This window comes from Cottoperca gobio, chromosome 12 (genome assembly GCF_900634415.1).
Source record: "Cottoperca gobio chromosome 12, fCotGob3.1, whole genome shotgun sequence".
Classification (NCBI taxonomy): domain Eukaryota; kingdom Metazoa; phylum Chordata; class Actinopteri; order Perciformes; family Bovichtidae; genus Cottoperca; species Cottoperca gobio.
In genome coordinates, this window is record NC_041366.1 from 12,221,599 (window position 1) to 12,361,844 (window position 140,246).

General features: G+C 39.4%; 13 protein-coding genes across 30 annotated transcripts in view; 8 read left to right on the forward strand and 5 right to left on the reverse strand.

The window, feature by feature from the left end:
• The first annotated feature begins 2,704 nt into the window (after positions 1–2,704).
• Positions 2,705–24,486, forward strand: kcnn2 (potassium calcium-activated channel subfamily N member 2). Of its 3 annotated transcripts, XM_029444586.1 has the most exons (9): positions 2,705–3,498; positions 3,879–3,974; positions 13,321–13,739; positions 14,019–14,160; positions 14,345–14,455; positions 14,548–14,675; positions 16,651–16,659; positions 19,640–19,709; positions 22,439–24,486. In XM_029444586.1, exons 1-9 carry the CDS (start codon positions 2,728–2,730, stop codon positions 22,712–22,714), a joined length of 2,022 nt encoding a protein of 673 aa, XP_029300446.1. In that variant the 5' UTR covers positions 2,705–2,727; the 3' UTR covers positions 22,715–24,486. The 3 variants fall into 3 exon arrangements, with proteins under 3 accessions (XP_029300446.1, XP_029300445.1, XP_029300447.1); XM_029444585.1 differs by lacking the exon at positions 16,651–16,659; XM_029444587.1 differs by lacking the exons at positions 16,651–16,659; positions 19,640–19,709 and having other exon boundaries at positions 22,439–22,590.
• Positions 24,487–25,577: 1,091 nt separating this feature from the next.
• On the forward strand, positions 25,578–32,311 carry drg1 (developmentally regulated GTP binding protein 1). Its single transcript, XM_029445394.1, has 9 exons — positions 25,578–25,796; positions 26,956–27,079; positions 27,221–27,396; positions 27,483–27,552; positions 28,461–28,630; positions 29,349–29,479; positions 30,650–30,817; positions 30,976–31,098; positions 31,978–32,311. Exons 1-9 carry the CDS (start codon positions 25,758–25,760, stop codon positions 32,075–32,077), a joined length of 1,101 nt encoding a protein of 366 aa, XP_029301254.1. The 5' UTR covers positions 25,578–25,757; the 3' UTR covers positions 32,078–32,311.
• A 5,892-nt stretch (positions 32,312–38,203) lies between these two features.
• Positions 38,204–43,715, reverse strand: stard7 (StAR related lipid transfer domain containing 7). Of its 2 annotated transcripts, XM_029444980.1 has the most exons (8): positions 42,776–43,709; positions 42,353–42,513; positions 42,133–42,182; positions 41,579–41,689; positions 41,286–41,368; positions 41,081–41,180; positions 40,899–40,983; positions 38,204–40,484 (listed from the first exon to the last, which is right to left on the reverse strand). In XM_029444980.1, exons 1-8 carry the CDS (start codon positions 43,228–43,230, stop codon positions 40,306–40,308), a joined length of 1,224 nt encoding a protein of 407 aa, XP_029300840.1. In that variant the 5' UTR covers positions 43,231–43,709; the 3' UTR covers positions 38,204–40,305. The 2 variants fall into 2 exon arrangements, with proteins under 2 accessions (XP_029300840.1, XP_029300841.1); XM_029444981.1 differs by lacking the exon at positions 41,579–41,689 and having other exon boundaries at positions 42,776–43,715.
• Positions 43,716–47,153: 3,438 nt separating this feature from the next.
• On the forward strand, positions 47,154–60,463 carry slc20a1b (solute carrier family 20 member 1b). The gene is given in 12 exon segments (XM_029444268.1): positions 47,154–47,429; positions 48,449–49,165; positions 49,490–49,630; positions 50,814–50,899; positions 51,191–51,287; positions 54,422–54,541; positions 55,726–56,001; positions 57,102–57,324; positions 57,326–57,733; positions 57,865–58,050; positions 58,180–58,264; positions 58,801–60,463. Coding segments are annotated over 11 exon segments (2,127 nt in total). The 5' UTR covers positions 47,154–47,429; positions 48,449–48,816; the 3' UTR covers positions 58,957–60,463.
• A 4,857-nt stretch (positions 60,464–65,320) lies between these two features.
• On the reverse strand, positions 65,321–72,012 carry pcyox1 (prenylcysteine oxidase 1). Of its 3 annotated transcripts, none has more exons than XM_029445324.1 (7): positions 71,768–72,012; positions 71,410–71,550; positions 69,851–70,057; positions 69,560–69,734; positions 69,245–69,456; positions 68,736–68,888; positions 65,321–68,650 (listed from the first exon to the last, which is right to left on the reverse strand). In XM_029445324.1, exons 2-7 carry the CDS (start codon positions 71,519–71,521, stop codon positions 67,980–67,982), a joined length of 1,530 nt encoding a protein of 509 aa, XP_029301184.1. In that variant the 5' UTR covers positions 71,522–71,550; positions 71,768–72,012; the 3' UTR covers positions 65,321–67,979. The 3 variants fall into 3 exon arrangements, with proteins under 3 accessions (XP_029301184.1, XP_029301183.1, XP_029301185.1); XM_029445323.1 differs by having other exon boundaries at positions 67,980–68,650; positions 71,787–72,012; XM_029445325.1 differs by having other exon boundaries at positions 67,980–68,650; positions 71,906–72,002.
• Positions 72,013–72,410: 398 nt separating this feature from the next.
• On the forward strand, positions 72,411–74,168 carry fam136a (family with sequence similarity 136 member A). Its single transcript, XM_029444668.1, has 3 exons — positions 72,411–72,708; positions 72,812–72,952; positions 73,365–74,168. The coding sequence occupies exons 1-3, from the start codon at positions 72,622–72,624 to the stop codon at positions 73,551–73,553; spliced, it is 417 nt and encodes a 138-aa protein (XP_029300528.1). The 5' UTR covers positions 72,411–72,621; the 3' UTR covers positions 73,554–74,168.
• Positions 74,169–74,233: 65 nt separating this feature from the next.
• On the reverse strand, positions 74,234–82,062 carry gmcl1 (germ cell-less, spermatogenesis associated). 5 transcript variants are annotated; one of them, XM_029444663.1, is made up of 15 exons: positions 81,654–82,062; positions 80,390–80,567; positions 80,146–80,272; positions 79,920–80,016; positions 79,709–79,806; positions 79,480–79,592; positions 79,320–79,385; positions 79,011–79,095; positions 78,823–78,913; positions 78,574–78,714; positions 78,113–78,182; positions 77,928–78,003; positions 77,691–77,836; positions 76,915–77,002; positions 74,234–76,802 (listed from the first exon to the last, which is right to left on the reverse strand). In XM_029444663.1, exons 2-15 carry the CDS (start codon positions 80,563–80,565, stop codon positions 76,662–76,664), a joined length of 1,515 nt encoding a protein of 504 aa, XP_029300523.1. In that variant the 5' UTR covers positions 80,566–80,567; positions 81,654–82,062; the 3' UTR covers positions 74,234–76,661. The 5 variants fall into 5 exon arrangements, with proteins under 5 accessions (XP_029300523.1, XP_029300526.1, XP_029300525.1 ...); XM_029444666.1 differs by having other exon boundaries at positions 80,390–80,572; XM_029444665.1 differs by having other exon boundaries at positions 80,390–80,572; positions 81,645–82,062.
• Positions 82,063–82,608: 546 nt separating this feature from the next.
• agxt2 (alanine--glyoxylate aminotransferase 2) lies at positions 82,609–91,241 on the forward strand. Of its 2 annotated transcripts, none has more exons than XR_003833191.1 (14): positions 82,609–82,785; positions 84,057–84,145; positions 84,295–84,485; positions 84,595–84,718; positions 84,814–84,908; positions 85,205–85,298; positions 85,888–85,981; positions 86,608–86,708; positions 86,910–87,002; positions 87,956–88,088; positions 88,357–88,445; positions 88,570–88,719; positions 89,536–90,412; positions 90,766–90,810. XR_003833191.1 is itself a non-coding variant. In XM_029444836.1 (14 exons), the coding sequence occupies exons 1-14, from the start codon at positions 82,689–82,691 to the stop codon at positions 90,865–90,867; spliced, it is 1,551 nt and encodes a 516-aa protein (XP_029300696.1). In that variant the 5' UTR covers positions 82,609–82,688; the 3' UTR covers positions 90,868–91,241. The 2 variants fall into 2 exon arrangements, 1 of the variants encoding a protein (XP_029300696.1); XM_029444836.1 differs by having other exon boundaries at positions 90,314–90,412; positions 90,766–91,241.
• A 6,976-nt stretch (positions 91,242–98,217) lies between these two features.
• Positions 98,218–105,721, reverse strand: dnajc21 (DnaJ heat shock protein family (Hsp40) member C21). 6 transcript variants are annotated; one of them, XM_029445498.1, is made up of 12 exons: positions 105,304–105,721; positions 104,626–104,719; positions 104,367–104,490; positions 103,566–103,697; positions 103,048–103,352; positions 102,793–102,959; positions 102,315–102,399; positions 100,604–100,804; positions 100,456–100,504; positions 100,249–100,376; positions 99,478–99,568; positions 98,218–99,238 (listed from the first exon to the last, which is right to left on the reverse strand). In XM_029445498.1, the coding sequence occupies exons 1-12, from the start codon at positions 105,398–105,400 to the stop codon at positions 99,077–99,079; spliced, it is 1,635 nt and encodes a 544-aa protein (XP_029301358.1). In that variant the 5' UTR covers positions 105,401–105,721; the 3' UTR covers positions 98,218–99,076. The 6 variants fall into 6 exon arrangements, with proteins under 6 accessions (XP_029301358.1, XP_029301361.1, XP_029301360.1 ...); XM_029445501.1 differs by having other exon boundaries at positions 98,219–99,238; positions 99,478–99,565; positions 100,249–100,373; XM_029445500.1 differs by having other exon boundaries at positions 98,219–99,238; positions 100,249–100,373.
• Positions 105,722–106,647: 926 nt separating this feature from the next.
• bxdc2 (brix domain containing 2) lies at positions 106,648–110,123 on the forward strand. The gene is made up of 10 exons (XM_029444142.1): positions 106,648–106,840; positions 107,212–107,323; positions 107,467–107,510; positions 107,591–107,661; positions 107,767–107,816; positions 108,349–108,422; positions 108,555–108,605; positions 108,956–109,057; positions 109,218–109,346; positions 109,459–110,123. Exons 1-10 carry the CDS (start codon positions 106,658–106,660, stop codon positions 109,696–109,698), a joined length of 1,056 nt encoding a protein of 351 aa, XP_029300002.1. The 5' UTR covers positions 106,648–106,657; the 3' UTR covers positions 109,699–110,123.
• Positions 110,050–114,454, reverse strand: rad1 (RAD1 homolog (S. pombe)). Of its 3 annotated transcripts, none has more exons than XM_029444144.1 (7): positions 114,312–114,454; positions 113,168–113,369; positions 112,586–112,694; positions 112,290–112,447; positions 112,022–112,122; positions 111,352–111,450; positions 110,050–110,884 (listed from the first exon to the last, which is right to left on the reverse strand). In XM_029444144.1, exons 2-7 carry the CDS (start codon positions 113,360–113,362, stop codon positions 110,707–110,709), a joined length of 840 nt encoding a protein of 279 aa, XP_029300004.1. In that variant the 5' UTR covers positions 113,363–113,369; positions 114,312–114,454; the 3' UTR covers positions 110,050–110,706. The 3 variants fall into 3 exon arrangements, with proteins under 3 accessions (XP_029300004.1, XP_029300003.1, XP_029300005.1); XM_029444143.1 differs by lacking the exon at positions 114,312–114,454 and adding an exon at positions 113,798–114,279; XM_029444145.1 differs by lacking the exons at positions 113,168–113,369; positions 114,312–114,454 and adding an exon at positions 112,932–113,042.
• Positions 113,178–116,070, forward strand: c21h18orf32 (chromosome 21 C18orf32 homolog). Its single transcript, XM_029444146.1, has 4 exons — positions 113,178–113,274; positions 113,889–114,010; positions 115,036–115,228; positions 115,683–116,070. Exons 3-4 carry the CDS (start codon positions 115,052–115,054, stop codon positions 115,746–115,748), a joined length of 243 nt encoding a protein of 80 aa, XP_029300006.1. The 5' UTR covers positions 113,178–113,274; positions 113,889–114,010; positions 115,036–115,051; the 3' UTR covers positions 115,749–116,070.
• Positions 116,071–116,572: 502 nt separating this feature from the next.
• Positions 116,573–140,246, forward strand: part of dym (dymeclin) — a 54,812-nt gene continuing 31,138 nt past the window's right edge. The window contains exons 1-12 of the mRNA XM_029444141.1: positions 116,573–116,790; positions 118,041–118,251; positions 120,250–120,302; positions 120,517–120,610; positions 125,344–125,480; positions 126,933–127,005; positions 128,696–128,821; positions 130,154–130,293; positions 137,187–137,372; positions 137,501–137,679; positions 139,921–140,046; positions 140,193–140,246. The exon at positions 140,193–140,246 is cut by the window's right edge and continues 60 nt beyond it. Of these exons, the coding sequence (XP_029300001.1) occupies positions 118,112–118,251; positions 120,250–120,302; positions 120,517–120,610; positions 125,344–125,480; positions 126,933–127,005; positions 128,696–128,821; positions 130,154–130,293; positions 137,187–137,372; positions 137,501–137,679; positions 139,921–140,046; positions 140,193–140,246 (1,308 nt within the window). The 5' untranslated portion in view covers positions 116,573–116,790; positions 118,041–118,111. The remainder of the gene's footprint in view (positions 116,791–118,040; positions 118,252–120,249; positions 120,303–120,516; positions 120,611–125,343; positions 125,481–126,932; positions 127,006–128,695; positions 128,822–130,153; positions 130,294–137,186; positions 137,373–137,500; positions 137,680–139,920; positions 140,047–140,192) is intronic.

Below are 140,246 nucleotides of genomic sequence, written 5' to 3' on the forward strand. Positions count from 1 at the left end.
CTGGGTCTAATGATAATGTAAATTATACTTCACATAAAGTAGTTATTCTTTATGAGACGATAAATGATCAAATGTGAATCTGTAAATCAAAAGGTTTTTTTCTATCTTCATCTCAGTGGTTTTCTAATATTATTATGTTTCTATTTATACTGTATATTTACATTTAAATATTGTGAATTCTCCTAAAGCCCTAATACAGTATTTAAAAGCATGCGTTTAAAATATCACTTTGTAGATTGATGAATGAAAAAGTTCTCAGCTCTGCCTTTTTGGTGAGGCAGCACCTCACTCAATTGTTTCCACACCTCTCGAGACATATCGTTCTCCAGTCCCTTCCACCACTAGGGGGAGCTGTAACCAATTTCACAGACACACAGAACATGAATGAATAATATGTGTATGACTAATATGAATGCACTTACACTAATTATAGTGCATTGATCATAAATCTCTGACTGAATGATTAAACTGGCCTTCAGGAGTCTCATGGGACTCTTTGAGCGACTATAAAGGTTCTTCTCCTATCTCTCTGAGCAGGGCCTTGATGTGTGTGTGTGCGTGTGTGTGTGTGTGTGTGTGTGTGTGTGTGTGTGTGTGTGTGTGTGTGTGTGTGTGTGGGTGTGTGTGCGTGTGGGTGTGTGTGTGTGTGTGTGTATTATTTGATGTTCTTCTTTTTAGTGCAATGTATACCTTTATGCATTTCCTATATACCAAATAGCTCGTATTTCATCTTTTTACATGTCATCAGATATCCCTTGATGTCTCAATCTCAATGGGATTTACTTGATTATATAGCCTAAAGGTTATATGAGAAACTTGACTTTTATTTTATTTTAGAGTAATACACACCTGAGGTAGAAATTAGAAAACACAATAACACATTTTTTTAAATGAGTTTAGCAGAATATAATCTATTTTACTATGCAATTTCATGATAACGTATGAAGGAAAGGCAGAAATAGTGTGCTGTAATGTAAGGTTATATGGCTGAAAAACAATTATTGTAAGTATGAGTTAATTCTATAGATAGACAGACAGACAGACAGACAGACAGACAGAAAGTTACATAAACTTTCAGATTCATAACTGCTGGTGAGCCTCGACGAGGATGAAACTGTCAAGGTAGTTATTCGGGAGCTTCTGCTTAAATTACTGGGGGGAAACTCATTAGATAAATGAGGGAACATACAGACTACTTTTGGTGACTGGAAAATAACGAGATAAGCGTGTGCATGCTTCCACGTACTGTAATACCGTGTAGAAAGATCACCATTCAGCTGTAAGGAACAACTCTCCAGCGATCTTTGCTCTGTCTGTGTCCCACACAATAATAACATGTTGCACGGATATGATACCATGTCTGTCCTGGTGACGATATGTGGCTTGAATGTATGCAGACTCTCTCCATTCACTGGACTCCACACACACACAGAAGAGGAAAAGGTGGGGGCGAGTGTCACGTGGTATGCAGACCCAGCCAATCAGGGGTAAGTGCGCATTGCGATCCTGTGCAGAGGGCTTGTTTTATTAAAGGGTTGGTAGTGATCAATGAGCGAGTGGAGCTGTCCACTGTGCTGAAAGTTAGTTCATGATGGATCGACTTTCAGCACCGTGGACAGCTACACTTTAATAGTTTATATTCCAAAACACTACATATGACCAAATATAATGTATACATCTTAAACTAGTCCTTTTCAACTTTGCAGATGTTTATGTTTATGTTTTATTGTGGCTGGTTTATGATGAATATATATAGAGAGAGAACTTTACGACTCCAATGCAACTGAAGCAAGGAAAGCCTTGTGAGCAAATTGCGCAGTTCTGACTATAATCCCACTACAAATACAAAAACATAACTCCAATATAGCCTAACAGCCCTAAGACTAAATGTGTTGCTGCTGCATGCGCGAGGACATGTGGATGATTGGGTTTCAGCCTTTGCTTTATGCCTCCACAGCTGCTCAATCTCGGGCAGTTGGCTGTATTTCCTCAGGGTGATATAACTCTTCTACTCCATTAATAACGCAGCCACCAGCGGTCACATCAATCTGTGGCTGCAGACACGAGCCCTGGCCATATAGGCGCTACAGGCCTGCACGATCACATGGTCAGCGGCCAATGAGCTGAATGGAATGAACATCGTGTAAATCAGCAGTGACAGCGAGCTACGTGTGTTTCCTATGAAGTCAATAAATGGGAAATAAGTCAGGGATTTATGAATAGGCCTGGCTGATGGGTGTTGTGTGCAAAAGCTAAATTACAACTGTGTGAATGGCAGTATCGCACGATGCGGAGGTATGTTCATGGAGTGCAGTAAAAATGAGAAAACACACATTTTAAATGTTTAAATTTACACTTTTAAAACATCTCTTTTACTACTCTCTTTTTCTGCCCTTTCAGAAAGAAGTTATGTACTTTTTATAAGTTCGGATCTTTGTAAAGGTGTAAAAGTGCATGTAGATCTCCAAAAATAACAAAGCAATAATATAGTTTATGTTGATCTTGATGAAATAAGGCTGGGCTTCACTTCTCATGGTTGCAACCTTTTTTTCATGACGTCGAGACAGTTGTTTTGGTCCCCCCTGCCCAATCGGAGGCTCCGCTCTCATTCTACCGGAGCCGAAATGGGTCTATTCATGCAGCGGCTCTGTCCTCCCGTAAGTACCATAACGCCCTTCGTCGGGTGCTCTGTGGTACCCGACTGCTGCTTTAAACGGCAGCACTGACATGGAAACCCCATTGCAGCTGCAGAACGATTTCTTTCCAGAGCAGCAATTCCAGCACTGTAAGTACCAGCACTACTGCGGACGGGAGGATCGGATCGGCAAGCAGCACGACAAATTCTGCACCTGCAATAGCTGCACCTGTGATGCGAGAAAAAGCCTCGTCTTTCGCGGGACGTCGCCGACCACTGTGGGAACTTTAAGGACACCTTCGGAAACGTCTTCGAGACAAGGTTGCCAGTACAGCGTCTGCGAGTTCACACCCTCTAGTCATGGTAGTTCATCCAGGCATCATCATCCTCACCATCAGCAGCAGCATTGCCGCGATCGGCAGCGGGGCAGCCTGGGCAGCAGCCACAAAGACAGTAACTCCTACAATGAAATAGCCATGAGCAGCTGCAGATACAACGGCGGCGTAATGCGGCCGCTGAGCAACTTGAGCTCGTCCCGCAGAAACATACACGAGTTTGATTCCGAGTCACAGCCTTTGCAGCCCATCTCAGGCGCAGATGCGTCGGACACTTTAGTATCCAAGCCGGAGAATAATTCCACCACACTGATGCCTTACGCATCGGGAGACGGAGGGGGAGGCTGCGGCCACAGCGGCGGTAAATCGGGGAAAAAGAAGAACCAGAACATTGGGGAAAAGCTCGGGCACAGGAGGGCCTTGTTTGAGAAAAGGAAGCGGCTCAGCGACTATGCTTTAATCTTTGGGATGTTTGGGATCGTTGTTATGGTTATAGAGACTGAACTCTCATGGGGAGCTTATGGAAAGGTACGTATTTACACATATGCCGTTCAGTTAATTTAGTAGCATGTGACTGTCTGAGCAATTAAACTTGTGAAAAGAGTGTTATATAAAAGTTATATAAAAAACACTTTACATAAAAAGTCTGGGCTCACTGCAAAGTGTCCCATGTAGTCACATGCAGGCCACAAGGCCCACTTCTGTCCAACCATGAACCCCAATAGTACAGAAAGATATCACATGTCAGAATGTGTTGCAGTAGGCTGAAGCAGAATTAGTACTTACATTTGTTGTTTTCAGGTGTCAGTCATACATGTATAACTAAGGCTGGTTCACCAACATAAGAATGTGTTTTCATGTCATGATGTTGTTTGTTGTTTGGCTTTAGTGTTATTGCTCTTTTCCAGGAGTCCCTGTATTCATTAGCTCTAAAATGCCTGATAAGCCTTTCTACAATCATTCTCCTGGGGCTGATTATCATATACCATGCAAGAGAGATACAGGTAATGTTGTAACACTTTTCTTATTGTTTAACTATTGGTGTTGAACGGTCAGCAGTCAGTAAATGTCTCATCACATTTAGTAAAAGCTCAATTTAATGTCAAATTAACACGACTTTAAAACTTTACAAGAAGTCACAAATAGGTTTGGTTGTCAAAGGTTGTGCAGGGAATTAGTCATTGCAGGTTAGAAAATATGTTCTTTATTGACTTTCCAAAATCTACAGAAGCAAATAAGTTCTTGTGAAAGAAAGTGAAGTGTTTCATAATTCATAATTACTCAATGAAATCATATCTATTTTCGTATCATATTATTCTTTATTCCAATTGAACATGTATAATGTTTGTTTCATTGCTCTGGGTGTTTTAAACACCCAAACACCCAGAGACTGATCATCATCTTTTGAAGCCTCATTAACAGTTAATTACACATTTTGATAAGATTTAGGAACTCTTCACGAGGCTTAGTGGATGAATATAGATTGTCAGCCTCCCCTGAGATGCTCCAACACATGGACAGTTTTATGACCTTGCCTCGGAGCATTGTTGCATTACTTACAGTTCTTCCTGCCCTTCAGCACTTGTGTCTTTGTTTAACAGTCACAAGATGAATGGTACGACTTTCTGCAGGGTGGATGTATGTTGCCAGAAAGCTCTCATGTAGCGGATACTTTATTTTTATTTATTTTATATAAATCAACTTAAAAAGAAAACTTTACTTGAAAAGAAACACAACTGAAACATTTTCACACATCTTAAACACCATGTTTATTCATGTTAATGGACGGAAGATGGCGATTGAGTTGATCCAACTGTTTTAACATGATTATATTCAAGATATAGAATATGTAGAACAGAACATTTTTAAATTTGGACATATCTTTTGTATTAAAAGTTGCATTATTCATCAACCTTGTTGATACATTTAGTGCTTACAAGTCCCAGGGGAGTATCAGTCATTGAAATAGACCAACAATAAAAAGTGTCGCCCCCTTCAGATGTCTCATTGTAAACCTTTCTTTATGAGGGATGATAGAAATGCACAGCATTACCATATTTCAATGCATAACAGAAGTGTTTTCATTTCTCCAGCAGACAGTTCCCAGTAGCTCTTTATAAATTAGAGAGCATACTGTAAGTTTGCAAGAGAGTATCATATATCAGTCTTCCCTCCATCGGCCTCCGCACCTTTTATTTAATCCTATGTAAATTATTCAATTCATAAACTGATCTTTTTAACCTCCTGCTTGTGCAAACTTTTCTTGATGTTAAATAATGTAATGACTTAGTTGTGACTAACATCTTGCAAAAGTACATTTTTTGTCACGGCAGGTGAGTTTTATAACAGATTGTGTTATAGGTAGTCGTGCCTCAGCTGTGCGTTTATGGTTACGTGCTTTAGGTCACTGTTTCTCATATATTCTCATGATGCAGCAACACATCTGTATATGTAAATATGGTGATGATAGCAATTTTAAAAAGCTTGAAGCCTCTGTTTTACATAGTAAAAAATGGCTGTGAAGAAATATTCTTTCCTTCAATACAAGCAAGCTGAACTTTTCATTTGAGCTCTAAAACAAGCTTTTCTTTCCATTTCTTTAATTGTCAGTAGCTGCACATTTACCCCACCGGAAGGCTGTTTCAAACCTCTTTGATCCAGACTCCTCTGACAGTCACGTCGATATCCAAAACATTTTTCACCACAGATAGCTCCCTCTCTCTTCACAATAACGCTTTTTCTTTTGCTGACCTAGAAAAGTTTATTAATGCAATTCTTTGCCCCAGAGTTGATTACGGCAATGCACTTTTCACCTCGTATCCCCTCTCCACGATGATTTGTATACAGTTTATTGAAACGTAGAAGCCTGAACACTTAAATGAATCAGAAAGTGTCATCACGTCACTGCAGTGTTACTCACTCCCTGCTGCTTCTCTCTAGATGTACAAGTTGATTATAATGTCTGTTCTCTAGTTCATCAAGTCCCCTTTGGAATAACCTACCAGTTACTGGAAACTGACTATATATACTACTGACTGTCTACTATTTAAATCCTGTTCATAGTGTTTATGTTTCAACTTCCACCACACACACCAGCTGCTCCTCAGCTTCCCTGCCTGAGGGACATTTGTGCCTGTTGTTGCTAGTCTGTCATTACTTTGTTCCTGCCGACTGACATATGTACTTACACACACACACACACACACACACACACACACACACACACACACACACACACACACACACACACACACACACACACACACACACACACACACACACACACATAAATGTATTCTAAATCTATCTTGCTAATGACACACATCGTTGTTTTGGATGTGAGTGTTTCCTTTTCATTTTCTCTATGCTTCTTTCATTTGCATCTGATAAAACAAATGTGATTGGACTTCATATGTGTTCAGTTGAATTATTTTAGCTTTATTTCTTAATTAATAAAGGCTGGTTAAAAGCCATGTCTTTCAAATGTACCCCTGCCCTCTAGTTTATAACAGACACTTTCTGTTACAGTAAAACAGTACTCCATCGATTTTCCTTGTCAAACCCTGGCTCCTACATTACCCACAATCCAACTTGATCGCCAACGGTTTAGTCAGATATTTAGGTGTATTATAATAATTATAATAATAATAATAATACATTTTATTCATCAAGCGCCTTTAAAAGGTACTCAAAGACACTATGCTTATAGCGGCTAATGTAAAATTATTTATGTTTAACTCCACACACCCAGATTTATTTTATTTTCAAACTTGTAGTCTTCTGGTCCAACTGACGCTGACTCAAGTGACATCACTCGAGGTAATTTATCGGACTTTGCGATTTTGTGTGACTTTTCAAAGGTTATCCAGAGCCACAGACATTATACAACTATTTTCATATGCTGGATTGTAGTCCCGAGTTCATTTTTGTTATGACTGAGCCCAAAGTGAAATTAGTAGAGTGCTATTTCTAAAGTGCACTTTTCCATGAGAGAAATTTTGCTCCTGCAGTGAAATAGATTATGCATGCGCACCCATGTGTACTCACAGATGCATGTCAGATGTAGAAGCATAAGTCAGGATGATGAAATATTTCCCCACCACTTCTAGCCCCTTAAAACTGATTTCCTTGTCAGACTCGGTAAAGACTGTGCCCTCTCACTTTTATAGGGTTTACCAACAGGAAGTTTTTTCTCCTCAGAGTGACTAAAACTCAAAAGGTCAGGTCAGAACCGGGTAGATGTTGGACACCAGCTGTCTTTTCAATTGTTTAGGGATACATGTGCTGAGCTGCGATGGCAGTGATGGGTGACCTACTGAGCCAAGTGCATTAGCACAGGGAAACAGTGCGTCCATTATCTGCTCTTAGATTTGTCCCACTGTCTACAATTAGGAGACATAATATTAATGTTTAATCCTCCTTTGTACATATAGATGTTGTTCGGTATCTTTTTGTACTTCTTCAAAAGTTATCAGCCTAATTCAGCCCCCCTGATGTCTTTTGTTAACAGCTGGCGATCCGCCTGAGGAATCTTTAGACTTTAGTTGAGTTTGCTGCGTTGGCAGGCAGAGACTTACTGTACAGGTCAAGTGGAAGTCTGTAGCTGCTTCATGACTTTGATTTGTCATTGTCGAAGTCTGATATAAGCTACAAGCTGGGAACATGTTCCTGCTCTCGCTGCTAAAACAGTTGATGAGTTCACCTTATTTCCAAACAGACAGAAACTGACAATTGATTTAAGTTTTCTCTTCTTCTCACATCAAAGGCTCGTTGCCGAGGGGCATTTGTGTTAAGGCCATTGCTTTGTCGCCGTACCTTGTGATGACAGTTCTGCTGAGTTTTCTTAAAACTAATGCAAAATGCTTTGGGGGCTGTGTCTTTGATGTGTACTTTTTGTGATAAAATTCCACACTGATATTTCACAGTTGCACAGTATTACATTTTACAATCTGCAGAAACAATAAAATAACAGCAAATCGCCCAAACTGTGCCAGCGAATCTTGCCAAAGTCAAACTTGGCTGTGCTTTTTAGAGTGTCCCTGGGTGGTGCGTATATGTGTCAGAGATATGGTGTAACTGCAGGAGACGCTGTGCATTTCTCACAGTGAAATCTGTCCTCTACCTGAGACTCCAGACGGGAGTCAGATAACCACCACTGGCTGGTGACCTCAGTGTTTTCACTGAACATATAGGCTTTCAAGGGCACAGACACTCAGCCTCCTAAAGAGTTGAGAATCCTTAAAGTGATTGATTTACTACATTGTGCTCTGCATGTGACTTCAAACATACAGATTATTTTAAGGTTATTAATGTGTTGTCCGCAGCAGCGACACTTTAAAGAAAGAAAGATTTGTGGAAGCTTTTACTCTGGCTCAGAAAGGCTTTACTTTGCTTGAATAGAAGAATGTATATGCAAATGTGAGACTTAATTTGAGAAACAAAAGCAAACTGAATCAGCAACCGCTTCAGATTTACTCAGCAAAGTGGCCTCTTAGTGGCTCACTTTGATATCATAAATAAAGCATTGCATTAATTGGGCAGAACCTCTCAACCTAATTCACTAATGAGATTGAGCGATTTCATTCTCAGTGACAAGATATATGTTCCCATCTCCACATTACACAGATTAAATATTGAGCCGCACTCCATTAGTTATATTGAGCGTCGTGAAACCAGTAACCAACCCAGCTTAGCATCGCAGGTGAGCTCCTCTGAGACTGCACAGTGTTGACGCAGGCAGAGAATGATCTCAGGACATATTAAGCTGTATTGTCTCTCAACCTGACATGAATGAAACTTCCTAATGCTGAGCAAGGGGCATGCACTCTTAGTGATTAGACTGTATTTTGAGTCCATCAGAAAACTACCTGTGAGAAACGTGACTGCTGGATTTGTCCTCAAATCGTCCTCCTCGTCACTCTATCAGTGTTTGTTGTCTGAGGTGTGTTGCACAAAGCAGGGGCTTAATGTGTGTGCTCTTGTGCTTTATTGTCACTGTGAGGAATACCAATTTTTGGAGAGGAGACATTTTGGCCAGGGTTGATGTCAGAATTAGATTTAGACTAAGGCTTGGATGCACACATGCAGAGATGTGTCTATATGATAATATAGGGGCAGATTTAAGAACTCAAGCAATTCATAAAACATAATGTGTTTTCATTGTATTCCTGATTGTTCTATAAAGGCTTCTGGCTAAGCAGATATTTTTGAAATAAATGTTGCCTTTGAATTTTTAGCCATGGCTCTATGGACGGCAATATCGGTCGGTCGCTCCTCCACTTTGGTCCAGACGGAAATTTCTCAATAATATTTGATGGATAGTCATTTTGTTCAGACATTCATTGTCTCTAGAGGAGACCTATTGACTTTGGTGATCCCAGACTTTTCCTCTAGCACCAACATGAGGGTAACATTTATGGTTTTGAGTGAAATGTCTCAACAACTGTTGGATGGATTGCATTGAAATTTGGTACCGACATTCATGTTCCCCTCAGGATGAATTATAATAACTTTGGTGATCACTTAACTTTGAACACCACCATCAGGTCAAAATGTGTCCAACACTTCACTTCATGATCAAATACCTGCAAAACATGTCAGCCTCAGCCGTACTTTGTGTTTTGTGGTAACTAGCAAATGTTGGTACGCTTACACACTGAACTAGGTTGTTGAACATAGTAAACATTATACCTGCTACACATCAGCATGTTAACTTTGACATTGTGAGCTTATTAGCATGCAAAGTACCTTTTAATTAACTAAATAAGCCAAAGGTTCAGCTTGAAATTGATGTTTCTCTTTGTTAATGCAGTTTGTAAGTTTGACATTGTCGTAATGTTCTCCTTCTTTGTTGTTTCCCCTCCTTGCTGTAGTCAAAGGCAGTATTATAGTTGTGTGGAGTTGTTGTGAGGTGTGTTTGATTGACCTCCTTACTCCCTCCTCAGTACACATGATTACTATTTGATTTATATTGTAATATATACAGATATACATTATATATACACAGTGTATTTAAAGACATGTTTTTGACTGTAATTAAGTTTGTTAAAATTTAAAATCCTTTTACTTGCTGTGTTTAAATTATTTGCAAGCCTCCTGTAACTTATTTAAACGCTTCCTCTTTCATCCACCGTCTGTCTTTATGCCTTACTCTCGGTGTTCAGCTCTATATCGTGTTTTCACCTGATTTAAAAGATGCAGTTTAAGGTTTTTCCACTGCAGATGTAGTTTCCTCCACCTCTCTGTCATAACTGTTGGTTCTGCTGCTCGCATGGAATATTTGATGCTGTGAGGTGAAGGGCCCTTGAGTATTGTATTTCAGGTCATCCATTACCATAATTGCTTTTACCCACCAAGTAGGCTTTCCTTATGCAACCTGCGTTTAAATGTTTAATTACATTGTTTTGAGGTAACAAACTTTGTAACTGCTTTTGGAAGGACGGGTTTGTTGTTTAAAATGTAAAATAAAACGCTGCTTGTGCTGTGGGCAAACAATAGATTTAGCTGCTTTCAGAGCCCTAATTCTGTAAGTAAGAAACCGTAGCAGAGTGCAGTCACAGCTTGTGTTTCCGTGTCTACATTACACTCACTTGGTAAGCCGAACAGGACGAGCTGTGGTTAGAGTTACACACTTCTCTGACAGATGTCAGTTTGTTAAAGGAGCTCGGTGTCGCTCATTTGATATGAACAACTGCCTCTGAAAATTTAATTAATGTGTTTTCCTTGTTTGGAGGAAACTTTGATTGTAGCCTTTAAATAAATATAAATGAGCTGTAGAGGCTTTGTTGGTCAGTTGAACTGTTTATTCAGGGCATGTGTTAACTGTAGCTTGTTCTCTTTTTGTTGTGATGTGCCAGCTTGTTGACAGTTGATTTTTCTTGTACAGCGGCTGTTGGACATATAATTGGCTCAGAAGCTCTAATAAGAGTGCAGTGTTGGTTGTTGTGGGGTCAGTGAAGTTTGAGTGTTGAAGCGAAGCGGGCCGCTGTAGTGCCGGAGTGCCTTTGAAGCTGTCAAGTTGTAGCATGTGGAGCATTCATGTATGTCTGTGAGAAAAGTGGCAGTGCACCACGGTATTGATTTGTGCTTTCTTTGTCCTTGAACATGTTGAATAGGGGTTTCATTTCAACATGAGAAATATGACTACTTCAGCAATTCAATTATGTGTATCACTGTTAAATTTACAATCTAGGTCACTGATCCCATTAGCCCTCCAGGATTGGGAGAGGGGTTTTTCTTTTTCTTTTCATAATGAAAAGATTCCTAGTTAAACTAAATGGAGAATAGTTGGCAAGAGGCTGAGTTGTGATGTGTGCCTCCAGTATGTGTTACATGTTATGGACATTGTATTTCATATAGAATCAAAAGTGCTACAGTTATGGGACTGTATGAAATGATTTTGGTTGGGAGGGTGGGGGCTGAACCTTATGATTGACTTCCTCAGGGTTGTTGATATTTGACCCAGATAAAATAGAGAATCAACTGATTTCTTAACTCTCAAGCTTCGTGTAACGTGTTACATTTAACTTTAGTTCTGTTATAATGCAGAAAAGGTGAAGGGCAGTGAAGCTGGCAGGTATTTGTAGTAACTGAAAATCCAAACTGCACACTTTAAATATTAAAGACGAGCTGAGCTGAACTTATGTGCATAATCCTTTAAACCAAAACATTTTACTGTATGTGTGCATATTTTCACTTTAAATCCAGAGAAGTCCCCGTACATCACATAATTCATTACTATAGCATATTAAAAGAGGTGTCCGACAAAATGTAATTATGGGCAGTTTTTCTTTTCTCTCCTTTAGAGAGGCTTCTGCTCTCATGGCAAAGACAGCCGCCAGGAAACCTCCCTTGTATTTGCTGACAGCAACATTTTGTGAAATATCTACTGCCAGTTGTGACAGCCTGTACGCAGGCAGAGGACCTTGAGGTGATTGAGGGGATAAAGCAGGAGCAGCTGTGGAGGGATATCAGTGGTGTGTCAAAAAGGGGAATTATTAGACAAATGTAGGAGAATCTAATATAGTTTGATAGTAATAAAAAATCTGCAACTAACACCAGCAAATACAACACTCAGAGAGAGGAGTAAGATTGAGAGAGTGTATCAACGACTGTAAGCATGACCAGGGATCACTGTGAGTGAGCTGGCGAAGGCGGTGATTGGCTCAGCCGTTAGTTCAGGGTGAATTCACTGAGCAAGCGAATCTTCTGGCCGAAGATAACTGTAGATTGGATTGAAAGTGATGAAGAGGAGGGAGGGGACAGGAGTAGGTAGCAGCAGAGGTGAGCATGTGCTGCTGTATGTGATGGAGGACAGGGTGGAGAAGAGTGATGAGGGGTGTTGAAATCCACCCACACTGAAGTCCCCAGTGGAACGCCCTACCTTCTGGTCGGGGTGGCCAGGCGATCAGAAGCTAATGCTAATGTAGAGGCGGCAGATGTTCTCATCAGTATAACGCTTCAAAGTTGGAAATGAATACTGGATGCTGCTAATGTAACACTTATGTTTTAATCTTTTTTATTCAAGGAGTCTGATAGCAGAGAGAGAAACAGATTATTTGGCCTTTCTTATTACAGATCACATACTTTACATTCATTCTCCCCAGCGCCAATGTCTTGTTTTGTACAAGCGAAATTAAAATACCCAAAGATATTCAGTTTACAATGATACATGTTAGAAAGAAAAGCAGGAAATCCTCTCATTAATGAAGCTGGAACCAGAGTTTGGCATGTTTTCACTATTTTTGCATGACATCATAATGACTATTTATTCTGCCGATCGACTAAGCGATTAATTGAACAATCGTTTTAACTTTCTACGTTACAGACAGCAGTTGTATTCCATCCATTTCACTTTAATACGGAAATCAAAATTGACAACGCTTGAAGTTTGAGACAGTCACAGGGATGAATAGAAACAGTATAGTATAGCCGTATAAAACACAATGGTATTTTTTGGAAAATGTATTCAGAAAAACAAAGGCATGATATGTCAATGTTGGAACCTTCATCAGATACCCCTGTGCATATCTGAAGGCCTCAAGAACAGCTTCCTCCTCTAATCAGTGTTTTATTCCATTTAATTATTTTTTGAGCAGAGTGACTTGGATCAATTTCACGCTCTTGAAAATGGTAAAAATAAATAATGTGATGTATATATCATTTGTCTTAAATGGGGCAACAACATACGGGAAAAAACTGCTAAGGTCTGTGACAAAAAAATATGATTTAATGACCCACGGCTATTTGTGACTTATTGTTTAATGGGGTTTAATGATTTCCTGTAGCTTGCTGTATCACCATGATGGAAATGTTACCCTCCATCAGCCTGACCGTGCCCTTTCCTTGCAGTTATTTATGGTGGACAACGCAGCTGATGACTGGAGGATAGCCATGACATATGAGCGCATCTTCTTCATCTGCCTGGAGATCCTGGTGTGTGCCATCCACCCCATCCCAGGGAACTACACCTTCACCTGGACAGCACGCCTGGCCTACTCCTACGTGCCATCCAAGACGGATGCAGATGTTGACATTATCTTGTCCATACCCATGTTCCTGCGGCTGTACCTCATCGCTCGTGTCATGCTGCTGCACAGCAAGCTCTTCACGGATGCCTCGTCCCGCAGCATCGGTGCACTTAACAAGATTAACTTTAACACACGCTTCGTGATGAAGACCCTCATGACCATCTGTCCCGGCACCGTGCTGCTGGTCTTCACCATCTCACTGTGGATCATTGCTGCATGGACTGTGAGAGCCTGCGAGAGGTGCCTGGATCAGTTTCTCACGCTATGCAGCACCGCTCAGCATGAAACATAGATAAGGCATAAAAATAGATAATGTACACACTTCTTAGCTCTCTGTGCCTGAGCATCAAGGTAGAAAGATTTACAAGAAAAGATTAAAGTCCTGCAGTATTCTGACAACACATTTATGTCTTATGTACATTATTACTTTATTTCTTTAGTTTTTAGTCATAAGGTGAAGCTTGAGTGCATCCGCTGAATGAAAGTTGGTCAACCTATTGCATTTATTATTTATTACAGGTACCATGACAACCAGGACATAACCAGCAACTTTCTAGGAGCCATGTGGTTGATCTCAATCACGTTTCTCACCATTGGATATGGGGACATGGTCCCAAACACATACTGTGGGAAAGGAGTCTGCCTCCTGACTGGCATTATGGTGAGGAAAGCACTGCTCCAGTTGTTTCTTTTGCCAGTCAATATTTCTTAATATGACAGAAAGCCTTATTATGTTTGTGAAAGTAGCTAACATGCTACTAATATTTCATGGCTGAAAGAAATAGCAAATCAAACTAAAAATCCATCTTGTATATTTGTGCCTGTCCTTTCATGTTATTTGACAGGGTGCTGGCTGCACTGCCTTGGTGGTGGCTGTGGTGGCAAAGAAACTGGAGTTAACCAAAGCTGAAAAACATGTCCACAATTTTATGATGGACACCCAGCTAACAAAAAGAGTAAGCGAAAGTTCCACATTTTTGACATCACAGATATTTAACCTTTCTGAGTTCCTGACTCAAATGTTTCCTCTTTTGATTTTGCACTTTAGGTGAAAAACACAGCTGCGAATGTTCTCAGGGAGACGTGGCTCATCTATAAGAACACCAAACTGGTGAGGAAGATGGACCACGCCAGAGTCAGGAAGCACCAGAGGAAATTTCTCCAAGCCATTCACCAGTAGGTACCCCGCTCTTAACCCCGGACCTCGCCACTCATGTTGCTCTAATGCCTTTTATCCCGCAGTGTAATGATGAAACACCAACCTGAAATCTGACTTGTTTGACACCTGTAGCAAAAAATATGTGATGGAGGATCTTGTACTTGTTTCACCTGACTTAACTAACTGTACATTTGCAGATGTGATAATGAGTTGGCCTGTTGATCCTGCCTCATAACGAGTGGTAAAATATGCAATAGAACAACATTTATGTAAATAGTGTTCACTGATACACTAGAGGCTCTTGTAATCCATTTGTATATATATCAAGAACAAAGTAAGAATTCTCAGTATGAAAATTACATATTGTATGCGTAAAATGGCTTTTTCTCTGAATGAGATTTGGAAAACTTCCCCGAAGCTTGTGGGATATTGTGGAAATCAGTCCTCAGTTTTACAGAAGTATTCCTGACAGAAAAACTAATTTTACCTTGAAATATTCTCAAGTTACAGAATTCACAGCAATATGATATTGATCTCTCTCTCTCTCTCTCATTCCCTCACCTTTTGCTGCCTGATTGACTCTTATGTGTTTCTTTCGATGTAAATGTCAGGCGGACCTCGGGGCTGACACTTGTGGGTTTCTACTTTTCTAGTGGCTGTTCAGACACTTACCTGTCAGCTAGTCTTTTAGTGGGTCCCAGAGGACCCCCGAGGTGCTGTCCAACTCCAAAACAGTATCGATTTTGGCCTCACCTCGCTTTTGTTTTTCTTCAACCTACAGTGCGCATAAGCACATCCAGTCGGTCCGCTCCTTTCAATAACTAGCAATTAACTCCGTGCTCTAATAAAATAAGTAACTAGATGTGCATTGTTATTATGTAGCTTTATGCTCAAGCCAAATGTCCCTTTTAGTATGTTTGTTTGCTTTCTGTGGTTTTATATGGGCCTTTGTGGTGTGCAACTTTGATTTGCTCGTGAATCTTTTGAACATACATTTATGTTTCAAAGACATTAGGATGTTTAATTACAAGGTAGAGAGGTAGAGAAACACACAAACTGTCTGCTGCTGCTGCAACCCGCATCCACATTTGTGCCGTTTAATAGCATTTTGTCATGGTTGCTGTGTCGAGTCATTATGTCCTTGCTGTCGTGTTCTACCAATTTGCAGCGGTGATGACAGCGTCTCATGTCCACCTCCTGTTCTCTAGGACAGCCTAATAATGTAAAACCCTTGGAGCTAAATCTGAATCTATAGAGAACCTGATTTGGTGGGGGGGAAAAGTCATGTCCAGCTCTGTGTGCAAGGACAACTACTCAGCATGGTGTCAACATCCTCCTGTCACACCTTTATCTGTTTTGTTCACAAGGTAGTGTGTTCACAGGCTTTATCTTGGAGAGTTTGAAGTATTGGCCGTAGGTGAGATGAATATAGGACAGGAGGTGGCCTAACAGCGAGTAGATCGCTCAAGTGGAGGGTTGGAAAAGACCTACAGCCATCCTTGGCCTGTCATGAGGCGATAGCAAACATCAAATCAGATATCATTGTGCCTGTTTCCTCTGGTCAAAGCTGCAGGACAGTGAGAAGAACTTTCAGAAGTCTTCATCAATCGCCGTAAAGGATGTGAGATGTAAACAGTTTTTGAATGCAGCCACGGACGCCTTGAGGCACTGCCTGTGTTGGGGAATGTTTACAGGAAGTTTGTTTTGATTTACTGTATTTCTGATAACCAGGACTAGTGTGGGATTAGACTTAGAGAGCAAATGGAGCTGCAGCTATCGGAAAACAGTCCAAACAGACTGAGATAGCACTCTGGTTGCAGGAATAAATAAATAAATTCAGAGGTGAGGTGACAGCGTAGCGACAAGGGTTCAAGCTGCCAGACTTGAGCAAACAGATTTTGCCATCTGAATATGTGTATCTGATGTTGTATTAATTCATTTGTCTACTTCATGTTTCCTTTTTTTCCTGGTTATGTCGACACAATGCAATAGAGCTCGAAAGTAAGTCTTCGCCTCACATGTAGATACAGACCTGTTGTGTGCATGCTAACGAGAGCTTGTCCTTGAAACCAATAATGTGACTAAAAAATTACACTCCCTCATTTGATAAGTGAAATTCATGACACGAAAAATATCGTAGCTCACACTGATTGAATCGTTTCACATGACACAATCATAATGTTGCCAGATTTTTTCACTTTAGCTGCTACGAAGGTTTCCATTAGGTGTCTGTTCAACTGAGTAGCATGTCAATTTCATGAAATACACATTAAACTCACATTTTTCATTCAACATTTTTGCAAACAAACAGCTTTAAATAACCAGCTCAAACACCTTTATACGTCTTATTATTGGGTAGACCCATGCTGCACTTTGTAAGACCACCCATGATGCAGATTAAGTGAATTTCAATTATCGGTGATGGAGGGTGTTTTTCTTTCCATTTCTGCATGGATGTGATGAGAATTTGATCTTTAATCAGAAAGCCACTGATTAAACTCCAATCAACTGTGCTTTCACGTACCGAAGGATGACGACTAGAGCTCTACAGGAGACAGACCTGCAGTAGCACAAGTATATAATTTACAATATCCCTCAAGTCATGTTATACAACTTAGCAGTCATGCTCATACAGATCAAGGCTCAGGGTCATCTTTCGGCGTGTGGAACCATTGTTACGCCTGTTGCTACATTTGCAGCCACATTTCCTCCATTTCTCTGTTGGATGACACAGTAGAAGACGCTGATCTGCTGTTATCACGGCTGGTAAACAGCATAAAAACACGGACACACAGCCGCCGTGCATCTCCGCTCTAAGAAGAATTAGCAGAGTCAGCAGTAGACACAGTTTAAACCCTCCTGAGGTCATTTGGATGGTGCAGTTTATCACACCGCAGACATGCTGTTGTGCGCAAGCAACCACATGTCTCACAGTATGTTTGAGGCCATTACAGCTTTAATGTCAGTGCAGTCAGACCATCCCCTTTGGGAATGCTGTCCCTTTCCCTCTACAAGGTTAAAGTGGGAATCATAGCGAGAGGCAGGGCAGTGAGTGCTTATTAGCTCAGAGATCAGTGGATTGGAGAAACAGGAAAGTGACCTGAGAGGAAGGTCAGGGTAAAACCTCCGAGCAATCCCGTTTGTGCCCGAGAGGCTGCCACTGTGACGGACAGCATGAAGCTGTCAGCAGGGACAGTAAAAGAAAAAAAGGGGGAAAAAGACAGGCTGCAGAATGGTCGCCCTGCCCATTACACTGAAGATAAATTAACATTTCTTTCCACAATGAGGTAAAATGAGGTCATGACAAAGAAAGCAAGTCGCGAGTAAGAACTATGGCGCAGCACTAACCGAGATTGCCTTAACTGATTTAGTGGGGTAGTGAAAAGCTTAGCGTAGCCGTTTTCCCCTGATGAATAGCAAGCAGATTTAGAGTGCCCATTGAAAAGGAGAAATGCCCACGAGGAGTGATTGACTGAGGGAAATAGACACATAGAATTAAATGACAGGGCAAGTGGGTTTCCTCGTCCTGACCTCGAGCTGCCCCGTGCTTTGACCCCATCTGAAGGCTATTGGTCATCCAATTATGAAATGCATAATTTCAACAGGTCTTACATCAACTTTAAAGTCATTTAACATTGAATAGTGATTATCTTCCATCACTTAAGACACCTTCGTTTTTGTTTCATTTAAACACATGAATAATAAAAGTGCAGTAGTAGTCTGTACTTGTCTTAAGAGTCTGCTCTGTATGAAGCATTTTGGTCCTCCGTTATCAGGACGCCCTCCCTTGCCTGTAGTTTCCTTTAGTGACTTCCCTCTGTTGGTCTAACTCTGTCATCTTTGCTCCACATCCGCCTGTCTTCAGAAAACAGAGAAATTATTCCGCATTGCATGAGAATGGGTGCATTTCACCTAATTAGCAGATCCACCCCCCCCCCCCCCCCCCCCCCCCAAGGGCCCCTTAAATCGCTTCTTAAATGTCTTCTTCTCACAAACAACCTTATAATCACCTCAAACTGCATTCATGTCAGTTATAGGTTGTTCTTATTATTTGAAAAAATCTGAAACGTTGGCAAACTTGCCATCATGATGCTATTCTGTGTATTGCGGCCAGTGTAATTTAGCATGCGTGGGTTGATTCAGGAGGAAAAAAACCTCTTCAATATCTTGAAACCACGTGTGGTCGACACTGTATAATACTGCACAGTTGCTGTTTTTGAGCCCCCTGAGAGGATGAGTAAAAACGGGCTTTAGAAGCCAAATTAAACAGGAAATGTGAATAATTCAAGCATGTTGTATGAAGTAGGCAAGTTATTTTTGCAGATATTTGGTTGATTAAAAAAAGTGGGCCATAAGTTAACTGTCACTGGGAAAATGATGCCTTTTATGGCTTTTTTAAAGAAGTAATGTATCCGTTTCTGTGAAGACCATTTGAATTTTTACTCAATTCTGATGCCACAATTCTTTTTAATGTTTGTATTGGAAAGTCTCAAAAGGAAAACGGTCCACATATGTGCAGATTGCTGCTTTCAAAAGATGAAACTTTAATCTCTATGTTTACAGTGTTTGATATCTGTGGCTTTTGAGTGACTAAATATTTCATAAACTGAAACAGAGAAAAGTTGGTTTGACCAGAAGGAGAAGTTTAAAGATAAAAACAGTTTTGGTGTTTTATAATCTGACATGTCAAGCAGCTATAGGACTGAATGAGTCAGCCTCATTCCTTTATTATGGTTGTAGGTATTGGTTGAGTAGAACGTAGAGCTGGTCTCATTCTCCTCAGTGGCAGCTCGCCCACCCTCTGTGGTCTCCTTTCCACTTGCATGCAGCTCAACCAAACAGACTGACCCCTGCATTCTCGACACACATCCTGTGCATGTCCTAGGAGTGTTCTCCGTTTGTAAGCCTTGTGTGTGCACAAATTTAATGACAAAATTCTGATAGAGTTAATTTATTGGGTTCTGAATGGTCTTGTGTTCAGATTGAGAAGTGTTAAAATGGAGCAACGCAAGCTGAATGACCAAGCAAACTCACTAGTGGACCTTGCTAAGGTAAGCTAGACTAACAGTCTACTGCTGCATTGTACATTAGGACACACAACTATCCTGATAAGTTTCTTTCCTCTGTGTGATTGAATTCAATGCATGCTAGTTCACTCGCTGAATTAGTTGTGTCTTCTGATATAATCAAAGTCTACAGGTGTCAAATAAACAGAAAGGGGGATTACAAATACATCTGTGTGATGCTTCTGGTTGTCTGCACTCACCTAAGATTCTGATCTTTTGGGTTTCCAATAATAACTTCATTTTATTTCACAGTGTACTAGTGAATGAAAGTCACAAGTAACCCTTTTTTGTCTCTGCCGTTTTACACTTATTCTCGGATGTTTGTCTCCAGATGCACTAAACAGAAGTTGACAAACCTTAGGGAAAGACCAGGCAGCGCGCCAGCCTGACACAGCAGAAACAGTAACCTGGGAAGGGAGACACACTGTGATCTGATGATTCAGCCAGAAGTAAAGGTAGAGAAAGGGAGGAGAGAAAGGCAGGGAGCTTTGACATTCAAACGTACAGCACAGTCAAACTGGATTCAGGCCAGCGTGTCGTGAAAGGTATTAGTTAATATTGCCCAATCACCTCGTGCTGTAAAACGGCAGCAAGAGTTGGGATGTGACTTTGGATACAAAGTGGCTTAAAGCCCGTGCTGGATCTATAATCGCTGTTATACGAGTCTGTTGCCATAAGAGGGCAGAGTGGCCTCAGTCTCTTCGTGCTCTTAGTGGAAAGATGGAGCTAAATAGAGCTGAACATATCATTGGCATCTGCATCGCCACTGCAGTGCAATGTGAAATTCCTGAGAACACAATGTATCCCCTTAACTCATTATCTCCTCTACAGTATGATATAGAACATGTTTTTATTTCTTATTTTATGTGACGCACTGTTTGGGTGAATGTTGTTTCTTTCCACAGCCTTTACTTCACTTTGAATTACATGTGCAAAAAGTGCAATCTCTGCCACTCTCCTCTCTCGCCTTCTCTTATTCTGTTGGCGATTGTGTCAATTTGTGATTTGATTATACAGTTGAAGTTGATCCAAAATAATGGCATATTCATGCTCCTTCAGTTTCATCCTCTATTTATATTTGTTCCCTCATGGTTTACCTGGCCTCTTTTCTTGGTCTCCAGCCTTTTATGCTATCACTTTTTAATGTGTTGTTGTTACATGTCATGATTTACAGACGAGGCCCAGACTTGGGTCAGTTCAGCTCCACATGCAATCAATTTCTTAGTCAAAAGAAGAATTACATGTGTATAGAATAATATATCCATACATTTCAATATTTGGTAATTATTATACAAACTGTTTAAAGGTTTAATTGCATATGTGAGCCACTGACAGATCTACGCATGACAAGTAATCAAGGATTATTTTAGTGCTTATGTATGTGATACAACACAGTGAAACCTTTGTCTCCACTAGCTGTCAGGTTGAGTGCTGTCAGTGCTACTTTATTTTTTACTGATTCACATAAACAACCCATCCCATTATTCCCGCCTCAAATCAGAAGAGGACAAGGTAAGTGATGGATGACATCGCCTCCAGGCTGCCAGCAGGGATTATTAGTCCTCCACTGAATAATACCTCAGCAACCGCTCTCGAGCAACATCATCCCCACACCTCATCCGAAATGTGATGTGTGTTGTTGACTACTTTTAAAGACTGAGCCTCAAAAGTAAAAAACCATCAGCTACAGTATATCTTCTTAAAGCTCCCTGAACGGATGGTTGATGCATTAATAGAGCACCGTGCAAACTCAGCAGGCACCTTTCCTGTCTCCTCAAGGTCATAGGCTAATATACTCTGGTCTGCATGGAAACATGAACTCTTGTTAACTGGTCATATAAAACCTACCCTCCTCACCCAGCCTTTAACAGAAAATTGTTCTCAAGGTTGTAACTTAACCTGATGTTCCCCTGACCTGTTTTAATATAGAACATACATCAACCTCTGCTCCCAGAAGAATGGAGGACAATAGGACACTCGCTGGGAAATTGCAAATTGGATACCATAGACTCCATGATAGTAGCATAATTAAAGCATTTATTTTAAATAGTCTAATTGTTTGTCAATTCCGCTGGATTTCTATGCTGTTAACTGATATTTATATTCCTCCCATTTCACATTTTGTGTTAGATGCTGAGATTATAGGAAAGATTCACTTTTATTTTCAACTTTGTCTTGAAACAATACCCACATGCCCATATGTGCATTGAAAAAGTTTGTGTTCCCCTTTTAAAGCAATTTCAATGTAAGTGATGGGGGGCAAGTCCTCGTTCAGTGGAAAAATGCATTGAAAAAGTTCAGTCTTGAAATATGTGTAGAATAATATGTAGAATAAATAATACGAGGCTTCAGCAGCCTCACATCGAGTGGGTATCTTCCAAAGTTACTTTGTATTTAATAAAAACAAATCCCTCTTTATGTTATTTTCCCTCCACTGCAGCTCAGCAATAAAATACTGTTCATTGAAGCACAAAAAGGGAACTAAAAATACTGTAACTTTGGAAGATGCCCACTATTTCCTCTCCTCTCTTTTACAGAATGAACTCTTTCAACTGTATGGTTATTGAAGCGTTAAATAAACCTGTATTTTTATTCATATATTGTCCTTTGTGTTAATAATCGATATACATACATTATTTTCAGGTTGTCCATCAAAAATAACACCTATTTGGAAAATGATCATGTTAAGTGTGTTCCCCTCTCCCCTCTTCCAGACTCAGAATATCATGTATGACATGATATCGGACTTGAATGAGAGAGGAGAGGACATGGAGAAGAGGATTGCCCTGCTGGAGACAAAGCTGGAGACTCTACTGAGTAACTTGCAGGCTCTGCCGGGACTCATCAGCCAGGTCATCAGCCAGCAGCACAGGGACTTCCTGGAGGTGCAGCTCCAGCCTTATGACAAACACAGCCCTGAGCGCTCACAGTCAGTGTCCCGACGGAGGTCGTCCTCCACAGCACCGCCCACCTCCTCCGAGAGCAGCTAGAGTCCAAGGGGATTGCCTCCACTGAAGACTTTTGCCATCATATGGCCAAGTTGCATTTATCGTAAAGCCTTATGGTTTCAATAAGTATTATCCAAATTCTGATGACAGAATCCAAGATACTGGAGACAATACATTTTAATGGATAACTTCATGCTGTTATTTGTTTTTTATTACCTCAAAAGATGATGTTATCCTTGCTCTGGTGACATGACCACAATGGCGCTTCCCTCAGTAAAAGGCCCATCGATGGGGGTACGATACAAACTCTACTCCATCTCTATGCAGAGATAGCCAGTTTTAGGTGGCAAGGTTACCATGAGTGAAACTATTGCACTAAAATAGTGCTTCTCACAGACTTTGTGCTTCAGCCGGCTTGATTCAGTTGCCGTGTTCCTCAAAGCAAAATGAGAAACCGCTGTGAAATCAGTCAGGAAGCATGACAGTGATATTGGGAAAAAGTTCTGTGTTTGATGGACTTGAGTGAACTGAGAGCAGATGGCAGATGAAAATCGCTCCTGCACAATGTCACTCATAGATAACTTAAAAAGCTTGAAATGAGGGGGGGAAAGCATATATCTTTTAGGTTAGAAACAGCATCAACTATAGCGATTTTCTTTTGCAGAGTGCCCCTGTAGAATGACTATTTTTGGGGCAACACTGCAAATAATTTAATCCTCTAGTCAAAATGAATGCATCAAAATCTGTACTTGCACTTACTTTTTAATCAATTCACTTCAATGCTGACTGACGTATGATATAAAGATGCGTTGCTCATTAAAAGAAGAACATTTGAGATGTTTGGGCATGGGTTTATTATTGTCAATTCTCAAGTTGTGGCTAGTGTTGATGAATCAAGTCAAAGCCCTTTTTTGGTTTTCCACAAAGAAGCCTGTAGAGGTCTACAGAAATGTATTTAGTGATCACAAACTCAGTAATTACCCCTTGTCTTGCTGTGTCTCACCTCCTGTCCTTCCTTCCTGTGCTATGTATGCTTGCTGTCACCCCAGCTGGGCAACAACAGATGCTGAACAACAACTCGCTGAAACCGTATCTACCTTTTAAAAAGAAAAAGCCTATTTTTATATATTTTGATGAGGACAAGCACACCTCCTACAACTAAACAAACAACAACGGGGGATGTATGAAGCGACAGATTCAGCATATCTAGCATATGGTTTAACATTTCTTGGACTGGAGTTAAGATACATAAAGTCGTCTATTCAGTTCTCTCCTGAACTTGATTATAGACTATTTAAAATGTGCATTATTCTTCAGATTGCATTTATTTTTTACAGCAAAGGCTTTAGATGACACTGTTGGTTGAGCTGGAAGAGCAATATTCAAGTGCAGAACTGGTAAATCTATCTACAGTGGCTAGCATTTATTAGGTTTTCAAGTTTTAATGTCAAAAATCAAATTAAGATATTTAAATATCCTCCTTGGCCTTTCATACAGTCCATCTCTGTATCAACTGTGTGAAAAGCCCTGATGTGGCCAATATACCCTCTAGACATTAATATCCACTGTATGGATATAGGCTAGTTGTTAATGTAACCTTTTCAAGGTTCATAGAGCATAGCATGGGCCAGAGGAGATCATCATATCAGCAGCACTGATCTTGCTCAACCAGCCCACCCACTAACCAATAAGTCAATCAGATGGTCAACAAAATGGCAGATGTTCAGTCCACAAACTTCAGCAACATAGAAACCAATGAGAGATTATACTGTATGCGACTTAAACAATAAACAATTAAACAATAAAAAAAAATATACAATTCGACTGTGTCTTCTTTGTTGTGTGAGATTTTGTATTGTAGAGGACAAGTTAAGTGTGTATTTGTGTGTGTTTAATTAGATTTTTAGTGTGACAACATTTCTTGATTTCTCACTGACCAACCAATAAGTGGAGACAAATGAACGAGGGGTGACCGTAGGGTCAATTTCTCCCTGGACTGTAACTTGTAGCTATTTTGATGTAGACTGAAAGAGGCTGACCATCAACAGTATAAGAAGTACTATTTTGCTTAAGTACCAATACCATAATATGAAAATACTCCATTACAAGTAAAAATCCTACATTGAAAATCCTACCTAAGTAAAAGTAGTCCTACATAAGTGTTATAAAAATACGTATGAAAAGCAAAAGTACTCGCTATACAGAAAAATTGACACTCTGACTGACATATGATATTATTAGATTTTACTGATGCATCAATGAGTAAACAGAGTTTACTATTGAAGCTGGTGAGCATCTAACTTGTTTTAACAACTTTATATACAGTTAGGTACAGTAGTTCAGTTCAGTGGTTCCCAGCCGTTGGGCCGGGCTCCTCCAAAGGAGTAAATCTGGTTGAGTGAGATGTTTAACAGGGTAGAGAAGCCAATAGAATAAAAGCTCTGATATTTCTCTTTGGCAGAACTGCTAACAACACACAACTATCTAAAAACTGTGGCGAGGGGCTCCAAGTAGACAATGCTCTTTTGTAGAGGGATACAAACCAAAAACGTTGGGAGCCATGGTTTAACTTTATCCTTTAACCTATAAGATTATCATGTCTCTATATTAACAAGTGGTTGATTGTATCTGTAAAATAAATTAAATGGAGTTAAAATTGGACTACAATAATGACCTCTGACATGTAGTGTAGAGGTTTAAAGTAGCATAAAAGGAAAATATTTAAGTAAAGTACAAGAACCTCAAGTAAATATACTTTGTTACTTTCTCCCCGTGTCCCTCATTGATATAAAAGGAATGCTCAACTTAATTACGGTGTTATTCTTATTTATATAAGCCATGGCTATATAGTGATGTGCAGATACTATATTTCTCTCCTTTTGTAGTTTTTGTCCTGTTAGTCATCGCGAAGGGCGTAGTACGCCACACTATACCCTCGCGAGATTACCCGCGAAGAAGCGCACAGCGGCTCTTGCGTGGTGTGGACCCGTGTGCTTGCTAAACAACATCTAACTTTGGCAACTTCGGTGTAAAATCTTTTCAACTTCTTTTTCTAACGTTGGTTGAACACAAGAAATCTGTCACCATGAGTATGCTCGCCAAAATAGCAGAGATCGAAAGTGAGGTAAGGTATAAATAGACAACCGGTGAATCAGTCACGTTTTAGCTACACGCTTACTGCTAGCTAGCTTTTAACGCTAGCAACTATTAGCCTAGCTACAACAGCTGGGCCACGTATATATATATATATACATATATACTTGATATTTTTGGCCAACAATTAATTTAAAGGTTATAATGTGTATTAAAAAGTTGTTTTACGTGCTCATTCGAAATGTGTTATGAATCGGAAGTTAGACCTAGCTACGTTAGGCCAGTAGCATAGATACGGTTAGTGCTGACTCCAGATTGTGTTTGACTGACTAGTGACCTACCACGTAACTTTACAGGCTTGTTGTTGCATTAAATCCCGCATCCCCACCAGAGGTTATTTCCTTTTAGCCCACGAAACATCCAAACTTAATCCTTAATAACTTAAATATGAAAGACAGCCGTTTCTTTTAGCAGCCAGTGTTTTCGACGTGTCCGGGTGTTACCTCCTAACACCTTGGTTACACAGATGAGCAGAGTCTGACTTGAAAACGGTTACTGTCATATTTGGAGGTTATTGTCAGCATATGTATGTTTAAACGGTTTATAAGTAGCCCTAAACAATAACTTTTGGGAAATGGAAGCGCAGTGTAAGGGCTTAGCTATAAATAGAGCCAAGTAATATAGTGTTAGATCATTTCAAACAGAGATGGTACTAGAAGAAACATGAACCTAACTTATGCTTTAGGGATAGCAATGACCCCTCGCAAGTTAACCTTAGACTGTGGCGCTGTCTTGAAATGGCTCAACTGAGCAGGTAAAGTAAAACAGATCCCCATGGTTCATAGTCCTCATATTGTTATTACCAGCTGGTTACTTTCACTAACTATTCAAGTCTGTCTTAAAGCAATAGTCAGGTTTCAATACGAACACAAACTGTTTTTGCATATTGTAATGAGCCCTCTCTTCCTTATGCACTTCCAATGTTAGTCTCCTTTCAGCACAAACATGTATTCCAAAGTTTATCTATTGCTTATTACAAGCTATTGCTTTTCTCTAGATATGCAATATTAAATTACCTGTTAACAGTAAAAAAAAAAAAAACTGCCTTAACATACTGCTCAGTAGTTACTACAAAACTGTCATGTAAAGAACAAAGTATAAGACCTTACTTTGGTGCTGTTCATTTGTAGATGGCCAGGACTCAGAGGAACAAGGCCACAGCTCACCACTTGGGTCTGCTCAAAGCTCGTCTTGCCAAACTGAGGAGGGAACTCATCACACCAAAAGGAGGCAGTGGTGGTGCAGCAGGAGAAGGTAAGATCACAACTCCTAAGAATTTACAGTTTCTACTGTTATTTCGGTTTTTATTACAAACAAGCCTTTTATGTCATCCCACGCATCACAGTGAATATTAAGTTGATTTCAAGTTTCTGATTCTTTCTTTTTACCTTATAGGTTTTGATGTTGCAAAAACTGGTGATGCCCGTATTGGTTTTGTTGGTTTTCCCTCAGTGGGAAAGTCAACACTGCTAAGTAACCTTGCAGGTGTGTACTCTGAGGTCGCCGCTTACGAGTTCACCACTCTTACGACGGTACCCGGAGTCATCCGCTACAAAGGGGCCAAAATTCAGGTACAAGATTTTCTTGTTTGTTCAGTACAGGGAGACGTGTTTCCAGCGGGTTGCTAATTTAACTTTTTTATTTTCTTCCCTCTTAGCTCCTCGATCTCCCAGGAATCATTGAGGGAGCCAAGGATGGCAAGGGCAGAGGCAGACAGGTCATCGCAGGTAAAGATGTGATCAGTGTGTTTTCTGCTAATGTAATTATAAAACAAAAGATGATATCAAGTGTATTTATGCCAGGTTTCAGACAACACACTATTTTAGTCTTTTACGATGGTCACTGTGTCCAATTATTGTAAAGTTGTACACTCCTGCCGTGACTATGCTGAGACATGATATGGAACTTAATAAAGAGTGGATGGTGATGTTTATAGGCCATAATCTAAACACATTTATTTCTGCCCAAAGGCAGTTTTAACCCCTTTAGTAGCACAAGTTTGCTTTATCAAAGTTGGCTTACAGCTAATGCTAAAGCATGTGCACTGTGACAAACAAACAAATGGTTGCAGAAAAAAGTAAAACCTCACCCAGTGTGATTATTAATAAATGGTTGCAGATACATACTGTATCTACTACAGAGTAGAAATGAACGTACACGAAGAACATTCCCTACGGTTAGTATTACACTTACACATTTTAATTATCAATAAAACCCTGTTTGCTTATTGTGCTTTGAAAAACTCACGGTATATACTGTCCAGGATCAACCAAAGTTGGCAAAAGTCTCCCGGGTGCAGGTGCAGCATACAACGTGTTTGTTTTGCAGCAGTGAATACATGGCAGAATGCCGCTCCAGAGATTTTTCATCCTTCTAAATTGTCTAAATTGCGGTCGTATTCATATGTTTACATGAGGTATTGGCTACTGTACCTAGTTTTCAATATAACACTTGGTAAAATGATTTCAGTGTGTGTATATCATTACTTTTTGTACATTTTCAGCTCATTTTAACAGTACGGTCACTATAATTGGGAAGTTTTCCTACCGTTTCATCTCCACTACAGAAGTGATGAGATTATTTTATCCTCTCTGCTCTAACTAATGTCTGCTTCTCCCTTCTCCCTCTGCTTTAGTGGCTCGAACTTGCAACCTAATCCTGATAGTGCTCGATGTGTTGAAGCCTCTTGGTCATAAGAAGCTAATAGAACACGAGCTGGAGGGCTTTGGCATCCGACTTAACAAGCAACCACCCAACATTGGCTTCAAGAGGAAGGACAAAGGAGGCATCAACTTCACCGCTACAGTATGTCTCACACAAAATGACAGCAATTCAAATACAGAAGTACAAACTTATTACAATTGTCACCTCGGAGTCACTGAAATGAATAAAGTGATGCTCATAAGAGTTTTTAGTTGGTTTTAGTTTATTATGTGTGTGACTGCGTTATACAGTTTTGTTCTTTATTTGTCATTCAACCAAATAATGAACTGGAAAAGTGAGATTATCATGGCAAGTACCATAATTCTCTAAAGTGTTAGTCAATTACAGGTTGTCCCTTCACACTGATATTATTCTGGCATGCAGGATTTTACTTGTCAGGGATATCTGTAGTCGATTGTCAGTTCGGTTTGATGATGGGCATTTTTCTGGTTTCCATTAGTTTAAACAAACATGTGCAAGCCTTCTAATAACAGTGTCCGTGTGTATAAAGAAGTCCTTTTAAGGCTATCGCTAATCTGTAGAATCAAATGCAGACGAGACATTTTTACATAAGATGCGTGTCACCTTGGTAACAAAGACTAAACCACTTTTCAATGCCGCCCTCTGGTGGACATGTATGAGATTACACGTGACTAAATTGCACCTACACATTTATTCTCCTGTCCTGCAAAATATCAGCATTTATTTGGTAAAAACCATAAATACCAACTAGATTTTCATTATGAAGTATTTCTGTTCTCATTGTCCCGCTGTCTTGTGTTGATTGGCATCATGCCCGTCATCCCCTCTCCCTCATCAGTGTGGACAATCCGAGCTGGATGGTGATACTGTTAAGAGTATCCTGGCAGAGTACAAGATCCACAATGCCGACATCACTCTGCGCAGTGACTCCACTGCTGATGACCTCATTGATGTCGTGGAGGGAAATCGGTAAGCTGCTGAAGTGCCAGAATGGGCTCTCCTTATTCATTCCCAGTGGGTGTGGCCTGTTGGAATCTTTTAAATCCCATTTCAATTCCCACTACACCCGTGCAGATGCATTTGAAAATGCTATTTATGGGTTCCAACCACACTTTAATTTTTAGCCCCTTTTTTTCATACACGTGTGTTGCATAAAGTTTAGATAAGCAATGTCATCTCTTACGTAAAAAACCTATGGGATTAACATTTCTCAAGGTAGGTATAAAAAACCCAGCAAATGCATAAAAGATATGGATAATGTAGGGTGGGGCATATGTAGCGAGTCTAACGCTGTGCTGTGTTGTACATTGGACAAGGACTTCACGTCCCAGGACTGTCTTTCTGCATTTTATGGCAAGGAACCAGACAACAGTAAAACCTCCCTGCAATTGTAATCCACAGTCTCCTGCATAAATGACCTCTGTGCTTTCCCAGGGTAGAGACCTGAACAAAAAGGGAGAGCAAATAGTCTTAACATTGCAGTGGGATAAATACAACTCTTGTAAAAGAAAGAAATAACCAAAATAATATTTTTTGTAATATATTATATTACAAAATAGCCTGGCATGTGCACCATGAACAAATGCTCCACAGTAACCGACATGGTCTCAGCAGTACTCTCTTGCCTTGCACACTACACAGCATCCCTGCCACACACAAGCTCTCTTATAATGCATGAAAATAATAGTTTTTACAAGTATATAAAATAAATATCAGTATATGCACGTTATACTTTAATGTTACTTGGCGTCTCAAATGTAGCAAAAACACAAAGTAAAGTGAAAGACATGCATAGCTATCTATTAGAAAATGACCGTGATAAAATGTATAATAAGCTTTGTTTTAGCACCGTCTGCCATGTCTTTTTAAAATGCACGAAAAATCACATTTGGTTATAATTGTATCTGACAACTCGAGCCTGAAACGGCTCACGTGTGGTTGAACAGACACTACCAGTAAATGCAGTAAGAGGTTGAGCGCAGCTTGACATTGTTAGTTATTATTTGTTATTTTCATTTCAATTATAACAGTAAAAGCAGGCAACACGATGGTGTGAATCCACTTCAGACTACATTTATGTTTGCTGACAAAGCAGAAATGTCACGGACGGCAGCCACTTACAGTCTCTTGTCACCACAGGGTCTACGTCCCATGCATTTATGTGCTCAACAAAATCGATCAGATCTCCATCGAGGAGCTTGACATCATCTACAAGGTGCCCCACTGTGTACCCATCTCTGCTCACCACCGCTGGAACTTCGATGACTTGCTGGAGAGGATGTGGGACTACCTAAGGCTCGTGCGCATGTAAGAGTTGTTTATACTGTCGCCACTAGGGGGTGTGAATGGAGGCGGAAAAAAAATTGGGTGTTTTTAAATAATGCACAAGGAGTCTACAATATGTGAAACATTGATTTTGTTAGTTCAGGCTGGAAATTTGACTGAGATCGTTTGTTCATTTGCAGCTACACTAAACCCAAAGGCCAGCTTCCTGATTACACATCTCCTGTTGTACTCCCTGATGGACGGACTGCTGTCGAGGACTTCTGCTTGAAGATTCACAAAAACCTCATGAAAGAGCTCAAGTAGTAAGTACTGTAGATTTGGCTTCCTTTTTTTTACTTTTTAAACACAATTCGGTCTCTGAGCACACATATTTGATTATGTGCACAATCTGGAACACTACCCCCTTCAGAAGTGTCTTTATCTCCAGCCTTTCTCCCAAATACACTGTTTGAGAAATCAAATCATTGTTTTATATGTTAAAGGGAGGAATAGGTAGTTATTAAACCTCTAAAAGGGTAGTCTCATTTGCAGTTCCAGTGTATAGACAGACTGGAAATGGGAGAGAGGGAGAAATATGTCATGCAACAAAAGTCCCATGGTTGGAATCATGCCACCTAATCAGCATGTTGCAGGTTACGTGGTGTGCGCTGTAACATTCAGCTACCAAGGTGCTCCTGTAATATTATTTGTTTTTCCCCACGCGCCTCTTTGCTAAAAGGCATTGATAGTTAGTTACCTTAAACCAGAATGAGAAATGGTCATCAAAGGCTTAAAAGAACCCTGTCGCTTTAATCACCAATATTTCCCTCTTTGCGGTGGTACGCCAGATGAGAATTAATTTAGGAGTCTGGATTAGGATCTGAGATGCTGTGTTGCACCACCTTCTCCAAATGGGAGAGCTAAAACCGTCAATCAGTTGATGTGTTAGTGCTGCTGGGCATTACCCATTCTCCAGGGAATTAGGGGGTCAAACTGACATGTGATTAGAAAGCCTTTGTAACTAAAGGATTTCATTGTAGCCTGTAGGTTTCTTTCTAGTGCAAAACCATTGTTGCCGTAGCAAAGAGAAAATAATAGTATCTAAATAATGTTCTGGTGTGGTGTAAAGTAAAAAAGGGTCCTGTTTATTGCCTTAAAGAATCATTCATGTACAAGCATTTACATATTTGTCTTTCTTTCAGTGCACTTGTGTGGGGAGCATCTGTCAAACACAACCCTCAAAAGGTGGGCAAGGACCATGTGATGGACGATGAAGACGTTATCCAGCTGGTGAAAAAGTAAAAGGAGTCGTAGTCCACTGCACGGCCCATGTATCACAAAGTGTTCTGTACAGTTGCTCAGTAAATCACCAGAAACATCCATTCGAGCTTCTGTGTCATGCGGTTCTTAGTTTTTTTCGCTGTATTTCAAAAGATCCCACAGTACTTAACACCATGAATAGTTCATATTGAATATTGGTCACGGCTCGCTTTAAAATCCCCCAAAATCTGTTCAATAAAGAAATTAAGAAATCTTGCTGTTATGTCTTTTTTCAGCTTTCTAAATGAAAGCATGTCACACAACTCTCCACCAGGACACCACGGCTGCGTTCCAAATCACATACCTTTTTACTTTTAGTATGTGCTGCAGCTGTCTACCGTTGCATGCAGTTTGACATATTACCTTGTAATAACGTAACTTGAACTTTGACCTTCCTTATATATCGCTGTGCAAAGGATTGTGGGTCAGAAAAGCAAGCTGACTTGCATACTGGGAAATACGACTAAATGCAGTAGGTCCTGTGGGTATTAAAGCTTTATTCACCAAATGTTTTCAGCCATCTTGCCTTTACATGGTAGTCCAATGTTAACATGTATATATCGAGTGTAGTCAGGCACAGTTTGTCTCTATTTAAATCAATATCTAATGTGCGACGTGCAGATCTGTCACAGATATGTTGCATCATGGAATCCTGTGCTCCATCACAGTACGATGTTCTCCTTCAGAAACACACCAGCCCTCAGCAACAGTGTTACTACGACCATTGCAGTGTAGCTCAGAGAAAAGTCATTTGAAAGCCCTGTCCAGCTAAGTGATTTACGTGACATTGATGACGAAGGCAGTTATTCAGGCTGGTGGTTTTCACCCCCTCTCTCTGGAAGGGACGGCCACTCAGGTTAATCAGTTCATTCACTCAGACGCAGTCTGGGGACATCATACACCAGCTGTTCACAACTAACAAGCCTCCACAGAGTAAAATAAAGAGCATTTCATCAGAGCTGGGAGTCCTTCTGGAAGCTTGCATTATCTGATGTCGATATGTTGCAACCTGCATAAAGTGGAGCGGCCATTTTGTGTCTGAGCACCTCATACTGTCCAGTGGTTCAGTGGATGGCGCCAGTGCATACGCAAGTATATAGACTATAGTATGATAAAGTCAGATGGAAATTGAATTTGAATTTGAAGAATAAAGAGTACACTTTATTCAGCAAAAGAATAAATAGATGCATATCATTTAGTTTAGCTTTCTAAAAGCTATATGAGCTTGTTTCATAGCATTTAATACACTGCAAAGATGTGGTTTCTGTTTAAATAAACTCACCCTTACAGTTAATCTAATACCACACAGAAAAATGTATCAAACAGGAAAAGGTAGGCATGTAAAGATTTACAATCTACAAAACAATACAAAGCAATAACAATCTTGTATATAAGCACTTACCAAAAGAACATGAGAGCATACATTGTGCATACATTAGGATTTTCTCAGTGTTTGATCCCCAATTAATTAAATCCACTTTGCGGTCGAGGAGAAAAACTGCTTTTCAAGACCAGAAAGAAAATATTTTCCCGCTTACATACAAAAAGCCATTTAATGATCAGAAGAATGAATAATGTCCATGAACCAGTGGCTACACTGTCTGGTTCTGAACGATGTTAGTCTTGGATGTTTAACAAGGATATAGACGTGCAACAGGATTCAAGTTCATGGAAAAAGCCAGAAAAGTTGTTGACCACACTATAATGGTCAAAGAAGATGCTTTGGAGTGTATTTGATGTTATAGACTAACAGTTCTTAATGAGAGAATAGACACTTTGGTATGAAAAGCTGCAGTGGTTGCGGGTATTGCATGCCTGTCCCGCAGCAGCAGGATCTACACTCCTTAGACATACCACCTCTCCCCCCACCCCCTTTTACACTGTAAATTATAGCAGCACTTTAGCTAATGAAAGAGTTGAAGACCGGGCACTAATAAAAGCCATTAAGTGAATAAAGCACTTCCCCTCTAACAAAATTAAAGAATCTACCCATTTGGAGAGGGAGGACTCTGTATTAATATTTATGAAATGCGGAATCGGTGGCCCCCCCAAACTCCCCAACCCACGACCAATCCCAGCCTGATGAAGTCCTCCTTGCCAGTGCACCTATCCCAAGAGAACATGGCCAACCCCTCCTAGCTTGAAGGAGGGGCAGGAGATGGGGACTTGAAGGGTGCTGAGGACGCAGTCAGGACAGTCTGTCTCCAGTTGAGCAAGCTGGAAGACCTCAAGACACAGCTCAGCGCTCAACCGCCTTCACCAGCGCCTAACACCGACTTGGGACCAGACGATGGAAAGGTGGGTTTCTTGGAAAGAGCCGGTGTATAGAAGTGAGTTTTCAAAGACAGCAGCTGGAGGTTTTAGGTAAAATACAGAGTAAGTTTTAACTAAGTCTAATATTTGTAGTGTTGTATTGATAGTTTGTTGAGTTGTTTTATTGTAATGTCTTTGTTTTAAATATGATACTTTTATTGACAATTGACTAAGACATTTTTAAAATTCTTTAGTCAAATGTAAGTTAGATTCTGAGAGTTTGAAGTCCAACTCTTGAAAGACAGTGATTGTGGTGATCCATGTCAATTTTTGAGGAACGAAAAAAAACACCAAAAACAAGGTAAGGATGCATAATTATGTATCACAATCATCCATCATGCATAAAAACCATCACGCCATCCCATCAGCCACACTGCATCCATTTGAAACATCCTCATCGTTCTGAAAAACACAGGTCTATTTCATCACCGCCGCCTACCATTTTCGCCCAAAGTACTCCCATTTTCGTGCCATTTGGTCAACTGCAAATGCAGGGTTTCTCATTGGTGCATCAATTTGCATTGTGGTGTAATTTCATCACACAAAGTGGTTCAGTTGCCAGAGCTCTAAGTTGATTATCGCACCATGCCTTCTCATTTTAGTAAGATGTCCCAGGGGAAGCTGAAAGAGACACAAGAGAAGGTAACAAGATTGTCAAACCTTTTGGAGAAACAGCTGTCTCTTAAGCTTGATGGTATCATGACTCAGTGACCGTTAACATAGTTAGGAATAAATTGCCAGAAGAGGTTGTGTCTTTACTCTAAAAAAAAGACAGCAAATGTCCTCAGATGGACAACAGCAATATAGCCTTAACTATCATTCTAGAGTCCATTGGTATCTCAAGCCACAAAGACTTAGTTTTTAGTCAATTACATGGAAACTTCAGAGCCTGGACTCTATGAGACGCTGCGGTTCCTAACAAGATCACTGACAAATTATGCAAACTCTGTTTCCATTGATCAGTAGAAGAGCGCCCAACAGACTGGAAAACTCATTTGATTAAGACACCATTCTTTAGGCCTGCTCTGAATTTCTTGTAAATGTTTATAGTTGAATGTTTGTATCTTGAAATATTGATATAGTTTTCAGACTTTTTTTTCAGTCGTGTCTGGTAGAGTCAGGGCGAAGGGTTGGGAGGGTGTGGTTTGACGCAGTTTGTGCGCAGGAAGGGTGTAGCCCTTTTTTTACCGCAGTGAGTGTGACCTGTGACTAATCTTTTTTTGGTTTATTCTGCAGATGTTCTTAACTGCAAATGTGTTGCAATTATTTTCTAGTCATTGTGTGAAGCAATGGTTTGATATGTCTTTTTTTTTACAATCTATCCATGAGCGAGGATCTCCTCCCTCACACCCGGGGACTTTTTTTCAACTTTTGGACTGCAGATACAAATCAAACCGTGGGACTGGCCTTCAACTGCAAGAACATACTTTGACGATAATGTATTTCTTTTAGGAGGTTTAATACTTGATGAGTTGGTTGACAAAAGCGAAACGATATATTCTGTTTTAAATGATTTTCTCCACTTGCTTCCATTTACATTTAATCCAAATGACAAAGATTTCAAGTTCCTTGGATGCCTTATGTTGAGCTGGATCCCTTGTGATCTGTGTTGGGTTTTTTTGTCTTTGCCCAGGACCCCATTGTGCTTGATCTAACCATGCAGTGCATCTTCTGTCCATGGTTGTGCCAAGCACCTTGGAGACTTGTGAGCACTATCGGCAATTAAAAAAACTCAGATTTTCCTTTTCAAGTCAGTAATGTACTTGTGCATTTTTAGAATTTAGAAATTAATAAAATGATCTCTAAAATAGAGCGATACACCTTAAATATTCGGAGAGAGTATGTACAAAAGGACCATTGTTAAATGATAGTTGGATCTAATTTTGTTTTTATTCCTATTCCTGTTGTTGTTTCTCATGATGAATTCTAAGATGTAGGATAATAAATATCATCTAAACGTCCTGTGTGTTTTACTGCTTTTTTATTTATTTCTTTAAGGTGGAATGAAGGTCAAAAATGGATTTTAAATAAAGAGAGAGTGGGGCTCAAAGGGTTTATAGCATTCATATAGATAAAACAATATTTTTCTCGAAGCCGCTTGGTGTATAATATGGCAGATTTGTGGAACCGATCAATTACTGTAAGTGCTTCGTGGCTTTTAACTATAGCTAATAATTTCAGACAGAGGAGGTCATTTATTAAAACAATGTGCACTCTGTTAAGACTGCGGACACATCACCAATCTGTAAATCAAACCCTGACACATACAAGCCCATGTGTTTTAGACAAAGCTTATGTTCTTGAAATGATGATAAAGATGAAATGATATTAGTTTTTTTTCATATACAGTGCATATACTTATTTATATTTAGTCTATGTTGTTCCGTAAGTCAAATCCCAACGAGGACATTTAACCAATAAATTTGAAATGATTAAACCAGACTCGTTCTTTCATTATGACTTTTATTTGAATGAATTCTGTCTTCGTTACAGTTCATGTGCTGCAGGAATGAGATGATAAGTACAATGTAAAATATTGCTGTAAGACTTTTGAGTTTGAATCACTATCAGAATGACTATTACAGCGATGAAGTTGTCTCGTCATGTTGTACAGAGTCAATGTCTGTCCTGGAGACATATTTATTTATGCATTTCTCATATCCAACATATTCTCAGAAAAATACACCCTTCTTTGTTTGGGAATTAAAATGTTGGCAGCAGTGTGTGCCAGTTAAAATTATAGATTGTCATGGCTATGCCTTTATTTTATGGGATTGCACTCTCACCGTGGATGAGGTGATGCAAGTCCTCAGTTGTAGCCGTCATCTTGAATGCAGTTATTATATTTTATTATTTAAAATACCATTTATCAAATGCAGCCTTTTTTTTCACAGCAGACATTTTACTTGTCATAGAAGGAAAAACACAAGTTTTACAATTATCATTAATGATGGCTCTGTTCTATTTAAGTGTCCCAGTAAATGATGACATTGTGAGCCAACATGCACAACAACAGGACCCTAAATGAAGCAGCTAAATGGTTCATTTTATTATTAACACAAGTGCTTTTCATACTGTGACAAGCCAAAATGTCTTCAATGAAAAAGCCTATTGAAGATTCTCTTGGGGCACTAAGAGAAATCTTAGTGAAATGAAACTCAAACAGACCAGGAATCAGAACGAGAGGCGCAGACGATATGGCACCCGTTTCTGTCAGGTAAATATAAATAAAGAATATTCAAAACAAGTTTGATCGACACTAAACTATTTCTGCATGGACTTTTACTTATTTGCATAACAGAACTCTTAATTTGACAAAATATGCTTAAATTACTGCATTATTTCACTTTAAGATAAAATGCTGGATTCAACCATTTTGCTTACAACACACACCGTTTCTCAAAGCCACTTATTCTACGCAGGTTTTGAGTGTGTAGTGTGTATGGTTGATTTTTCAAGTGAGTTGATGGACACTAGATATTCTGATTCTGAAAACAGCATACTATGATTAGTATGTAGAGCATACTGTATATAATTAGTACGTAGTGTGGATTTGGTTTTACTCGTATTCCAAGCTGATCCATTGAGCTGACAGAGCTTTCAGTAAACTGTGGAGTCTTTCTGCAGTCGGTCACTGACCTTATGCCCAGACAGGGAGTATAGGGTTTACACTTTATCCCATTAGACGGGACTATGTCGGCCGCCTCCGCACAAGCAATGCTAATCACCCTTTTCTCTAACCAAGACAAGGTCAAACTAAGAATGCTCTGCAATAAACAGCTGAACTCTGCAAGATACACATTAATGTTTATTTGACCTGATTAGTCGATTTTCCATTTCAATTAGTCTTGAAATCACAGTAATAAATGTACCAGCTTATATCCACACAATCATTTCTCTGTTCCTGTTATTCTCATGTGGTAGCTAGTCACAAAAATAAATGTTATATTGCCTGCAGAAAGAAAACACAAAAACAGTATGCGACAACTCTGCAGGTGGCACGAAGGCATCGACAAATGACACAGCATTTGTGTTACACAGCAACAGTTTTGTTTTGACACAGCAACAGTTACATTCGCAAGCTGAACATTAGCAAACGTTGCACAATGTTTAATTGGGTTTTGATCTCGTGAAAGTCTGTGTTGTTTGTTAATGTAAAAAACAAGCATCGCACTTTCAACATATCTGTATTTCACAACTTACACTGCCATTTTTTATGAATCAAATAACTGGAAATACATCACTCCAGAATAGAATTATAAACATGTTTCACACAGTGGGGATATATTAATATTCAATACTCCTTCACACAACTGGATCACACCACACTGCTTTATCTTGAGACAGTTACTGATAATTCCCTCTGATGTACCGACTACAACAAATATGAGATTACATTTTAGTACAGGATGAGATGTTTTTAAACACAAAATAATTTCATGACATTTTTGCCAGATTACCAGGCTGTAAACAGTGTACGTTTGTTTTAGGCGATGTTTTATCCCACATAATGTGAAGCTCTTCATACATTCTCAACCACCTCCCTGCTAAATTAATTACAAAAGCAACAAGGGGGACTTGAAAGGATGAGTTATATTGAGTTTCAGCAAACCCACAATAACAAAGAACTAAAGAATCAAAATGCAGGGCAAACATGTGACAGAGCTTGTGAATAATGTCCAGTAGTCAACGGTGTTATGCATGAACAAGATCTACAGTAACACAAAGAAAACACACACACACACACATAACTCCAACAGTATAAACTGCAGTGATGTCTGTTGTGGACACCAGAATAACAAATAAATGGGCTGAATTGAGACTTAATATTTTGAACTCATATGAAATGCAAAAGGGATTGCTTTGTGGCACAAGTACTCCAAGTTTCTCTAAAGTTTATTAAAATGTGTCTCTGTGTTGAAGTGCATCAGTACCATTGTATGTGAGGATTTAGGTTGTTGTTGTTGTAAGACACTATGCCCATAATGCTGAAGGACTGGTTTATCTTCAGAAGGCCGTTTTGTCAATGCTGGCAGTTTCAAACAGACACGGTGAGATGAACAGCATGAAGCCTCGACTGTGCCGACCGCTAAACAATGCAATCCACAAAACACAAAAGAAGTCTTAAGAGTTTTCATTTTCAAATCTATGGGGACATTTTCCCAATAATGGCATCATTAGTTTGTTTTTAATTCATCCCACCCAGTCCCGTGAAAATCATGTTTCTTTTTTTTATATACACGAAATGAAGAAAAGTTGTCAAGTTTTCCCAGAAGAGGAAGATTTCCCTCAATCCTTCATCAGAGCAGAATTTGTGGCAGTACTTTTATAGTTTTATGTTTCAGTGAAGACGTCCATCAGCAGTTAGTTACCGTTCTATGTCCGATACTGCACAACCACATCCGCAACATGTCGCTGAAATCACAACACACATACACGAATACAGTATTGTGGCTGCATGCGGTCTGAACAACCTTTAAAGTTGAGCCCTGTCGAACAATGGAAGACAAGACATAGAATGTACAAATAAGAGAAAGTGTTTTGGCAAAAGCATTTTCTACTGGGAACAAACAAACAAATCATTACCAATCATACTGCCTGGCTAAGCAAAAATAGTGCCAATGCCAGCAGTCTGGAACGCGATTTCTATGGCAACGTTTTCCCCAAAGGACAGTAATGCTGCCATCAATACAGTCCATTGTTCTTGTGACATCTTATCTACAACCAATATGGCCAGGTCTATGGATGGACATACTGTACATTTGTCTTTAATGTAGGTTGAAACTTCCATTTGCAGTTCATGCAATCTACCTAAAAGTTGGGCTGGAGGGTATGATTGAGGTTCAAGTGCACGTGAAAACACACCTACATAACCCCAGTTTTATAAAATATCCATCTCAAGCGTAGATCTGTCCTGGACCACCTGTGTGTGGCTTTTCTCCACCAAGGCGCTCCTGGCTCGGTTGCCGGTTGGCATCACTGGATTTAATGACACTTGCGTAGTCGTAGATCCCCACTTCCAAGTTCTTGGCCCTCAGGGCAGCAGTATGCAGCTTCTCCAGAAAATCAGGCATACCTAACGGGCACAAAAGGGAGAGCCTCCTTAACATCAGGGTAGAATACCCATACTCAGTGGGAAAACATGACATGTGAGGAAATGGTAGGATTTGCTAGTAGAAAAAGGGAACATTTTGCTGTATTTTTAAACAGCTTTGTATCGTTGCAATGCGAGTGGCATGTACAAATGAACGATGTTCGGCTTCCCTCCGTGTTTCTCCCTCACTTGTTGCTGCATCCAGCCGCTCGGTGAGTGGGGAGCTACGGGCGCCAGTTACATGAAGGGAAGCCGAACATTGTTCATTTGCACAAACCACACACAGTCAACAACACAAAGCCAAGTTTCCCCATAATGTCATTGTAAATGGAATATGAGCAACAAATAATGAAATATTATGAAAAATAAGACATTTCAACTGTGACAAGAGCTCACCACTTGACACCATCCAGTTCACACAGTAACGGGGAAAGACAGTCTGAGGATCGTCACTGTAGGTCAGCAGGTAATCAAATCCATTCTGTAAAGAAAAAACACACACAAGCTCAATGGCTACAAAACACAGGACCCTGGAAGCAAGTTAAAACAATTTGCGTAGCAACACACGCAGCACAAACCTCATCAAAGGACTTATGAGGGCGGATGACCATCTTTGACTGGTATGCATGGACTCTTACAAATTCCTGAGTCTCTGGGACTCTGGGATGCTGCACGGCTCTATACAACAGAACAACAAATATAAAAAGATCAGACGTTACTCATTTAGTAATGCGTCAAAAGTTAAACCATATTTGACACGAGACATTATTTTTGAAGTCCCACCTGGATACCAGGACCATCAGATTGTTGTCTATGTCAACATCATAGCGGCGCACATACACATAGTCCCTGGAGTACATGGGATACTGTGAGGGGAGATTGAAAAGATTAAATAACAGCCGATAATCTAACCTGATGAATATACCAAAACTTGCCTTCCTTAAATCACATGATAAGCCAAGGTCATCACACTTTGCTTGGACAACAAATCAAGGTGGGAAAAGGTTCCCTGTAAACATATGTAGGACAACTAGCCTCTTCCATTTGGGCCTAAAAGAAAATAAACAGAAACTCACTGGAAAGTGTGTAACCCAGTGCACAACTTCAGATCCTGTATAGACATCTCTGTCCACCACTTCAAGCTTAATAACCAGTGCATCCCACTTCTTTCTGTACTCCGTATCCAACTGGGTGAAAGGGGAAAGCATAAGTCAAGGGTTAGGTGCTTAATATAGCACACAGAGGGAGTGTTACTTTTGTGCACAAGCAGCGCAAACATGTCAATAGTGCACGCAGCTGGGAAATGGCAACACAAAACAGGCTACAATACACATACCATAAACACAATACATGAAAAATACACATGTGAAAAGTCTCACCACTATAAATATTAAACAAAATATACACAGTTGGATCAACTTGCAGAACTGTACATTTATTTCAGTAATACGTCAGTCAGACTTCAGGAGTGAGGCGATTGCTGCACACCCAAAACCATGAGATGGAATTAATCTTGTTACTCTCCTCCCTCTTGATGTTTATTCTGATTGTAAGCAAGCACTTCAGTATAATAAGTTATCCTTTTCACCATATTTCTAGTAGCAGATAAGGACATTTGAAAACTCTGTACCTGTACATTGAAGAACTGCCTTGGAGTGACATCATTGTATGAGCCCAACACTGTAAAACATACATTAAAAAAAGATGCTGACTTCTGACAAATCATACCAATATCACAACCAAAGTACCAGGAAAAACTCAAAGCACAAAGGTAACTTGGAGAGTTAAATGAGTGCTTTATCTGCGTTTCAGAGAGCCTGGTTACACATGTAGATTGTGAGTTGGCTGACCTCTGTACTCGTAGAGGTGACTGTCAGGTATAGGTTTCTTCCACACTTTAAAGCCTTTTTTCTCCACAACAATTTCCCAACCAGGTTCAAGTCTGTTCGCTGTCCCTGAGGCTGTGTTTAGACATTTTACATTCTCCATCGCTTGAAGCTCAAGTCCACACCTTCAAATGGATGCAAACAGGACAGGTTGTTTAGCATACAGCACAGTTCACATGAGTCACATCAATGTGTAATGCTGCATTGCAAATACAAATGGAAGGAAAAATGACAATAAATGTTTTAGTAAGTACAGTAGACGACCTCATGCCCTGTATGGGAGGATCTGTATTTGTGGTAAGTCTTAACTCGACTCATCAGGTTCTTCCTGTAATTTGGCATTTGCCTAAGCACATATGCATGTCAATTTAAAGAAAGATATCGAACCTGTGAATTTCCTCATCTTGAATCTTCTCATTTTCCCACATGAAGATACCAGCCAGCGCCGCAAACAGCTTCCCAGTGGGGGCGTGCTTGCTTTGAAATCTGCGCCATATGTTACCAACCAGGGTCCACCTGGTCCGCTCGGAGTACAGGTTAGAGTAAAGCTCACCGATCTGACAAGCACGCCGGAGCCTCTGTCCGGTCACAAAGCCGCAGTGGTCTGCAAATATGGAGAGCAAACCCTTTCTCTTCTGACCAGATCCCGCGGCCTCACTGGCGCCAACACCTGCCCTCTGCAGCCAGGACAACAGCAGGCCCATGCGCCTGCCCAGCCATGGGACCCTCTCAAGCTTTCTTTTGCCCTCCTCGACAGTCCACTTGAACGACCTGCCACTATGAAGCTTAATTGTATTTACACCGATCCCGCAGATCGGACGACGGGGCACAGAGTGAAACATGACAGCAGTGTGACCGTGACACAAGTTCCCAAAGACAAAATAAATGTCAGCAAAGTGCAGTGCTAACGAATTTCGCAGCTAAAGCTAGTGGCCTGCTGAGAGGCACAAAGCATGACCTTTATACAGATGATAATACGGACTTTTGTCTAGCAAGTCATAATTTTACACTGGTTGTAACGTTAGTTATGGAACTGCCTACGAGCACGCGACATTTATCTTTAGCATTAGGCTAGCTAACGTTATCTGTCAACTGCCTACAAATACGACACAGACAAACCACAACAAACACCGCCGCACTTCTTTCTGAATCAAAACTCTAATAACGGCACTGTGAACTTTATATTCTACTGTATCTCTATACAATTGTCTACCTGTCAGTCTTTCCTGAACACTGCTTCACGTTTTTCAAACTCTTATTCATTTGACCTCCTCTTCCTACAGTCTCCCACACACCCACACGGAAATCCCGCCTTTAGACTGTAGCGCGGGCGTTCATTGGAGGTTTGTTGTTCTAAGGCAACTCTGATTGGTCCCAGTGGGAGCCTGTCTTAAATTGTGTTGCTCGGGCACAAGCAAGTTCGCTAGCCTCTACCAAAGCTCCCCACTTTCCTGTTTGTTCGATTAACTGGGATCAGATTTAACGTTTTGCTGTAGGAGGAGAAGGTAATTTCCAAACTTAGTCCAGGATCAGTGCATACAAAGAGCTGAACCCATACTGGGGAGAGGAAGTTAGTGTGTCGCCAATGGTATCGCCCTCCAGGGGTGCTGTTCAAACTCAAAGTCACAAACATAGGCACACAAGGCACTTATATGGTCACTGGTATTAAGCAATGACTTCACCACGTGTATTTCAGTTTAATTAGAGCCTGTATAATTTCACAAGCCAGCAGTCACACTTTTGTGATAAACAAATACATTTTATTGTCTGTGTGTGTGTGTGTGTGTGTGTGTGTGTGTGTGTGTGTGTGTGTGTTTGCGTGTGTGTGTGTGTGTGCGCGCGTGTGTGTTATGAAACACTACTTTCTAGTTTGTTCTTGCAGTGACATTGCTGATACATTACAATTTCAAACGACTATTAGGATAAAACTCTGTGACAAATAGTTCTCAATGTATTACGGTGTATTTGCTGGGAAATGAAAGTGATACATTTGCTATGTAAAACCTAACTTTCATGATTTTAAGAAAGAATTTGAACTATATGTTTAATTTAAATATTACTGTTTATATTACTGTACTCCAAAATTTCCCTCGGGATCAATAAAGTATCTATCTATCTATCTATCTATCTATCTATCTATCTATCTATCTATCTATCTATCTATCTATCTATCTATCTATCTATCTATCTATCTATCTATCTATCTATCTATCTACCTACCTATCTATCCGTTTGATGGTACTATTGAAATTGACTTGAAATTGAAAAACAATTGGTACTTCATTGCCACATTTCCTCAATGTAAAAATTGGTGGAAGTTGGTGGGTGTAGAAAACTATCATAAAAGAGCATCGAATCGCCTCATAAAAAGATATAGGCAGAAAAAGACATCTTAATTATGTAAATGTTATTAGAGTAATATACGCCAGATGGCGCTGTTTATCCATGCAGAGAACAAGAAGTGTTCATAGATCAGCCAAGAGTCCATATCTGATACAAGCTGAGTTATTTGCCCAAAAGAAAAAATTACACAAATCAAATCAAATCAAACAAAAAGAAATTAAGAATTTACATCAGAGAATTGGCCTAAATTATTTTGATCACCAGAGGTATGCACTGTACTCAACATCACAAAGGCTCTTAGGCTCCCCAGGAATCAATGGAAGCATCAGAGTAATGTGCTTCTCTTTGTCCAACCCTGTCATTCAGCCATTCATTTAATACTGTGCAGTCTAACATGTCAAAACCCTTTATGAACAAAATAGGCCAGAGGTAATAAAACAACCCAATCTATAATTCTCATAAAAGGTGTGAGGGATTTCAGTATCATAAGACTACGAGACAAGATGTTTTTAAAGAACCTTGTACAAACACAGCATGTGCCTTTGTCTCATTTTTCTTATCTCAAAAACAAACAAATCCATAGTTTTCTGACTGCTCTAAGTAGTTACAATATATATAGTATTGATGCATTAAGGGCCATTTCAGTGAGTTTGATATTTGACTATTGGGCACAACATTCAAAATGTATTAAGCAACTTTACACTGTAATTTCGAGTACGTTTGCATGAGGTCTATATTATAGCCTGTGCAGGACTATTGGAGTGGAAGTTAGAAAAACAAACAACAGTAAACTTGAATTCGAGGTTTTTTTTCTTCTCTTTAATGACATTTACACTCCCACTATCTTATCTTTTATTGAGTCGAGGTCACTTTTCTGGTTACTGGCGAGAGAGTAAACAAGGAGGCGTGTTATAAGTGTGTGTGACTGTTATGTTTTCGTGATGAGGGAATTAAGTTAAAGAAAACGCAAAAATATATATATTTTTAAGTTACGAATGGTATTCTGGAGATAGCGACTGTAGAAGTCCACGATCGAGGAGTTATGATACAGATGTTTTTCCTTTGTGAAATGCTGCCTTCAGGTACCAAGACAAGAATTGTAAGTATAAGAGATCACGGCCCACCCACCCTAAACATTGCCCAATGGATTGAGAAAGAGGAAATTTTCCATGACCCTAAAACAAAGTGACGTCAAGTAGAGAGAAACAATGGGATAGTGAGGTCGTAATAAAATAGTAATTATATGTGCTGTTATTCAAGAGCTATCAAATGTAAATAAATAGTATACTGTGGTGTGTTTAGTGAATTCGTACGTGTGTCCTTGCTGCTGACATGTACACACACGTTTTTAGCTATTAGTAACTATTAGTCAGCCAAACATATTTTGCTATGCTTATTGAGCAATTATTCTTCCATTCAACATATCACGTCTCCCTTGAACACAATAAAATAACAGTCACTTTTGTTAGAGGTTGAATGTTGTTATCATTTCCAGTCGGATGCACTTGAATGAATGACAAGTCTTCTGTAATGCAGGCAACATCACCACCACCGGGTGTTTTCCTGCTCTGTTTTGACGGAACATTGTTTCCCCCAGTTAGGAAAGCAGTGGTTGCTATATGGGTAATTGTGTTTTTGTCTGTCATATGCCTACAAGGTTATATTTAAAATGAGATCAGATGACAATGTAGGTAGTGCGTAATGATTAACGCATCAGTTTTGAGACAGAAAGACATATAGATGTATATATATAGAGAGAGATTTTTTGGATTATTATTAATTATGCATTAATATGCAGGCAGCATTTAGGTTGCAAAAAATTGAAGTATAGCAACCCTAAATACTGTTGTAGATTAACCTATAGCAATGCATTGTATTTTATAAGCTCAACTTATGTTTTGTATATAATAACTTGATATGCAAAGTAACTATATATTTTGAATAGGCTAAATGTAAAGCTGTACAAAGTGCAAGACGTCCCCCTTACAGTAAATGTAGTAGATAATAAGTATAAAGCAGTATACACTGGAAATACTTAAGTAATGTATAAGTAACTCAAAATTGTTCTAAAGTACATTATGTACAGGTATTAAATGTACAAGTAGGGTATGTGAGTGAAGTGTTCTAATACTACGGAAATTGATAAGTGTAACGTTATTTTAGTGGTGGCAGTAGAGTCAAACCAGATGTTGTTGTAGTGTTTGTAGCACACTTTAAGTGAAGGAATATACAGAAGAGAAATGTGTGAAATAAAGTTTTAAAAGAAGACTTTGCTGTGAAGTTGGATCTTCTGACGAACATTCATTGAACGCGTGATGAGTAAAAAGAAAAAAAAGACCCGCTGACAGCTGGGCGGGTTGTGGGCGGGGCTTCATGAGGGTATATCCAATAAAATAACCCTCTGTTCCGTTCACCGGCACGAACTAGTTGTATACATGAGGCTGCGAAGCTCTCATTCAATCTGAGATGTTTCTGGATTTGGAGTAATTTCACATCGAAACAGATAGTCGTACATAGCTTTTGGCGTAGTCACTTCATTTTTTAATGTAAGGCGTATTTTTTGAAGGTGGTCAATTTCCAATTCCGTTTCATTTATCAATTATCCCGCGCGCGCTAACGTAACGATATTTTCTGTGCGCGCGCTAGCTTACAGGCTAGCAATCACTATTCTTCACAAGTCTGACAACTGCAACGTGTGGTAAGTTTTATAATTTAGACATTCTATCAGAATATTGTATTTATTATACTCCGTAACTAACACTCATTATTCGTTGAAAGCGTAAAGCTAATGCTATCGCTCGCTGGAAGTATTAAACCATTGTGCTCTGTATTCACCGCTAATGATAGGAGTTATCTGTTTGCTAGGTAACGTTACTATGCGCGAAGAAGGGGACCTAGGCAACGTAATTGTAGGTTAAGCATCATGTTTAGGATATATTATGGTTGTCGATTGTAAGTTACCGTCAGAATGAACGACACACTGCTATACACTGGGTTAACTTAATGAACGCGATATAAACTGTTTTAACGTTTATTATAAGGGAACGACACTCACAACGGTGAATTCCCACTCGTTCTTTGAGTTGAGTCACATCCGGTTGCAACCCCTTTTTTCACAAAATACACATCAGACATTATTGAATGTGTGATACAGTAGCCATTATAGCGGATATAAATGTAAATTAATTACTTATTCCACCCCAAACCGGTCGAGCTATGTTATCATGTAAAGCGTTATGAACAGATGGCGTTCGTGTTCACGGCTGTGTTCTATGAATGGATGACGACACGTGCACACGTAAAAACGGTTATGTTAGATAAAGTACTCCTATGTCGCAACGACATTCATGGTCAGCAATGCTAAACAAAAACGACATTAGACTGTTATAAAGATGAAGTGTCGGGGTAAAATTAGAGGACGTTTATGTAATATAACCTCAGGTTTCTTCCTGCGACAGTTACCGAAAATGGCTTCCCATTGAGTTTTCAGCAAAGACTGCTACTAGAGATGCTCCTTCCGGTCTAAGCGCCTGCTGGGCTTTCCACGTTTGACATGTTTTAGCTCATCTATTTGCCCGTTTAAAATCGTCCCGGTTCTCCATGCAATTCCGTAGTGATGTCGGTCGTTTTGTGTATGCCTTTTAATGACTCTCCACATGAAGGTCGAATTTGGAAAAAGTTATTAAAGCAGACCTTTTCTGTCTTTTGTATTTTCAGGATGTACCCCTGCTCATCTGCAGTTAAAGTTTCACAATGGCAGTTAGTTTAATTAATTTGGTATCCCAGCACCAAAGAAATAGGAACAGATCTAGTTTAATTAAAGGATAGCAATACGCCCCACACTACACCTGTCTACCTTGATTGTTTTCTGGTCAGTACCAGTTAAACGCAATACAAGTTTGCACTGCTAAATCTCAGAAACCCTGTTTTAATCGAGCAGGCCTAAAAAGATAATTTATTTATTTTACGATTTACCTCTGTTTTTACTAGCTGCTGTTTATTAGTAGCATTATTTAAGTAGCTCTATTGACAGGCGTTGGTTCCCTTTTTTAGATTGTGACATAATTTCTCTATAGTATACAATCATGGTTTCAACAACTGCGACTGCAATAATACTGACAGTAGGGGTAGTGACAGCAACCCAGACTGCTCTGACAGGGTACACATGGCTGCTGGTTCTCGGCTTCATCATCGCCTTCATCTTAGCCTTTTCTGTTGGTGCCAATGATGTTGCCAACTCATTTGGCACAGCTGTGGGCTCTGGAGTTGTCACCTTGCGACAGGCATGCATTCTGGCCACAGTGTTTGAGACTGTAGGCTCTGTGCTTCTTGGGGCCAAAGTCAGTGAAACTATCCGCAATGGTATCATCGACGTGGACATGTACAATGGCACTGAGCACGTGTTGATGGCTGGATCCATTAGTGCCATGTTTGGTGAGTATCCACAGCATATCTTGTGTGTAATTAAACCTACGGTCATTGAACCCTGTGACTAGAACTTTGTGGCACGTACAACCTGGCTCCATTTGGTTATTACAACAAGAACATTTAGATGTCAAACTAACACCTGGAAATAGGGATGCGACTAATTGGGCTTTGCCTGAAAAAGCTTTAACCAGTTTCTATTGTGTTGTTGTATTGTGCCACAGCCCTCCCAATGTATTTTTGTCTTTAAAAAAAATGTTTGGAGTTGTCTGAAAAGCTGATGTGAGGTCAACAATGGCAACTTAATGTGATCAATTTATTTATTCTCATTAGGTTCTGCTGTGTGGCAGCTGGCCGCCTCCTTCCTTAAGCTCCCCATCTCTGGGACACACTGCATTGTTGGTGCTACTATCGGCTTCTCACTGGTTGCCAAAGGCCAGCAGGGAGTCAGGTGGCTTGAACTCCTCCGTATCGGTAAGTCAGACATTCTTATCAGCTGACCTAGAATTGTCCTCAGTGTTTATTTGTAATGCCATTCTAACGCATCAGCCTATGTTGTGTGTATTGAGAGCCATCAATATGCGGCAACAAACTATTAAATGTAGGCATGACAATTCCAGATTCAAAGCTGAATTCACAACATTATTATCAATTGTGACTCCAATAATAATGTTGCTGTCAATGCATATCAGACAAAATGAGGCGATTTTACTCTAAGCGTTACAGGAATATACTGTAGAAGTTCTAATTTCACAAGTTGTTTCTCACATTTGTTGCATTAGATGGTGGATTGCAGGTCTATGTTCTGCTACGGAAAGCCCAAATCTTATGTAAACCAGACTGCCCTTTTTAGAAAACAACAAATCGCAAATAACAATAAAGCTTTGGGAAAGGTCTGACATTTCATAATGGGGTCCTGTGTTTTCCCTAGATTTACTTCTTCGGGAAGTGGTCTGCCACGGGGGGGTGCACAAGGTTTTATTTGTTGTTCCCTCCTCTCCTTTCTTCGCTCTGACTGTAGGTGTGTGTGTGTGTGTGTGTGTGTGTGTGTGTGTGTCTCGGGAGGGAAGCCCCGCCCTTCGCAAAACAGCGGAGGAGTCAATGTACAAAGCAACACTGTAAACACTGAAACGTGCACATAAATTTGATAAATAACATAAGTGTTTACTTTATTTAATAGAAGAGCACCTGTTCAATGTCAAAAGTGAGTTGTGAATATATAAAAAAGAAATCCACAAAAAAACCACCTTGACTTTATGTCAGCTGCGCCCCTCCAAGACATTGGTAGGGGAAACACTGGGGTCACAATAAGAACCCTTATTCATTGAATGACTGACTGAAGTATACAACAATCCACCTGCCTGTCCATGGGACAGGTAGCTATGTTGGCAAAATAGTGGAATACTTTCCTCCCTTTCTTTTATCACAGAAATTATGTTACTCGATAGTTAAAATGGCCCACCTGGCTATCCTGTGACAGAAGTTGAGATGAGAGTTCCTGTTTAAACCTGACATGTCATGATTGTTTCCCTTCAGTAATTGCCTTTCCTTGAAGAAACCTTTATTTTCATGGAAGTAAAAGGATGTGTTTTTGTGACAGACTTGTCAGATATTACATTTCCACTAAATTGCAGTGCTCACGTTTCTTATATTACAGTTGCTTCCTGGTTCCTGAGTCCCCTTTTGTCTGGAATAATGTCAGCCATTGTTTTCTACTATGTGCGAATGTTCATCCTACACAAGGTAAGCTGGCTGTTATCAAATTGTAGATAGTATTAGTTTCTGAGTGACACAAGAACCTTCTGGAGTGATGTGTTAGGGTCAGTTTCAACACTGTACTAGTCCACTGCCAAAAGGAAATAGAGGAAATGTTTGTTGCATGGTGATAATCAAGCTACTGTTCTCTAAAGCAGTTCCTTATCCACATCATAAATCAAGATTCAAATGACTGTAACCTGACAGCAAAACTGGGGCAGTTCTGTTCATGTAGTGGACTTCGTTTTTCTGACTTGATACTCTGTTTTGTCCCTGTAGAAAGACCCTGTGCCTAACGGATTGAGGGCCCTGCCTGTCTTCTACGGCGTGACTATGGGAATTAACCTGTTCTCCATCATGTTCACTGGAGCACCGAGTGAGTGTCATTGTTTCAGTCATTTTGCTCTGCATGCCTGCCCACAGCCACAGCTTAAAATAAACTGCTCCCTCAGACAGCCGGATGCCCACACCTATTCCAGACTGAACCAGACTGTTTACCATTTTCGCATAAGCTGTGTTTATTTTAACATGTTTTTTGGGGCTTTCTTGCTTGTGGTTCTATGTGGGTCATAGCTGGCATGAAGTTTTTAGAGCGGAGCACAACAGGGAGATGGAAATAAGAATTCACTTAACTGTTGACGTCACTGTCTGCCCTTCAGACGTGAAGGAGGAACAGAGAAGTAAAGAGGGTGTTTGTAATGGTCATAGTTGTCCACTGCCACTATTTGTATTGCTGCTCACAACTTGTATAGTAATGCTCTGAACATTTGTTGGATTTTCGTATTATAGAATTTCCTCCATTAAATGAGCAACTTTTGCTCCCTTTTTGTTTTCTTCTCTCTACAGGGCCTAACAGTTCAAGATGTTAGCAGGCCTGGGCCATTAAATGGCGGCTACAGGCCAGAGTTTGACCAGATATGCATGCACATCAGCAGCGTTCTCACAGAGGAGATGCAGTTCCAGCATAGCCCATAACCCTGCGTAGTCAGGCACATTCTGTACAGTTGTGTGAAGTCCCTCCCACATCAATACACTGTACATGAGGACCTGTACTTGGGTACCTCACATGAAAAAAAGGTGTGAAACTGCATTTCAGACGCCTTAACCAACTCACTGCATCCTCTTAAATTGTCACCAATCACACACGGATCTCATTGTTAAAGCCTCAAGATTGCAGTGGAGCCAGTTTAACATCCGGTTAATCAGTTTCCTGCATGATAAATAACGATAATAAGACAAAGCATGAATCACAGCTAATTCAGTGTCCATCCATGATAGTTTTTAAACTGCCTTTTTTTATCAGCTTAAGCCAGACATCAGTTGTATATTTCAGGCCCAGGTTTGGATACACGGGCACACAAGACACCAACGGCTCATTATTGCTGATCTATGAACCCTAATGCAGCAGTGATCTCTCCTCCTAGCTGAGTACAGTATGTTTGGTTCCCTGATCTAGATCTTATCATAGTGGTGCGATTGGACACCAGGCATCCCACAGCACATTCCTATACTCAATATATATACACCAGTGCCAGAGACCTCAAGTCAGCATGTGCATGCAATTTGGGCCAGCAAAAAATTTGAGGGTCAGCTGTTGATCCTTTACAGAGGAGGCTTAGTGTGACTTGAGTGATTTTAAAAAAAGGTGTGAAGAACCCAAGTGCTGTCACTCCACTCATTGTAAAAATGAAAATCTACCACATTAACAGAATTATGATATCATGCTTACCCCGTTAAAAGGTTCCACACGTTTGTCAACTGGATATACAGACTTATGGCTTTAAGTCAGTATAAAATCACTAGCAAATCTTCTGCCCGAGTTACCCTCAGTAGCACCCAGGAGCATTGGTTGCTCTGGGGACACCAAACAATCAGCAACCTGAAACTGATGCACACACCTTGGACTAAATGACTTATTTTAACCTGAGCTATGGCCCTGAAACAAAATCTTAGGTGTCTTTTGTGGCTGCCATTGGGATGGATAGATACTTATTGTGAGGTATGAACTCTTTCAGATCCCTTCAGTGCTGCATCTCAATACAGCTGTCACTTAATCCTAATACTGTTGAGTGCTACACTGGGTTCTAGACAACATTTGAGGACAAATGGCCAAAGTTTCCATGCCAAGTTAGTCATAAACTGCCCCTTTTAACACATTGTAATTTTGGTTGGCGGTGAGATGCGCATATAGTAGTGGAAAAAAAAACAAAACATGTTGTTGTGTGATGTAGGTCACGGGATACAGAGGTTTATGGGAGGGGTTTGGAACGCAGCCGTGGTTAAAATCAATTTCCTGTGTAGTCCCATTCATCCCACTGCAGGGCTGTGGTATAAACTCACTCCTTTTGTGTGGGAGTGTTTATCACAACGCTAGACTTAGGCTAGCTTTTAAAGCCTCTCTTTTATATATTGTAAAAACAAACAAGTCACCCTTACAAAGGGTATTTATCTGCATTGTGTCAGGCCCCTTTTGTCATTTTCATGTTTGTTTTTTTGTGGAATTTCCAGAGTGTTTAAGCAGAGCAATGTCTAGCCAGCCAAATCCCACCTGTTACTGAATGTCCCACGACATGTGAGCTCAGTGAAAGAAGGGAGTCTGCTGTTGCAGAGCCTCCTTCCAGTTTTTTCCTCTAATGCCTCCAGTCCTGACAGGAGTGAGCTTCCATTGCGTAACTAAATAAACATCAGTTGGGTGCTCTGCAGTCTCATGCTGCAGTGTGACTCAGTAGAGGGAGTGCACTGGACTCAAATGAACACAGCAACAGAGTCACTTATCACTTAGCCCTTGTTATCTTTTGTGTATCTTAAACTCTGTTCATAAGCTAGTGGATGTGTAGTTTTGTCTTTTTGCATAATTATGGATGGCCAAGGTCACCTTATTTTCAGCAGCTTTTTGTTTTCTCCTAGCCACACTGCTTACTTGCATCCTCTCTGTATGACAAAGACGACGGCTTCCTCGGGGGAAATTTAAATAGTTGCCTTTTGCCAGCATGTTCTGCATTATATCTACCTCTGCTGCACCAGCTTTGCTGCAGTCTTGGCAAGAGTGTGTCCTTATTGCTACAGCAAACGGCTCCAGTGAAGGACTCCACATTCTTTTTCTCCTTAAGTAATGAACTTTAATATCCATGTGCAGTGTTGGCAGGGCATTTTGGAGTTATGGTAACATTTTTGCTCTTTCACGTTTTTTCTTTAAAGTGTTTCATAACTGTTCACACCAATGTGTACATATGCTTTCCATATTCAATTAGGATGTTGCACAATGAGGCAATGCAGTCGTGTTGTAACAACTAGAGCTTAAAGTTTACCCACATGGTCAGATGTCAATGAAATTATTGCCATTTTCCTTTATTGGTGCCACATGTTTTTTGATTCAGAATGCATTCCTCCTAACATGACCTCCATGTCCTTGTCCACTAAGAACGGTAGCACCCGCTGCCTTGTTTTTTAAAACTGCCTCTCTCTATTCTGTTTGTCTGATTCTATCCGTGGCACCTGGCGATCTTTCAGTGCTGGGATTTGACAAGGTCCCTTGGTGGGGCACCCTGCTCATCTCGTTGGGCTTCTCCGTGCTGACCGCCCTTCTGGTCTGGTTTATTGTCTGCCCTTTCCTCAAAAAGAAGATTGAACGTAAGTCACATTTGTTTTTGTTTTTAGTTTTAGTTTTAGGCATCCTGATGATTCAGTGTCCCTGTCATCAGTTTCTGCTGACCACTGAAGCTAGTTTTCCTCACCACCATTGGACAAGCGAGGGATTTAGCGTTGCACTTGCAACCTCGACGTATTCACACTGGGATCATATTAATCCAGCAAATGGAGTTTAGGGATATAGCGCTAAGTCGCTCTAATGAAAATCAGCTGAAAATATTGTCATTCGTTTTTGTTCTATAATCCTAGATTTAAAAAAACGGAGCTGTCCGTATTTACACACCAATGGTGTGGTTTAAGGGGAACATTCATTTTAACCTTCATTAATGTTTTGTAGTCCTATAACGAGACAGTGCTTTGTATTCAGTGGTCTCATAACAGGTTGTCTTGCCTTTTTGTTATGGCATTAACAATCTATTGGGGCAAATGACAGAATAGGTGTTTTTGACACTAACTAGGGCATAGTTTAGTTTTCAATGGAACCTTTTTACAAAATGTATACATTTAAAAGGTGTTTAGTTTTCTCTACTAAAACACTTATTTGCAAGAGACTGATCGTAAAATATTTTTTGAGTGATATTGACCGTACCTGTCCAGCGTCTCTTCTAGTTACAGAAACGACAGCTTTATCTGACCAAGCAACATCGTTGCTATCAACCGGCATTCTGTAGACAAGCAGCCTAATTGGGTCCTAGTGATCCACTAATTGGTCTTTAGCCCCTTGACTAAAATAAGCCTACGGTTGACTTAAAGAGTTGACATGGCATTTACAGTGCATGTGTGGGTAGAAGACAGAGGCTGACTGAGTGCTTCAGGTCTGCTCCTGACTAGCTCGGATGATGCAATGGGGCCAACTGGTCAGAATACTCTGTCAATGTTTTCTATTAGATAATTCTCAGAGTATCTTATTCACTTTAAAACTACAAACTAATGTTATGTGAGCCACAGGCTGTGATTTCATAAGTTAAGCTGCTAGTGGTAGTGTAAATATGTTCCTCGTAAGGTCATAGTCCATTTATCATATCCTGTGAACACAGGTTGTATTGATGGGACACCTCGCTACAGCTCAGGTCAAAAGGAATATGCTGTGCTAGCAGTATATCTCTGCTGTACAGTGAATATGTCTGAACATGACCCCAAGCAATATCTCACTCCTCCCCTACTAGGAGATATCAAGGCTTCCAGCCCCTCTGAGAGCCCCTTGATGGACAAGAGGGAGCTGAGAGAGGCTCACTGTCCAATCCTGAAACAGACTGCCAAGGAGACGTCTACCGCCCCAGCTTTCGATCAAAATCCCTCTGCTCAGCCCCAGGCTGCCCCTGAAGAACGCAGGGTGGCGTTTGACATTGGAGATTCTGACGATGTTGACGATAATAAGGAACGCAAGGTGGCGTTTGACATCGGAGATTCTGATGACACCGACTGTAACAATGCAAATGGTGGTAAGTGTACCATGAAACGACAGTTACAAAATATGTAATTGAAAATGATTAATTCCATACATAGGCCTGTCACAATAACTGCTTTGGATTAACAATGTATTGTCCTAGAAAAAAATAGTACTGATGGTATAGTAATGCAAGTACACAAATAGGTGGAGAAGAATAAATCAAATTGACTCGGGCTCTTTTAATGGTAGGAAAATCCCTGCTGTTTATTCTGGCATTATGTTGGCTAAAATGTTTACATTCTTATGTAAACACATTGGGCAATATCAAGGTCAGCAAATATGATCGAGGTCATGTCCCTAAGTCGATAACGTAACTATCGTGACGGGCCTAGACCATACCTGTCAACGTTGGAATTTCAAAATAAGGGACATTTTCTGGCGGACTCCACCCATACCGTTACAGCTCTGAGCCGGCCAGCCCCAAACCATATAATGTAAATGTAAACACATAAGGGACGGGTTCAGGAATTACATGTTTATTTAAAGTATGTATTACTTGTACAGACATGTTTATAAGATGTATGTATTTTAATTGCATATATACATTGTATTCAGTGTGGGAGTCCCTAGCATCTGCAAGGGACTTGTTGTAAACATAGGTTGCAGACTTTGCCTGCCTCAAGGCTAGCTGAAGGCTACATTACATCTACATTGACATCTTTCCCTCAGCTTTGGTCACTTGGTTTGCCTCTGAAACAGTTCTTGTCACAAATGAAGTCATTGACAGTGTATGTTTGTGCCTCTTGGGCGTGCTTGTGCTTGGACGCTTTTTCCGGCGTGTGCGATGCTAACATCTGAATGGCACATTTTACAAAAAACACGAGTTTGCCCGACTCTGCTTTTAATAAATAAGGGAAGGTCTCCTCCCATTTGGTACTTGCATAAAGTTTTAATTTGTTTGTCAGGTACAACTGCGTCTCCATCCATCTCCCGTTCACTGACTCTCATCCCTATGCTTTCGTCTTCTTCTGTGTTATTGTTCCGGTTTTCTTCTTTTCCTGGGGAAAACGGGAGGGTTGACGGGTATGGCCTAGACGTGCATGAAGTTAATGCAATTTAAGACTAACCCATTGTATTACCCCTTTTCTGCAGCCCCCGAACAGGCTCAATTAAACGGTCACGTCAACAACCAGCAAATCCAGCACAGCAATGGCTCCACAAATTCAGCCCATCAGGTTCAGTTCAACAACCACGTTCAGTTCAACAGGCCAGCACAGATCCCGAGTAACGGTTACAGCCAGTACCACACCGTTCACAAGGACTCCGGCCTCTACAAGGACCTCCTGCACAAGCTCCACCTGGCCAAGGTTGGTGACTGCTATGGGCGAGGGGGGAGACCGACCTATCCGGCGTAACAACAGCTACACCTCCTACACCATGGCCATCATCGGCATGCACGGAGACTACAAGCATAAAGAAGGTGAATACCATGCCTACGAGGATGGTGACAAGGTCACAGGGTCGGGAGGTCAGGAAAGAAAGCGCATACGTATGGACAGTTATACTAGCTACTGCAATGCTGTGGCAGAGCACACAACTCCTGAAGCTCTGGGAGAGAGTGACGTGACACTGGAAATAGCAAAGGAGGACGCAGGTAGCAGCAAAAGCTCTCTGGAGGACGATGGGCTCGAGGCGGACAAACCTGAAGTCTCAACTCTCTTCCAGTTCCTCCAAATTCTCACCGCCTGCTTCGGATCCTTTGCCCATGGAGGAAACGACGTTAGGTATGCAGATTCCTTCATGAAGGTCATGTTATCTGGCATTTTATTTTGTCATGTAGGTGACATTTTTACTTGTATGGTTCAACGCAAAATCTTTAAACCCTGTTGAAATAATGTTGTTCTTTCCTCTGCAGTAATGCCATTGGACCATTGGTATCTCTGTGGCTGGTTTACACAAGCAGCAGTGTGTATTCAAAGGAACCTACACCTATTTGGCTGCTGCTGTACGGCGGCGTTGGCATCTGCGCTGGACTCTGGGTGTGGGGACGCCGTGTGATCCAGACTATGGGCAAGGACCTTACACCCATCACCCCCTCAAGGTATAGACTCCACAGAGCTGTTTCTCCTTTAGTCATAAAACCACATCCTCCCCAGACATTACCTGAATTTAGCAAGCATGCGCAGACATCCACTGGACAGACTTGAGTGTTGTTGTTTTCCCCCTGCAGTGGTTTCAGCATCGAACTGGCCTCAGCCGTGACCGTCGTGGTAGCCTCTAACATTGGCCTGCCTGTGTCCACCACCCACTGCAAGGTAAGCTGGTCAAACACACTGTGGTCTGGGAACACTGGTGAGACCCAGGGGAAGAGACTGTTGGGTGAGGGAGGCTACACTAAACAGGAACCCAGTCTGGGAGACTAAATGTGGAGCAACCTTCTTAAAGTTTGACATTTTAGGTATGCAGACTAGGGCACGGGATGAAATGCGATTTGATTTTATCGCACACGTGACTAGAGAAAACCTTTTAGCTCTATCATGGGAGAGAAGTGAAAAATGGAGCCTGATTTTATAAAATGCATGGAAGAAAGTGGACTTTTATTTTATGATCTTTATTTAAGATTGTTTGGGTTTTCACAAAAAGATGTTCACTTAAAAGTGTTTGATACTATAAAAATATATTTTGTTAAACATACTGGAATTGCTTAAATTTTATTAAGTGCCTTTTAAAAGTATATGGAATATTTTGATTATCAGGATAATTGTTCATATGCTTAATGCAGACACTTCATTTTGAAGTCATAAGTTTAAGGAAGATGATGGGATTTGTCTGACCACTGCTGTGTTTCCAGGTTGGCTCTGTGGTTGCAGTAGGATGGCTGCGCTCAAGGAAGGCCGTAGACTGGCGTCTATTCAGAAACATCTTCATGGCGTGGTTTGTGACTGTGCCCATCTCTGGTCTGATCAGTGCCGCCATCATGGGCATCTTCATCTATGGCATCTTCTGAGCAGTCGGCTGCACCCCAAGCAGGGGAGGAGAAAGAAACCGCTCCAGTGCGCACCAGGAGAAGAGGAGTAAAGTTGGAAGGCCAAAATATATCATACCTCAAGCCAACAACTTTGGAAGAAAAAGGAAAACAAACAACTGTTTGAAAGGACTTGAGATTTGGGCCTGTGGTTCTCGGCTGCATCATTTTCAACCTAGAATTTGCCGTTTGTTCCATTCTGGCCAAATTACTTCCCGCGAGAAGCTTGCATTTCTTTGTTTTGACTTGCTTTTTCATATCTTCTCATCCTGTAACGAGTTCATCTAAAAAGAATCAACTTTTTTTTTTTTTTACTCATTCTTCCATTTTCTTTTTTTTTTTTACTTTGCAATTATGTATATACAACTAATGTATGTTTTTAATTTTGTTTTACATGTTTAGAAAGAAATTAACAATTTAAAATGCAGTATAAGCTTTTTGTAGATGCAACTCTCCAGTCATAACACATGCTGAAAGTAACTTGGATGCAAAAGAAGTATTTCTAGGTGGCGGAACGAGTTTATTTGTGTGTGCGTTTTACCACAATTCATAGTAATAATCACTATTAATTCATCTCGGATCTGACTTCCCTGTATCTCCTAAACTGTGGGACTTTTTTTTTTCTTCCCCATCTGATGTAGAACTAAATTGACTGTAAACTCAGAAAGGTTGGTGACAGTGTTTCCTACCATATTTAGAACTAATGGACAGTTTGTAGTGTTGTATGACACACTTATCTGATTACTTTACACTGTGGATGTCAACACCTACTGCATAAAGTCAGCACACTTGCCAGGAAATGAACCCTAATCAAAGTCATAATGGATTATTTGCATTCCGGTCGTTAATATCTCCCGAGGCTCTCCCGTCTCCATCAGTGCAAAAATAACTGCCTGAAATTATTGTTTACTTGAATTTGAGAAATGTAACAACTACCGTAAACACATGCTCTCAAACAAGACTTAAAGTCTCCTGTTAAAACTTGATTAATCTTTGAAATGCTTTAATTGTCCTTCAGCAGGATATTTTTATTTCTTTTATCAGTTTACCCTATCTCGGCTACTTCCCAGTATGTTGTGTTTTTTTTTTTGTTTTTTCTGTGGAATTTGCACCTGCCTAGATATTTGGGTAATTCTAGCTTTCCTCTTTATTTCTTGGCCTTTTGAATGTGAATAAGGTTTTTAAAAGAGGACAAATGGAACCCTAAAACTGGAAGTTATCTGAGTGGTTTGGTGTTGAGCCGATCTGGTCTCTTGTTTGAATGAGAGCGGACATACGTTGCATGCCACCAGTGTGTGTGGGGTCATTTGGCTGCAGTACTAATGCATATCAGATCTAGACATGCTGTAGTTGCCTTAATTGTTTTTGATTTTCCCTTTAGGTACCAAAGAAAAGTTTTTGTTTTTTTTAAATGCACATGAACATACACTAATCCACACTTGTGGATGGGAAAAAAAACAAATAAAAATGGGAAAATACTGCTGTTGAACTTGTTTTCTTCACTTCACTTCACAATTAAAACGATCTATATTACAGGTCAGATAGCAGACTCTCTTATCCAGAGTGACTTACAGGGACAGTCTCCCTGGACAACTCAGGGTTAAGGCTCTTGCTCAGGGGCACAATGGTGGCAGCCCTGTTATTGAACTCCCGACCATCTGGTGTTCTGTTTGGAAGCCGTACCACCAGGCCATTGCCACCATTATAGTAACAAACGTTATACCCTCAAATTCCAGTTCTTGTGGTAAAATACTACGATATTATCTGAGTAAAAGAGTAAAAGCAGTACAGAAGTATTTAGTAACAGCATATAAGAAGACAAAAGAGGACAGGTTGTACAGATGAGTGGAATAATTCCTCTTTATTGGCAGTAAGCTCAGTGCCGCTCAGGCGCTGGGTGATGAGTAAGCTTTGGAATCCACGTGTTGCTGTGCTTTCTCACTCCAGTAGATCTGTGACGCAGGGACAGACAAGAGAGGATTCCTTTACGCTAGCTTTACATTGCAAACACCACAATTCAGTAGTTTTCCAGGGCTCTCAGAGCAATTCTATGAATCGCCTCTAGGTTTTTCTCATGACTCACTCCTCCTGCGCAGGTACTCATGAATGATGACTGTGTGTGATTGTTACTGCTGTAAAGCACAAAGAAAGGCCTATTCTATACATAAAGGGTTATGGGTTATGATGTATATGTTGATTTTCTCTTTTTAAACCAGATTTCCCTTCTCAGGAATATGACTTTTCTAATCATCTGAAAGATGACCTTTATCACTGCATCAATAACCTTGGATCAGAAGATTTCCATCCATTTTAAAACAATCTTTTAGGGCAGGGACAGTGCATCCCTGGTCTAAAAATAACCAGAAGCAGGTGTTGCAGTATAAATCAAGCACAATAAATACCAGGGGACAGACGCCAAAGAGTGCCCTGGATTCTTGTCCTAGATTTACTCGTATACAAGGAGGACTGTGTTCAAGTAAACAATCCCAGCATCTTATTTTTGAGGCCAAGCATCATCACTGTGGTGACTTGAATATCTATGTAGAACACTTTTTCTTCTGTTTTTATACGTCTGGAAGAAATACAAGTTCTGAAGTCTACGAGCTGCTAAATTGTAAATTTGTAATTGCTCTTGAGGCATTTTACTGTCTGAACACAACCGTTAGAGGTTTTTAAAGACGTAGCTTTTAAATGTAGCTGAGACCTGACTGTCTGCGTTTTTCACATTCTGTTCATTGCATAACCAACAATTTAACTTTCATTGTGTTCAACTTTCATTGCTTTTCAAAACAGTTCACCACGTCTTGCCTCAGCAGGTAGATAATACCAGTAAACAGATGAGGATACGTTCAGCCTTAAGCTAAACCATTACTGATGTATGTGTGTAGCATTTAGAAGTTTCCACCTTGTTCATCCTTGGTTGAATCCTGACTGGCTTCATCTGCAGAGGAAAAATTGTAAAATGAATAATAGTGTGGGGGATTCATCAGTGCAGTGAGTCAGTGTGGCCGTTTCACTTGATCTTACCCAGACGACTCACAGTCTCTGGCACTGCCTCATGGTTCTCTGGGAAGACATTAAAATGTTAAACAATAGGGATAGTAAAAAGCTTTTAAATCCAATTTGGACAAACTGTTTGTGTTAGTTTTATTGTTTATCTCTGAAGTGAGGAAATGAAAACAAAAATACATTTTTAAAAACAACATATTGAATGTTTATGAGATGGATGATCGGACAGGATACAGGATGTGTTTGTTTAATTCGGATTGATTTGTCTTTGTGTTGTTTTTGAATGTTTCATTTCATTTGATCGAGGTGTGTGTGGTGAATATGGGGCATATTTATGTTTAACAAGAGGGGTGGGACATGATAGCTATCAGCTGTTTGATAGTTAGTTTTTACTTCTTGCTCCTTTTCGGACTTGAAATACTTATTATGTTGTTTATTGAGAGTTTGCTGTGTATGTTTGCTGGATATTTTTGTTTTGATTTCTTATTTATATTATTTTTTTTTCGCATGTTCCAGATATAAAGAAGTTTAATTAACAGCTGAACATTTAAAATATTATTTGAAATTCATGAATATGTGAATAACGGAGTTCTGCTAGAGAAGGAAAAAAACACACACACAGTAGCCTATTATACAAAGCTTGTAATGTAGTGCTTGCTTTACTAATAAAGTAAAATAAACTAATAGTTATAGAGTTTTACATCACTTACCTCGCCTCTGTCGCCCTGTCAAAAATAACAAAGACACAAACTGTCAATGAAAAAAGCTGAAATTACAGCTTCATTGTGCTGCTGAAATAAACTGCAAACAAAAAGCTAATGTCACAAACTCACCATATGTTTCCTCTGAAGAGGACGAGGACGACTCTGTGGGGGAGTGAAATAAGTCACCAGGTTGTGATATTTTACATGCAAGTGTTCTTAAAGAGCCTGCAGAGCTTCCCTAAACTGTCCTTTATCGCCATCTACAGGCGGATACTGGAACAGTACAACCTGTCTCACCTTCATGAGCTGCTACGTCAGAGTTCCCACCTCCCTCTGTTGGAGGAGGATGTCACAGTTAGTACTGTTGGATCTCAGGTACAGAAACATCACATGCTGTCTTTTAAAGACCGCAGGATGGTTTTTACACACCTGTGTTGTCGTCCACAGCTTCAACATGCTCCTCCACTGTTGGAAACATTTCAACAGGTGTCGTTTAACACAACATCAATATGTGTTCTGGTGTTTATTATATAAGTATAACTTACCAGATCCATCTTTAACAGCCTCTGTGGTAAATATTTCAAATAGAGTATTACACACTGCATCTGAATCAGCCGTTGTTTATTTTTAAATGTTCATTATATGTAGTTCCTCTTACCAAGGTAGTGGGCTTCCTCATTCTGTTCCTCTGTAACTTGACAGGAAAAGGTAAAGAAAAAAAGTGTTTTACAAACTGTGCTGTAACACAATGGATTAAAGGTATATTTGCTTATGAAGTTGCCTCATTTTGGGTTGTGGCCATTGCCCTGGACTTTGGTCAAACTTACCATTCATCTGAGCAGCCTCGTTCTTTTGAGCAGCCTGAAACTCCATCTGATCTGTGGAGACAGAGGGAGAAAATCATGCAAAACAAAAAAAGAAAATTGGCAGTTTGTGTAGTAATGAAAGTGAACGTAGTGTTAAAGGATCAAACTTAAAATAAATAGAAAAACAAAACGGTGTGGTAGGTGAACACTGTTGCAATCCATTTGTGCCCAAAGACTATATCGTGTAAGAACATTGAAGAACATTTGTTACACTGCATATGTGTACATCTTTGATATTCAACTTGTTACGAGTTCACAGACACAACATTGTGCTCCTTGTAGTTTCTGAGATACAGCTATGTTCTGATCATACCAGTCTTTGGACACATGGGATTAGTTTTCTTCTCTAAAATATAATAAAACATATAGAAAAACAGTAGTCGCATGTGCCCAAAGACTAAGTATAGTATGATAAGAATTTTCTTTTACTTTTCAGCCAAGATTTCTTCAGATTTGTACTAAAGCAAGCCAACTTTCAGTTGTGGGCACACATGGGTTAATACACAGACTTAACATAAATAAACATAATAAGAGTACATAAAGTACATAACATATTAAACATCAGTTTCACATTCAGCTCAATTGGACCAATGCTCTGTACCTATTTTCTGCAGTTCTGTTGGCCCATCTGCATGAAAAAATATTATAATTGGATCAGTTTTGAGCCATGCAAGTAAGTATCATCATCCTACATAATTATTATTATTATTGCTGTTAAACTTATTATTATTATTGACAATAATTCCTCACCCTGGTGAGCAACTACTTCCTCTTTCTCTGCAGATTCCAGAGATGCTGAGAGAGCTAGGAATCATCACAAGTACGTCAGTCAGGCTTCAGATAAATACATAACTGAACATCTCCTGCTGTAAATAAGCATGAATTGTCATACACGTTATCGAGTAAACATATATAAAAACAAACCAAAGACAAAAAAGTCCAGATTTCCACCTCAGAGCCATCAATGGAGATCATCACAATTTAAATTGTAGTAGTGAAATTAATAAACATAACTATTTCTTCTTCTTACCAGAGTGAAACGCAGCCACGGCGAGGAAAACACATAGTGGCGCTAGAAATCTCATCTTGGCTGTAGGTCTGGGTAGTGGAAGATTTTGGGTTGCTGTCAGTTCACAGCTTCTTATAGCTACAGTCACATCACATGTTTTGCATGGACAGGCGGCTCTGGTACCATTGTCCCTCCCTACCTGAGAGGACAGCTGGGTGGCACATCACCACACAGACGCATCCTTATTCAGGCCGTCAATGCCACCCATTGTTAGCTCTTCAGTCACGCGGGGCTTTATTTGGGCTGCTACTGTGTCTACAAAAGAGGAGTCCTTGCATCTAAGCTGAAAACAATGTTCATTTCCTTTTGGGAATGAAAATGGTGATTTCACCGCACATCCTTGGCTCATGAATGATGGGTCAGTAAGACAATTCCTCAATTATTGGTGCTGAAAGAGAGGATGCAAACAGCTGTAGCTATTACATGTATTACTCTGTCATTAAAAGAACTGCAGAACATTTTACTACTTAAAACTAAGGATAGGGGGAAATTAAAATGAATGTTAAAAGTGAAGTGAGAGAAAGAAATGTAAACAAGAGTACGGTACGATTGGGAAAGATGTTCTAATATAAAGACAAGAATAAAATGATCAATAACACAATCACACAATTCATTTATGATGCAAGTTTGCTTCATAGAAAGTGAGATCTATAAGATCTATTTGGCTTTGGAATAAAATGTCAAACAAGAGTACAAAGTAGACACGGTCTCATCCCTTTATTGTGATTGTACACACTTGTAAAACATACTGTTTGATCTGGGAGGTTTCAGTTTCTTTATCAGATTAAATATGAAATTAAAAGCCTCCATTTATTTGTCAGTCCAAATACTCAAGAGAATTAAGTGTAAACCTAAAGCTTTTCTGTCAATTAAGCTTCACTATTAATATTATTGTTACAGTATGTCTTGACATATCCTCACAACCAGAATTTATTTTCAAATATCTAGAAAAGTACACCTCAAAAAGTGCTTAAGAAACAAATAGCAAACTACTACTCGTCTTCCCAAAGTGGCTAAAGAACATGAAAGCAGTTCAGGAAGGTACAGTGACATCCGATAAACCACAGACACAGATTCTCCTCCATATGTTACAACAAAACACAGAAATGTTCACCTTATTTAAAACACAGAAAGATCCAAAAGGAGAAATTATTTCTAAAATTACAGAGAGATTTATCATTTAATGAAGACCAATTACTCTGATATCTTTAAGGCACAATTATAGTTTTAAAAAGCTGAATTTATACACCCTGTCAGTGCGATTAGACCGTCAAATTATAGTCTTATTAACATGATCAGTACAATTAAACACAAAGATAAAAACATGGACTTTTCATAACTGACATCAATAACATCAAATTAACAACGTCTAGGTTTCTTGCTAACAACATGTACAGTGTTCTGAGGAGGTAGAGAGACCATCATGGGAAGACACATACGTCCATCAATAAAAGGACATCTTGGTTTATGTGGCACCAACAAGCAGGTTGTTAGCTGTACCCTGTTAATAACAATAACAACAGCAAAGCACAAAAAGAATCCATCTAAAAATCTATTTTATTTAAGACACACAGAGAGAGGAACACAATGTGTCTGCCCTGGAGTGCAGCGTGGTTCACAGTGTTTGCAAAATTCAGCTCAGTACAAGGTTGACCCACCTTTTAGTGGGATTTGTGCTATTGTTGTTGGTGAACGATGAAGTGCGGCTACCGTTAGGATGATTCAAGCATCATTCCAGTTGGTCTTCTGTTTTCCTTAGTCTTGCTCAACACTGGTAAGAATAACATTGTGCTCACCAAGTTAACTGCTGAGATCTGGCATAGCTTAAAACAAGGGTTTTAAACATGCCGTACTTATTAGGAAGAGAAGGCAAACAGTACCATCAGTTTACAGAAGGACTTCCTGGTTGAACTTTAAACTTATTTGTGTATTATTTGTGTCTGTGCATTTTGTGCGTAGAGCGGCAACAATAAGTCAACTTTTATAGAAAAATAATCGGCAATCGATTAATCGTTAAGTAAATGGCAGAAATTGCAGTTTTCAGCCTCTCATAAGGAGATTTTCTGCTTTTCTCCGTCTTATATATCATATTAAACTGAATATCTTTGAGTTTAAGACTGACAACACATTTAATGGCATCTGCTTGGACTTTGAGAAACTGGGGTGGACATTTTTTACTATTTCTGACATTTTACCAAACAATGAATCGATTAAACTAGAAAATAATCTGCAGTCTAATAGATAATAAGTTGCAGCCCAAGTAGTTTTCCTGTGCAATGAATTATTAAAATACAGTGGTTTATATAATGTGCTGGTACTGTTGACTTGTGTACATCCTGTCTGATGGTTTGACTTCTCGTGTTTGTTTTCCCATCAGACTTCATTTTAGCAACGTGACAGCTGTTCCCAGATTTTAGCAATTACTTTGCTGAGTAAAGGAAAGAATTGATGGCCAAAACTACAACAATAAGATCCAAGTTGTAATGAACCAGAATTGTCCTTTAAGTTAAAGGCGAGGCACTCATCTGGTCAGACGTTTGGTTTAGGTGTTTATTGTACTTTGTGTTTTTGCGTCTGTAGATTTCTCCAAAATTCAGCAAAAGTGAGAATATTTAAAACATACATTTCAGAAAACTTGTAAAATAAAAAAGTAGTTGTCTTAATGTCTGTAAACAACTGGTGAAGTTTCATGGTGTTATCTATTAGTAATGTATATTTTGTACCCTATTCAATAGTAATGTCTTGCAAAATGTATTGAATTGTACAACATTTATCTTTAAAGGCTGTTTTCTTTTTGTGATTCTCTGAGCCCGAAAGCTTTACTTCAGTAGAAAAGAGGGAATCTTTTATAGCCTTGGCGAAAATAGATTTCTTTTGTTTTCTTTTTTAAATGGCTGATGACAATACTTTCTGATTTATGGAGTGATACAAAGATAAATCCAAAATTCCCTGAGTAAATACCTTTGACTCTCATATGTTAACAAAATGTAACAATCATTTTGAACCTGCCTTTATCCAATTTTCTGATTTTTGTTCCAGAAATGTATGCATGTGTACTTAATATTATAATGCTTCATTTGCATATTTAAAAATACATTTTAGAAAAAGTTTAAATAGAAAAATTAATTGTCTTAATGCAAGTCATCAACTGGGGAAGTTTTATAGTTATATCTATTTATTCTTTTTACCCAATTCACCTGTAGTGTCTCCCCTTAGAGGGGTCAGAGCATCCCATATACCTGAAAAAGATTTAGGATTTGCCCTGACAGGAGCGTAATTATTGTGCAGCACGCGTGTCCATGAGTATCTGTGTGGGTTCATACTTTACTTGATTGATAGTATTTAATTGCTTTTAGTTTAGAGTTCCCCTCTCAGTCGGGTGTGCAGGTCTTCCTGGTCGATCTTGCCATCCTGTTTGTGCCAGCGGTGGTGTGCAAGCAGGGCCACGTTCCTGGCAGAGATGGCGCTCATTTCCATGGCGCTAGCTGCCCACTCCACAGCGTTGAGGTAGTACAGCCGATTGTGCAGGATGAAGGGAGGTGTCTTACGTTGCGGCGGGCGGTAAGAAGGATAAGCCGACCAGCGAGTCTCCGACACCAAATCCCAGGAGAGGAACATGTCCTGCAGCTGCTCCTGGGACAGCGGCTGTGGGGAGAACACCTTCCAGACTTTGGTCTGGCTGGCAGGGGGTCGCTTGTAACCCTGAGGGATGTGCACAGGGTCGATAGAGCTCAGGCTGTTGATGAGGGAGCCCTTCAAGTCTGTGGTAAGGACGTCCGACACGGTGAAGTCCGAGGCCGGCTGTATGGTCCCGAGGTAGGCCATGTTGAGCATGCCGTGGACCAGAGTGGAGACAGTCTGGTGGTAACGTCCGGGGTAGTGAGACGGTAGTGGAGGGGAGAAGCCTGAGAAGGTGATGTCAGACTTTCCCTGGTGAAGTGGTGTTGCTATAACCACAATGTCATACAGAGAGTGTGCAGAGCCTGATTCTCCAACATAATTAACTTCATAGAAACTGGTTGTGGTGCCTGAAAATGTGAGACGGAGGGTGAGAAATCTATCGGTGGGAGAAAAAGACCAGTTCTGTACCAAATGAAGGAATGTGAAAGATACCTGTCTTGGATGGTCGGACTTTGACTGAGATGGAGGTCACTCTGGCAGGGATGAGCTCACTTTTGCTGTGGTACAGCAGTCCTGAGCACACTTTCTTATTGCCTCCATCCACTGCCCACAGGCCTGGATCTGCTCCTGCTAATGACACTGCCCCTAGAAGACAGGACATGCAGTACATGTTACAGCTTATTATTGATTTATAAATACTTCATATATAGTTGATTTCCATTGAAGAAGAATTCACCTTCAGGCGATTAATGAAGCCATAGCTTTTGTATTTGAGAAACCGTTATCTCTGAAGAAGGAAAGTGTGCACTATTGTTTTCCTGCACATATATTAAAAAGGCCACTAAAACTTGCTTTCAGAAACTTCTTAAGGATTGACATAACCAAAACATATGGCCTACAGGAGCTGAGCTATTGTGACATCTTCTATTTTGCAGCTTATTAAAGAAAAAATCCTTGGGAGATGTGTGAACCAATCCAAACTCTTACATTGTAAAACTTACCCACAAAGCCATTGAGGCGGACACTTTGGCCATAGTTGACACGAGTGATGGGTGCAACAATATCGTTGAGGAAGATCTGCGAAAATCCTTCGGCCATCATGGTTTCCTCCAGGGTCTTATTGAGTAGAGTAAGAAAATTATCGCCGCCCATGGCGTGAAGGAGCCTATCCACACTGGAGAATGAGTAGCCATACTGCTGATACTGGTAGATCCTGGGAATAAAAGCATTTACATGATCATCGGTGTTGATATTCCTGGATCTCATGCTAAAAAGAATGAGCTATAGGAGCCATGACCAATACTTTCCATCCTCACCTCATGAATTTGTCCAAAATACTCTCCACCCACATATGCATTCGGAGAAAGTTGAAGCCGTATCGCCAGAGCATGCGCAAAAAATCTACAATATACCAGTCACTCTGTTCAAACGTTAGCTCCTTTCCGTCAAATATTGCCATTTTAGAGGGGACATCTTTCCTCGGAGGAATACCTGGAAAAAAAAAACATATAGTAAGAGGGTTTCTAAGCTTCAAATATAGCGGACTACATAATGGTTTTAATTATATGTGCATTCGTGACAAAGATGTTTAACTTAGAATATGTTACCTAATCTTTCAATGAAGTGCTTCATGTGTAGGTTCAGAGGATGGATCACTGAGCCTCCCGTCTCATACTCATAATCTCCGATCTTCACTGTCGCTAGTCGTCCGCCAACCGCTCCAGGTTCAAACACATCGATCTTCACCCCGGCTCCAAACTCCTGCCTCAGATAAAACGCTGCAGATGTGCCAGCAATGCCTGCTCCGACCACGGCTTCAAAGGAGCAATGACAACAACGTAAACCAACTTTGTAACACGCTCAGATGGAATCTCTTGAGGTTATTTTGAATATGAATATTTTAATTTGATTACTAAAACTCTGTGTACTAAAAGGTCCATATGTATATTTAAGAGGCATTTTCACAAGTTTTATTTCATTTGACACCTGCAGCTTTAATTTAGTGAGATACTTAAATTAGACGCATCTTATTATGATATTCTCTTAAGATGGCTTTTTAAAATTCTGTAGTACAGCTGCAACTAAACATTATTTCCATTATACATTAATCTGACAATTGTTAACATCGATATATTATTATTATTTTTGATCTGTGTATAAAATGTGCACAATATTTTCCCAGAGCTCAAGGTGATGTCTTGTGAAGCCGGTATCAGCAAATGTTTTGCTCAATAAATGACTTAAAGTGATTAATCCTTTATCAGAATCGATCGAATATCTGATTAATCGGCGCATCAATGCAGTTCCATCTGAGGAGGCAATATCAGCGTAGAAGTGACCTACTGATATCCTGATTCAGTTCAATCATATGGAAAAAGATTAAATTATTGGTGATCATTCAAATTGACTAATTGACTGATGGATTTGACAAGGCACTACAGGATGCCCAGGACAACTAATCAGCAGTTTAGGTATTGAGGGTATTTTATTGCAAATCTCCCTGTGAATTCACGTACTGTATCATTGAGTGTGCCTCCAGATATCAACCTAATTTCCACAAATTATGCTCTTTATGAAAATAATTCTGTCTAATAATCTTTTTTGTTACTTAAGTTGTATGTACTTAAAATATATTGAGTTTTCAACTTGCTTGGATTTGTTAATGCAACCGATTTCTGGGTTAGGTCAGAGTGAGAATAATAATATGATATGAATAAAAAATACAGCAGTGAAGTGATGGTCTACTACAGAGAGCCGTCACAATAATAGAGGATGCGCTGATAATGGCGATCATGCTAATGTAAGGTGATCAACATTCAGGTGATGTAAAAGTAAAAACAGTGCAAGAATAATGCTTGCTATGAATACAATATAATACCAACTAAAATAAATATATGAACAAATATAAATGCAGATTGAGTTTAAGGATAACATAGCCAGTAATTTACAGTCCACAAAAAGATGATTAAAATACAATAGAAATAGAATTAATATATAAACAAACACAAATTATGCAAAGGCATAAGGGAGGATAATGCTTGTCTAGCCTCCAGTGAGTTAGACTTTAGAAGATGGAAGCATCAGAACACAATATAGGAGGTAAACTAGTTATAGAAAGGAGAATAGGTGTGTTTTGTTTTTTACATGCACCCTGGGACAGGCTTACCTATCCTTTGGGGGTTATCTCGCAGCTCTGGGGCTGAGGCTAGACTTCTTCTCCCAGTTTGCCAAAGCCCCAGAAACAGCAGAGCTCTCAGTGACAGGGTTCGTGGATTCATTGTGGGCGCCTAGTTCTCTACAGGAGCATCTGTACAGGAGGAATACACACGAGCCATGATCAGTACGTACTGCTAATACCTTGAAGGCAACACTCAGTCAGTTTGGTCAAAGGTTACTTTTACAGTTCAGACTCACGCAAATAATAAGAAACAAAGGAAATAGTAACATCACTTATTATGCAGTCGAGGCTAACGCTATCATGTTTGTCTAATATTTAAACATCTTTATAAACGATTTTGACTCACAATTTCAGAAGTCACTAACGTTACAGGAGATCTGCGTTTGGTCCAGAAGTAGCCTTTACAGAGTTATCTTCAACGTAACACTTCAAGAGAAATGCAATGCTCGGTAAAAACCTGTCTACTTTAACAGATAAACTTAACTGTTAACAAAAGCTACTATAAGACAAAAAGTGTCAAAAACTAACTAAACTTGTTAAACGGTTGAATCATGTCGGAGCTCCTTGAACGTCTCTTAATGTTGAGACACACTTCCGGGAACGCTTACGTTCAGATTTCACAATAAAAGCCGTTAAACCTTTATTTGAGATAAAAAAGAAACTGAGATAATTGTGGGCAGTTTCTCTCCAGATGGACTGGAATGGAAATCTTGATTTGAGCCTAATCATTTACAGATCATACTATAATATATATGTATATATGTATATATATATATATATATATATATATATATATATATATATATATATATATATATATATATATATATATATATATATGTATATATGTATATATATATATGTATATATATATATATATATGTATATATATATATATATATATATATATATATATATTTATTATTTCCATCACACACACAAACACACCCGAAGCCCACACAAAACGGAAGAGGATTGTTTTTCTACAACCGGTTGCGGAAGTAAAGCGGAAGTGGCGCAATCATCTTCTCATCTTGAACCATGCTTGAGTGGAGGTGACCTTAGTTATACTCAAATTGTAAAGTAACAGAACTTGTCGTGGACACCGCGGGTACATCGTGTCAGTCCGGTCTGGTTAAATGCTAAACTTGAATCTTGAATATCAGTGAAGACTTTGCAGAGTGAGAAGGAAGAACAGAGATGGCAGAAGCACACCAGGCACGCGTGCATACTGTGGTGGAAGAAATGGTCCAAAGCCTGGAGAGGGACCACATCCGTGTAATGCAGGCAAGTGTCTTATCTGTGGAAATATGAACTGTGCATTCAGTGCTTTGTTTTTCTTCCATTTAGCACATGTATCACGACTTATCTGTGTGTGTTCTTGCTGCAGGGTCGCATGTTCAGTTGCAGTGCAGACTGCTGTGCTCGCTCCACTGACTCCATGTCTGTGGTGCATCACTGCATCGAGAGGTGTCACACTCCTCTGGCCCAAGCTCAGGCACTGGTCACTTCAGAGCTGGAGAAGTTTCAGGTGAGGAGACATTTGAGCGTGTGGTATTTTCAAAAGTGAACGTTAGCTAGTCAGGTCACATGTAACTGCTGTTCCAGCACCCTTTCAATGAGGACAGCGTTTTTCAATGACTTATGTAATGGGTTAAATCTTATTGGCACATATAAATGGTCATTTCCCCACGCAATTTAACATATACAATATATGAGCAAATGCAGATATGCTCACATTACAACAGCATTTGCACTTAAGTATTCCTTAAATTGTCAAAATGGACATGCCTAAACTTCCACCCCTGGTTAGATAATACAGACATTTAAAAAGTGTTCTAGGCCAGTTTGAGCCTAAATGCTTTTAACCTGCAGATCTCTAAACATGCCAACTTCTCACACTTCTGATTTTAGTCTAAACCATCTCCTCTATGCCTCCTCAGGACCGTCTTTCACGATGCACGATGCACTGCAACGATAAGGCGAAAGATCTTTTCGACTCCGGCGCTAAGGAGCCAGCTGTTCGATCACTCATGGACGGCTGTGTGGGCAGTTGTGTGGACGACCACGTGAACCTGATCCCCAGCATGACCCGAAGAATCAAAGATAATTTGGACTCTATACAGCAGTGAGGAGTAGGATGGCTGGCTCTAGTCCATCCTGGAGACTCAGCCTGAGGTCATTACACATGGTCATTACAGCAGCGCAAGGTCAGCAGACCAGTTTTACCAGTAACAACTGAAGAATAGAGGGCTGCACCATGAAAGGGGGAAGAGAGTGACTTTAAAAATGGATCAAAGATACAAGTCTTGACAAGTTTTAGAGGCTGTGACTCTAAATGTTGGTGTTTGTGGACATTTAAAAAAACTGCTCACTGTGAGATTTGTCATTGTACTTTGTATAATCTATAAATGGTAACTTCCCAGAAGACTGGGAGCTGAAAGATAAGAAATCCAGTGACGTATGTTTGTTTGTGTGGACAAAATAACAGCTCAAACATGCTTTTGAAGAGAAGTGTGCACATCTTAGTATAACATTTTAAAGTATATTATCCAATTAAAATGATCCACATGTGCATAAAGTTTTGAACCTCTTCTCAGCCATATTTCATTTTTGAAGTTTCTATCTGGTATGAGCCCTCATCCCTCTTTATTTTTGTCATTTAATTGTTGAGTTCTGTGATTGTCTGACCTCATGGTGAGATATTTATATATCTGAATTAAAAGTACTGTACCTGTTTATGGCCTGCATTACTTCCATAAAAACATAAGATCTGCTTGAACTATTGAGGAAATGATGAATGCCAGGGATGCTTTTTGTAAACATTTTAATGTCTCAATTATATACAAATGGTACAAGAAAGGCAACACTGAAAGTAACTGCAGGAGAACATTGTACATTAACAAATACAAGAAGCCGTAAACACACTGTAGATATGATGTAAATCCCACAACCCATTTATTTGGTCCAAATCTAATATATTGTCTATGTTCATATAGAAAATGTAATGATATTGAAACCATGGCATCATTTCTGATAACATTAAAAAGACTTGATAATGGTTTGTTAATCTCTGGCAGAACCCAAGACTAAATTGTTTTAGGTCCTTTACATCATAAATGTAGAACAAGTGACTAAGAGGCTGGCGCCTTAATGAAAGTTGTGACACCACACTAAATACAGTGGGGTTTCTCACAGCTTCTTATGTATGTCATTTTCAAACCGCCAGTATGTTTGACTAAGTATTTTTTTTTTTTATTAGTGCTGAGACAAAGATCTGCTAGTTTCAATCCAACCTGAGAACCTGAATCTGGACCATGCAGAGAATATGTTGTGTAGGCCTGGTTATTGATGTTTTCCAGTGATCATCTGATGTATACAATAAAAGGATTAGTCATCACAAAGTGATAAATACAATAAAATTGCTAGGACAGCTCGGTCAAATATGTAACTGTGTCCCAATGAACATCACTAAGCAGGAAATCGGGCTTCTTGTAATATCTACAGAAGCATAAATGTGTGAATAACTGTGCAGCTGTATTAAAGACCTACATTGGAAAAAGAGAGAAAACATGCGATAGCACCACAGCCCACGGGGGAATGGGCCGTTTTATTGGCTGTCGAAAAAATTGTATACATATTTTCTTTTGCAAAAATAAATTCGTACAAATGAAGTAAAAAATAAATAAAAACCAAACAAAAACATTTTAAACTGAACTTCATGACAGTTACAGCTATACGGGCGAATCAGGATAACTACAATAAATTAGCAGTACATGTCCGCTTTACAGGTTTTCAAAAACAGCATGAGGTAACAGATTTTCAAAATTGCCAAACAAATATTGACCTAATCAACAGTACAGACATGTACAACAACGTAACTGCAAAAGTATTTTATATGGTGATGAGAGCAAATAGCCTGCCTCAATGTGTCAAACAGGGAGAAACTGCACTGCAAAAGAGGAACAGTGGACTCCAGTAACTCTAGCAAATAGACATTTGACAGTGTAGCTGGTTAACACTGATAAAAGCCTCAAAATCTGAGGTCTGTCAACATGTCCGTGAGTTTCAACGCTGTAAACATCAGAAAGTCAACGTCAGTGATCGGACATCCAAGTGCAAACTGTGTAAATGAGGCTAACGCACAAAAAGATTATAGGGTTATGTATTGATTTTCCTCACGTTGTAGGTGTACGTATGTAACATCAGCAGGGTTACTTGGGCTTTGAGACTTTACTTTTATAACTTGAATGCAATGTTGTTCTATAATATTGTTTTATCATGAATATTATAGCAAATGTTATTTACAATGTACAAAGATATGGGGTATAATCTGGGAGTGGTGATCGCCATACTCCATGTTACAGAAGAGGTGGTGGACTTTATCATTTGAAAGTCTTAACAGAAGCTGCCCTGGTGTAGAATTGTTACTTTATCCTTTGGCAATATTATCTGTTACATTCATGCCAATAAATCATATTGAATTCAACTGTAATTAAATTGAATTAACAGCAGAGAGATGTCACACTTTAGACTATGTGGGATGGACTTCCAGGGGTTAAAGAGTGATAAAACACAGGCTGAAACTCCTGCTTAACTGCATCTATCAGTCAGTTTTCACAATTCAAAAAAGTGTAGTCATCAACTGTGCTCCACTTGAGCGTGCAACTTTTCACATAGCAGCGAGGGCAGGGAAAGCCACTTAATGCAGTTGAGGTGGTATGTGTATCTGACCACATCCCACAGTCGGTCAGAATGAGCAACAGGCTTGAAACTTCCCATACAAGTCAGTAAAAGTCCAGTTTCACCCTTATGATGTTACCCTATTCCAGGATGACAATGCCCCCATACACACCGATAAATTAATAGAGGTTCCATTAATATACGGGACTTGGGGATTTTCCATCTTGAGAAACGACCAACATCCCAGTGCAGACAGTTCATGGCAGAGGTCCAAAGTTTGTAGCTGCTCTGAATAGAAAAGTGGCTTAATACCTCCTGGCCACTGTCTGTGTTCCCCTGGAAACCCCATGTATGTGGAGCTGACTCTTAAAATGTGCCAAAACACTGAATACACAGATACAAAACCTTTTCCCCAAACACCTCACTGTGTTACATAAGCATGCAGATGGTATGTCCAATGTCAAAGTGATGTCAAAAGTGGCGGTGGATTGTACGTACAAGCTTGTGTCAGTGTCTCAGCGTTCCCAGAGGAACAGTTAATGGCCGCTGAACGGGCATCAAGACACGCTGCGTGCAGTGCTTTCTTGTTCTGAGGAATCTGACCGATGGTCCAAGTGAGGCGACGTATACAGGAAGTTACAGCATACATAGAGGGGGAACGTCAACAACCGGCTGTCCAGGTTCATCACCACATACTCCTGAGTCATTGGAGGGAATGGAAGAATATTGATCATTGAGCATCTTATACAAGGTCATTAATAACATGACACTTAAGCCTTCTACATCTACAGGTTAACAGTGCTCACTGACCTGGTCTTTCTCAAGGGTGAGAAGCTGGTAACCTGTTGAGCGACTGCAGACCAACTTTCCACGGCTATCAAAAGAGGCAAGGCGTAACCTGAACAAATAAAGATTGTCAAAAGTAAGTTAAAGACTTTCCAACATTAAAGCTGCAGGAACATACACACCTTACAGTGTAAGGTTAATATAGAGCTACCACCAGTAGCTGGCTAACGTAGCTTAGCATAAGACTGCAGATGGGGACACGGCTACCCTAGCCCTGTCCAAGGATAATGCCTAACTCTCGGGAAGAAAGTGAACACATTTCCTGAAATGCCAAAGCTATTCTTTTAAATAAACATCAAACACCTAGTTTCAATACATGACTATTATTTAAAATAACCAAATAAGTTCAGTTGTACAAATGCGGCTATGGTCTAAAATGGATATGATGCTTTCTATTGCAATTTCAGTAAATAAGATCAGAATACAATGAGTTAATAAATAGAATACTAATCACAATTCATTATTGCCAAATCATAAAAATATTTAAAAAAGCTCATCATTCAGATGAAATAGGTAAAGTAGTTTCTGTTGCAGTTGAACTCAAATACATATCTTCAATTAAAATGTCACTTTTCAGTATTTGCACTACACTCCCGTGAATGTATAGAAACTTTTAGAAGTCCTACATCACAAAATATTTGTTCTGTTTGAAACTCTTCTTGCACACGAGTTTACAAAGTTAAAAAGTTGATCAAATTCACAGCAGTACGCATAATTTAGATAAATAGTCAAAGACACACCTGAATGCCAGATGCCTTCGAGGTTGCAGACTCACAGCGCCCCCACATGGCTGACTCAAAGTATTTCTTTTGAAGACTATGAAACGGTTTGTGTATGTCACCAGCAGGTCAAAACCAAAGTTAAAGCCTGTCCACCGCCAGCAGTACTGAGGAGAGGAAAATATTTGTTTGTTATTTCTTTAAAAACATTATAAAAAGGAACAAATGTAACTGTAGCAGCGCGATTGTCCAACTCACATCTCCATCTTTAGTCAGTTTCCTGCCGCACCTCATACTGCTCAGCTCAAACTCATCTTTGTTAGCTTCCTGGGGACTAATGACAGACAGGTGACAGCGTTAATATGCATATAGTTTATGTTATAACATGAAGATGCTGCAGCAGCTGAAAAAAAAGGTGACATTGCAATTGTTCAGTCTCTCACCCATTATCATTGTCAAACTCTGTCCGGAGCATAGCGAACCACTGGTTTTTGTACACCGACGTTAACCAATCTGGAAAAAGTTGGAATATCAAATATAAATAGGACATATACACGTGGAAAAGACAATTCCTAGAAATGTAAACATCTTGTTAAATGTCAGACTAAGTTTGTCTAAATCTTTATACCACTAACAATGAAATGAGACAAGTTAGGAATTACAAGTACAAAGATGGAAATAGACTATTGGCCTACATAAACTGGGCTTTTTGTCCCCTAGAATAATCAGTCAAGTAACGAGAAAGCCCATGAAAACGGAATTTAAATTTGATTTGAACTGAATTCAAATCATTTACTCCATTTGAAAACACTAAATGTCTTTGATTCCAGATAATGAAATTAAAGATGTGTTTTTCCAAAGCATAGAAGAAGCACATTCATGTTGAAATGAAGCCACATCTCACCAGGGGGAAAAATATTATCTCTCTCCAGGATGCGCGCAGATGCGAGATCGTTGATGATGTACTGGAGACGAACGTATTTGAACACAGAACAAAAAGGTTCCCCCTCCTCTGTGTTAAAGAAGGGCTCTTGCTCACACAGGTCTGTAGAACAAAGACAATTGGAGACAGAGTCAAACATCTGTGTGTGGCTACCAATCGAAAAGATTGCATGTGAAGATCACTCCCTCATAAGATGTGGCCTTGCTATACCTGTCCTGCGTTTGCAAAGCCAGGCATCAGCGTCAGCCAGAAGCTGCTTGATTGGGCCGTCCCATGATGGATTGAGCTGCAGAAACATCCACTGCAGAGAGAGAAAATTACAAAGAAAGCTCTTAGAAGCAGGTCTCATGCGACACTGAGTGTATCTGGGAGCTATGAAGTGTACACATTTGATGTACCTTTTTCAGAGCAGTGTACACATCCATCTCCACCTGCATGACAAACAGGTCCGAGGACTGGATGAGCTGCTCCATCACCTCTGCCCTGGAGATGTATGATCATAATATTGTTACACCACAGCCATTTGATTGCCCTCAAAAAGTCCCAGAAGTAAAACTATTTGAGACCAATCTAATTAAACAGCACATGGTCATCATCATGCCGAAATAAAATTGCATTTGATAGCTTCATTATCAGAAAAGTTACAATGATACCTAAAGAAAGGATAGATGATGTAAAAACTAAAGAACAGAGCTGAGCACACACACCCAAGTTCTTTCATCAGGTCGACATTTTGGTGGGTCATCAGGTTGTTCAGAAGCCACTCAAGACACCTGCACAAACACATACACAGTGTGATGTGAGAACACAGCACAAAATACTGTTTTACCCTCGAATTACTGTGTTTTTAAATAATTAAAATCTGACTTTTTCATGACTAAATCCAAGCCATAGTTGCTGGCACAAGCGTAGTAGCCACACACAGTCTTCGCACTGATGTTTTCCTTCATGGTCTCTCCACACTGCTGGATCAAGCCATCCTGTAGACAACAACAAATCATGAGATTTAATTAGATTTAGTATCATATGACCGCATGTACGAAATCAATTCATTCAAGATAAGAATGTTATGTTTGAGACAATTCCATGTACTGACCAGCTGTAGCATACAAGCAGCTGCAAGAATACTGACAACTCTGCTGGGCTTGATCAGAACATCATCCCGGTACAAGGATCCAAATACGACTTGAAAAGCTACACACACACACAATCACACGCACACAATCACACACACACACAATGAAGTTCTATCAGTAAAATACATAACCACAGTTGACTGCTGCTTTCTGTGACTGAGGTCTTCTCACCTTCGGTGTCGATGTTCTGGTCGGGGATCTCCAAATTGATTTCCATCATGTTAGACTCCTTCCAAGCACCGCTGAACATGCTGGAAAAATACCCTGACTGGAAAATGCAAGAAGGAGGGAGAGAGACAAGAAAAATAAAGTGTATTAAAAGGACAGACAACAATAACCCACATGAAAGAAATGATCACGAATTGTCTTTGGGGATTTTTTGTATTGCTTTTTTTACCTGGCACAGGTACACTTTGTGGAGGTTCCACTCCTGTCCCAGAGCACAGATGCGAATGTCACTGTTTTCTCCATTCAGGAACAATGTCTGATAAATGTATCGGGATGTGCTTTTCAATTTCTTCCTGCTCAAGTTTGGAAAACACAAACAAACAACAAAGGAGAGACAAAAACAAATGTAAGACAACATATTGATGACATAAAGATATCGCACACTGAAATTATTTTTCCTTAACTAGTCTTACCTGCGAGGTGTATCGAGTATGGCATCGTCCTCCTCTTGTTCACTGTCACAGTCACACTGGGCATTTCGTTTCCTTTTCTTACACTCACATCCATGCTTGTGGCTGGTACTTGTGCCCTCTGCAGCCTCCTCTGATCCCTGAGAGGGGGACTGGAACCTACTGCTCAGACTTCCCATGTCTACACTTCCAAAGAGACGTAACCAAAAAACAAAACAATCTTTAAAAACATAACAAGTCAGCTGTACCGTTTCTTGACATTACAACAGAGCTGAATAGATCAATATATATCAAAATCATTAGAGCAGATACTGTTAGGAACTTTGGCTTTTGCGGTATCATGACTGTTGTGTTGTCGATTTTTGTTACTGACTTTTTAAGGTTTCAACTAACAACAAATGTAACATATTGCTTGTTTTGTCCAACCAACAGCTGAAAAACGCTGCAAATTCACACAATTGTGAAGCTGAAACAAGCTAATGTTTGTCATTTTTGCATGATAAATGACTTGACTTGACATGATTGATCGTCAAACTTGTTGCTGATTATCTGTTGATAGACAAATGGACAATTTATTTTTAGCAGATTCACTTTTTGTCAAGGCAGCATTATAATTAAACAATGAAATTGCATTAACTTATTTGATTGTCATTTGAAGTGAATTAAATATATTCCACATTTTGATAACTTCTCAAAAATGTGTGGTGGTGTACCACTAATCTTCTCCAAAATGTAATCATATCACATACAGTGTATATGTACACAATATACAAAGTAATTATTAATTAATTAATTAAATAAATATTAACATATCCTAACAATGGAATAAACATAGTATGCTCCTTCATTGAAATCTCTTCTTAAAATGTTTCTCTTTTTGAAAGCCCTTTGAAAGGTTTGATATGTATTTATATGTTATACTTCATTTTGTAAAGCACTTTGTAACATTGTTAAGGAAGTTTATATATTATTAATCAAAAGAATACATTATCTATGTTAGTTAAATGTTCAAAAATAAATCACATGACAATAAAACAAATGTTAGTTAACGTGGGTCTGTTAAACCTTTTCTAATTGAAAGACAATTTGAACAAAAGGCCTAAAGATTTGTGTTTTTGAGTCTGTGTTCACAACAAATCAAAAGCTGAGTGAAGTTGTATTAGCTACACTTGTCCATAACAGAGTCTGATGCACGGTCTCCCTCTTGCAGCATATACAAACCAGATGTACAGTATGTTTACTAAAAACAACGACTGACCTGATTTACCTGAAGATTAGCAGCGGGCAGGCTGAGGGAGAGGTGTCGGGTTAACTTGGACGGTAAACACTGGCTGATTATCTCCGTTAGACTGTCTGTCAGACGTTGACGAGCCAGTTGAAGAGGAGCTAACCTCAGAGCTAGCTTAGCTGCCGAATTCACAAACAGGGTCTGAAAACAATAAAGCGTTGCTTCTGACAAGCTACTATTTCACACAAGCCTTCAGACCGCAAAACTCTCTTTGGTTCCAGTTACATTTTTTTTTAAATGAGACCAAATGTAAACCCAGAAGCAGGAGAGGATGATGTGTTACCACCCTGAAAAGCTGTAGCTGCTTTTGTTGTTCTTCTTCTCTCGTTGGTTTCTAGTAGCATTCTACGTCACAGGTGGCTGCTCTGCTCAACGGCGCCACCTACTGGGAGACGGAAGGATTACACAAACATGGAATATGCGTCAAATCGATCATATATATGTTCGTAAACTTCATTTACTCAAGTAGGCCTACTTTACGTAAGTACGAATTTATTGTTTTTGTACTTTACTTGAGTATTTACATTTTATACAACTTTATACTTTTACTTTTCAGATCCCAATTTTTCATACCCTTCCTGTCCAATAAAAACCATGTATCCCCAAGGTTGGTGAATTTGATTTTCCTACTCCTTAAGATAAATACACTATTTAAAAAGCCTCTTGGATCAGCTGGAATCATGCATCACGCACAATCATGCATAGTCACAATACTGAAAATATACATAAAATGTAGTAACATATTAGAACAATATAGCATGAAATTAAAAGACTTAAGTAAAATAAAAGTGTAAACTAAACTAAACTAAATATAACACTTTGTTTACAAATGTGATTTGTGTATGTGCACACGCCTCCTGTGACGTGTCCGAGGGGCCACTTTGGTGTAATCTGGGCAATTTGCTGACCGCCCACCAGACACTGTTCGAGGCAGCAAAGCTTGAAGCTGTGTTGTGCTGCTGAGTCAGACGGTGAGGGGAGTAGAATAGCTGTGTGCCCTCTGCACCTGCCAACATGTATAACATTGTGTCCTCTCTAAGTGGCCGTTGTGCAGTTTTAACAGGACAGTTCTGCTCCCGGCCCGGTTCGGTCAGATTACATTTGGCAAGTGGTGAGTTACCATGGAGACGAACACAATCCAGAGTTACTGGTTATTATGGTCTGTTAATGCTGCTTATACAACCTGAACATGTTTGTCAATGTAAGGTAATGTAGAAACGCACAGTTGTTGAGAGGTTTTAGCAAATAATGTTAAATCTTTCAATTAGCCAAACCCGACTGGTTTAACGCAATTTACTACAAATAGTCTCAAATTACGTGAATATATCCACAAAATTGTCTAGTTTAATTAGTGTTATTAGGCTAAATGGAAATGAAGATCACAGTGTTACTCAGTTGCTCGTTTAAGTACCTAGCATAAACTAATGCAGTTTATTATAGTCCTAGTTAATAATGTTTTTGTAGAAACTATTTTGGAGAGGTTTTGATGCAATGCCATGTGAGACAGGTGTTTCTATTATTTTGTCCACCCATATATGTTAATGAGGGTGCGCTAAATAGCAGAAACACCTGTCACTTTAATGCAATACAGTTAAACAGCGCCAGGAACCCATATAGTTGAATCAAAAGTTCTCTAAAACAGTAAAAACTGAACATATCAACCTTCATGAAAGTACGATTATTGCAGTAGGCTACTGTTGTATTATAGACTGCATTAGTTTTAGTGATTAAAACTGACTGTCGCAGGTACATGAGGTACATTAGTCCAACAAGGCAGATTTGATAGAAGGACATAAAAGTGTGAGCAGCTATTACACAAGCAGAGTACGTTTAAAAGAGTAATTGCAATACTATACTTTCAGTCATATAATGTTACCAGGACTGGTGTGTAATTGGGCTACATAGGAAGAGGGAATAGTTCTGCACATGCTACAAGTTAAATGTTTCTCTTAGGGTTAAACAGTTGAGCTTTGATCATATAACTTGAAAGGGTGCAGTGCTCCTTCTATCTCACATTTGGCAACCAAGAGTCAACAGGCAGGATTTTTTCCTGTGTTGCGCAATGTGAGGTCTAAAGGGAACATAATGTGGTTGGAGTGTCAGCCAGGTTTCATACTGATTAAATACTGAAAGTCTGAATGTCATGAAAAAATTAATAGCATAAACACTAATTAAAATAATACATGTACCACTATATACCTGTAGATAATGAGGGGAAAGAAAGATGAGAGTTGAAAGACCTCTGAGTAAAATGTCACTGACAGGTTGTTTCACAAATGACTCTCAAATGTTATAGTAAAGCTTTGATCAGCCTCAGCCGAGAAACGCAGTCAGCTCATGCAGTCCCTCAAATAACTAATGTCCCTTCTACTTATTTCACAGGTGCATTATGTGAGAAATCAGCCTTCAAAAACCCTCCCACAGACATCCCAGATATGCCCCAATGCAATTTCGAACCAGAGGAATACACGGTAAGAGCAATATCCTCCAGGCATACAGTGTCTCCACAGTTGGGCATTGTATTATGTAATCACCCAAGTTATTAATATAACATTTAGGTATAAACATGTTGGTACTGACATGGTCTGTAACTTATCTCTATGCATTTGTCTCTGTCCAGGGTATGTCCAAAGAGCGGATGATGGAGATCCGCAGACAGAACTGCAACCCCATGATCATGAAGGTTACCTACTATAAGAAACCAGTGTTCGTCCACCAGGGATACATGCAGTGGCTGTGGGATGTGGACGGGAATCGATATCTGGATCTGTTTGCTGGTGTGGCCACTGTCAGTGTGGGCCACTGCCACCCGTAAGGTTCTTTTTCCTTGCTGCACAGTGATAGCAAGAATTATTATACATACATTTACTAATAAGATAATTCATCATTCTAATATCTGATTCCTGATCTGTGGGTACAGAAAAGTAACAGCAGCCGCCGAGCAGCAGCTGAAGAGACTGTGGCATACTACAAACATCTACGCCTATCCTCCTCTTCATGAGTATAGTGAGAAACTAGCCTCCTACTTACCGGATCCTCTCAAGGTACTGTGGCAGGTTTGATCAGCTGAAAGCAGGAGCCTGGATAAACATGTAGGCTGTAGTTACAATGTCTGCTGATCTTTGTTTTCACTGTCCAGGTTGTATATCTGACCAACAGCGGCTCAGAAGCCAATGACCTGGCCATGTTGATGGCTCGACTTTACACAGGCAACTTCGACATCATCACTTTGAGGTACTTTTCAAGTCTTTTTATGAACTACGAATAGAGAGAGACGTCCTTATGTACTTTATAATTACTTAAAAAGTATATGAAAATCGAGAAATGTTTTTACGGTTAATGTAATAGTAATGTTTAAAGACTAAAATTCACAGGCAGTGTTTTATATATATAATATTCTCTGTGAATGTGTGTGTTTAAATTACATTCTCATATTCATTCAGCTCAGTCTAGCTGGATAGTTTAATTGCCATATAAGTTCTCTTTTATCTAAATGTTTATAATGTTTCAGATTGATTTTTCTCTTCCAGAGGATCATACCACGGTGGCAGCCCACAGACGATGGGTCTTACTTCCAACGCAGCATATAAATACCCCATTGCTAATGGTTTAGGCTGCACAAATGTATGTATACATGAATATATAACAGTCAGTGCCATATAAGAAATACTTGCAACTAATCATGCACATTATAATCTCTATTCTAATGAAGATGAATATATATTATATTGTGATATGAATTGACAGATGTGTGTGTGATAGAAGAAGACCGGGGGGAAGCTATGTTGTCCTAAAACATGTGAAATTACATTTTTCATTTAGTGCATATATGTACTAAAAAGCATGAAGACCATGGGCGCACACACACTCACACACACACAATGCTCAGGCAGCATCTTCCTGAAATATAGCTGCCGTTTCTAGCAATACGTTTCTAAACTTGAAATACATTGCCGCTAATTAGTAGTCACTCCAAACATTTCTTTATGTTTTCCCTGCCTCTCGGTGCTTATGTTCTATGCATTAACGTTCTGCAATGAGCATCTTCTCGACTTGACTTCTGTTTTCTTATAAATTCCATAGAAATTGGAAATAAGGGTGAATGATGTTGTGGCAGCGTTCCACGTTTCATGATGATTTCTTTGTGCTGTGTTAATGAGTAAATGGTTGTTGCTGGTCGATCTAACTGACTAGTTTCTGCTAAAAAAAACAGACAATGTGTCCAGATGTGTTCAGAGGTCCGTGGGGGGGAAGGCATTGCAGGGACTCTCCTGTGCAGACCATCAGAGAATGCAGCTGTGCACAAGGTACACAAACACATTTATCCACAGCTCAACACACTCACACTGCTCATAAACAGGAAACCATTGACTGTGAGATTAAGCATTACATCCCCTTTTGCAACAATTCTATAAAACATTAACCTTACTGTCTTTTAATGTGGTTTGTTCATGCGTGATAAACAATGGTTCATGTTGGAGGTTTTGTGCCTTTTGAATTGCATATGAATTTACATACAGCACAAAACATCCACATAAAACTTCATATTTTATTAGAGGGAATGTTTGCCTTTAGGTGGTTAGTTGTTATAGTGATGGTTAATTTGGACAAAATAATCCACAAAATAAAATATATTTTATAACTTTTAATAACAAAAATAATCGAGTAATACTTATTTAAGGTCTTACACTTTGACTGATGTTGGTAAACTTTGACTTATCATTCATTAACTGTGAACCATAAAGTAACAGAAGAATGTTATCATATACTATTTTATGTAAAGTTGATTAACAATATATGGAATAATTGCTCAGCTCATAACTAGCTCATAAGAGATGGACATTATTTTTGTAACTTCTCATTTATGTCTGCATTAGTTTTACATAAAGATAACATAATTGTTTTTTTACATACATTTTGTTTAATCCCACAGGTCATTGCATGGCAAATGACCAATACATTGGACAGCTCAAAGAGACATTTGCTACTAGTGTCCCAAGTCAAATTGCTGCTTTCTTTGGAGAGCCTATTCAGGTACTATATTCTGTTGAGGAGTATTATATACAAGAAATGTAGTCTTAGAGTCAACGTGTTGTAAATTATTTTGCATGTCTGATTGGTTTCTTTGTCACATTGTCGAGTGTATGTCTTCACAGTAATATTCGAAAGTAATCTATGAATTTACCCAGTACATAAGAAGTGGCTGTGAGATGTGAATGTGTTTTATTTGTACAGGGAGTTGGAGGAGCTGTGCAATACCCTAAAAACTACCTCAAGGAGGCTTACAAACTTGTGAGAGAGAGAGGAGGGGTCTGCATTGCTGATGAGGTTGGATACACAATTTATATATTTGAAATGCTTTCTTTATTTACAATTTAAAAGATATTGATTCGTACAAACTTTGTTTCTGGTGAACGAAATTGTAGCTCTATTTTGGTCCCCTGAGGGAAATATTTAGTACTTTAGCTGCTAAATGAATGTTCCACTATGTTCATCAGCTAGCTGCTAACATTGCCTGTCTGCTGTTTAGAAACAGTGGGTTGTAAGAGCTTCTTTCCCTAAAGCAGCTGCCTGCTGCTGCTGGAAAAGAGGTTGATGAGAGTGATAAGACAGAACCAAACAGTAAAGTTGCAGGCCGTAAAACATAAACAATGAGCTATATATTAAAATATAACATTGATACTGATTATTGCAGCTTTAAGAAAAGTGAGGCACCTACTGCTCATGGGATAACATGTCGATATTCGAGTTGAGTCGGTTTATTACTCATCTTCACAGAATAAATTATCTTGCAAGATAAGGAAATCTGCACTGGTGAGTTTACAGCCCAATAAAAAAACGAAGAGGCATATGAACATGGGGTAATAAAGATAAGCACTAATGAACTAACTAACATAATGAAAGACGTCCAGTCTTTCATTATGTTATATTATTAGTATTTTACTATTTGTAGAATTAGATACTTGTGGTGGCTGCATAGGATTGTTTCTGACTTATGTGTCTAAAGGCAAAATGTATTAAAAAAATATCTGCTGAAATCCATATTTGTTGGCTTTTAGCCTTTCAAAAACATAGTTTCCACTGCGGTTAAAAAACTGTTTCTCTCTTCCACTTGCACACATAGGGAGGCACACACCTGTATTTTTTGTGATGACATAATAAAATATGACGACAGAAATTTGAAATTTTATTCAAAAACATCAATAGAAGTTTTGAATGTATATTTAAAAATAGATATTCGGTACTGCCCTAAAATAAATAAACTTTCCTGTACCTGACAGGTCCAGACTGGATTTGGGCGAACAGGAAGCCACTTCTGGGGTTTCCAAGGTCATGATGTCATTCCTGATATTGTAACAATGGCAAAGGGCATCGGTAATGGATTCCCAATGGGAGCTATCGTTACAACACCAGGTGAGACAATACTGTAAGACATAAAAGCCTTGTTTAAAAATCTGATTGTGCTTCCTAAAAGATAAAGTACAGTTATAAGGGAGTGTGCATTGAGTGTGTGTCCACTATTAAATTGTCAAGATACATGGATAGGAATAGGAATTACCTTACAGATTTATTTTGTGAGTTGAGAGTTTAGACACATTCCACTAAACAAGCTCAAAACAACATCATAATTTGAAGCAGCAGTGAGTGGCGGTGTGAGCTTGTTTATTCGTGTATTTTTCAGAAATTGCGGCCTCATTTGCCAAGGGTGTTCACTTCAACACCTTTGGAGGAAATCCTGTAGCTTGTGCTGTTGCGTCATCAGTGCTTGATGTAAGAATTCATCTTCTTTTATCAGTGTATCTATGCATATTAATATTATAGCTGCATCTGACTAGATCTTTGTCATCACACTGAATTACAATTCTAACCTGACTAATGTATTTTTACTTAACAGACCATCAAAGAAGATGGCACACAGCAGATCAGTCTTGATGTGGGAACCTATCTGATGACAGAACTGGCAAAACTCAGAGAGAAGTATGAGATAATCGGTGATGTCCGTGGGAAAGGCCTGCAGATCGGTGTGGAAATGGTCAAAGACAAGGTATTGAGTTTGCTACAGAAGTGACACTCACCTCTCCTCACATGCTTGAACAATGTGCATGTTTGTGCCGGGCCTCCCGGGGTCATGGTTCTGCATTGCCCCAGTTAACCATTAGCCAGAGCAGCAGTGACCCTCTGTAGTACAGTACATGTACCACTGACATGTTTTTTGAAATTATTTTCTATCTGTTGATACTGACTGGTATTTGAAAAGAGCCAGCAAAGAGAAGAGTCATTACAAAAACTGTTCAAATTAGAAAGTTTCCCAGGAGTAAATACAGATTTATAAAAAATGTATAATGTTCAGATTTGTCGATTCTGCCTTTTGTTTGATTTTGTTTGAGAAATATTGTGACAAATGTTCCTCTTTCGTGATACTGTTTTCAGTATCATCATGGTTTGTGAGACTTTGTCTTTGCTACACTGAATTATTTTTCAGAATTTGTTACTATTGTGCTAGCAATTTAGGAAGAAGTATTCTGGCCTCTTTTTTTCTTTTACAAAATTATCTAGAGTAGCAATTTTAAATGTATGATAACCGATAGCTACTGCCACCTCCATTATTCAGATGTACTGTGATAAAGCCAATTAGCAATCAGAGGTTAGGAGCTTAAGTCACAATCGAATAGCAAGGTTCTAGCTGATCCTCAAAAAGCCTTAACAGGCAATGGATTTAATAATCTAAAAATAAAGCCTTAACTGGTATTAAAATGTCTTAAATCAATCTTTCAAAAGTCTTAAAAAATCTTGAAATAATATCTTATCTATTTTTTTTTTTTTAGAATGACCAAATACCTATCTTATTAACGTCACGCAGGTCAGGATAGCGGAACCAACAAGACTACAAGAGTGACACGGGGAAGTGCAAATTCTATGAAGATTTTGCGGCATGGCTGAAACTGGTACCAGGCAATACGCGGGGCACGGTGTATTTTGTGCCGGAAGTGTTTTAAACTCCGAGCGGTGAGAATCAAGGCAGTGGAATCCCACATGCAGAATGAGAAACACAAAACTGCCAAGCAGAGAAGGACGTTAGCACCTGCCACCTGCCAAATAAAGGGTAAATGTTGGCTGTGGCAGGTAAGAAATCCAGGTCAACATGGCAGATAGGGTTTCCTTATATAAAGAAATGTTATTAAAAAAAAAGAAATTGTTATAGTCAGGGTTTAGGGTTACATAATATATTCCATATTTCTACTGTCTCATAATACTGACTTAGTGTTTATAATTCTGAAGCGTTCTCCATATATTTCAAAATTGGCAAATTGAAAAAACTTCATTTTTCTACCAGGTATTTCCCAGTTCTGTTATACCCTCGTCTCCACCACACAACCTTTTTCACTGGAGCAAAAAAGTAAAACATTGTTGTTATGTTTCTTCAATTTTGGATTTTGTACAGTTCATTACAGTACAGGACTTCATTTGATTCTGAGTGACATTAAAAAAGTCTTGAATCTAACTTGCCGTGCTGTAGAAACCATTGGACACAAGCAGTTGCACAGTGTTAATATAGTTAGTTTCTTTCATTTATTTACTATGATTACTGAAACCCATCCAGCCTCATCATCCTTTCACCTCTTCTCTGTCGTCCACAGGCCAGCAGAGACCCGCTGCCTCCTCAGGCAATGAGTGAGATCTTTGAGGACGTCAAGGACATGGGAGTCCTGATAGGAAAAGGAGGACTTTACGGACAGGTAACAGCACTCACCTTCTATCTCTCTCATGTGGTATAAACACAGCTGTCATCTACATCACTACTAAGATGCTTGTTTTGTAGAAAACTGAGTTAAACAAGTTAGATTTTAAATTGGGCTTTTTGCATTAACAAACCCCCATAGTGGCTTGACAAAAGAATTCACTCTGAAAATACATTTTAATATGGATTAATATTATGAATATTGCTGTGTCGGCTGCTTATCATATGTTCCAGAAATGTCTGAACTGCCTGCTCTGCCTTTACTATGTAACACAGAATAAAGCACATGACCTGGTTACACGTTTTCCAGCTCCATAATCTCCCCCTTTTGTTTCTGTTTTTCACACTAAGACTTTCCGCATCCAACCCCCGATGTGCATCACAATGGAAGATGCTGATTTCTTCCTGGCAGTTTTTAACAAGTCCATCCACAACTACATGGAAAGAAGGTGAAAGTCAGATAATGGGCGGCTTGATTGTTCAATGCCAAGGACCAAACCTGGAAACCCTCTCAGCAGTGGACTGCATTTAAAATGTTGAAAAATGTCAGTAATGACTAACTCTTTTATTGCCTTTGAAAAGCAACTGTAAAAGGGAACCTTTTTTAACTAAGTTGCAATTTGAAGACTTAATTCACTTGACATACCTCACTAGTTAAATGAGAAAATAATTGTGTACAGTGCCTTGCTAATAACTGACTTAAAATTAATTTAGCTTGTTTTGGATCTGCTCAATCCTGCTTGGCTGTAACGTTGTATGATTGTAATTTTTGAGCACATGCTTTGTTGCTGAATATAGATATAAATGTAATAATAATAAATCTTGAGCTTGAGGAATGACCATTTGCACTATTACACATTGGTCACACCGACCCCTTTCCGTTCATTTATGTCACTTCATACTGCATTCTCTTCAAAAGTCCAACATTTTTCCCCATCAGATTTGGACAACCATCCGTTGTCACGCCTGCCAGTTTGTCCCATTTCAGTCCCAACTTGTCCACACATGCATTTACCTCCGTGAACACATCACTCCCTGTTGTTGTCCCCTTCATTGACTGCATGGCTTCTCAAATGCCTCCTTTTACTCCGGGCATATGAGTGCTGCAGAATCCACCAAACACTCCTTGATAAACTCTCCGTCAGAAAACGGTTTATTTTTTCTAGTGATTTTGTGGGATAAGACATAACTTGTCTTGACAGCTGCATCTCTGGACGTGCAATGTTTTGTAAAAAGTCCTTGTTGGTTTTGCAGCTAGCAAAGCAACCGACTCCTTTTCCCGCTCTTCATCAGACAAGTTCTTGAACGGCGACTCAAATTGTAATCCTTGAACACAGCGACCTGCGCACCACAAACTAAGCACACGGCTTTACCTTTCACTTCTGTAAATAAATACTTAGCAGTCCATGGCATTCTGTATCAATCTTTCTTATTTTGGCGTGAGCGGACATTTTGAGGGCTAGCCGGCCAGCATTACTTGCATACGTGCATACGTAAATAAAGAAAAACAGCACCCTTTTCAAAATAATAGCAACACAGTTAGAAAGTTATTTACACCATGCACGCAATACAATGGTGTTGCTTTTATTTTGAAAAGGGTGTTGTTTAAAAAAATATATATACTTTTTCATATATGTTATAATTTACGATTGTCCTCATGCGGGCTGGACAGGGCCGGCCAAAGGGCCAGATGTGGCCCGCGGGCCGTACATTGCCCAGGTCTGCCTTAACAGCTCTGAGCCAGCCAGCCCCAACCCATATAATGTAAATGTGAACACATAAGGGACGGGTTCAGGAATTACATGTTTATTTAAAGTATGTATTACTTGTACAGACATGTTTATAAGATGTATGTATTTTAATTGCATATATACATTGTATTCAGTGTGGGAGTCCCTAGCATCTGCAAGGGACTTGTTGTAAACATAGGTTGCAGACTGTGCCTGCCTCAAGGCTAACTGAAGGCTACATTACATCTACATCTACATCGACATCTTTACCTCAGCTTTGGTCACTTGGTTTGCCTCTGAAACAGTTCTTGTGACAAATGAAGTCATTGACAGTGTATGTTTTGTGCCTCTTGGGCGTGCTTGTGCTTGGACGCTTTTTCCGCCGTGTGCAATCATACAATCTAAATGGCACACTTTACAAAAAGCACGAGTTTGCCCGACTCTGCTTTTTATTAAATAAGGGAAGGTCTCCTCCCATTTGTCTAGTTACTTGCATAAAGTTTTAACTTGTTTGGCAGGTACAACTGCGTCTCCATCTATCATGTTCACTGTGACTCTCATCATCTTCTTCTTCTGTTTTATTGTTCCTGTTTTCTCTTCTGTGTGTCATCTGCTCTACCGGAGGCCACTTTACCACTGTACACTTTTTAAAATTAGGCCTATTTTTATTTTTGAAAGGTTAAAAATATGGGATAATTACTGGAAAATATTTAAACGGGAGGACAGCGGGATAGAAGTAAAAATACGGGATTATCCCGGGAAATTTGTCGTACGATGCTGCGTTACTGAATTGTTACACATTCTTGCAGACAACAGTGTATAACATTGATGTGGGGAAAATGAAGGAGTCACCCAGAGTCAGAGACTTGAGAGCCAGACTGCTTGACCAGCTAGTACCAGTCTCACTCTCTGAATAAGAGGCTAAAACAATACTGACCGGTTTCATGCGTCAGAATTTGTATCCCAGCAGCCAGAAGTTGATGGTGTTATACTGGAACCGTTGATAAATTATATAAAATTACTGAAAACCCAAGGCCTTAGTCTTAGTAGTGTTTGATTGAGAGGAATGATTCTCAAACAGTATACAGTGAGGAAGATCCCAAAGTGATCCTTCGTGGAAAAAATATGTTTGATATGCATTACAAATGTCTCCAAGACAACCCACCATTGAACTCCTTGTATGGTTTGAAAAAGACTTCTACACTTAACTCATTGAATTATTTCCATGTTTGAAATAATTACTCATTTGATATAATGCATGACCTTCTTGAGGGTGTGACTCAGTGTGAGATCAAATTGCTTTTTGAATATCTCACAAAAGACTTAATATCACAACAGAACTTGCTTTCCAGGATTGATGGTTTTGACTACGGATTTTTAGAACGAAAGAAACGTCAGACAAAGATAATTTTGGACAGTGCTGGCAATGGCATTGGTTTGAATTCTATTCAGACATTGTGTCTTGTGAAAAACATCCCACTGTTTGGTGACATCATTCCTGCAGGAAACAAAAACTGGAATGTGTTACTGTTGTTACTTAAAATAATGAACATGGTTGTGTCACTTTTTCTCACTCTAGGTAAGACAATATATTTAAAGCATTCGATTGTTGACCACCACAAACTATTGAAGCACTTGTATCCACATAGAAACTTGCTACCGAAGCATCATTTTATGACCCACTGTATATGTGGTCTATGAGGTTTGAAGCCAAAGACGAGATGTTTAAAGATTATTTCAAAAACAACAAAATCACTTGCTAAAAAGCATCAGATGGCTATTGCTTATCACTGGGAAACCTTCACCCTCAAATAAAAAGAGTATGGACCAATTAAGACTTATTCCCTCAGAGATGTGAATGTGGTCAACAATGAAATGCTTGAAATGATTTTGTCAAAAGATGTTTTCTCAACTAGTGTTAAAGTTGATGGTGTAGAATATACATGTGGACTTGTTTGTCTTTTGTCAAATATGTGATGTACTTTTGGTTGAAGGTAACACATTTTGTTTATTAACAAGCTATTCACCGAGAATTATTTTGATGACCATCATCATGCATTTCGAGTGTTACAAAGTGAGGAAAGGTTCATAATAAAAATGTCTGAGCTTAAATTCCATAAGCCATTTGATATTCAAAGCTCATACAATGTTTCAGATGAAAGTTTGTTCACCGACCCAGGACTCGGTGGAGAAACTAGCTTTAGTGTGTGAAGTAAAATTACTCCTGAGGAGCGTGATGGCGCCAACGGGGACCAATGAGAAGAAGGTCAACGCCTACTCCATGTATTAGATGCAATGTTTTGCAACTCTTTGTTGACACTGATCGCGGACCTGTCAGACAGCAACCTGAGTGTATTTTAGAGACTCAGTCTGTGGAAATGGGGATGTGATTAGCTAGCTAACAGCTAGCTAGCGCTACTTACCTCCTAAAAGGGGTATCCTGTATCGATGTCAGGGTGAGATTGAGGCCTTAGTGTTACCACAGACACTCAGAGCTAGGAGCGGCGCTAGTACAAAGCACCAAGCACCAGGGCGGTCAGACACCACACACCAGGGCAGGCCAAATGAGTCTTGGCGACCGCAATTGCCCGATCGCCGGCGGCCAATAAAACCCCAGGGGGCCTAATAAGCATATATACATGTGTATATATATGTATACATGTGTATATATATATATGTATATATATATATATATATATATATGTGTGTATATATATATATATATATATATATATATATATATATGTATATGTATATATATATGTGTATATATATATATGTATATATATATATATATATATATATATATATATGTATACATGTATATATATATATATATATATATATATATATATATATATATATATATATATATATGTATGTATCACTGTATTATAATTATTGAGGCATTAATTTATTATTGTTGCAGGTGGTAAAGGTGGAGCCACTTTTATTTACTTTATATACAGCTGGATAGCCTCACCTATAATAATACATAATTATTAGTTGTTTATAACTTATATTAATCTAAATCTGTAAACAGTAATTAATGTCAAATAAATCTAATGAAGTAAAAAGTACAACATTAAAAAACCATCAGGTTTTATAAAAGATCAAATGTTGAGCTCATTTACTGATGCCGACCTAAACACGCATATTATATTACAATTGTCTTTCCTTTGTCAAAAATACAAAAGTTCCCCTAATGATGGCACTAAATACAATATTACAATTGCACTCTCGCAGTGTGGTCATCATACCTGTCAACATTGGAATTTCAAAATAAGGGACATTTTCTGGCAGACTCCGCCCATACCAAGCTGTCCAGCTTGATACCCCTTGGACATTTTAAACTTATTTAAAAAAATCTGGAGAAATCAGCTGTCGGTGTTTGTTCTTGTCATTGAAAATGCACTTTGCTTTTTCAATGACAATTGTTTTTATGATGTTTTATTTGACTGTTGCCTCTGTGTTTAGTGTCTTGTAAGTCTGTAACTTGTATGGTACTGTTACAATCTGATCAGGTCTCTCTTGAGAATGAGACCCTGTGTCTCAATGAGACTTTTTTACCTGTATAAATAAAGGCTAAAAAATCATTAAAAAAATCATCGGTCTGTGACTTTCAGTAGTCACTGGATCGGTTCGCAACCGAGTGTGAAACGGTTGGGATGAGGATCAGCACCTCAAAATCTGAGGCCATGGCTTTCAGCAGGAAACTGGTGTATTGCAGTCACTTTACCGCACCGTTGTGATGAAAAGAGAGCTGAGCCAGAAGGCAAAGCTCTCGATCTACCGGTCGATCTTCATTCCTACCCTCATCTATGATCATGAAGGCTGGGTCATGACCGAAAGAACGAGATCACGGGTACAAATGGCCAAAATGGGTTTTCTCAGACGGGTGGCTGGCGTGGGGTGATAAGTCCAGCCATCCGTGAGAGACTCGGAGTAGAGCCGCTGCTCCTTTACGTTGAAAGGAGCCAGTTGATGGTGGTTCGGTCATCTAGTAAGGATGCCACCTGGGCGCCTCCCTAGGGAGGTGTTCCAGGCACGTCCAGCTGGGAGAAGACCCCGGGGAAGACCCAGGACTCGGTGGAGAGATTATATCTCCTCACTGGCCTGGGAACGCCTCGGCATCCCCCAGTTGGAGCTGGCGGATGTGGCCCGGAGAAGGGAAGTTTGGGGTTCCTTACTGGAGCTGCTGCCCCAGCGACCCGACCCCGGATAAGCGGTAGACAATGGATGGATGGATGGATGGAAGCTGAAAAGGGCTGCGGTTTTAAAAAGCTGTTTTTCTACCAAAATTATCTTTTCTCTGGGTTCTGGGTCCAAAGCAGGTCAACTCCATAGTACCTGTCTTTGCAGTGCCCAAATTGTTTCATAGGTTATTGTCTGTGAAAACTATAGTGATGACCTAACCTGAAGTCTGTTTACTCGCTTCTGAAAAACTAAACTTTAAGTTTATTCCTTGCTTATTGAGCTAAAAGTAGCTTTTGCACAAAAGACGGTCACATTGACCAAATACAAGAGTACTGACTAATGTTGTTCCCAAACAAACGCTCCATGAGACATTTAAATGTGCTGGTTGAGGATGCAAACATTAACCTAAAGATGTACAACTAAACTACCTGACCAAGAGTCCAAAGTCATCTTTCCAGTCATCTGTCTGTAGTCGATTGAATTAGCACGTCTGGGACCTGAGTTAATTATTACATCTGTGTTTGCTGCAACCCCCATGTTGTAGAAAAAAGGAAAACTGACCTGGAAGCTCTTCATGGCTTCCTGTCTTTAGAATGGGTATAAATACGGAGGCTGGGACAGTTGCTTCTGAGAGCAGCACAGCAGACCTTACAAACCTGTATTTGTGTGAGTTTTTAATCATCCTTTGTATGAAATAAAACTTGGCTTCTTCTTATAAGAATATTGATCAAGCTTTAAGAAGATCAGATCTGTCATGTGTTTCATCATCAAAAATAGAAATGTAAAGCGCAGACACATAGTTACTGCGGACTGCAGAGAGTGGTATGATGCATATGGACTGTAAAAGGTAGAAATGCACAAATAAATTAGTAGAAGAAGAAAAAGACTGCAAGCTGATTTGAACAATGAAGGTTTTGAAACATAATAGTCTAATCACAAATACTTTCTAAATGTTTTATGGGGTAATTTGACATGCTTTTAAGTGCCTCCTGTAGCTGCACAAAAGGGAAAATGTTACAGTGTAAAGGTTGATGGAATGAACAATTACTCAAGTGAAAATATATGTCTAGACCCAAGGAGTAGCTACTGTCAGGGCTAGTGGGTGAACTAATGTTGCTGACAAGCTAACGGCTAATATGCTAGCCAGCCAGGAACGTACTAGCATCAATCAGTCACAATTATGGGGACAATAGCTCTCAATGTTAGCTAACGAGACAATAGGTACACTCAGTTTATTCAAAAGATGTATTTGTAACGATGCACCATCATTTGTACCAAGTTTAGCTCAATGTAAGAGTTTTGAAATTCGCAGCAAAACGTTGCCGTTTTTAAAGGTGATGTGATCTGGCCCTAAGAGAACACTTTAACCTGCTGGTGGTGCTACAAGAAAAGTCTGGGGATAAACTAAATATGTAATTAATTCATTAATTAATTAAGATTAATTTACTGGGGACCTTGAAAGTCTATACTAAATTTACTGTCAATCCGTCCAATATTTTTGAGTCATTTTACTCATAACCAAAAATACACAACTCATATCTTATTGAGAAGGTCTGTCTCGAGTACTTAAAAAAGGTCACTGTCTTCTTATACTGTAACTCTTTTCCTGTGTTTTTGCACAGGACCCCCCCCCCCCCCAAGCAGTGGCGGTGCAACATGGTGGACTCTGTGGAAGAGAAACCACTCCCTATATAAATATGAAGGGTTTAGTTTCAAGTGATTATACACTAATGAAAACAGTTATGAATATTATATTCCATTTCTGCGAATAGACCTCCCTAAATACTACACACTGGCCATTTAGTTTTTGTCACCAATAAAAAAAACAGCATATAAAAAAGGTAGTCCAACATACAGTAGTTATCGTTAGACATGGTTAGTAGAGGCAATAATGCAAATCATTCCAGAGTTGTTGTATAAATACCAACATGCAGCACTTTATTTGTATGATGCAGTAATACCACTACAGAGCTCGTCATGACCAACCAAGAGAGATTATTCCCAAAACGGTAAAGGATTTAATAATAACAGGTTTTTCTCTACTGGTTCATCAGTTCAGAGGCGTTCATAAATTACTGGGAAAGGTACTGACAAAGTTTCAATAATTCAATATACAGCAGTCTCAATCACTCACACACACATAACTGTCTCACTGAACAAGATCTTTATGTAATTAAAGAAAAATTCAGCCAACCAGTCCATTAAAAGTCCACTTTCAAAGGCTTCTTTTAGTTTATCTTCCTTCAGAGAGACTTGTCAGAGTTTCCTTTATCCCTGCTGAGTCAATGGCTGCGGTTGAATAGTCCTTTTTGCTTAGGGAGGATCCTAACTGAGTGAAATGACCTGGATGTATCTAAATGGCAGCCATGATAAGAGCTGGTCGAATTCTCTAAATGCTCAGGAAAGCTGCTTTAATGCTTCCTTTCTCATCTCCTTTTGCATAGTGTACACCGGACCATAATGCATTCCCACAATTCCTTGCGGTAGCAACATTTAAAGCACCACGGCAGACCCACTTCAATAACATCTGCTGTTGTATAATTACGTAGTCTAGTGTAAGTGCAGTCGGATTCTCTTAGCACCGTAGTTGTCTTTTCCTAAATTCTCCTTCACATCTTTCCTTGACCTCATGACGTTTTCCATCGAGGTCAAGGTGCGAAACATAGGACATAATTATGTTGACTATTCGACCGCAGCCAACCACTTTCAGCATTATCTGCCCAGATGAATATCTGCTATCTGTTCTTCTTCTTGTCTTTTTTGCTCTTGTTCATTGCACTGGGAGGAGCGTTTGAGGAGAGCGCGATGGAGTGACCGCTGGTCTTCAGATGGTCAAACAACTTGTTTCTTGTGGGGAACTCCGTGTTGCAGATCACACAGTGGAGGTTTATTTCCTTCTGGGAGGTGGAAATGGGGATATGGGATTTAATAATACAAGAATAGATCATTTTCTTACAGTAATAATGGCATTTTTGATAACTCAAAGAGAAGTAAAATGTATGCTGTTAAACTGACAAGTGTGGATGCATGTGTAGGCAGAAGAGATTTGTAATAATACAATTATTAAATGGATAAAATGCTAAAAACAAATCACTGCCATATAATCCTCTTAAACTGTAGAATTAACAGTACAAACCTCAGGACACTCTTCTTCTGCTGTAGTAGACTTGACATTCTTGGGTTTGTCCTTTCCCCCTGCCTTCTTTCCTTTCGTCTTCCCAGAGCTGCTGAGGCAACATTTGGATGACATATATTTTAAACTCTTACAATACAACAAATACAATTCTTTACATTTTGTTTTGTAGAATTACCACCTGATGCTCTGATGCTGCAGTTCACCTCTTCTATACAGAGCAGTTTAGCATCTTTCAACTCATTCCTTTGGTTTTATGAGCCTCTCATCAAACTTGTTTCCAGGGAAAGCACTACAGTATAAACCAACTGTATGCTAGCTGCCCAACAGCAAACACACACATTAGGCTAACTGGTGAACATAGTGGAACATCAAGCAAGCTAAGCACCTGCATATTGTCTAAAAGAGTAATCTTGTTCTGTGCCAACTGGATGTGTAAAAAGGAAACAGTTTGCCAATACATTTGCCATAACAACTTTCTACGGTGATTATATGTCAGCTGCTTGTTTTCAGCTTCTTCTGCTGCCCCAAGTGGCCAAAATAATGAATCAAGCTATTAAGTATAGCAGCTATTAACATTCAGTCCTTCTGCGGCCAACTGGCATCTTTTAGTCCTCTCTGAGCAGAACGGGTAATAAGTCATTTTTGCGTAAATGTTTACCGACCAATAGAATGAAACGGCCAGTCGTTTCAGAGACTTTAGATATTTTAACAAATCTAGACAACCAGACAGAGACTGGTAGCATGAAGGACACCGCACAGATCTTGACTGACCTCTTGACTTCTGTGGGAGGGGTAACGTCCTGCTTCTCAGGCTCTGTAGGGTTCTCTGACTTCTCGGGGACTTCTTCCTCGCTGGCGGTCGGTGTTGGTTTCTCTTCCTCTTCCTCAGGAGCACTCTGCTATGGAGGACAGCAGGATTAAAGAAAGCTTTTAAGAAAGGTTCACATCACCTTCAAGAAAAGAAAATGCATCACTCACCTGTGCTACTTTCTGCTGTTTCTTTTTCCTCTTTTGCTTTTTGGACAGCCTGTGTAGGTGAAAGAAACATGTCCCATAATATATCCAATTCTGATGTGTCAACAAATTCTTACCATCCTGTCAACCAGGTGAAAAGTAGGCTACACACTTTTGCCTTGGCTTGTCTTCCTCCTCCTCCTCCTCCTCTTCTTCTTCTTCCTCCTCCCCCTCGTCTTCCTGTTTATTTTCCTCCGCTCTTCCCTCCTTTCCGTTCACCTTCAAACCAAGCAAATCCTCTTCTTCCTCCAGCTGTTTCCGTAGCAACGCCACCATCTCCCGGTGCTTTTTGGATTTTTCATGGTTTTTCATGCTGTAGAGAAGAAAGGAAAGAAACTATGAAATGAAATGTAAAAGGTATTAATAACACAGATTCAACAGTTGTGAAGTGTATAAACGCCCTTAACAGTCATTTATATTTTTATATTATTATCACCAATTTTCTAAAGCCAAATTAAGAAATGAAAGGTTCCATGTGTAATTAAAAAAAAAACCTATAGTATGTTAACCTGTTTATATTATAATTGTAACGTAACGTTACGTTATAATAGTTTGTATGTTTGCTTGGGTCCGGGGCGGCAGAGATGAGCGAACGACTCTTGTTGTTGTTTCGCACTGTGCGCCAACATAATACTGCTTTCAGGTGAATATCTCAGTACCGGGAGTAACAGCGGGCTGATGGAGCGCTGGGTCTAACCTGTGTAACTGCAGCAACAAAAAGTGTTGACGATCCTGCGGGGAGTCGGCTAAATCAGTGCTATCTGCTGACTGCTAACAGAAGCTCTCTCCGTCTCCCGACTCTCTCGTACACTCTACTTCTGGCGAACTAGCCTCCCGCAGACGGTGAGGACGAGGCGAGAGTACGAGTCCTTTTCTCGTTTCTGCCACTTCGGATTTAATCAGAATAAACTATGAAAACGAGCAGGGATCATGGATGTAATGTTGACAAAGCCCTGAGTCTGCACCAGTCAGGCAGCTACACTTCTCCCTCTGTACTGAGGGCAGACTGGCGCTACATCGACTCACTATCACCTCTAGAACAAGTGGTATTACAAGACTGGATGGAGCGGTGATTGTCAGTTAGACCAGTGGTTTTCAAACTTTCTGTGGCCAAGGCACACCAAAGACCAAGCCAAAATCTCAAGGCACACCTGTGTTCATATCCGGGAAAAATACCCTCTATAACAATGTTTATCAAACTTTTTCAGACTAAGGACCACTTAACCAATAAAAAAACACTCACGGACCACCTAACTCCCCAAATATCCAAAATCACTGAGTTAGACTGCTCATTTCAGTAGATATCTTTGTACAACACATAGACCTCTTCGACATAACGTCAACACTCTTACCTCTTCACATTCTGTTGATAATATTCATTGTTGTAATGTTTTAGGTTAAAATTCTGCCATATCTTACACATTGTACCTTTAAACCCACCGAAATTCAATTATTTTAATATGTTCTATAAGTCTGAAGTGTGCAGTTTCACTAAATAATAATAAGAAATAATAAGAAAAGAAACAAAAGCTCTAAGCAAATCGATTAGTTAGAACCAAAACAATTAGAACATTTCCTGATATATGTAAACAATGACCGGTCAACCACATCAGGCCATACCACCTGTTTTATTAACACTTTGGATAAAAATAAGCTTTGTGTGACTTTCTAATGCCATGCTGGAATCAATAAAAGTTAAGTGAATGCATTTGAGGTTGTCACGCTGATTTAATTTCGCTAAACACATTCACAGCTTAGCAAAGTGAATCAGCATGTAGGTCCAGAGGATAGCAGGTAGGTGGAGGGAGTGGGAGGTTACTCACGCTTTATCTGATTTGAAGGATTTGTCACAGGCCGGGCAGTACAGATCATCATAATAATCAGTTAGTTCGTCTCCATCAGGCTGCTCTGCATCAGTGAATAAATGATTTTTTATTTAAAAACATTATTATAAAAAAGGCACCACACACACACACAGAAGTAAATGTAACCTTATTAATAATCTACGATGAATAAACACTGAGCCTAATGTGATATTGTCAAAATCTCTTTTCAATTCAGGGAAACAAAAGACAAAAAGTGGCAGTTCAAAAAAGTGTTAGCAATTACGCTAGATTTATACTTTACACAGGAGGTTAACAGGAGTCATGACGTAGGTTTCAATCTATAGTTTAGTCTTTGATTTCCTCCGCTGACAACACAGACGTATATATCATACAAGATCAGGCTGTAACGGGTCTGTAGGAGCTCATGCATGTAGCTGCTGTAAGTGTGACTAAATGCAATGGACTTTTCACTGACCTCCTCCTTCTTCACTGTTCTTCTCCCGTGAGTCCCTATCCAGCTCTTCTTCCTCACTTTCTGATACATCTCCAAACTCCTTTCCGTACTGAGCCTCTATCTGCTGCAGCTCCTTCTCAAGTTCAGACATGGCCGCCCAGCTCTGCTCCTTGTACTCCTCTGCCAGTCTGGGATGGACATACAGAAGAGTATTTGGAGTGTGAGGAAGAAATAGAGACAAATACATATCTATCTTACTATCCATCCGCTACTTACTTGGCCTGGCTAAGCTTTTGCTTCCGCCTCTGCTCCTCCACCTTCTTGATCTTCTCAGCGTTCTGCTCTTCCACCAGCTTCCTGTGGGCCTGCACGCGCCGGTCACGCTTGCGAACAAAAGCCACAAGTTGGCGCACAAGCTCGTTGCGCTCCTTTCGAGACTTGTCTCTGGTCTTCTTGTTCTCCTTCTCCATGGCCCTTTTCTCCCAGCGGTTGGAGGCCTGCCTCGTATCGAACTCCTCCTTCCAGGCAAAGTTTTTACGAGTGCAGAAGCTCTGCCAGTAGCCATAAAACATGTGCACTACCTGTAATATGGAAATAGAGACCGATTAAGTACAGACACTGACAAACAATCTATTAAAAGTAAATCAGTCTTGTTACTCTTTAGTTTTACTCAGAGAAAGCAGAACAGAAAACATACTATTTTATTTATGTAATCGAATTGTATAAAGAAATCCTATATCATCCAACAAAGGAACAACCATGAGGCAAGTGTTTTAAGTGTGGTGCCGGCTTACGGTGTCATAGTCACTATCAGAGTCTCCAAATGGAGGAAACTCCTCCTCGTCGTCCTCAACTTCCACCTTGGCCTGCTCCATCTCCTCCTTAACAATGGACTCAAAGAGATTCCTGTACACTATGTAAAAGCCCTAAGGGAGAGAGAGTGGATACAAACAAGAGGGGATAATAAATGAAAAAATAAATGTGAGATGCACATTGATTTTCTGTCCCCACTCCACAATCCCTAAGAATAAAGCTGCCACCACAAACATAAACTGCAAGTGCCATCTTTAAGGTGGGGGACTCTTTTGGGTCTGTGCATATTTTTTGAAAATTACACCATAGAATTCTAGCTGGGTTTTATCAAATCTTGGGTCTTATCCCTGAGCTGTTTTGGTAGACTGGATATAGTTCTTAAATACAGAAAAGGAGCCTGGAAGTGGGGCATAATTTCCAGCTGGGACGCATTCCTGCAAATTTTTTATCAAGTGATATCCAATCAAAATGTGCGGTATGTGCTGTAAGTTTAAGATTCCATTTGTCGGTAACTCATACTTATTAACATGTATGGCCGAACATTTACGTCCTCAAGACGTAACATAGACAAATATCATATAGTGACATTCGATTTATCCTCCACAAAATGAGACTCATGGGGATGTTTGAAAGAAGTTTCTTTGGCAGATTGAGATCCTGTTTCTATTGGCATTTTCCATGTCTGAGGAAGAGGTCCCAAATGACCTGGATGAAGGTTTGATGTGACCTTTTGTGAGTATGTAAACAACGTGATCCTTGCACACATGACCACGAACACTAACCTTCTCGTCATCTCCGTAGCCAGAGTAGCAAGTGACCGTGAAGTACTGCAGCAGATCAATGCTGTCATCTTCATAATCCCCACTGATTCCTCCTTTCATAAGAGCATCCCTGTGATTGTCATACCTGCCACACAGAAGACGACAGAGGCATCAAACTAAGGCATACATAGCCCACATGGTATGTACGTAAAAGATTTAAGATATTGTGACTCTAAAGATCAGAGCCCTGTGGCACATGTTGAACTAAATCTGTACGCACCAAGCTCTCTCCTGCGGATCACTCAGGACATCATAAGCTGCCTGAATCAGCTTGAAATGCTCCGCCGCATCCTCAGAATTGTCCAAGTTTTTATCTGTAAATTTCAGACAGAAAGCACAGCTGTAGGTAGAGTGAAAACTTAACTGAAAAATATACTGTATTTTAGTACGGTTTGAGTTAACAGCATTAGAGGAGTATACCAGCACAAAGCAGGATCAAGCATAGTATCTTTATATTTTTTCAGAGTAAGAAAGACATAAAACACGTTTTAAAAAGGCACATTAGTAAATAACCACTATGTAAGTAATATGTAATGAACTTGTAAAGTTGTAAAGCATAAATGCCATACCTCCAACACATTTCAGAGGTAGCCACAATATTGTACTTTTACAATAGTATTGTTACACTTAACTAATAGTTTAACAGCAGTTTAAGGTTTTAATGTAAAACAAACTGCGTTTGTGGAATTACATTAGCCAATATAATATCTTTCACCATCATAATATAGTGTAATAAGTCACACTACATGGCACATACAGTAAGTCTTAGCAAAGACTACAATTCACTGCGGATACTTTACCAATACCAACAATACTTCATTAGTATTATAGCTGTGATATAGCTGCTTCTACATCAGATAGTCATCCTAACGTTATTCATGATATTTCCATCACTTACCTGGATGCCATTTCAAAGCTAATTTACGATACGCCTTCTTCAAATCATCGTCTCCTGCATCTCGTTTCACACCCAATATTTCATAATGACACTTCATTGTTAGTTAACTATAAAGACACACTTTACTGTAGAATAAATATTCAGATGTTCACGTTGTCCAAGACGAAGCTAACTTTAGCATGTAGCTATGCTAACTGCGGCATGCTAGCAACCGAGCAGTATCTCTAACTAATCTCTTAAAAATCCAGACTTCTCAGGTGATATCGATAATATTGTAAGGTTTTGGCCTTACATATTAAAATATACAATGTTTTTATCACTGCTTAACCGGTTGTTGAAAACATAATCTGTACTGTATGTTGCCGCTAAATCCCGCGAGAGTTGCTTTTCTTTACTTTAGAATATCAACAGATTTGAACCTACATCGCGCGTGGCTGCCCTCTACAGTTAAAAGTTAAATAACAATCATATTCTTATTCGGCCCTTTTCTCTGAGAAAGAACCAATTAAGTGAATGTTGTTTTATTGTTGCAGTGTGAGGCTAGTGAGGCTTTGAATTCGTTTAGGAAATGTGTTTAGTTTAAATGTATAAATACACAGTTAAATAAATACATGCAATATGAAGAATTTAGAGATCTTATTTTTTTTTTTTGTCTACAAAGATCTCAGTATTTCTAAACTATGGATACGTAGCTCTGGGGCATTATATTACATTACATAGGCCTACATGTTACATTATATGTGATTAGGACAATATATTCATTTGAATGGCTTGTTCATTCCAATATTTCTGAACAAAAAAAATATTTAAAACCGATTTAAATGACTGGATCAGAGTATCTAATGGTGAAAAAAAGATAGGTGTATCATTGGTTAAGATTTATCAAACACATAATTAGTTTTAATTGCCTTCTTGTTCTTAAGGCTTCTAATTGTGTTGCTATATTGATGCAGTTATTGATTAAAACAAAGTTCAACATTTGTTTTGGAGTATTCTCATTTCTTTTTGTGATTGTGACATTTCCCAAAAATTTAATTAACTGTACAAACAAATATGCATCTTTTTCCTTCTCTCCCCCCTTCAAAACATAAAAACATATTTTTTCCTGAAATTGAATTTCCTGAAATTGAATTTGTTTGAAGAGGAAAACTATTTAAAAGTATTACTACGACAAGATGTGTCCCCAACAAACCAAGTGTTCTGCCCATCATTTCTCCACACAGCGAAGCCCAAAAAATCCCGTGTTTTATTTTTGGGATGCGTTTTGTGTGCGTCTGCAGTATCTGCAGTACCACCTCCGCGCCACGAGGGGTCTCCTCCTCTACTCTATCCGCACGTGTGTTGTTTGAGTTGGATGCTGCGCGAGATTTGTGTCGGCGAAACAAACATGTCGGCGTTCAAGAGAAAACGTGGAGGACAGGCGCCTGGTAATAAAAAGGCAAAAAAAGCCAAATTTGTAGCAGACAGAGGTGAAGCCCCGGTAGAAGCTGAACAGCAGAACACAAATGAAATCACAATTCCAGCACCGGTTTCTTCGGTAAGTGCTCGTGCTTGTTATTAGACTCAGACGTTGGTAGCTAGTTGGCTAACTTAATACACGGGGGTATGTTTTCTTTAAGCTATTTAATGTCGCTATTTATACTAAAATGACTTACACCCTTTACCTATAAAGGGACACATTGAATGGTGTAATTTAATGTGGATCATGTCTAGAGAAAGTCGGTAAATCACAACGTGCCCGGTCTCAATCAACACTCACTAAACAGGGCCAAGCAAACGTTTTATTTGCTCAATATTTCCTGGATATGGCTATGGTGATTTGAATGAAGGGGTGGATGTTTTTAACTCTATACTAAAAAGCTTATTTTTTATTTGTTTTGATATTAAGAAATGCTTTTTCTTGAACAGGGTAAATGGAAAAACAAGGAAAGGGTTCTCATTTTCTCCTCAAGGGGCATCAACTACAGAACAAGACACTTGATGCAAGACCTGAGGACCTTGATGCCTCATTCAAAAGCAGGTTAGTGCATTGTGTCAACAGTGTCACACAGTATTATTTTATCCAACTATATGTGTTGACTCCACTTTGTCACTTATGTTGAGCAGAAGCTTTGTTTTGTCAATTATACTGCCATAATAACAAGGTTTTTCTTTGTCTGTTAGATACAAAAATGGACAGAAAGGACAAGTTGTTTATTGTTAATGAGGTGAGTGTGTTTTTAAAATTTGAACACAATGTGTATTCACTTGCATTACAGCATAACTAAGAAATCTACATTGTTCCCAGGTGTGTGAGATCAAAAACTGCAACAAATGCCTCTTTTTCGAGGCCAAAAAGAAGCAGGACCTCTATATGTGGTGAGGGTTTGATCTTTTACATTGTCTAAACATTCAGATAAAGATTTTGTAATTAGTGTTATAGAACAGATTTAAAGTAAATTAATTTATGTTCTTACCTTACAGGATTGCAAACAGCCCTCATGGACCTTCTGCAAAGTTTTTGGTTCAAAACAGTGAGTTACTTCTGTCCAACAATCCTGAAGTGCAGTAGAAGGCGTCTTAAATTGGGAAACCTGATTTTATATAAATGTATAGATATTAATAGGTTAATGCCATTTTGAGACGATCAGCATAGGCTGCTGACTTGGCTCACAAGGCCTATTTATTTTATTTATTTATTATAGTATTTCTCTGAGCCAACACCAGGGAAGGCCACTATACTAACATTGTTTATTTATTTAAGTTTACAAACTTTCATTGTCTCTTAGAAATAAGGAGATGCTGCTGTTTGCTTAAAAATGCTGTTAAGTGCACTAAAACTCTTATTTTTATATCAATCATAATTTTTTATATTCACTTAGTTTAAGAAAAATGTGGACATTTTAGTTGTTACCTTTTTCTAAAATAAGTGCACTGCAGACGGAGTGCAGATGTACTTAAACAAACAGAGACAATGCAGACAATAACGATGGTGTTAAATATCAGCATCAGCCATTAAATAAACAAATCGGTCAACCACTAATTTTAGGATTGTCTCCTCCACAGTTCACACACTGGCTGAACTCAAGATGACCGGAAACTGCCTCAAAGGATCCAGGCCGCTGCTTTCATTCGATCCTGTGAGTATCACTGGTCAGAGGGAGAAATGCTGTCCTTTTGGTATTAATATAGGCTGTGTGCGTCAAAGACCAGTAATTTGAAAAACTGCCTGCAATCTGCTCACATGCTGACAGCTGATTTTTGTCCCACAGAAATTTGACCAGGAACCCCACTTTGCTTTACTGAAGGAGCTCTTCACCCAGGTGTGTAAACAAGATGTACACATCAAACCTGACTACACATTTGATAATAACTTAGCAAAGTAGACTTTCTGTTCAACTGCAGCCAGAAGATGACATTGTGGAAATCTTAGAGGGAGCTGATCAGTGTTATTAAACTTTAATGTTCAACAATTTACATTTAGTTGTCACTGTTATTCAAAATTGATGGTGTTGGATTAAAGTTTACTTGATGAAATATGACTTGAACCGTGTCAGTGATCGTTGTTTAGATGCAGCAGTGGATGTAACCGAAAGCAATCTTTACTTTGTTTGAAAGCTGAGCAGTTCTGCTTTTTTAAATTTGAAGTACTCACTACGTTTTACTATTGCAGACATTTTCCACCCCACGCTACCACCCTAAGAGTCAGCCTTTTGTGGACCACGTCTTCACATTCACCATTGCAGACAACAGGATATGGTTCAGAAACTACCAGGTAATGTTTCACTGTTCTTCACAAAGTCTTCTCAGCTTGCATCAGCATTTTTAGTAAATATTTAATTGTTCTTCAGTTGTGGGTTCAGTGTTCAGATATTGTTTTCTTCTTCCCATTTGCAATGTTTGTTTTTGCAATAATTTCTCGGTGCCATGTTCAGATCATGGAGGAGGATGCAGCTCTAGTGGAGGTCGGCCCTCGCTTTGTTCTCAACCTCATCAAGATCTTTCAGGGGAGCTTTGGAGGGCCTACACTCTTTGAAAACTCAGACTTCCAGTCTCCTAACATGGTAAAAATCCAGTACATGTGAACTTGGATTATAATATTGTGATATGGCTGATACATTACCAAGTTACATCTTATATTTCCTGACTGTCACCTTCCTCTTCACACACCCACAGCACCGGCGTGAGATCCGACTGGCGGCAGCAGCCAGAGTACGTGAGAAGCAGATGGTGAAGGAGTTGCAGAAAATGAAGAGGACAGAAGCGAAGGAGGAAGTGGCTAAAGACGTTACAGATGACGTCTTCTTAACACCAGCTGACGAGATGCCTGTTCAGATCCAGATAGAAGCGCCTGAGCCAAAGGAAGTGAAGAAGAAGCACAAACCTTTCAAAAGGCAAAGGCTGGCACGCAGATAACCGGATGGACTACGCTGAGTGAATGACTTACTGCTGTCGTGATTCAATGTTGTCTCAAGAAAATGTGGTTACGCCAGCGTGCAGTCAGGTCTAAAGTCTGATGAGCTTTCTGTCCGTTACACGACTTGATGTGCAACATGTCATTTTAACATGACAGTATGAGAGAAAATCTTAAATGTGCACAATGTGTTTAATATATGTTGCCATTTTATGGATTTACACAATATATATTATACTCCCTCCCTCAGAAGGATTGTGCAGATTGTTGTTGGCCATTAAGGTTTCAGCTTCTACAATACGGCAATCAATATTTGCCCATCCCTTTTTGATAAAAAGTAAATATTCCATCAGTGTAAAAAAACCTTGTTTATTGATTGCGTGACTAAAGTTGTTTTCTGTCATTGAAATAAAACGATTCAAAATGACTCATCTGTCACCTGATATATATATATATAAACAAATGTTTTTCAAAGGTCTGCATACACATTTAACATGAAGGACAACTATAGCCAAATGTATGTGTAGAGCTGCAGGGAAATCGAAGGCCTGTGGAGAACAGACAGGAAAATGTATCAATGCAATATAAATAACTTAAATCTCATTTTATAGGCCGTCAACCCGCTCGCTGCGTGTTTCAAAGGGAAGAAAAGGTATCAAATACTCTATGCAGCCATTATGGCCTCACTTGGACTACAAAACATGTAGGTTCATGAAGTTACAGGCAATGTTTGCATGTCAAGGGAATTCTGACCCAAAATAGCTGGGTCTCCATAGTAACAAATACAATCCTTTTCCTTATCAGTCAGTACAATAATTTACTTGGTATGAGAGTGACAAGACCACGAAGGTGTCAAAATCCAGTGACAATGCAATCCACTGAGACCTTAAGTCCAGCATTTATTTCTTGAGTGCTCCCCACTGGCTGTACTGCCTCCTGGCAGACTTTGCCTTCACATTCAAAGCGACTGGCCCCCCCCTGAAGTTAAAGGGGACTTCAACAGACTGTAATCACTCCTCCTCCACATCCTCGTCAGGACAACAAAAATATTCTACAAAGCAGATCTGTCCGTCATCGTTCCTGACCAGGTACTGCAGAGAGAGGAAGCCCCTGCTGTCTGTCCTCACAGACACTTTACAGGACAAAGCCAGGGCTTTGGTGGACGGCTTCAGCAGGGACATCTTGTACCTGTCACAGTTTAACAGACACAATGTGGAGCTTTAATAAAACTCATTACCGGCAGATACAGGAACAATCATTCTTCTCAGTGTGTGGTGCTAGAGGTAAACATCACAATGCTAACGCAGAAGAATTGGCCTTATAAGAGTAGATATTTTGACAATAGGAAAAGCACAATAATTAATAATACTACTACACTGACTAGCATGACTCACTGAGACATTTTAATAGAACGTTATTTTTTTTACTTACACCTTTGCTTTTCCTGTTCTGTCAAATGTCTGCCATTGGTATAAGCGTTTAAAAATTCCATCACCACTCGTAAAGCGACATCATTTTAAACTTTATGGAAAATAAATAACAATTTCTTTGTTAATTCATCCACTACTTTGTCACTGCCATTCTTATGTTCTGGTGGTCTTGTTAATGTCACCAGTCCCCCTCAGGGTTAGTATCGTTTCTTTTTTGGTGCTAACCTGTTGGTTTGTGTCTTGGTGCATCGGAACAGCTCCATCATGTCAGAGTCTTTGGGATAATCATAATGGGCATTTCCAGAGTTCCCAAATGTAGACAACCTGAAGAGCAGAACAAACCAAAGAACAATGTAGCTGAAAGGTAGTAAACAATATTTGTAAAACTCAAAAATTGAACGTTACCCATTAATGGTACATTTATTGAAAACTATATTTTGTTACAACCGAATGCCTGATGACGGTCACGACAATGTTTCGTTTTTTTAACACAAGCACAGATTTTTGTTATCTACAATCAGCATAATCAAACAAAAAAGGTTGGACAGTTTAAGTGTGCTTCGTTCACCTTGATACATTTAACAATTTCATTATTAATGCAGGATTAACCCAGCCCAATCTTTGCTGAGGTGCTGGGAGTATCAAATATATCAAACTGATAAAAGAGATATCCACTCACTTAGATCTACACAGTGCTAAACATTCACAAGTAAAGTCTAAGTGTGCTGATATCTCTTTCATCGTCAACAGTTTGATTGTTGAAAGGATATTAAATGTATCATAGTTCTTTGGAGTTTACGCAATATATTCATGAACCAAATGTCCTGTAAACATTATACTGTGAAACAAGCAGTGAGGCTTTAACAGACTGTTTTAGTTTTGACAGACAACACACCTAAAGTATGGCTGGCTGGGGGACATGGTGATCTGTAGCACCTCACTGGTCATGTCCAGCTCAGAGAAGGCTTCCTTCAAACTCTCTGACTGCAGGATCACCTATGAAAAGAGCCGGTGGTACACAAGTAGAAATTAGTTATGTACTGTTCTCATAAAACTTGTAGATACGTCATATATATTCCTAATGGGCTTGTAAAGTAAGTGACATACATTGCAAGGAAACAGAAAAGTAGTTAATCTCGTTCATTACATAGAATAGTGACCACCTTGTTTGTGACGTTGGTGCTGCAGAAGTCAAAATCAACTGGCTCTTCTGGCTCTTGTGTGTTTATCTTGCACACAGTCACTACCCCACCCTCCTCCAGGAACAGGGTCAGAGGGTGACCGTACCCCTTGTAGCACATCCGCAAGGCTGTTGATACTCCTGCAACATTGCACAGCGGCGAAAATGAAAATAAAATGGATGATAATCTAACCATGGCTGAAAATATGAACAAATCTGGTAAACTAGAATAGAATTATATGTGGTTCATTATTTAAGTATTGTTTCCATTATCTTTACCTGGTGCTGTGCTTCCTCCAAAAATATTAAGGCAATCCAGCAGAACTGTGAGGTTGACCTGAAAACCCACCGAATCTTCCTTTATGGTGAACTCTTGAAAGATCTCAGCCTGGAATAAAAAGAAGATATGTCAATCTACGTCTAAATGTTGCTTTATATGTGCAACGATTTGGGGATCCCTTTTTGATTATATCAGGGGTGAGGGTGTCTAACAAGTGCATTTATGCAGGTCTTTGTCCTGAGAAACATTGAGTACACCACACTTGCACCGACTATCTACAACTAACGGACAATTATGTGTTACTCTCTTCAATTATTGTCGGTCCCTCTTGGTGACTGTACTCACCTTCTTCTGGCCCCTGAATACTCTGCGGGACATTTTGTTACATTAGCAGTGAGTATTGCCAACTTTTGCACATTGGAAAAACTCAAAATATTTAAATTTAAAAAAGGGTCCTGTTCTTTCAAGTATCCCCATTATAATTTGGGGTAAATCAAGATTCTGCTTCCAGATTGATCGCTTCCTCTGTGTTTACTCAGTGAAAAAGTACAAGGATGATTAAATATGTAAAGGGGACACACCTGGATGAAGGCATTAGCCTGCAGACATTTGGAGTCCTCCACAGTGACCTTCAGACCGTTGGGTGTGGCGTTGAAGATGGCATGGTCTTTGAATGTGATTGCTTTGAGTATGTTGGACAGATTGCGAGCATTATCCAAACTGGCAACTAAAACATATTGTTCATCATCAGCTTGCGACTGGGTTGACAGAGGCATTGTGGCACTGAAATGAAGACACGCCGGACTTTACAAGAAACGTTTAGACTACTGAAAATGTTCAGGAGGAAGAAAACTGCACAAAAAACTATAAAATAGCAGCATGGATGTCGAATATCGTTAATAGAAAGGTCTCTTTCATTGCAAACTGGATACCATTTTTATTTTCATTTTCAAATCAAGAGCGAACGAGCGGAAAATGTTAATGTAAACTATACCATGCACGCATGAAGCTGTCATTTAAGTTAATTGTCTGTTATTGACCTATTTTAAGCTAGGCTATATGGCAGCGGATCAAAGTTAGTAAGTTAAAAACTACGTAAATAGCAAACTGCCGCTAATTTCAGTGCCATGTATTGTACTATCTAGCATCTCCGGTAAATACACTTTAAAATAAACGTTACTGAGAACTGTGATAATGTGTCAGACACTTACAAAGTTGTAATTCAGTAACTCATATGATTGTTTTGAAGAAAGGCGCCTGCTATGTAACAACTTCCGGTTCTCTCTTCTTCTACGGATGTAGGTTTTGCGCATGTGTAAATTAATGGACTTCCAGAGACTTCGCAGGAGAGACCAAAACACATGAGAAATATCCTGTCTACAACGGCAGTACGTGACAACGGTGGTGTTTTATAATACACAGAGGTGAGAATTATTACGCAGTTAAAGCTAGAAACATGTTGAAACAGTCTGCAAGAGTTATAAGTCCTCATACTGGTTTAACCGAGCGATGGCAGAAAGCTAGCATTAGCTGCTAACAATCACTGATGACGGTGTTCGCTAATCAGTAATAAGACGAGTTAATAACATACACAACGTCCTCTGGAGTCTCAAGAAGAGCCTCAACTATGGATGTTTAAAGAGAAGCCTCAACAGGTCGGCAATTAAAAGCGCAAAGAAGAACTGAAAATGCCTCTCTTATGCTGTTATGGGTTTCTTCACTAACCTTATCCTCTTCAACCAGTTTTACAAACCTCACTGCTTTATGAACTGGTGGAGGGAGACATCTTAAATGTGGATACTAGAGTGGTATGGAGAATACACTGAAGGAGATACAGTTCGCATGTTGATCGTATCACTTGAATTCTGCTTGTTATACTCCCCCTAGTTAAGCTATGTCGACATGACAGTCGGGCTGGCTAATATATTTTTGTACCATAGCTCTCACATTCATTACTGTGCTATGAATGACCGGTGCAGGTTTCCATTGCAGTTGGACACTATCGGATCAGATTACATTGAAATGCAGTCAGTTACAGAACTCCAATTACATGACAATTTTTTAAATTACTAATGTCATCCATTGGCTTATAAAGTAAATACAAATCACTTTTAGGCTCTCAATCATCTTTGGCAATGTGAACAGACATCACAAAATATTTGAGTCAAATTTATTTATACAGCCCATTAACACAAATTTGCCTCAAGGGGATTTACAATCGATACAGTGTCGGGCGCCCTCTGTCCTTGGATCCTAAAAAATCCTTGAATTATGAAACAATTGTACAGATCCTAGATCTCACAGCCACCTAGCATCAACCTCCTAGCACCCCATGATAAACTCTGGGTTGTCCAATTTAATCAATATATAGATTGACCTTCTTTAATGTATATATTTAAAAAGATTTACAAGATTTTTGACATCTCTGTGTCTTCTTTCTCTGCTTCAGGTTCTTCATTTTCGTCATGGTGTGCATCCCCTGTATTGTGATTCCTGTCCTGTTGTGGGTCTACAAGAGGTTCCTGGAGCCTTTCCTCTATCCTTTCATTTCACCAATTATTAACACATTCTGGACCAAAAAAGCGGTCCAGGAGACTGCCGCTACTGACCAAAAAGTTATCGACGATAGTAATGGGACCAAGGTATGTTAATTAAAAAGTAATACATTTTATTATGACATGTTATTAATGCAACCCTTTTAGTTATTTATATATTTGTGTTTGGTTGTAGGGCTCAATAGTGTATTATGAATATCAGTAGAATGTAGAAGAATATAGCAGAAGCATTCTTTCTAATATAATGATATTAATTTCAGCCATATTGCCCTGATCTAGTGCAGGGATTTTAGATAAATGCTTGAAAATCAGTATTTCCAGAAGAAAAACATGTTTCCACAACTCTCCTAACAGGAACCACTCAAACAGCTCATCCAGACACTCCAAACATATTTGCTCATATTTAATATAACTGAAAGTGATTGAATTTTAGGTTAAGTTGGGTTTCACTTGACCTAATCATGACTGATACTGTTAATGATGATGATGTTATGTTGTCGATAACAGCATTTTAAAATACTTTTATTTTTTCCTGTTTCAGCCTGAAAGCAACGGTGAGGCCACTTCCAACGGATCCACTATAGTAGCAGATAAGAAGACAGATTGACAGCTCTAAATGTTTATAATGCATCTAAAACAATGTAAATATTCCATTAATATAATATAGAGAAACTATGAATTAACTTATCATTCTTCTTTGAATGGAATGGTTTTTAATAAACCTTCCATATTGTGCGGACCTTGATTTTAATTTTTTCATTTGTATAATAGTAACTTTAAGGAATTTGTTATTGTTGATATATTTTCCTCGTTAATCATGAATTGATATATGCATTTACTGTGTTAAATATTCACTGTTGATGGAATATTTCTTTTTCTATGTCAAAATTGCAGTTTAATGAAGTAATAAAAGAAAACATTGGAAATAAGAAATGATGCTCATTTATTGATCCAATACTAAGATGATCTTCTACTTCAACTAGCTTGCTCACTTAATATTGTAAAGTCATTAAGGGGTTAATTTATTTTGTGATATTTTAAACAATATAAATGTGCCAGCACTATAATTGTGAAAAAATGATTTTCACATTGATCATTGTCATTAATTATGACACATTAAGCAGAGTTTTCAGATAAAACTAAGTAGATAAAATGTGAATAGTTCAGGCTAGATAAACACACAACACGTACATAAATATATTTTAATAATATATATATAATATATATTAATATTTTATATTTATTCAGACGGTATGCATATGATAGCCTGTGAAATGAGTACATCAAAGGTGTTTACGAAATATTTTTAATGAATTCTAAAATAGAATTTGAAAGTAGATAGAAAGTCTAAGTTTAGATCAGGCACTTGGGATCTATTGGCCCTATTTCTATCTGCGACGTCACCGACGTAATCAACACCCACCAGTCGTCATTACGCAAGGGGTGACGACGTGGAAAACATGGAGGAAAGGAGTATGTAGAGTAAACTTAATTGTCTCAATTTACCTACAGTTTCAAGTATTTGCCTTTGGAAATTACACTCGATAAAAAAAATTGGACAAAGCTGTCCATTATTATAAAAAACAGTCGCCTTTTAACGATACCGGGACTCAAGAGAGCCGCGAAACTGCGAGAAGCATTTCTGACAGGTAAGCGGTCAGCTGATAGCAAACAAGCCGTGAATGTTAGCTGCTTTCTGGACAGTGACTTATTAAACGCCGCTAGTAAACCGGACATGATCGTGAATCAGTAACTCGCCCAGCTATGATTTCATGATAATATGTGACTGTCAGTACACCGTGTTTACAGTCAAGATTGCCAAGATTATTCGTTGCACTTGAAACAGGATGAGCTAGCTAACGTCATGCAAGTTGTTTAACTCAAGCAGCAGATGCAGTCACATTATGAACAGATACATCTAAAGAAGCATGAGGATAGCACACTGAATCTGGAAACTCATTTTTGATCTGGAAAGGTCACAATTGTCTGTTGCCACGACAACAAGAACATAATAAGAACATCGCATGTGTTGTTGCATGTTTATCTCCTCTTAGTTCAGATTTGTGTCTTTCATGTATTACCATTAAAAGGTAAATTCTCTTTACCACAGCTGTGTACTTCTAGTGTGCCCCAGTTTACTTGGGCAAATGTCGGTTCGATGGCTACACCTGTGTGCTAAAGGTGTGTCATTTCAAGTAAACAAACCACACGTCCTGGTTCCTATGTATCATCCTGTATTTGGTGACCACAGATGATTTTGCTATCATTAAATTACTCAAATTAAAACAAATATTTTAAATGTATGGATCGGGAGATTTAAATATCCACATTACAAGTCCCAGTTGCAGCATGCCTTCTTATATTGTTTATGTACTCCTTACGTTTTTACATGGAACAAAGGCACACGTAATAGCCAGGTCTGCTGCTTGCCACACATTTGCCATCGATTAGTGAAAGTAATTTAGAGTTATGTTTAATCTGAATTGTTATTAGATTTACAAGTAATTTAATGAGTTTGTTAACTTTGTTCCGTGCCACTTACATCTCCTACTGGCCTTTCTACTGTACATGGTTGTTCATAAGGGCCATATTAGTCAGTTTAAGCCTAGTAAATTAAAAATGATGATCTCCAGTAAGGCAGTAATTGCTGAAGTATGGTCATCAAATTGACTCGCAAATTCTGAACACATATATTTTTACTGAGCTAAGGACATTTGAAATCAAGGAACAATAAGATAAAGTTTAGTATGTTTCAGGTTTATGGGTAGGATCAGGATCATAATGAAGCCTTTATTGCAACCTTAAAAGCCTAACATTAAGTGAAGTGGCTTAGGCATTCATAGTTTGTTTGTAGTATAGTTGATAGGCATCAACAAATAAAGCATTTCCTTTCCCCCAGGATTTGGCATATGCCTGGTGAAAAAGCAGTGAAGAGTGGTGAGTCTGGCTGAGTGGAGCCAGTAGAGCGAGATGGGAGCCAACACCAGCCAGGTCAGTGACCTTTCCGATAACCCCAGCCTCAAGGCCCTGGTGGGCACGGAGTCCATATCAGAGAATGATCCTTTCTGGAACCAGCTCATCTCCTTCACCTTCATCAGTCCCACCAGCAGGTACACACACACACAGACACACACACAGACACAGACATACTTCCTGGTTGCAGCTTCACGTTCAAATGTTGCCTTCTTTTCCATGTTTGGCTTCATTATAAAGTCAAAGTCCACTTACTGGCTTTCTTCGGAACTTTCAGCCGCATCTTACGTTGATGACGACATAAAAATGCAGTTGAAAGATCAGGAGTTAGGAAGCTAGTAAGTGGAACTTGAGTTAATGATTTTTTGCCAAATTACTATTTACAAGGTCAAGTAAACTTTCACACTCAGCACTTTTGGTGTTTTCGACTCTTAAGTTGTAAATTAAGCACATTTTTGCTTTGGTAACTTGTGATTACCAGGCCGTCCTGTGAAGAGCATATAGACTGAATCACCAGAAGAAGGATAAGAATGATTAAAATAACTTGACAAGGAAGAAAATTATACCGATAGTGAGAATAATTGTTAGTTGCAGCTCCTATATGAAAACCTTACAACAGAAACAAAACAAGAGGCCGGCCAGGAAGGGAAACAAATTGGAGGTAAAATGTATAGTGACAGTAGCAGCTTTTCCTGAATTGTAGACCTTAGCCTTAGGACCTTTTGTGGAAAATGCTATGTCTGTACAATGTCTCCTGGAAGGGTTTCTCATCACAGTGTTATAGCTGATGTGTTTAAATTAGAAAACAACAAACTATTATTGTCTCCTAACAGCTTCTTTAAAATTCCTCTGTTTTTGACAAATCTCCCCAAGCATCTAATCAAGTATGGTCGTACTGGTCCGGTATGAAAGTTGACGGTTATCACACATTGTGTACATTTGCCTTTCTATGGTATTGAAAAAACGTATCGAGAGTTACAGTATACCAACAGACGTTTGGCACACAACCTTTACAAGAGAAAGTCCTTTAAGATTCCCAACCAGGATCAGACATTAAACCGTGGACAGGATGTTTGCAGAGTTCACTTCAGTCATTATTTAACAGGGTTATTGTCCTGCTTGGCTGAGAAAAGATCAGCATTTAGTTCCTTTGTAAATAGTGTTGAGACGTAAAGGCCTGTTGCATTCTCTCTTGCAACTGGACTTTGACTGATTTTACATATTCATTGAGTAAGGACGTTTCATTCATTCATCTCTTTTAGTCACAAGATTTTCTTATATATTTGAACAAAAATACAAGACATGAAGAAACAAAGTGAATATAGATGCATTTTGGGCAACACAAAAAACAAGAATGTTAAACATTTATTTTCATGATTGATTAATCTGCCGATTATTGTTTTGATTTTTTGTTATGGCTGTAAAATGTCAGAAAATAGTGTTTTAAGAGCCAAGTTGACATATTCACATTAGGGCTTAATAATTTTATTGAACATCTCATATCTCCCTATTCAGATTACTTGTTTTCTTTGACCAACGGCGTGTAATCAATTTCCCAAACGAAAGGTTTTAATGTGAGCCAGTTGGTCTTGCCAGTTCTGGCACATATAAAAGCTAATTTCACTTATGACCACTGTATTGTCCAGACGGCATTTTTAGACGGCAAAAATGAGTGGTGCTCTGAAACATACTGCACACAATCACGACATGACTGAACTGCCAAGAGCTGTCTTCCAGAAGGGCTAGTGATCCCAGGATTAAATCTAATCCAAATGTATAGATGACATTAGTTTGTTTAAAGAACAGATGCCTCCAGCTGATCTAATGAAGCATTAAATATATACTTTGTCGTAACAATACTACAGAAAGTTGTGCTGTATATCCTAACATGTCACTGCCTCATTCAGTCTTTGATAGGAATTTATACAATTTACATTTTGTATTTACAGTCAGTACAGACATAAACCATTTGATTGTTATCTGTGTTTGTTTGTTTATACTGTAGGTTTCTAGCATGACAACAGAGGGCAGATGATCTGAGCGATCAGATCCATTTTCTCTTGCTTAACTTTGAGCTATCTTCTTCTTTTCTTTCTAACTCTCTTCTTCCCTGTTTTATTTCCTTTTTAATACAGTGGAGACTCAAAGTTACTGGAAGAGGCCGTCATCCCCCTCGCCAAGATCCTCAGTACGTTGCTTATGATATAAATATGCTTCATGTGTGTGTGTGTGTTTTATCTTTTTAATTGTCCATACGTTGATCACAATGAATATCAACTTCTCAAAAGGTTAAAAAATAATATTTGTTACTTCTTGTTGTTTGCATGCCAAACTGTCAGATTAGGATGTTTCTGTATTTTATGTTATGCTGCTGATAAATTCTCTCCTCTTTCCCCCTGAAGTTGAAAACAATCCCAGATCAGGGAACTTTGGAGCTCTTGTCAGAATATTCCTGGGAAGAACCAAAGAGCTGAAAATCTCTACAGAATGCCAAGAGTGAGTATGGGAACCTCAGGGGAGAGACTGAATTCAGTAATGACAGACATTGTGCATGTCAGTGTTCGCTGTGCGGGAGTGCAGGACAGTTATTGTTTGATCACAGGCAGTCAGGGAATCCTTATGTTTTCAGGGGAGAAAACACTGAAGTGGTTGTAGTTTCCCATGAGAAAAGTGCTGAGGTATAACCATCAACACATGTGGCATTATTGTGCACTCATTGCCAAGCTCCATTTCCACAGAGATTGACCCTCCCAAGTTGCTGACATGCTTCTGCTGGGAACTCTTCGTTCTCTATTCAACATCATTAGAGGTTGAAGTTATCACTCCCCATCCACTCCCATCTATCTTTCCCACATTTTGTAACATATTTTGTCCCATAAACAGACTTAGATTTTCTGCGTCTAACATAATTGGCATGTGCAAATTGTCAATTTGTGGGACTGATTAGACAGACAGTGGTTGAGAAACATTGTGGCTTCCACTGGATGGTTCCAATCATTTCTTGTTTCCCTCTTCGTTTCTTTCTCACCAACTTTGTCCCAATTTTGTCTCGGTGTGAATATATAGTAACTTGTGTACTGTCATATCATGCTATGAGCAAGGCGACAGTATTCTCACAGTTTTCTTAGTTTTTAAATAGCACATAGGGAGATGCATATGATATACAGTAACTCAAGCCCTTTAGACTCTCAGTCACTACTTTGAATGTGACCCTCATTCAAAGTATGCTCCACTGGTTCTGCTCAGTCAGTAGTCATCAGTGTAAGACAGGGGTGGGGAACCTTTTTCATGTCAAGGGCCATTTTATTTTTTACAACATCCTTCGAGGGCCATACTAATTATTGAACTCATAACCTCTGCAACATTTTTTTAAGACGCGGCCCATTCATTTCACCTTTCTTTTATGCTGTGCAAACGGGGAAATGTATCTTGTCACAGCAGAAGAACATATGAAGTAAAAAGGCAGTACACAATAATTAAATAGAATAAAAATAATATAAGTACCAAGTGGTTGATAGAAAATAAAGTGAGTATTGTAAATGTCAGTGATGATTGCACTGCAGTGGTGGAATAGTCTGTTCTTGGTGTGGTGGTCTACCTCTCTATCTGTCCATGTTTGTATGTTCCGCTCTGCAGAGAGCTGCTTGTTGGGCCAAACTCCGCCGAAGAGCGTTAACTTTATCCAAACGCACTCGTCCTTTCAGCTCGTGCAGTTTGACATGTTTCGTCTTTCACCGCAAGCGCGTCCGCACAAACTAGACACACTGGCCTTTTATTTCCTCAAAGAAATAATCGTTCGTCCATTTCTCCTGGAAAGTGTGACATTCCACATCCACCTTTCTCTTTGTTACACTCGCCATGCTGCGTTCACTGATGTCAATGAAAGTCTCGTTTAATATTGAAGTTTTTTGACATTACGTGACCACGTGATGACACGTTCCGCTCGTGTTGTGTTCAAGGACCCTGACCTTGGCCAGGAAAAACAGTCCATCGGCCGTCTATTGCTGTCTAGATTATTTTATTTTTTTTCTAGTTTTTGCGTGTGTTTTACGAATTACCTCGAGGGCCGGATCAAATGGTCTCGCGGGCCGTATACGGCCTGGAGGCCGGAGGTTCCCCACCCCTGGTGTAAGATGACGATTACAATGTGATAACCTGATGCTTTATTAAGGTACCATGAGGAAACTGAGGTTTCCACTTTCTAGTTTCAGAAGGCAAAATACACAAGGACTTTAATCCCACACCTCTCTGGTATTTGACTCAAACCTCTTGATCAATCCTAAACCTAAACTAAACTATAATTCTTTTGAAAGCCTTGTTCCTACGCTCTCAAACCCAACATGGAAAACAATAAAGCCAGTTGTATTTGTTACTGTGTACCGCCCTCCTGGTCCGTATTCTGAATTTCTATCTGAATTCTCAGAATTTCTATCAAGTTTAGTCCTTAAAACAGATAAAGTAATTATTGTAGGTGACTTTAATATTCATGTGGATGTTGATCGTGACAGCTTTAAAAATGCTTTTATCTCAATATTAGATTCAATTGGGTTCAGTCAGAATGTACATGAACCAACTCACTGTTTAAACCACACTCTGGACCTTGTTCTGGGATATGGTGTTGAAATTGAAAGTTTATCAGTGTGTCCACATAATCCTCTTTTATCAGACCATTTTTTAATAACTTTTGAAGTCCTGTTACTGGACTACAAGCCAGTAGGCAAAATATCCTACGCTCGATGTCTATCTGAAAGTGCTGTGACTAAATTTAAGGAAGTGATTCCATCAGCACTTAATTCAATACCAGGACTCAATATCAATATAATGGAGGACTCCAATGCTATCTTTAGTCCCTCCCAAATTAATCATCTTGTTGATAGCGCTGCAGCCTCACTGCGAATAACACTCGACTCTGTCGCTCCTCTAAGAAGAAGATCATAAAACAGAAAAAGAAAGCTCCATGGCTTAATTTACAAATCCGCAAACTAAAACAAAAGTTGAGAAATCTTGAAAGTAAATGGCGTTTCACTAAATTGGTAGAATCTCGTTTAGTCTGGTTAGATCATCTTAAAAGGTATAAGAAGGCTCTCCGTAATGCCAGAGCAGCTTATTACTCTTCCTTAATAGAAGAAAATAAGAACAACCCCAGGTTTCTTTTCAGCACTGTAGCCAGGCTGACAGAGAGCCACAGCTCTACAGAGCCTTCTATTCCTATATCTCTCAGTAGTGACGACTTCATGAGCTTCTTTAACGATAAAATTATAATTATTAGAGACTAAATTAATCTCCTCCTCTTTGGTAATGACTTAAATTCAACCTCCGGAATTTCAAAAACATTAGTAACTCCTCAACAATCTCATCGTCTAAGCCATCAACCTGTCTTTTAGACCCGATTCCAACTAAACAGTTTAAAGAAGTTTTACCCTTTATTAACACCTCGTTATTAAATATGATCAACCTGTCTCTATTATCTGGCTACGTACCACAATCCTTTAACGCAGCTGTAATAAAACCACTTCTTAAAAAGCCTAGTCTTGATCCAGAGGTTTTAGCCAACTATAGGCCGATATCTAACCTTCCCTTTCTCGCTAAGCTCCTTGAGAAAGCAGTCGCAAAACAGTTGTGTGATTTTTACATAATAATAGTTTATTTGAGGTTTTTCAATCTGGATTTAGAGTTCATCATAGCACAGAGACGGCACTGGTGAAAGTTAACAATGACCTTTGCATCAGACAAAGGACTTGTCTCTGTTCTTGTCTTGTTAGACCTCAGTGCTGCTTTCGACACTGTTGATCATGACATTCTACTACAGAGACTGGAACATTGTGTTGGCATAAAAGGAACCGCACTAAGCTGGTTCAAGTCCTACTTATCTGAGCGATCTCAATTTGTATGTGTTAACGATAAATCCTCCATGACAGCCAAAGTCACTCTTGGAGTTCCGCAGGGTTCTGTACTTGGACCGATTCTATTCACCTTATATATGCTTCCTTTGGGCAATATAAGGAACCACTCTATAAACTTTCATTGTTATGCGGACGATACCCAATTATATCTATCAATTAAACCAGACGAAACCAATCAATTGGCTAAACTTCAAGCATGCCTTAAAGACATAAAAACTTGGATGTCTAGCAACTTTTTGATGTTAAACACAGACAAAACTGAAGTTATTATACTTGGCCCTAAACGCCTCCGAAACACATTTTCTAATTACATAGAAGCTCTGGGTGGCATTAATTTGGCCTCCAGATAATGCCAAGATAAGGAATCTTGGCATTATCTTTGATCAGGATCTGTCGTTTAACTCCCACATAAAACAAATCTCAAGGACTGTCCTTCTTTCATCTACGTAACATTGCAAAAATAAGACGCATCCTGTCTCAAAATGATGCAGAAAAACTAGTCCATGCATTTGTTACTTCAAGGCTGGATTACTGCAACTCATTGTTATCAGGTTGTCCCAAAAAGTCGCTTAAGACTCTTCAGTTGATCCAAAATGCAGCGGCACGTGTATTTACAAGAACAAGGAAACGGGATCATATTACTCCTGTATTAGCTGCTCTGCACTGGCTTTCTGTGTCTTTCATGTGGCAGGTTGCCACTGATAAAGTTTACGTCAGGATCAGGAATCGTGGCTGTGCCTGCTGCCCTGGTCCTGTTGGACACCGGGAAGCCTTTTTGACATTTTTCTGGATTCATCCATACTTTCTCTTTTTCAACACAACATAATTTCTGTCAAATGTTGTATTTGTACTATGTTGTTTATCCTGTACACACGACATCTATTGCACGTCTGTCCGTCCTGGGAGAGGGATCCCTCCTCAGTTGCTCTCCCTGAGGTTTCGTCCATTTTCCCCCCTTTAATTATGGAGTTTCTTTTAGGAAGTTTTTCCTTGTGCAATGCAAGGGTCTGAGGACAGAGGGTGTCGTAAACCTGTACAGTCTGTAAAGCACACTGAGACCAATGTATAATTTGTGATATTGGGCTATATAAATACATTTGATTTGATTTGGTTGAGTTACTCAAGTATGCTGTGCAACTCTCGAGTGAAGATATGTAACTGTTAACATTTGAAGTAACATATTACCCAAAAACCTACATGGTCAGCCAAGCTTTCCTTGGTATGTTTAGGACATATCTCAATGGCACATAGCCGGCCCCTTCACAGCATTTATTTACATCGCATTTCTATGTTTGACGTCCTTTTTTTTGTGTTTCTCTTCTGCAGTCAACTGTTTATCTGGCAGGCCCACAATGCACTGTTCATGATTCGCTGCTTGCTCAAGGTGTTCATCAGGGAGATGAGTGAAGAGGAGCTGCACCTACAGTTCTCCTACCAGGAGAGGGCACCAGGCTCCTGTGGAGGTGAGCTCCATCACAGATGGATTTCTGTAAAGGAAGGTGTGTCACAGGGATTCAGGCAGGATTCCAAGAACAGATTTTGAGTGAACACCTCTCGTTTTGTACGTGTGGAGTCACTAGCAGCTGTCAACAAAAACTTAAGGCCCTTCAAGTCAGTTCACACTTGAGTGTACTTTACACAAAAATTACACAACTTCTGAAAAATCTTATGAGCAACTTTCTTGAAAGTTTTTAGCTCCCTTTAGACTCTCAGTGAGTTATTAGAATATTGCCACGAGGGTCAAATGTGTAACACTTCCCTTCATACCTAAAGAGAGATAAGAAATTGGCTTTTTAATTGAGCACAAATACCCCTGGCTACTGACCTGGATCAGCTGTCTCTGGGAGATTCCTTTAATAAAAGTCTGAATCTGCGTCCAGTGACTGCTCATCTTTTTTTTTTCCTTCTTCCTCAAACACTAGGCCTGTCTGAGGTATGTCATAAACACTCTGCAAATGTGTTCACTCTTGATGACCTTGATAAATGGAAATATGGTAAAAAGCATTAGTACCCATTAAAACGAAGGGGAAGGAAAGTCATCTTCTTTTTTTCTTTTAATCATTCCCCCATGGCCGTTTGTTATTCCTGCTACCACCCGTATTCACTTGCAAACATGAACTGTGACATTTTCACAAACACAGCTCTCTTCAGTATTTAAAGGGTTAGATCTGCCTTGTTGAACGGTTGTTATAAAAATATCTTTCTGAGACTTGCCTGCAGAATGACACTCAAATAATTACGGCTTGTTGAAAGTGGTGAAGAGCTGATAATCCAAGGCATCAGGAAGTCTTAAATTAAATATGTTTTCTCTTACCTGCTGTAGGCAGTAATTTAAGTTATAAAATAGTTTTGTGTGCAAACGCTGACTGTCACAAGACATTCTACACCAAAAAAGGGGAATTGCACCCTCAGAGCAAAGCAAGAAGCTCATCATCATTCACAAATGTGAATTAGAGCAAAAACTTAAATTATTAATTATGTTAATTTGGTTAAGCCATCCATTCATTTTCTGCCACTTATCTGTGTCCAAGTCGAGTTAATTTGATTAATTCTATCATGGAATTATGGCGCTGTACTGCTGGGGAGTAATAAAAAAAAAACTGATTTAGAATAAATGATTCTAGACCATACCGTCTCTCCTGGTTTTCCATCATACTTTCATACTTTGGCCGGTATGATCGTGAAGCAGCTCTTAAATTGCGTTCTATGTGGTATTAAAAATGTCAAAAAAAAACAGTAATCCCAATTAGCTAATTTCTCTCAGTGCCTTTCCGCTGTACAGCGAGCATGAAATATGGATGATGGGAAGTATAGACAGAAGGTGCGAAGGGAGTTGGAAAGAGCAAAGAGAGACTGTGATCAACAGGGAGCTGCCATATATGTCTCATATAATAACTCCCTCAACCCTTGTGTAGAAACAAGCAGCGAGGACCTCTTGGAGGAGCTGTTATCCAACCTCATTCACCTGATCGTAGAAGTGCCCCTGCTGTAAGTATCTCCCTTGTTTGCGCATATACGAGTGTGTATGAATGTGTGTGTGTGGGAGGGGAAGCTTGAATGATACCCCATTGGGTCATACATACACTAAAAAGGTCACACGTGCAAGACTGATTCGGATACGACACTGAAAATTGACATTTTACTCCCACACAGGGATTTTATTAATGTCAGTCCTTATCTGACATAGTCTTTATATTATCAACATAGTATTCTCATGGAAAATATCATGTATTTGCTGTTTCTCAGCCCATCATTGGAACTTTGAATTCATCATTTAATTCATGTTTGTTGGTCGTTAATGTGTCGAGGATGTTAGTCATGGAGCCGATAATGGAAAGCACTTCTCTCTCTGCGTGCTCAACTCGCTCATTCACTAACCAAGAGAAGCTGGAATCTATTATGGAACAAGGTTAGGCTCGGATGTCCATGTGTTTCACTTCCAGAGTCAGCCAGACTGACGTGCTGAAGCACTAAGCTGAGTAGTGATGAGTCAAGGGACAACATGAAAAGGAAGGGATATGACTAAAAGATGTTTGTTGTTTCAAAAGAAGAGAAAAGGCTTGAAATGGAAAGCTGGATTAGGAGAGGTGCCAATGAGTGGGAGGGGAGGGAACATAATGATTGAAAATTGGTATCATCCTTTAGTCCCCGTGGGCGGTGTGCACGCTAACACGCTCTGCTTTAATGAGTGAATATTTCAGTGTGTTTACTCATCAATGCTGGAATTATCTCCTGCCTGCCACTCTGTCTGTCGCAGAGAGGCAAAGATACACTATGTACGTCTCTGCGGTCAAAATCCTCCTCTGCAGTGTTAAAACAAGTTCACAGAAACATGACTGACAATCGCTATTTCCTTGACGCAGCATCTTCCACTTTCCCCTAGTCTGTATTCTGTCATTCTTGATCCTCCTCTCTTTGTCAACCAATCTACTTCTCTCTCTCTTCTTCTCTTCTCTTGTCTCCGGACGTCAAACCCTGGCTCTTGTTTAAATGCATTCAGCATTCCAACACGATTCATTGTCTAAGCTTCAAGACTTCCACCTGTTTTTCTTCCCTTTGTGGCCGTCGGCCCATTTCCTCTGTACGTGCTGCTGGTTTGGATGAGAATTGTAGTTCCCAGAAGTCCGAACAGAATTCTGCACCTGACCTTTTGTAGCTTCATTTTACAAGAAAGAGTTTTATATTTTATATTTTATATTTTTTATCCAGGTTGGCAGTTGATTCATATTGAAAGTGACACATTAATCACAGATGGCCCGTTTTAGTTTTTTCCACACATACTGTTTCTTTATTCAATTATTTCAAGTCTGTATGGTTAGTAAGTGCCTTACATTTACACAAAGACATATGCTTTAAGCCTATGGTCAATACTTTGCTGCTGTATGACGTGTTTATACCATTACTTTTAGTATATTTTTAGTTGAACTTTTAGTTTTTTAATTTTAACGATGAAGTGTAGCAAACAATGGAAGGATATTTATCTGTAGTGGGGCCACTTTCCATAATAATAATGTGATGTCAATGTAAACAACATTGCAGGTGAGATACAATGATATCCTGATATCAGTCATTTTTATTTGTTTGCTTTCAGAATTAACATCTAATCGTCGTCGTCTTACACAAAAGATATTATAATTTATTCGCATTAATGCTACATGGATCCTAATTTTACCTTTAGTGACATCACCTATGGCATCCTGTTTGAAGCGGTGACCACGCTGCTGGTGTTCTTCTCCTACCAACTCTTCCACAAAGACATCCTCCGAGATGGATTAATCTACCAGCACATCATGAAGGGAAGATGGTAAGCGTGCACACACACACACACACACACACACACACACACACACACACACACACACACACACACACACACACACACACACACACACACACACACACACACACACACACACACACACACTATACTCCACTAGAAGACTGCCATTAAGTTAATGCACCAAACAGTAACTATTGAAACTACATGCCTAAACTTAACCCTAATACCAAGTTTGCATAAAAATGGAAGTAAAAAATCATTTCCAAAGATTTCGACTGCTCTACGAGTTCTTCTCACTTGCCTGTAACTGGGTCGTCCACAATCTGTCGACAACGTTCTTGAACGCAGGCCCAGATAATTCTGGATCTTGTCCAACCCAATGTGGCACTGTCTGATCCAGGCTACTGTTCCTCTCTCCAGACTCTGATACGCTCTGTGCTTCCAGACAATCTCATCATGTTCCAAGCAATGTCTTCCTGTGTCATTCAATTGATACTAAATGGAAAGAAAAGAAACAAATCTAATAAACCAAGACCTTTGTCTCCACTGTGACCTTGTCGTCTGTGATCTTGATTGAAAATAAATCAGGCGAGTCTCGTGCAAAAATAAAACTGTGGAGATTGGAAAACGTACTAAATGCTAATAAAAGTCAAATCAAAGCTACAGTCTGAATCCATTTCCTTTTGTTAAATATAATCTCGAGTAGTAATAAGTACAGGTAAATAGAAGTCTAGTAGTTCAGTTTAGATGGGTGGACAGATGATGGAAGTAATTTTCTTTTAGGGCTCTCGCAGCATAAGACCCAAAAGAGAGCACTTTGGATTAATTGCCAATGAGCTGGTTTCCATGTAGCTGATGTTGGCAAAATGGAACTAAACTGATTTTGCCATTGGTCAGTTGAGAAAGCAAGTGATATTGGATGTTATGCAACCACCAAGTCTCAAATTGACACCTGATATGGACACACACACCACACACACACACACACACACGCACACACACACATCTTCATGTACATATAAAAACAAATCTAAGAAGGGGTTGACACCTACTCTCATTAGTGGCAGATAATTAGGATAATAAGGCAGAGCTGGCAAATGAGCTGAACATTTGTTTCCCCCTCCAGGTCTGATAAATGGAATATTATGATGGTTGTGTGTGTTTTTATATTCTTGATTCAGTTGAATGCAGTCAGATAGAATGAATGTTTCTGATCAGCAGGTAAGGGACATAGGACGTAGATAGCCTCAGGGCTTATATTATATTATCACATATTATATCTTAGCAGAAGAAAGCCAAAAGGTTTCCAGCTGTCTTTTTGAACCTCTCTTTCGATTTTTCTCTCTTTTCCCCCAGTTTGTCTTTAACTAGTCGACTGGTGAAGACCCTGCTCTATAACTTCATCAGGCAGGAGAAATGTCCACCTCCGTCATCCCACATCTTTGAGCCGAAAGCAGAAGGAGGCCTGCTTTACGGTCTGGCGTCAGGGGTGGCAAGTACGAGTACACACATCCACACATTAACAAAATAAAAAGAAACAACAACACCTAGATCATAATATTGGTAGAGAGATCCCCAGTTTTAATTTGTGTTTTTATTGTTTGTTTATTTTGAGAATTTGTTAAAATTAAGTTGAATATTGTAAATGGTTAGGTGAACTTTATATTAAAGTTTGTGAAGCTACATCCTGGTTTAACATAGATGTGTTTTTGAGAATGATTTTTCCTTGATTGTTTTATTTAAATGATAAAAGATTATTAGGGGTTTGAAAGACATAACTTTCCAGATAAAACAAGTGAGATAAGTCATCCTTATATTTCGTAAGAGATGCTCTTCTTTCTTATTCTTTTAATCATCTTGTGACCCCTTATGTTTATTTAAACCTCCTTAAGGGCTGCGGATGTTACGTATTTCACATTATTTGCTCCCTCTTGTTGCTTGCAGTTTGTTGTTGTGATGTTGCTACTGTCTCCACATCAGAATTAAACTGGTGATTCAAAATGGCATTAGAAATTGTAGGAATGATGGTCACAAATTACAAAGATAAGAGCCAGACAGTAGAAAGAAAGAGAATTGAGTGTAAACGGTTTCCTTTCATCCTTGGAGCCAACGAGTGGGACATAATTAATCTGAGAAATGAAAGTCAATCCATGTTGACAGCCGTGTGTGTGTGTGTGTGTGTGAGAGAGTGAGAGAGTGAGAGAGTGAGTGAGTGAGAATAGGGCTGGGTTTCCCCCACAGATAAATGCTCTTTGTCGGTTGTTGGTGGCAGATTCCTATCAGTGAGCCATCAGCATTCATCCCAGCCTGTCTGTCTGTGGCCAGTGATCGGCCCGATGAGTTGTGGTGCCCTGTCCTGTTCTGTAATCCCCTAGAGCCTGTCTGTCTGCAGCCGCCTCCCTTATACACACACGCACAGACCAACAAAGACACAAGCGCTCTTATACTCGGAGCTCAGAAACAACACTTGTTTTCTTTCTCCGACTCTCTGTCTCGTACATGCACACACTCATTAGGGATTGGCAGAGTACACATTTTAATTTGAATGTTGAAAATGGGTGTATGCACAAGTATTGTTCGATAGTACCAGTAAATATCAGTTGATCTAGTTTAACTTTGCAGAATGAGGAAATATTCAGCCAGTTAAAGAGGAACTGCACCAGCTTTACACATAGGGGACAGTTTACTAGTCATGATTAGTATCTTGTAGGTAGTATTTTTTTTAACATTCATTTTACGATACATCACCCTAAAAGAAATCCTCAATTTGGATGTTGTGGATATATACATGTAATTTATGGTGCTGTTAGTTAATACAGGTGCATGCCATGTGCTGTTTTTGAAAGGATAAACGCCAACAAATATGGAATGAAGCAGAATATTTTGTTAGTTAAAAACATGATAATAACATCTTTCTTTTTTATCAATACATTTTGACTTTGGACGCTCTGGAGACTACTGGAAACTAATGATACGAATTATGTAATTCTAATGATATTAGATCATATTGGGTACAGCCCGAGTATCAGTCATCAACATGCATTATGTCCACTGGGTTATCTTGGCAGAACGCCTGTGTTACAAACTGTGCAGTGAAGGTCTAACAGAAGGAGCTAAATGCTCTATAAAGTCTGTAAATCCACACTCAATGTTCTGGACTAGACTACACTACTACAACTTGCTTCGCATGCATGCTTTTTATAGAAATCTTTGTTCCTTATGTAAGTAGCATGTAAAATCATTCATGCCTACACACTCGCATTCATAGACGGTCTAGATTTCTTTCCCCCCAGAAACAAGCAATGGTCATTGGCAAAGCAAAGCCGTGCTTCATTTCCGTCGCCATGTTAATGTGTGGGTGGGTAGGATGTCTCTTCCTCTCTAGCTTTTACACACTCTGCTGTCTGAGTCTAAACGACAGTCTGCAGGGGGATTATCGCCCAGACTGGCTACTCCTCTCCTCTATTTTCACTCTACTCTACACTTTCTTCTTCTCTAATCAACTTAACTCTACTCGACTCTTACTTACTCTACTCTACTTGGACTACTCTGCGTTCCTCTCTTTCCCCTATTCTACTCTAGAGTCGTACACAGGTCCAGTTTTGCAAGCCTGCGCCTGCAAAGCTCAGTACCGGAACCCATTATCCACATTTATCTCCAAGTCCGGACCCAACCAGTTAATATAAGACCCGCGACCCGTGACTGAACGCAAAGGCTACTTAGTCACTCACTTTTAAAGTGTTTTATTTTCACCCTGATTGAAGCTACGTTCTCCGTTCTTGAATCCCAAATCCAGCCGAAGAAAATTCTCTTTCTCTGGCTGCGCTCGATGCGGGGATAGCGAGCAGATTCCGTGCATTCACTGCCCGGCGCTCACAAGTCCTGGTCCCTGATTATGCTTGATGACATAAACTGATTTAGATGTCAAATAGTGTACAATCATTTTAATTTCTGATTTCTACAGAAAAAAACCAAAGCTATTTTTATTCTCACCCACTGCCCACCCGCATTTAGTTGATTTTGAACCATGTCGTTGAATTTATATACATTTATGTTATATACTGGATCGTTAACTGATCCAGTGCAGTACTGCGTTCTACATTACGTTCAATACTATTTGAGCTATCCGTCTGCCTAGATCCAGACACACGTGAAGATAATTCCTGTGCAATCTTCATGTTTCATGTTGCTGCTGTCGAGATGTAACTGTAACTCTGATCCTCTTAAAGTCCGGGGTCTGTCGTCCCAATCTACTCTGCTGATGGTGACAGCCGGACAAACACAGACACCTTGTTATCTCTACATGTATGTGGGTTAGATCATCATTAGTATAGTATGCTTAACAGAAATGTTGCTGGAAAAGGGTATAAAAAGATAATGTTTTTTAGCCCAAGCTTTTTATTATGATTCTGATCATTTGATACACAAATCATTATAAGTCTGTGGAATGTTTTCATTTGTTACATATGTTTTTGTTAGAAGGATTTTGGATTGGGTTTGGGTTTGGTGCTTTAAGCATATATTTTCATTTGTGTGAGATTATCTGAATAATGTGTTTGTTTATTGACTGTACAGCAAGTTTCCACATTTTTGGATAATCATCACAAGTTTGGCGTACTTGTGTGTGTATCTGCGTGCTTGGCTAAGGCTTTGGCCTTAAGCCCTGATGGCATATTTCATTCAGTGTTATGCAAGTAAATAAGTAAGTAGCACATTCTGTCCGTCTCTCTGTTCACCAGGCGCTCATATCTCTGTCTGCACTGAAGGCTATGTTCTTAGCTGTAACTATGAGAACATTTTTCCCACCTCAGCTCCCTTTTCGAGTTCCTCCACAGGCCTCTGAGATGTGCACAGTGATGTTCAAGCGTATGTTGCATGTGGCACAAGTGAACACAAAAAGAAATGCAGATTTTTAACCTGTTTCACAGAGATTAAGTCTGTTTTGGTGATTTATTTTTTACTGGTGATGTATATATGTTATCCATGCTAGATGGAAATATCAACCACTATTGATCAAACCATTGTATTGTTATGAAATATGTACATATGTGTGATCCTGAGAAGTATTTTCAATGGATTGTCATAAGAAATACCTGCAAACTAATGACATTCCCATCGGCCTCAATTGTACTTTGTGTTTAGTGCTAATTAGCGAATGTTAGCGTGCTAAACTGAGATGGTGAACATGGTAAACATTATACCTGCTTTACATCAGCATGTGAGCTTTGTCGTTGGGAGCATGTTTACATTAGAATTTATCCACATAGTCTTGTTTTTGAGGAGAAACTTTCCACTTATGGATTTAAATTCACCACCAAAGAAAGGCAGTTGAGCTGTATTATGTTTTAATAATTATATGTAATTCCAGTTATTCCTTTTCTTTTTTTTAAACAATCCTATCCTACTGTTCTGGATGTCATATTGAAAAGGGACTAAATATATTTAGTCTTTACTTATCATTTTAATATTGTGTATCATAATTAAAGGCATAGAGGGGGGATCTTTTTGTTTTAATATTAATGTATTGTGACGTTCAGCAGCTGCATAGAGGGAATTAATGCAACAGAAAAGAAATCAGTGAGTGTTCCTCAAATATTAAGAGGGAACGTTCCAACTTAATTCAGACTGGAACCAATAAGTATTTAAGCGCTTTTTAAGGAAAGTAAGGTAATGATATTCCCCCAATCAACAGTGTAATAACAGTGGCATCATTAAATGCCCCAATGGCGCATGTGTGCGTGCGTGTGTGTGTTTGATGATACCCATGATATTATTTTTTATGGGGTCGTGGTCGGGTGAAGTAGATATTAGGGGGCAGATGAGGAATTAGAAGTGATTGTTTACCGCCTGCGTCTGAATATTTGGAAAGACTCTGTAGATATTTGTGTGATGATATTTTGGTTTGAATATGGAAGTTGTATTTGTGCCGACAGTCGTGTCTGATAGTTGTGGTCATTATGTAAGGCTACACACAGCCTTCTGTCCTCAAACCAATGCTTTTTCAAACATTAAAAACTCATCTTCCATCTATTTTAATGGGTTGTAATGAGCATTTACGGCGTGTAAATATTGTAAGGAGACCAGGAGAGAGTTGTGGCTCATGAAGACTTTTCAGAGATGAGAAGATCAATTTCAAAGGTTGTTGTGGATACAGGCTCAAGTGAAGTAAGACTTTCTGGGTGCAGTTGGGTTGCGTGTTTCACAGTAGGATGCCTTCACTGCCCCTGAGTCCTGAAGCCCAGATTTTGATTTTGGCTTGCCAGCCTCTGTGTCCACGTATGACCTTCTCTTTTCCTCACTTTCCCCTTCCCTTTCCTCCTCCTTCACCTTCTCCTCCTCTTTTTCCACTGGGCGGCTGGCCAGGGCCGGAGCAGGCCTTAGCAGTGTAGCATTATTGGGTTTATGTGGTGGGCAGGGAGACAGGCAGAGGGAGCCGAGCCAGACGGATAACAAACGGCACCCTCTAAGGTAAAATAGGTGTGTGTGTGTGTGTGTGTGTGTGTGTGTGTGTGTGTGTGTGTGTGTGTGTGTGTGTGTGTGTGTGTGTGTGTGTGTGTGTGTGTGTGTGTGTGTGTGAGAGAGTGAGTGCAGGAAATGTGGCTGCCAGACCGGGCTCTCTGACACTGTTAGGCTAGTCACTGTGGTGCCAGTGATGAGATGAACAGGGCTCCGTCACAACTTGGCTCTCTCTCTCTCTCTCTCTCTTTTTCTCTCTCTTTCTCTCTCTCTTTCTTTTTCTCTCTCTTTTTCTCTCTCTTTTCTCTCTCTCTCTATCTTTTTCTCTCTCTCTCTCTCTCGTGTGTGTGGAGAGAGACGGACACATAAATGATGTAATTTACCTCTTGGGGATTTCTTTTTTTGTTTTGGATGCAGTTTGTTGATGTCCTTTTTGCTCAAATATAAACAAATGTATTCCCTTCCTCACTGGAGTTGCATACACAATTATAAGCACAAAGTCAGACTGAGTCTTTGATGTGCTGTGTTGGAGGCAAACCAACATACAAACCATGGATGTTACTAAGAATTGTACACAGTCACAAGTTGTTGAAAAGAAACCCTGAGGCAGAGTCATGCATAATTGATGAAGACCCTGTGAGGTTGAAACCAGTCAAACTTTTAAACAGTCACACGCTGTTCCTTTTGTTCTGTCTCCTTCCATTCAAAACAGTACAAGAAGAGGACACTGTGATGTGAGCTCCCATTATCTACTTGAGTTAATCTTTTAATGTAGGAGGATGTCAGTGGACATGAAGCATTTTCCACCCTATAATGTTTTGAACTAGTGTCTCCTTGTTTGCTTTATTTTTCTGGTTCAGTAACCAAGTGAACGGAGTGTGTAATAGCCGGATGGATCAGGATGACTTTATTCTCTCATCAAGGAAATTGTGTGCAAGTTCGGATACATTTATCTGCTTTTCCATCCTTCGCCACTAGATGGCAACAAATCTATTTGGCTTCACCTCAAATTCAGTAGCTTGATCAGTGAGGACCTGCTCGACATGCTCACACTGTCCTTGGTCCGTGCTTACTGTGTGGCTAGACGTGCAGGAGCCAGAGACTGTCATCTGTGTACCTTGGTGTTCCTGCTTCTCGTGCTTCCCATGAAAGCACCAGCACTTCTGCAGCTCTGTAGGAAATTCTGCTCCCTCTCATCCCCCAACAAGAAAAAACAACCCTACTCCAGTTGGCCTGTAGTTCCAGTTTCTCTTTGTTCTGTGGCGCCGTCTATGTTGTTTCAAATTTCAGGTGCTGCAAACCGTTGTGCGTGACACCCATTGTGCCCATTATGAGCCATGATTACATCAGTCTGACTGCACACACTCTGTTGCATTCACTTTCATATAAAGCATAAATCAGTTAAAGGCCGTAGAGCTGCAAGTTGTGGGAATACTTAAATGCTTTCTATAAAAAGGTTGACATGCACAACCTGACTGCTCTTCATTACTGTGTCCTGCACAGATCCATCCACCCATCTGTTGTACTGAAACAGCAGGCTTCAGTTCTCAGGCCAGTTTTAAAAGTCTTAGAATATCCAACCTGGAGCACACCAAGGGAAGTGTGTTGGAGAAGCTGGACACGATATTTATTTTCTGTGCTTAAAACGGCTGTAATCAATATACTGAATTATTGCTTTGAATGTAACACACACTGGAAAAAAAATCCAAAATGAGCTGAAAATCCATGAACCCACCAGAAATAAAAGTCATGTATACCTAGAAGGGCACTTGGAGAGGGCAGACCTCTGCCAATCTGCCAAGTAGATTTTCTTTAATTCTACCGACCGACAGATAAAGAAACAAAACATAACTTCCTTGACAAAGGTAATAATAAAGCAAACTGGAATATGTATATATTTTTATCTGTGCACCATTTGTCTCTCTGTCTCCAGGTGGGCTGTGGAGTGTCTTCACATTGGGTGGAGCTGGCAACAAAGCCGGGATAGAGCAGGAACAGAACCCCTTACCTTTGTCCAATCAGAGCCTTCTGTTACTGCTGGTGCTAGCCAATCTGACAGACGGGCCTGAGTGGCCCAACCCCTACCGCCAGGCTATCACTTGTTTCAGAAACACACAAGGTAATATATTTTATTTGTTTTAATCCGTGGTACATATTTGAAAGTTGTTCATGTGCATGACATGTTCCAGAGGGTGATGAAAGAATGTGATAAAATTATAATCCAGACATTTACTTCTACCCATGTAGACACGTCGTCACTATCAGCAGAGCATCCTCACACTTTCCAGATCAATTTCAACAGTCTGTACACAGCGCTGTGTGAGCAGCAGCGCTCTGACCAGGCCACTCTTCTACTGTACACCCTCCTTCACCAGAACGCCAACATGAGGACATACATGCTCTCCAGGACCGACATGGACAATCTGGTGGGTAGGATGGCAATGAAGACGTGTGGATGACTTGTTTATGTATGCCAACCTGGAAGTTAGCATCGCCCTGGTACCCTAGACTCTGTAAGCTCTGTAGCAAACAAATGTATATGACACTTACATGTTTTGTTCAGCAAGATAATCTTCATTAATGAACTCCACTTTTGTGATTTTTAAAGTGTAAATGCAATGGCCAGAAGAAAAAAGCTAACGTTAGGCTATAAGCAAACTACACCACGGTCGCATAACTCACGCCACCACCAGTAAGTAGATGAGTTTCCCGCCGTGTTTGCCGTTTAAAAGCCCCGACAACCTCTGTAGTCTCATTTAGCCACTTGTACACAACCGCCTTTTTTAAGACATGTACAAAGCTTCAAAATTCACGAGTGGGGGATTTACTAACGTATTATATGTCGTACAGAAAAACGTTAAAATCTCTTAAACTAGTGTTAACCACAGACCTCATTTCAGGGAACTATCCAAAACCTATTGGATTCGAGATGAGGGAATCGGAAGTGCAGAAATGCTGCACTCTATGACACACATGCATGCACATTCATTATTCCTGTCTCAATCATTATGCAGTTCTTCCTTACACTCATGGGTATGGCCATGAAATCGTTTCATCTAGGACCAAATGCTATGACTCGGTAAACAGCGAGGATGTATGCAGTGGCAGCTGGTGCTATTCTGTCCATGTGGGACAGAGCCAGTTAATCCTTACAGCAGAGTAAATGTACTGAGGCATTTAGTGAATGAAAATCAATCTCTAGCTCAGCATGTCAGATGGTATCACATATGAGCATGGCAGACAGTCACATATGAGGCTTTTTCAGTGCAATACTAAATAATTTGGATTTATTGGATAGGCGTGGGAATAGAAGTTAAAGTAGTCTGCATCTGTTTAGCTTTTGCACAAAAACTTGGCATGTAAACTAATTGCAACAGAAAAATCATGTGCACGAAATACCTTTTTAATTGACGATCGTATTATTATTTTTTAAACGGCCTTTCTGTGTTATTCCCTATTTATATTTGCTATAATAAAAATATCATCATTAGCAGATATAGATTGAGCTTATTATGTAGGGGGGCTACTAATGAGTCTAGCCACAATATAGCACCACTGCACGACGGTGTAATGAGCTAACACTGCTTCTGTGTGGGTTGATCACTCCCCATGCTAGCTACTAACTGCTTTCCCTCCGACACTATGATTCTGAGAATTCAATCTTTTGCCCACTGTTGTCGTTAGCGAATCACTTTTACCATCTGTTCTGCAGACTTCTGAATATAACATCTGCCTCCGCCTATAGTTTAGCAGCCATGAATGAGTAATTAATGTATATGTCTTCTCCACTTGCATCTGCAGAGCTGCTTTCACTGTTTTACTGTCTCCCTCCTTCAGTCTGTTATCATGTCTATAATTCTCTATTTGAATATTGCTGTTTATTGTTGTCGATGGTATGTACAGCACTTTGTTCAGCCATCGCTGTGTTTAATTGTACTCTAGAAATAAACTTACTTTTACTTTTGTTCTCAGTTTGCAGATGGTAACACTGCTATAGTAACACATTATTAATAGTACTTTATGTAGTACAAGTGAAAATTAGTGCAGCACAATATTAGGAAAATGTCATAATGTTAAACAGTATATACACTATAAATAAACAGATATTAAAGCGTACTCAGTTCTGCCTTTCAATACTCAAAATACAACAAATTGAATTATAAAACTGAAAGGAAATGATTGAACATTAAACTGAACAAAGAAGACACCATTTTAAGAAAATAATGATAGTTACATTTTAAAGTGCAGTTTTACTGATACTCTTTCAGCAAAGTAAATTATCCCTTTGTGTTTATTGCACAAGTTGACTTTGCATGTCGATAAAAAAACCAAAAGAAACAAACACACAATATATTATGCAGCCCTAGTAATAAATATGATTGTATCAAAGCTTCAACAAAGCCCCCAAGCAAGACGAAAAAACCCTCCTTTCCATGAATAGAATACTACAAAGAATACCTTTGTGATTGTGCATACTGTATGCTTTGTAGAAAAGGTATTCTGCTTTTTTTTTGTTGCATCTGTTGCAAGATTGATATTTACATTTCTGTCCCCTCAGGCTGTTTGATTGTGGATTCTTGTAACAAGGATTTAATGAATGTCATCTCTGCGACTACACCTACACACATACTCAGCCATTCCTCTCGCTCTCCCACTCTTCCTCCCAGGTGTTGCCCATACTCGAAATCCTTTACCACGTTGAAGACAGAAATTCTCATCATGTCTACATGGCCCTCATTATCCTCCTCATCCTCACGGAGGACGATGCCTTCAATCGCTCCATCCATGAAGTGGTGGGTAGACGCAATTAAATGTTCACATTTACTGCATCGTCACTGGAACCTTTTCTTTACTTGTAACGGCTCGGATAATGGCGAAGAATTCCTGAGGTTTCCAACAGTTATGTCTTATTTCCTGTGCGTCTCTCTCTCTCTCGCAGGTATTAAAGAACATCACATGGTACACAGAGAGAACATTGACGGAGATCTCACTT

What these genes read in the sequence shown, in the direction of transcription:
- c21h18orf32 (XM_029444146.1), top strand. Translation starts at nt 115,052, where the DNA reads ATGGTGTGCATCCCCTGTATTGTGATTCCTGTCCTGTTGTGGGTCTAC. An exon ending in ACGATAGTAATGGGACCAAG is followed by an intron (nt 115,229 to 115,682) that starts GTATGTTAATTA and finishes TTCCTGTTTCAG; the next exon opens with CCTGAAAGCAACGGTGAGGC.
- fam136a (XM_029444668.1), top strand. Translation starts at nt 72,622, where the DNA reads ATGGCAGAAGCACACCAGGCACGCGTGCATACTGTGGTGGAAGAAATG. An exon ending in ACCACATCCGTGTAATGCAG is followed by an intron (nt 72,709 to 72,811) that starts GCAAGTGTCTTA and finishes TTCTTGCTGCAG; the next exon opens with GGTCGCATGTTCAGTTGCAG. An exon ending in CAGAGCTGGAGAAGTTTCAG is followed by an intron (nt 72,953 to 73,364) that starts GTGAGGAGACAT and finishes ATGCCTCCTCAG; the next exon opens with GACCGTCTTTCACGATGCAC.
- agxt2 (XM_029444836.1), top strand. Translation starts at nt 82,689, where the DNA reads ATGTATAACATTGTGTCCTCTCTAAGTGGCCGTTGTGCAGTTTTAACA. An exon ending in CAGATTACATTTGGCAAGTG is followed by an intron (nt 82,786 to 84,056) that starts GTGAGTTACCAT and finishes CTTATTTCACAG; the next exon opens with GTGCATTATGTGAGAAATCA. An exon ending in AGAATGCAGCTGTGCACAAG is followed by an intron (nt 85,982 to 86,607) that starts GTACACAAACAC and finishes TTAATCCCACAG; the next exon opens with GTCATTGCATGGCAAATGAC.
- rad1 (XM_029444144.1), bottom strand. Translation starts at nt 113,362, where the DNA reads ATGCCTCTGTCAACCCAGTCGCAAGCTGATGATGAACAATATGTTTTA. An exon ending in AGGCTAATGCCTTCATCCAG is followed by an intron (nt 112,695 to 113,167) that starts GTGTGTCCCCTT and finishes TTTTTATTCCAG; the next exon opens with GCTGAGATCTTTCAAGAGTT. An exon ending in CCCAGCCAGCCATACTTTAG is followed by an intron (nt 111,451 to 112,021) that starts GTGTGTTGTCTG and finishes TCTGCTCTTCAG; the next exon opens with GTTGTCTACATTTGGGAACT.
- gmcl1 (XM_029444663.1), bottom strand. Translation starts at nt 80,565, where the DNA reads ATGGGAAGTCTGAGCAGTAGGTTCCAGTCCCCCTCTCAGGGATCAGAG. An exon ending in CCAGAACATCGACACCGAAG is followed by an intron (nt 79,807 to 79,919) that starts GTGAGAAGACCT and finishes GTGTGTGTGTAG; the next exon opens with CTTTTCAAGTCGTATTTGGA. An exon ending in TGTACACTGCTCTGAAAAAG is followed by an intron (nt 78,914 to 79,010) that starts GTACATCAAATG and finishes CTCTCTCTGCAG; the next exon opens with TGGATGTTTCTGCAGCTCAA.
- dnajc21 (XM_029445498.1), bottom strand. Translation starts at nt 105,400, where the DNA reads ATGAAGTGTCATTATGAAATATTGGGTGTGAAACGAGATGCAGGAGAC. An exon ending in GAACAGTGAAGAAGGAGGAG is followed by an intron (nt 102,400 to 102,792) that starts GTCAGTGAAAAG and finishes TCACTGATGCAG; the next exon opens with AGCAGCCTGATGGAGACGAA. An exon ending in CAGAAGAAGAGTGTCCTGAG is followed by an intron (nt 99,239 to 99,477) that starts GTTTGTACTGTT and finishes TCCACCTCCCAG; the next exon opens with AAGGAAATAAACCTCCACTG.
- kcnn2 (XM_029444586.1), top strand. Translation starts at nt 2,728, where the DNA reads ATGGAAACCCCATTGCAGCTGCAGAACGATTTCTTTCCAGAGCAGCAA. An exon ending in ACACCCAGCTAACAAAAAGA is followed by an intron (nt 14,456 to 14,547) that starts GTAAGCGAAAGT and finishes TTTGCACTTTAG; the next exon opens with GTGAAAAACACAGCTGCGAA. An exon ending in CACTAGTGGACCTTGCTAAG is followed by an intron (nt 19,710 to 22,438) that starts GTAAGCTAGACT and finishes CCCCTCTTCCAG; the next exon opens with ACTCAGAATATCATGTATGA.
- pcyox1 (XM_029445324.1), bottom strand. Translation starts at nt 71,521, where the DNA reads ATGAATCCACGAACCCTGTCACTGAGAGCTCTGCTGTTTCTGGGGCTT. An exon ending in GCACTTCATTGAAAGATTAG is followed by an intron (nt 69,735 to 69,850) that starts GTAACATATTCT and finishes TTTTTTTTCCAG; the next exon opens with GTATTCCTCCGAGGAAAGAT. An exon ending in AGTCCGACCATCCAAGACAG is followed by an intron (nt 68,651 to 68,735) that starts GTATCTTTCACA and finishes TCACATTTTCAG; the next exon opens with GCACCACAACCAGTTTCTAT.
- stard7 (XM_029444980.1), bottom strand. Translation starts at nt 43,230, where the DNA reads ATGTTTCACTCTGTGCCCCGTCGTCCGATCTGCGGGATCGGTGTAAAT. An exon ending in CTGATGGTCCTGGTATCCAG is followed by an intron (nt 41,181 to 41,285) that starts GTGGGACTTCAA and finishes TCTGTTGTATAG; the next exon opens with AGCCGTGCAGCATCCCAGAG. An exon ending in CTCATAAGTCCTTTGATGAG is followed by an intron (nt 40,984 to 41,080) that starts GTTTGTGCTGCG and finishes TTTTCTTTACAG; the next exon opens with AATGGATTTGATTACCTGCT.
- drg1 (XM_029445394.1), top strand. Translation starts at nt 25,758, where the DNA reads ATGAGTATGCTCGCCAAAATAGCAGAGATCGAAAGTGAG. An exon ending in AGGCAGACAGGTCATCGCAG is followed by an intron (nt 27,553 to 28,460) that starts GTAAAGATGTGA and finishes CCTCTGCTTTAG; the next exon opens with TGGCTCGAACTTGCAACCTA. An exon ending in GCATCAACTTCACCGCTACA is followed by an intron (nt 28,631 to 29,348) that starts GTATGTCTCACA and finishes CTCCCTCATCAG; the next exon opens with TGTGGACAATCCGAGCTGGA.
- bxdc2 (XM_029444142.1), top strand. Translation starts at nt 106,658, where the DNA reads ATGCTGCGCGAGATTTGTGTCGGCGAAACAAACATGTCGGCGTTCAAG. An exon ending in AAGCAGGACCTCTATATGTG is followed by an intron (nt 107,662 to 107,766) that starts GTGAGGGTTTGA and finishes CTTACCTTACAG; the next exon opens with GATTGCAAACAGCCCTCATG. An exon ending in TGAAGGAGCTCTTCACCCAG is followed by an intron (nt 108,606 to 108,955) that starts GTGTGTAAACAA and finishes TTACTATTGCAG; the next exon opens with ACATTTTCCACCCCACGCTA.